General features: G+C 44.7%; 3 protein-coding genes across 15 annotated transcripts in view; all 3 read left to right on the forward strand.

Moving 5' to 3' along the window:
* The first annotated feature begins 7796 nt into the window (after positions 1–7796).
* Positions 7797–49700, forward strand: ppp1r12a (protein phosphatase 1, regulatory subunit 12A). 6 transcript variants are annotated; one of them, XM_034577588.1, is made up of 27 exons: positions 7797–8158; positions 25438–25568; positions 27883–28001; positions 31085–31244; positions 32229–32373; positions 32466–32540; positions 32695–32786; positions 32986–33143; positions 33335–33456; positions 35808–36050; positions 36352–36443; positions 36731–36844; positions 37690–37842; positions 38583–38747; positions 38875–39024; positions 39999–40089; positions 40476–40655; positions 40747–40915; positions 42438–42559; positions 42744–42809; positions 44272–44288; positions 44384–44501; positions 44603–44707; positions 45189–45236; positions 46295–46345; positions 47500–47511; positions 48899–49700. In XM_034577588.1, exons 1-27 carry the CDS (start codon positions 7922–7924, stop codon positions 48983–48985), a joined length of 3222 nt encoding a protein of 1073 aa, XP_034433479.1. In that variant the 5' UTR covers positions 7797–7921; the 3' UTR covers positions 48986–49700. The 6 variants fall into 6 exon arrangements, with proteins under 6 accessions (XP_034433479.1, XP_034433478.1, XP_034433477.1 ...); XM_034577587.1 differs by lacking the exon at positions 48899–49700 and adding an exon at positions 47677–47788 and having other exon boundaries at positions 47500–47643; XM_034577586.1 differs by lacking the exon at positions 48899–49700 and having other exon boundaries at positions 47500–47781.
* A 7001-nt stretch (positions 49701–56701) lies between these two features.
* pawr (PRKC, apoptosis, WT1, regulator) lies at positions 56702–100883 on the forward strand. Of its 8 annotated transcripts, none has more exons than XM_034577594.1 (8): positions 56733–56866; positions 57112–57808; positions 87748–87870; positions 92346–92380; positions 95424–95550; positions 96920–97024; positions 99248–99330; positions 99437–99978. In XM_034577594.1, the coding sequence occupies exons 2-8, from the start codon at positions 57245–57247 to the stop codon at positions 99456–99458; spliced, it is 1059 nt and encodes a 352-aa protein (XP_034433485.1). In that variant the 5' UTR covers positions 56733–56866; positions 57112–57244; the 3' UTR covers positions 99459–99978. The 8 variants fall into 8 exon arrangements, 7 of the variants coding, with proteins under 7 accessions (XP_034433489.1, XP_034433485.1, XP_034433487.1 ...); XM_034577596.1 differs by having other exon boundaries at positions 56750–56866; positions 57115–57808; XM_034577593.1 differs by having other exon boundaries at positions 56860–57007; positions 57115–57808; positions 99437–100883.
* Positions 100884–119760: 18877 nt separating this feature from the next.
* syt1a (synaptotagmin Ia) overlaps positions 119761–144179 on the forward strand; it is a 124943-nt gene continuing 100524 nt past the window's right edge. Inside the window, exon 1 of the mRNA XM_034577986.1 lies at positions 119761–119905. The gene's annotated coding sequence lies outside the window, so the exon portion shown is untranslated. The remainder of the gene's footprint in view (positions 119906–144179) is intronic.

Raw genomic sequence — 144179 nt, forward strand, 5'->3', positions numbered from 1 at the left:
CCCACACACACAGTCACGCTAGAGCCTCTTTTCCCAGGTGAGCCTCCACCATCAGGCGCATCAGATGTGCGTGTGTGGGGGGGGGGGGTGCAGCAGCTCCTCACCAGGCTCCAATCTGCGGGACATCTGCTGTTATCTGTGGAATGCTCTCCGCACACTTCATGGACATATATGTACCAGCGCTTTGACGTCTTTGCTATTTTTAGCGCCGGCCCGTCCACTGGAAGTTGTTATGATGATGTCACGCAGGCTTTCAAAAATAAATCTGATTGTTTATCTTGGGTTACACTTCCTGCTTCCTTCTTATGTCACATGTGTTTGTGTTTATCCGTCCGTAACAAGTGGAATTTTTTTGGGGTTGCTTCAGTGTGCGGACTTGTTTTTCTTTACTCACAAGAACAGAGGATGTCGCACCTTTTTAAATTCCATGAAAAAAATTCCCCTTTATTTACCAGTCTCGATCTTCAAAGTGATATTTGAAGAGATAACATTGATTGATAGGCGGAGCCACTAGTTTGTATGTGTAGCTTTCAAATGCCGAGAGAATCTGCAGCTAGAAGGGAAGCAACCTAAACTCTTTGAACAGTGGATTGAACCCGACAAATCAGACCGGTCCTTCTTCAAAGATCTCGACTTACGAATAAGCATGTGAATCGCCATTCACATGTTACCCTCCATTAAACTGCAGTTTGACATTTTTACACTATACATATGACACCCATTGGTGAGCATTTCTAAATTTGAACAGAACCAGGCCAGCTGTTTCCCACTGGTCTTTGTGCTAAGCTAAGCTAAGCTAAGCTAACCACCTGCTGGCTCCACCTACATATTTGCCATACATACATATGTGGGTGGATTCAGTCGTCTCTGCTAAATCTCAGCAAGAAAGCAAGCGTGCATATTTTCCAAAAATGTCAAACTAATCCTGGAAGGTTCAGGGTGAGTTTAGGGTATGATTACTGCTGGGAGAACGTGCAGTACTTTTAAGAGTTTGGGAGTCAGGACATGAGGCAGAAAACAGCCAGTATCCCTTCAGGGCAGCACGAACATGAATCCTGAACATTTCGGTGTGTTTCCAGTACAGCAGAGACGAAGAGGGATTTCACTGGAATATGCTGATCCCGTGAGACAGACGAATGGTGTTCTGTCCTGTCTGCGTACGGAGGCTCGTGGGAAAAGGAAAAATCTCCCTCCAGGTGTTTCGAGGGGGGTTCGGAAGACAACACCCCTCGACACTCCAGTCCCACCCCTTCCAACGTCCTCGTCTCCCGCTCAGGTGAGAGCTGTTGACAGGGACCACAGCGTCAGTCTTCACGTTGTCAGTCCACACCTCGCCGTGGGGCCTGTGTCCCGCCGATAACACAGATGAATCAAACGCCACAGTAGGTCACTGCAATCGACTTTTCTCCCTAACACCAGGCTCAGTGTGACACCTCGTCCACGGCGTTAATAATGCACCTCATTTACATTCCTCCGGTCACACGAGGACAGTGGACATCGGCGTTAAAACTGCCTCCACCCAAGTTATTGTGCACCATCAAAGCGAGCACTTCACATATGGGACAACCGCCTATATTACACTAAACAAAATTAATTGTAATTATCACAAGATAGTGTCGTGGCTGAGGTTATAAGAGAGAGGTGGAGGCAAACACCACCATTACAACATTAAAGAGTGCTTTAATTAAGATGACATCAAACCACAAAGAGCATGATTTATGTTTCTTCCTCAATGTTTCACACCACAAAAAATGTCTTTGAGGTGTCATCTTGCAAAAATACAAATCACTTTACTGTTGTATCATTGGTCATCATCCAGAGGATAAACCATTCAGCCTCACTAAACCTGCTGGAGATGGTGTTTCACCTCTTCGGAGCAGGAATTGATCGCAATAAATTCACGCTATCTTTTCTTTTGGTGCTTCCAAGCGTTAGTCAGGCTTGTACAGTGCGCTGCTGAGGTTAGTGAGGAAAATGGCTGCATAAAGGGTAATAATCATATGTGGGTGGCACTGTGCGAGGGAGGGAGAGCGGCACAAGTAACACTTATCTATTTTTAAGCTGCTGCTCGAGGGCTTCGTGAAGTGTGTGGATGGAGGTTAACTGCGTTTCTGTAATAATGGAGGAAAGTTAGCAGCTGTTGGTTAGTAAATCAGGCCTGTGGTGGAAAATGGATCGTATGATTTCTAAAATGGCCTTTAGAAATATAATTCACTGTATGTGAAGACGTCCCTGCATCGTGATTCTGACCTGCAGCTGAGATAAACTGAGTATGATTGATGCCGGTCGTGGGAAACACTGTCGCCAACAGATAGCCATTGTAACTTGCTGTAGATTTTAGGATTACAAAGGCCGCGGGAGATGAGCACAGTTAGGAAATGGGATATATGACACCTGTTAATTGAAACATGAACCTGTCCACATGTGAACCCAAGTGCCTTGAAGTTCTGCTCATGACAAATGGGACGGTCTGTGACCTTTGACCTCGGAGAATGCACCCGCCGGGCCCCCGCACCCCCTGATCATCCACGGGGTTGAGCTCAGTTCACAATGCGTATTTAAACCTGATAGGGCTGCGGCTTAAAGACTGAACGTGGCTCTGTTTTTCCACTCATGCTTCTTTTCATCAAGGTGAATGGAAATAATGAGGGCAGAGGGTTTCAGACGGCTAAATGGAGAACTCTAAAAACAGGTGAACCCGTGCCTTAAAATAATCTGAGAGATAAATAGTGTCACTGGAAGTATGTGTCCCGTTCAGCTTTCGTGGAAACCGCTTTGAGGAACCTCTTCACTATACTCGTTTATTAAATTGGTCTTTTAACACACTTACCGATATGACCTGTCAAAAGGCTGACGACCATTATTAATCACCAACGTGACTCTAAATTAGTTCTAATGCATATCAACTTTATCATTATAGGTGAAGTTTGGAAAACATGAAGCACAGATGAGGACGGAGGATTGTTTCTGTCCCGTGTGTCTATTGCATTAAAAAGGGGACTCGTCATGACCAGTATGTGCAGAAAGAAATTAATACAATAATGTGAGGTCTTATTAATACATGTTAACCTATATCTTCATTCCCGTGCAGGCTCCCTCACAGTCTTCGTCACTGATGAACAGACATAAAACTTGCTCGTCTTCATCTGCGTGGACCGTCGTATTTTGTTTTTGAGATCATATCTTGATGATCTGTTTTTTCCACATCTTGCATGGGATGATTCATTTCAGCTTTTCACACTCACAGGCTTCACCACAGCTCCAGATTTGGGGCTATTATTAGCCTCTTCTCTGCAGGAAACAAGGTCACTCAAAAAGCCTTGTCTTATTAGGCTGTCACTGCTCATCTGGCCTTAAAGCAACACGCCACACGGAGTTAAACTGCGTCTGCACCGTGCGCTAAGTCCACTGTTCATTTGCACATACATATCTGACATAACATTGTCAACCTACATTTGAATTGAGTTAGCGCAATCAAACAACCATTGTTATCATGCCAGGGTAATGGGCCTGGGATTGAAAGAGCAGAATCAAGGGATGCTCCGGCTGCACGGCCCCTGCTAAGTGAAAGCGGCTGCCCTATTTCTGTCCAGCGTTAGAGCTCAGCTGTCGTCTGGGAGTAGATCACCTCACGAGCACTCACCGACCCTACGCTCGTCTCTCTGCCATGCTCTGACGCCCAGAACTTGCAGAGGGTGCACCCAAGACCTGGGTGAAGGGTGCTCCTCTCCTCAGGCCGTTCAAACCATCAAGTGGAACAGATCATTTTGTCAAGCTGGTGTGTTTTCAAGACACTTCTGTAAAAATACTGGGGTTCCTGCTGTAACTACTGTGTTAACTACTGCTGTGTTAATCTAACGCAGCAAGATGGTTTGCTCTTTCAAACCCATTGACCCCGTTCTTATTAGCTCCAATGTTGGGTTCATTCTACCTCGTCATAATTATCACATTTTGTTGGAGTAAAATCTTTACTTTCACATTCACCCATTCTATCCTCAAATGGCACAGGGGCAATCTGTGGTCCGGTGTGTAGCCCAAAGACACTCTGGTATCCAGACTGAAGGAGGCAGGGATTGATCCACCGTCCCTCTGGGTAGAGGACGACCTGCACTATACCTCCTGAGCCACAGCCGCTCATTTTAGGTTAAACTTATACTACGCACTAATGAATAGTTTAATTACTAAGATTAGAAAAGCGCTATCCCAGAGAAATGATCCGAAAGGAAGATGACAGGGAGACGCTCCAACAGCTCCAGTCTGTCCGTTTCCTTCCTGATCCAAAATGGCAAATATTGCAATAGTCACTTACTCTGTTCCATGCAATACACGAGGTGTTGGTCCAACAGATATGGTCCAACTTATTGAAGGACCTAGCAGGGATCAGAGAAAGAGGAACCTACGAGCATGTGTGTGTGTTTATAGAGCAGCTGAGTGTGTGACCACTGTCCAGATCAGGTTTCTATTTTTATTCATCTTGATGAGAATGGGCTCACACAACCTCAACCCTCCACCTCCTTCATCCCTCCTGCCCGTCTCTCGTCTGCCTCTTCCCTCTCTCTCCTTCTCGACTTCTGTGCCAATCGCTCCTCTTCTTCACCGCCTGACAAACGATCGGCCTTGGACAGAATCTGCTTTCTCATTCCACTCTGCCCCTAAATACTTTGGCAGTCGAAGCCCCCGCGGTGACAATGGATGGAAGGTGAAGTTCTACACATAGTTTACATGCAGTTAAATGGAGGTCAGTTCATCAGTAGTGGACGTGGGGTCGAGCCCAGTCTAGAACATGATGTCACCTTTGGGCTGTTTATTCGTGGATGAACGATTCTGAGAAGAAAGTTTTTTATTCCATAGAATTCAGGCCTCTGTTGACCTGCTAACTATCACCTGATACCACAAGCCACAGCGAGATTCCCAGGGTCTGAAAGGTTGAGCGAGCGCTATCAGAATATTTCTCAACATCACTTTTCAGAAGTCCACCGATAACATCAAAGCTCGACTATTTCTATCTGCTGGATAGCGCTGCCGTCCGGGCCTGCGGGGTCGGGAGAGGAGACGAGTGTGTCAGTGTCGCAGGCGCCAACGGCAGACTCCGGGTGACACGGGAGCATGGGAGCAGGGTGTCTGGCTTCCCTCAGATGGGGACCGGGTTGTCCACACATCAGCAGTCACCCCTCTGTGAGTGCTGCTGGTCTGGGTCACCAGGACGGACACGCTGCTGGATGTGACGGGATAAAGTTACTGCACAAGATCTGAAAATAAAACTTCTTCCCTCTCTGATCTCACTGCTGTGAACTTCAGGGGCCTGACATCATGACCAGTCTAGACTGACACCTCTGATTACTGATTATGTTGTAATAATATTTAATATCAAATTATTCTTTTCTCACCAAGATACAGCGTTTGTCCCGATTGTTTGAACAGTAATAGTCTTGAAAACGGCATCTAAGCACAACTCAACAATACTGAACTACAAAATAAATAAAATAAATACAATTTTATTGCTAGTAAATAGAGATTGGTTTTCACAGCATGTTTCAAAACATTAGTTACAATGAGCTTCACAGTTCAAACTGTTACATTATTAAAATATCAGAATGCAGCTCTACAAAGTGACAAAATTAATATTTTAAGGAATGTTTTTGACCTGAGAGAGTCACATTGATCTCAGCCAAACCTCTGAGACTCTGATACGCTGATATTCCTTCATATCTGTTATACTTGATGTTGGTCTTTTCCTAAAAAGTCTTGAATTTAACCCGTGAATGAGGATAGGGAATTAATAATTGAGCATCATTACCTATCAGGAATTTTTCAATTACCTAATTTTAAACAACTTTTTTAAGTTACTCTACTAAAACTTTCAGATAAGCACCACATGTTGCTGTTTGTGCAAGAAGTATTAAAACAGTCTGCAGCTCTCTAACTTCACACCCGCTCTGTGCTCCAGCCCTCCTCATATCATCACACGCTGGAGCCACATGGCCAACAGCTTCCTGACACTGACGCTGTTGGTGTTCCACCATCTCGATGACTCAGTGGAACCACCGTCACTTCCCATCACATTAGTGTAACGCTGAGTCCTCTCGTCCTCCGAGAGTCTGAATATCCTTGTTCTCCCTCAGCGTCCCGTGTTCCTCAGGACGAGTCTCCTTCCCTGCATTTGCAGACAATAAATTATTCAAATCTGTCTAAGAATGAGAAAATGGGGGTGGGTGGCGTGACTTTACACAAGAACTCGTGGTCACAGTTGTGTAAATGTTTTGGGTCATGATTCTGCTTCAGCAGCTTGTTATTCAGGATGTCAACCTCAGGTTCAGTGGGCGGGGGGTTTCTGATCAAGCACAAGCAGCATCATTTTCTTTTTTCTTAAATGTCTTCAAACACAAAAAATAACATCATTATCTCCTGTAATGTCACCTGACTTTATATCTGAAATGGCTGCTGTCTTCAAACCCACAACTTGCGTCTGAGGAGGCGATTCCGCACCCCCTGCTGTGTACACATGGGCGTCTGCCAACAATAACACAGGACGGTGCCAGAATAAAAAACACTTTATGCCGGGCCACCGTGTTTTTACTCCAGGTTGCGTCGGACCACCCCGGTGCTTAAGTCCACTAGACATTCCTGGCACTTCAGGTGTTACCCATCAAATCATTACAGGTACTTTGTGGTGAGATTTTTATTTTCCCTCAGCGAGCCATGTGTTTTTATTGGATGGAAACTAAACAGGTTAGACATGACACGGTTGGAAGAGGAGTTTTATTTGATGTGGTTTTGTACGGAAGAAAGCGGGACATTCAAAATTAAAGCTGATTTATTTAGCATGACTTAACACCACTTCCTAAAGTGTTATTGTTTTTTTCTATTCTGAATATTTGTTTTAAAGATTATTGATTAAGACGCTGCGTAGTTGATAATATGAATTTGCAGATGGGTTAAAAAGTGTGGATAAGGAGTTAAAAAAAAAAATGCATGAAGATTTGTAAACAATTGTTTGGGCTCTTTCTCTCTTTAAATTCAGAGTGCTGACGTAAATAATTATTCCATGAGGATCACACAAACAAAACATGTGTACTACACTATACATACAATATAAGTATATTCATGATACTCAGCACAATACTGTTATAAAACAGGAGAAAGACTCATGATAATCCTTCATTAGTCACACTGCGAGGGAGGGGCAAGGGGACAGTACAAATAGACGCCCAGTAGGAGTAATAAATGAGTAAACATAGAATATAAACACAAGGAAATATGAAAAATAGAAAAAATAATATAGTACGGGCTATGTTGACTGAATATGTGTGTACATAGATGATATTGACATTGGACGATAGAAAGATTGGACAGAGGAACTGTTAAATTAGTTAAACTAATATTATTATTATTGTTGTTGTCGCTATTATTATCATTATCACTGTTGTATTTGTTATTATTATCACTATTAGTATTGTTGTTAGTATTATTATTAATTGAACTGTGGGTGACCCATGACCTCCATGTGCCCTGTAGTCTGTCCACAGTATAAAACAGAGTACAGTACTTTACTCATCACATGGAACAGAGTGAGGATGAACACGAGTTATTACCACAGTGTACTCTGCAGTATTCTGTGTACTCTGCAGTACTGTGTGTACTCTTGTAGTATTGCGTGTACTCCGGGATTATTACCCTGCTCACTCTCATAATCTGATGATGATGATGATGACGTTATACTGCAGCTCCTGGGCTCCACTTCTCGCGAGACTACGGACACAACCAGACGTCCTCTCTCTCTCTCTCCCTCCCTGTGTCTCTCTCTCGCTCCCTCTCTCTCCCTCCAGCCCTCCCTTCCCACGCCCCAGTGCGCTGTGGGACAGTGCTGCTATAAAGTATATCCTCTCCCGGAGAAAGATAAGAAGCCCGAGACAGGAGGGGGATGAAGATGGCGGACGCCAAGCAGAAGAGGAACGAGCAGCTGAAGCGGTGGCTGGGCTCGGAAACGGACCTGGAGCCCCCGGAGCTGAAGAAGAAGAAGACGAAGGTGAAGTTCGACGATGGCGCCGTGTTCCTGGCCGCCTGCTCCAGCGGCGACACCGAGGAGGTGCTGCGAATGCTTGACCGGGGCGCCGACATCAACTACGCCAACGTAGACGGACTCACCGCCCTCCACCAGGTTCGTGTCCGGCCGCTCGTAAGGTGTTCACCGGCCGCGGCGGCCGCCAACGTCCTGCCCGCCCGCCCGGCCGCTCGCTAGCTTGCTCCGGGGAACACCTGTCAAATGGAAGCCATTCTCATCTCCCGTTGTTTACCTTACCCGAGCTCCGCCGTCCCCCCCCCCTCCCCGCCCGGCTCGACGCGGAGCTGGGAGGAAGGCACCAGCTCCTGCTTGTGGGACGTTAGGGAAACTGTGCTAAAGTGTGCATGCAGCTTTCAGGAGTGATGTCGTCCCCCCCCCGCAGGCAGCGAAGTTTAAAGCTACTTTCCAAAAAACCCCACCAGCAACTGTATTACCCCCCCCCCCCCCCCGGTCCACGGGTGCAGTCTAATTGCTGCACTTTCCAGGCTTGTAGCGTTAAATAACAACCGGAGCTGCACGATCCTCTGTGTTTATTATGGTTCCGAGGTGTTGTGGGTTCGAAGTCACTTCGCGTGCTGTGATCGAGCCCCTCCAGGAGCTTAACGTGCGTGTTGTCATTGATTGAAACAACCCCTGTCCAGGCTACATGAGGGCCCCCCCCCCCCCCCCCCCCCCCCACACACACACAACAATGGCTAATACCTGGCGAGCAGTTTTTGTTGATAAACCCCGCACCGCGACCGTGGCTACTCTCTGGGGAGGAAGCGGAGGCTAGCTAGCTTCAGCTCGGCTCCAGCGGCACCGTCGCCGGGGCCTTAAACCGTACACGTCGCTTTTTACCCGGCCGTCACCGTGTTGACACCGGTGTTTGGTGAAGTGGGTAAAGTGGAGTAAAGTGGCCGTCGCGCACAAATCGCACGGGTTCGATGCTACACGGGCAAAAAACGCCACTCAAACGCTACGTTAGCAGGCTAAGCTAATGTGTGGCTAGCTGTTTTAGCTGGAGTTGATTCATTCGTTAGCTCGCAAGGGGGGAGACGACGTCAGCTGACAACTCGTGGGACTCGTTATTTCACGCGTTGTGTTGTTTTTTGTAGTGTTGTCGTACTGAACTTGATTTGTGTACGAGGGCAAAAAAGCGTTGCTAAGTTTGCCCCGGTGTGTGTTAGCGACGCTGAGCTAGCTTGTTTGCCCCGCTAACCACGGCTAGCTACGTCTACTAGCCTGTGTGCTGCCAAAGCCAAATAGTGAAAATGGCAGCCAGTGTTGACTGTGGTGAGACAGTAAGTTCAGAAACTGCTGCAACGTGTGAGGCTGGTTTACAATATGGATGAAAGATGGTGGAGCTACAGAGAGAGAGAGAGAGAGAGCTGGATCCAGGGATGTTTACTGTACCCACTGTACTAACATACCTGTCATTGTAATCTGTGAAACGTGTCAAGTGTAGTTTATGGATTTATTAATAGCCTGACTCATCTTCCTGTTGTGCTCCAGGTGTGACCTCACCTCTGTCGATCACTGTGAAAGATTAGGACATAGTTCATCAGGATTCATTTTCACATTCAATTCCTTCAGTGTTATTGCATCTGGTGGCATTTGTTATACACAGAACAACATCATATTGTGTGTTAACACCGTGTATAAGTTGTTGTGCATCAATGAGAGAGTTTTCTTCATTAATGCAGTTTTAATGTTTGTATTTGTTCGGTTTTGACACTAAACATTTAAAAGTGACATTTCCATCTGGCTAGATTTGTACCCAGGACATCGTTTGGTTTTGTGTATGAACTTTAGTCTCCTTGGATTTAATACCAACGAATAAGTTCGAGTTATTACTTGTTGTAATGCATATTTTCACAGTTTCATTTATCGTTCGTTTGAATAGTGTTTCAATGCTTTAAGGATGACCTGATTCTCAAATTAAATGTTTAGTGCTCCCATAGATCTCCAGTGATGTCACCTCATTACTCATGCCCTCATGTCTAGTCTCGGTGAGCCTAGCAGTTTACACCACCTTGCTTCAAGGTATGTTTGTCGTCCAGGACAACTAGCCGCACTCCAGTAAAAGTTTTAAAAGCAAGTTTTCGAGGAGAGGTAATACCCCTTTATATTGAGGTGATGAATTCATTTGGATTTGTCCGTGGGTTTATTAGTTGTGTTGTTAAATCAACCGTTCTGTTTGCTCAGAGTTGCCTATCATTAACTCTGGAATTAGCATGCCCCCCCCCCTCCTACCTCACCACCACCACCGTGCAAGCTCATTGGGTGGAAACGTTGCCTTTTTTTGGGCTGATGTACAGGGACGAGCTAGAGTGAGGAAAGAATTTGCAGTGCTGCTCCCCAGACCTGACCATCTCTGGACGAGAGGCGGCCTCGAGTGTGTATGTGTGTATGTGTGTGTAGTAGACGAGCAGGTGATCCCCTGGTTATGGGGTCTTTATAAAAAAAGTTGAGGGATGCAATCTAGATTTGTGTTTTAAAGTGCTCATCCAACATCAAGCTGTTGTCTTTATTTCGTATTACTGTTTCTTTATAGCATGATCAATGAGTCTCATCACAGGTAATTTTGCGTGGACACAATACTGCGAGCGACTGACCTCTGGCTTTGTTGTGACATGTGTTGTGTTGTTACATGGGGGGGCTCACTGCTCACTGGGTGCAGCGATATCACTCCCCATCGCTGGTGACCAGTGCAGGGTTATAAATACCTCCGGCACAAGTTCTCCTAACTGGGTTTCAGGAGGTGATACTAAGTTTGGATGTGACTCAGAGTCTGTGGCTCTGCTTTGTAGTGCACTCCTGGCACTCGCACATTCAGGCAAGAGGTTGTGTGTCTCTGCATGAGTCACAGACCCTCTGTCACAGAATGACATGTTACTGAAGGACTCGTAAACATGATCCCTGTTGTTGTCTCCGTCATGACAAAGACCACAGACTCCCTTGTGTATATGAGCGTTGTTAGGCCTGAGGTTTGAAGAATTAACCAGTCGTGTTATGTGACGTCTCTGGTTTTTTGTTACATGCGAGGAACAGTAAGACTTTGTACATCTTTCGTAGTTTTAAAACCACATTTAAAATGTTGTGATGTAATCGACCAGGACAGACGGGTTCACCCAAACACAGACTGCATGAGCTCAGCTGCATGGCAGCGAGGATGCACAAGTGCACAAAGGGTCCAGTCGAGTAGACAAGTGGAGATTCCAGATCCCGTCGGCTAAACACGTCTCAGAGGGTAGCATTCCAAGTCCTGTCGTCCTAGCCCGCGGCATTCTTCAGATGACAGTCGCTGGAAACCATGGCAAAGCGAGAGGAGAGCAGACATTCCTCAGCTGTCACCTAAACCCCTCCCCTCGAGTCATTCTCTCTCTGGCTTGCCTCTCCCCGCACGGTGCCAAAGCAAGGCCCAGCTGACTGTTGCCCACTGAGCTCCATCAAGGCAATTAGTGTGGAGGTAACCCGGGCTTGTCGCTTCACACAGGAAAATCTCCACGCTGACCCACACCTGAACTTTTTCCTTTTAGTAATCGAGACCTTCGCTGATCCCCAGGACCAAGGTAACAGGGCTCAGCTTAGCGTGTCAAGAGTTGGGTCTTACAATGCCTGTGCTCTGTTGACATTACACACCCTCATTATGGCCCTGAAGTCTATGAACATTATCTTGCACTGTCTCCATGACAACGACTCAGGGAAGGTTGCTAGTCACTTGTGTTGGTGGATTTGCATGTACCGAGTGGGAGTTGCATAACACACTGAGCAGAGAGAGGGAGCGAGAGAGTGAGTCTTTGGCAGCACTTGGCAATTTGAAACGAGAATCAACTTCATGAGTCTTGTAACGGAACAGTTACCGAGCATGTGGTGGGAGATGGTGAGGTGGCTGTGTTTCTCTTCATCCAGACCAGCATCAGTCATATTAACACATTACACAATTGCTGTGGATCTCCGTTCAGCCCTGACCATGAGATTCTCAGCTGTGCTCGCGGTCGGCCTGTGAAAGGAGCAAAAAATAGAAACAACCCCATCTTCCTGACAGAGGCATCGCGGCATCCTCACACAGACCCTAAGCTCTCTATCTTTCTGCCTGAGGGAGAAAGTCCCGACATCTCATGTGGAGAGGCCCCTTGGCTGAGACAGGCGAAGCATGTGTGCATCACATTGCATTTCACAGCCGCACTGTATGTAACACTCACCTGTTCTGCTACTCTACACAATAGAGATATAGGCACAGACTGAGTAAGCTATGAATATGAATATTGCAACGATTCTTGGGCTGTAGTTATAAAACACTTTACATAAACTTTATTATAAATAACTATAAAGAAAGAGAAGACACAAACAAAACCATATAGAACTAGAATAAAAAATATAGACATACATTCATACATAAACGCTGATAGCGATATATCTGCGAACGGCTCATATGCAGCTGATTTCTGTCAGCAGAGAACATTTGTTCCATTGTATCATTAACAATAGTGAGTATAAAAAAGTATTTGTGTACTCTGAATGGCCTGTTCTTTAGACGTGGCTATATTGGCTGCAGGAGCTGTGTGACTTTTGTAATAAAGTTCACGGTACAAGTGTAGTTTGGTGTACAGCCTTTTGTGGATTTGATGCTCTTAGCTGCTGCTTCTATGATGTAACCAGCTGAAGAGTTGTAGGTGGGGAGATGGTTCGATAGGCTTCAGAGTTGACATGGTGATGGTTACCTGCATTTAAAAAGAAACAGAAGTATTATACACTCCAGTATTTAATCTGTAACAGGATCTTGGTGCCCATGCTGTCTTTAAGCGTTTCGATATCTGTGGGTTTCATAAGCATTCGGCTTTCACATCACGTTTCAAGCAAACGGCTTCACGTAGCTTCCTGGCTCCTTTGTTATAGTTTAAGGTTGTCTTACTGTAGCTGCTAGTCATTCATGCATTTCTAACATGTTGCAGAATACATTAAGATGCAATTTAATAATTCATAGACTGGAATCTAGACTGTCTAGATTTTATTGTTCTTTGTCTGGCTTGACTAGTGCCAGTTCTCCTTGAATGTGATAAGTTATTATTGTGTTTTTGTATTGTTGCCAGGGACACGTCTTTGTTTGATATTTAAAAACCAGACCTCATATTGAGATTAACCATAGCTTCATTTGCTTGTATTCCTATTTATCCTTTTGTTGCCATCACTCACAATTTTTTAGTGCTCCATCAGCAGTCCTGATGGAGCAGTAGTGGAAATATTACTGCGTCATGATAGTATTAACCACATGACACAGAACAGGCCCTACTGAAGGAAACTGTAACCCATCATCACAAACAGTTTCATCTGTTTGAGTTCAAGCGGATGATCAGAGCAACATTATGAAGGCAGGGATATAAGCATGGATTAAAGTCAGCCTAACCTTCACACTACCGCAGAAAGGAGTATCACCCCTTTTCCATTTATAAAAATCAATCAGCTGATTTGTGTGGGGTGGCTGACCAGTACTGAAGTGTTAAACTTACACATATACACACACACCCTCAATTTAATCTCATGTGTAGACGTATAGATCATCACATGCATTGCTGAATTCTTGTCTGCAGTGAATCACCGTAACGCCTTTTGTAACCTTGGCTTGCTTAAGTGTTAATTTTAGAATCTGAGCCCTAGAACATGTATATTCCACCTGCGTATAATTGGCATGTCTCTCCTCGTCAAGCTGGCCCCGCTCGCTGCTTCATTCAGCCTCCCTACCAACCCCATAATCAACGGCAGGAAGTCCTTGTGGTGTTTGCGCGCCAATGCTATGCAACATGCCAGGTCATCTGCTGATTGTGACACGTCGGTGTTGTTTTCCCCGAGCTGTGTTTTGAAGGAACAATGAAAATAGAGAGACGTGAGCTAAATGGGTTGGAAGAAAGAGAATATTAAAAAAAAAGTGTATCCGCCTGGTAAAAGTGGTTTCTTGTTGAAATCATATTCACAGTGTTGGTGTGGAACCATAACCTAAACAAGAAAGAGTATGAAACATTCCCAGCAGCTGAATATATCATGTCAGGGCTCATGCATGCATATAAATTAAATTTGTCCTCAGGGAAAGGTGGTGTATGTTTTTATCTCGGCATTCCCTGTGAATTCACACATTAAATATTATCCTGTAAAGAAAATATTTCCGTACAAGTTCCCTCTGATTCCAGGCTGCATGGATTCTTTGAACCCCACCTCTATTCATGACATTGCTGTGATAACGCATAGATGAAATGCCACAGGCGTCCCCCCCCCACCAGAGGACCTGGAAACAGCGAGGAGGGCTCACTGAAGTATTTCAGATGAGTGTTGCTGCAGGTTGGAACTGGTTCACGTGGGGTCGTAAGGAGAATTCCTCAGTAGAGTAAACCTGCTGCCACGTACATGAGGGAGCTGACTGAATGGCAGAGCTACAAACGTGGACTTGAACTTGCTCAAAAGGCCCATTTCATGTGGCGACACAAACTCTTCATGACTCCTGAGTTTTTTGAATATTTCCCTTTTTGAATTAGTAAAATGAGACGTTGGTTTTGAACCGGAGGCCTCCGTGTGTAATCGCCTCCTTTTTTATGTGTGTTTCGATGATGTCATCGTGTGCTCCATTGCATCAGGTTGTAGCTGTGTCACTGCTTCAGAAGCTGATTGAGAATATATATAACTTTAGATAAATTGGTGAACCGCCCTTACGTGTGTCGTAACAGAATAATGAGGATCACTGGCTTTTTTTGCTCTGCCTTCACTCTTCCGTGCTGTGCATAGTGTTGAGCTGCTGTGAAATGTTTGTGGGATGACTTCAGCTTGTTTTGTTTTTTTCTTCCTCTTCCACCCTGTAGCACGTAGTGTCTGTCTCTTACTGAAGCCAGGTCTTCTTGAAGCCGTCCCACTGTTGTTTGCTCGGCGGCGGTCACATGCTTCAACCTTGGTGTTTTTTATGAGCTGTTTTTGAACTGAAAACACCTGGACGCGCAGAGACTGTGGATTCCGCATTGTCTTCCAGAGACAGCGAGGACAATTAGGGCTGAGGGCGAGGTTGCATTCTTTCCATTTCCCCTCAAAATGGCTCAATCTTCAGCTGATCAAATCAAAATTTAGCCCGTATTTACAAATTACAATTGGTCTCAAATGGCTTAACCCTGAACAATGAGGGATAGAAGTGACTAACGATTGGCTCATTACACACAATCTAGACTTGTGTTATTCTTAAGTTAACAGATGTAGAGTATGATATCCTTACATTTACATCTGGGGAATGTAGTTGCATCCACCTGTCCTTCTTATGGAACAACTGGCAATAAGCAATGTACTTCTAGGAAAAAAACTGTTCTAAAATATCTCAAATTCTGTAAATATCACAGGTAAAAACACGCACTGATGCAACATTACCTTTTTAAAAGCTAGTAACAGCCGATCTGATAATAAACTAATACATCTTAGCATCTCCAAATGTATTGTTCTTCCTTTACAATTGATTAGCATTGATTTTTCTTTAGCTCTGATCCATGAGATGAAATGAGCCTGTTTCGCTGTGGTTCTATCCTATTAGTGTTCTTGTGAGTAAGCGGCTGCAAATAATACTCCACCTGTAGATAAACAGCAGTGTCAGTAAAAGGACCTGGACCATGACAGTGAGTACTTTGGCTCGCTGTTAAAATGGAGTTGCACAAGAAAGTATGTTGTGTGTCTTAGCTAGGAGCTGTTTTTCATGTTTTAAATAAACAGATTAAATATTGTTGCTCGCCTAATGTCCCTCATTGGACTGTACAAAGAATCCAGCTGATGATCCAGTGAAGCAGGATAATGAGGCCTGCAGTGACGTCAGAGTTTCCATATTCAATATTCTCCACAAATGGTTAATTTAAGCATCAACTAATAGACTAAACTAGAGATGGTGCTACAAGAAAATGCTATTACTCATGAAAAAGATTGAATGAAATCACACAATTATAGCAATAAGACTAATAAGCAATAGGACACGACGTCACCAAGTCATCCCAGTGTCCCCAGAGACATAATTCCATGTTTTATAGAGCATAAACGTCAGGTCACTGAGTCCAATCAAGCTGATATGTTGTGAGACTGTTGAATGAATATTTAATGAACCAAAACAACTGCTGTACAGACAACAAGATAATGTCCCCAAATTATACAGTAGGCACAGCTTGTTTTATTGTTATTTTACATGCATACATACATGCACATATATGTGTTTTATTTCTGTGTCACAACAATGCATTGGTCCATATTTCCGGTGGGTTGTAAGACACCTATATTCTACAGGACACTGTTGTTTTATTCAGGATGTTTGACGGACAGTATAAAAAGGATACCCCCTGAACTTCAGGCCAAGTGTTGATATTGTTGCTCGTCTTTCCTTCACCGAGGTGGATCTGGTAGGAGGCATCAGGGTGTTGGAGATTTCAGGCCAAAGAGGAACAGGAAGTGGCTGTTTATTTTTCTCATTTCCTCTTTGAGGCTCCACTAGTGAGCCTGCTTCTTCCCCTCCCTCTGCTTTAATCACTAACGCAGGCCTGACATCGACACATGTACACACGTAAGCAAATATGTACAGTTATCTGCACTGGCTCACCCAAAGAAAAACACATGCATTCTTGTGTTTTACACGAGGCCTGTTGAACTAAAAGGATTTGATAGTTTTGTGTGTTATTCCTCCTATAGAGATGACAGGGGTCTGTATTGCATCACTATATCATTGTTTAACTATTTCTGGATAAAACTTTACTCCTAGTTGAAAGTCTTGATGTAGGCAAAAAATTTGAGTTTGAATATTTTGCAGAATAGACGGAAACGGCTATTTTCCAAACCTAATGTTCACGTACAGGTTTGTTTAGCCGTTTCTACATGGGATTGTATAATACTCTATACACATGTTATTTAGCTCCACTCAGAGCTGTGGAGTCGGTCTTGGTGTTTGCGTGACAGTGTGATGTTGTTTTACTCCGGTAACGATCCATATTTGTGCTTGTAATGGCTGTAAATTAGTGGAATGGCCGCAGAGCCTGGCATCGACACTATCCATTTAACCTCGTGGGTTCGGAGCCTGTTGCCTGGAACGGTGACATAATGCCAGTACACTGGAAAGAGAGGAGGGGGACGTAGTGTGCACCGTGCTCAATGCCTCTTTAGTTGACTGTCAGTGACGGCTGCTGACTGAGCTATCTTCTGTCCTCTGTATAGTAGCCCTCCACATAAGGCTTCTATTATATGGAAATATCAACAGAGGTTGTATTCTGCCATCTCTCCATGGCTATCTGACCTCTCTTGCCCCCCCCCCCCCCCCCAGTTGGTGCCTCCCTCTCGCCCTTGGACCCCTCACATGGAAACAAACTTGGCTCTCAAGTGGGGCTATTGTTTTGGCCGCCGAGCGAAAAGCCCAAGTGAAACATACAGTTACAATCTCGCCGGCATTTTTCCCCCCTCTTCCTCAATCCTGGTCTTCTTTTTCCATGGGAATCCCAAGGCCTTATATGGTCGTCCTCAGTAGCAGCAGCAGCAGCAGCAGCTACAGTACTGAAGGCAAAGAGTGTGTGTGTATGTGTGTGAGGGAGAGAGAGAGTGTGTATGTGTGTATTCTGGTTACAGCTCCCAACAGGGCTCATCTAGTGGAGGGACCCAGCTGGTCGCCCTGCAGCGTTCTAACCCTCCCCCTCGTACCCTCTGGCCTCCTGAACCCTGCCAATAGCACAGAAGCGGTGAGCTCTTTGTCTCAGGCGTAAACACAAACACACACACACAAATGTACAACACCTTACAGAATGAACGTGCTCACACACAGTCCTCCTTTCAAATACAGTTTCACTAATCATCGTGCAATTCCTCCATTTTCTAGTTTATTGCGTTTCTGGTTTTATTTTCACTCTTTCACCTCATCTCTCTGCGTCTGGGCTAATCTGTCTAACCCCCCCCCCCCCCCCCCCCCCCCCCCCCCCCCACACACACACACACACACACACACACACACATGCAAACACAGATACATAACGCACTCATACTTACATGCAGGCGGTAAGAAGGAATTCCTTTTGTGGAAGTTGCTGCGCGCCTCTGAGCCGATGACGTAGCCCGGCGAGGAGTGGCCAGAGCGCTGATGCCTGAAGCCCCAAGGCTAGGAGTATTACTTATCTGGGAATTTCTCCACTGGTATGCTAGTCCAGGGCCTCGCTGCTCACTGGTTAGGTGGTTGCAGAGAGAAGTTGTACTACTAAGAGGGGGGAGGGAGAGAAGTAAGGGCGAAAGAGAGGGTCAGTTCTGAGCTGCTATGTCGTCCATACTGTTCCTTTTTATATGGGAGAAAACTGTTCTTTCTGTGTGAGGCAAAATAAAAAAACCTGTGTTATGAAGCTTTATTGTGAATGCTTTAAGTTGAGCACCAGGTAAATGAAGAAAGCACCAGCGGATGTACCTCCAAAAAAACTCCTGATGAGAGAAACCACATGCCCTTTTACACAGATAATGTTCTCCGTCATTCAGCCGCCTCACCACAGAAATTAAAGCGGTTTCACTCCTCCTCCATCACACCTCACTGCAGACGTCTCGCTGAAAGCACAAGATGATCGCGAGGGATGGAAAGAATTATCAGTTTTTGTTTTGTTTTTATAGGTTTGTGTTTTAATGGAGGAACCCGGAGTGATATCACCGCTCTCCTCCAAACACCATGTTTTTGTAACGGGCACACAGTGTTGTGTTGGTGCTTTGATCGGAGGCAAAGTCCTGATCACAATCGAAGTGAGAGTGAGTCAAGCCTTGTGCGTGTTGGGGTGGGGTGGGGGGTTTGAACAGCTGTTCCAAAAGCAAAGCAAAGCAGTTCCCCTCTTCACTGATAATCTCTGGGTTTGTTGCTGTTGTAGTGACTGAAGCATAATCCCCACACACCTTGGAGACGCTTTCTTCATTAGAAAAGTTTGGTTGTCTTTATGGAAACTGTTGTCGTCGAGGTCCGTGGATTATCGAGCGGAATCTGGACTTTGTTTCTGAGAAGACGTGTCACTGTTGAGTTGAGAATATTACTCAATGCTTTGTGTCTCCTCAAAAGAAATTCCTTCTGCCGCAGTTAGCAAATAAAGACTAAACCTAAACTATGTGCAAAAAGGGTTCATAACAATACAGATTTGAATCTCATTCAAGAAGGGTAGATTAGAGAATGGCACGTTTTAATCCTCAGTTTTGAGATGCAAATAAAAACCCTGATTTACTAAGGCAGGTGCAAACCAGGTCGATTTTTATGTTTGTGCCTAATTATATAATATGTTTGTGTTTTATTTAGTAAATCAGTTGCAAGAAGCTTCGAAGATAATTGGCGTAGATTGTGCTCCCTGGGTGTCTCTTCTTAAAAAGATATGAAACATCTGCAAGTAAATATATTTAAGATATATGTTAAAGCAAGGACATTGAAAAATGTGTGTATTTAAGTATATAATTCCAGGATCCATCAACAAAGCTCTATTACTTCTCTCTCAGTTCCAAAGGAGCATGCAGAGACTTGGATTAATTTGCAGTGGTGGCATGAGATCATTGTTGGCTTGTATTGTGCTAAATGTTTATGTCTGCTGTGGATCATGTAGAAAACTGTGTTTGAAGCGCTGGCACACATTGGACATGTCACACCTAACCGATACCGTGCCTCTAATACAAGAGACTGAGCATTTGAAGACTGTTTTTAATTTCAAATGTGACTTGCGACTGTGTTTTGCCTGTACTTGTTCTGAGATCTGTTTTTTAGTATTGTCCCTTACCACACGAGCTCAGTGTCATTCACTGTGAGCATGCAGTACGACCATCATTTGAATGTAGAATAGCTGTTGGCACGATGCACCGAGCCATCCACCTGTGTCACTGAGTTCTTGGCAGTGAAAAGCTCCAGCAGCAGCGTTCTGCACAGTGCTTGAGTCGGCCATCTGAGGGTGATACTAAAGGAAGTCAAGGAGGGGAGGGGTCTTCAAGTGTCTCCTTGATGTGGAGTGCTTCTAAATTAAGCTTGACGCTCCTCTGCATGATGGCCCACTAGATAATACACCTACCCTTTGTATACACACAGTAGCTTTAAAAGTGTTTCGTCTGGGTTCTCAGACTCGTTTCTGTAATTGTCGCCGTTATTTATAGGTTGAGTTTAATGGAAGTTTGTGCAAATTCACAGCACACAAAAGTTTGTTAGTGTCTTAGCTGGGTAAACTGGTGGCTGTGGTTTTGTAATCTCGTCTTCTAGCTTTTCCATCTAGTCTTATTTCATTTTTATCAACTTCATTGGTAGATGTTTTCTAACCTAGTCTTATCCTTACTGCAATGATTTAAAGTCTGTCCTGCAGCTCTAATGAAAACAAAGTGCTCTATAGTCTGAACATACCCCCCTAACTCTTGTACTTCTTTATGCTATCTTTGTCTTCTTGTGTTTTGAATGACAATATAAACTAATAACGATGAAGTATTAGCAGACACATTGTGTGTCTTTCAGCCATAAAAGGTCATGAGAACAGCGAAAAGTCCTTCATGCAAGATGATAAAAAAATAAAGATGGCACCTTGAGATGCCCCTTTCAACATGACTTTTTTTGATGTCGTCTCCCAGTGGTTTACTTTTTAGCGCTGCCTTCGGGGGCTGTTCGCGAAACCCCTGTGTGCTTTAAAATTAAGTCTTTTCTCTATTTATTTATGTTTCTTTCAAAGGCCCGACAAGGCCTGAACCCATGTTCTCTTTTGGGCTTTGTTGTCATGGTGATGGACTGGCCTCTTTTCTTAGGTGCACGTCATGGGTGCATATTTGGGCCGCTCCGAGAATGGCTTAGCCCATCGTCTTCGCTGGGCTTGAGGTCCTCCTTATTATTTCAGGATTAGACCGGTGCATATGATGGACACTGTATTCTTTCTGTTTTAATCTGCCTCCATATTTATCGCAGCTGCGACCTCCTCTGTTGTCCCACGTGGCTGCAATTAATTGATTAGTGTGTGAAGTGTGAACTCTACGAAGCTTTCCGTCTGAGGAATTTGTTGATCTAGTGCAGCTGTACACTTTTTATAAGATATTTTGATATATGCAGCATTTATTATTATGGTGAACCTAAGCAGTGAATTTTTCAATTTTATGACCGTTTGCATCATGTTTCCTTCAGGTGCGCCTCATTAACTTTGACTGATCAAGGTGTTTTCGTTCCTGCTTTTTTTTTTTATAAAGTGCCACTTATGTTGCTGGAAGGTCGGCCGGTATTTGTCAAGAAAGAACGGGTCTTATGTCTGATGTTTATTTTAATGTTCCACCAGCTTGAAAACACAGAGGATGCTTTTTTTAATTTATAGGGAATTTTTTTGCGTAAGTGGACAAGAACATGGTGGACAAGCAGTGATGTGAAACAAGATGCAGGGTCCACCGTCACAGACCACACGGTGAATTAACTTCGGCCAAAGCACTATAGGAGATTAGATGGGAATCATCTAATGGAAAATTAATTTAATTCCCAGAGTTTTCTCCCTATTACTCTCTGTGGAATACTCACATTTTTCACATCCTACAGCGAAAATATTAAATGATTCCAAATGTCCAAGTCCTAGATTGGACATTTGACTCCCACTGACCTTAATTTCCAATCAGAGATTCATATTCTTCTTGCTTTTCTTGCTAATCACATCACACAAAGCCTAATGGATAAATAGTTGTTTTCTCAAGCTAGGTGTACGATGAACATCAAACTCTATTGACCAATCAAATAGAGCACCCTGTGTCCATTGATTACATTAGTACTTGATTTTATTTCTGTGACGTCAACTTCCCAGAAGCCCCAGTTTCCATTAGCGAGTACATTTTATCTGAATGGGCAGCTGGGCCTAGTGTCTGTGGGTCTGACTCTCCAGATCCCTCCGGTTGTGGTGGTCCTAGCATTGGTTACCTGTCAATTACCGGTGATGAGTCTGCCATGTTGGGCACGTTTGTGTCCATCTCTTACCAAACGGAGCAGTGGCTAAATGATGGTTAAGTCGCTGTCCAACCGATTGGTGCTGAAAAGAAAATACACCTCACGAATCCTATTCAAGAACTAAACCAAAAACTGTGTGTGCTGTTGTGAACCCTGATTATTTAATAACATGTTATCGCCTCCTGTTTGTTTCATTCGGAAGCTGCGAGCGGAGGCGTCCCTCATCTGACGACATCGTACTCTTCAAAGTGTGTCAGGCGTCCGTTCAGCTCGTCTTTACAGCGTATTGCTTATCAGACCTATAAATCACCTACAACTATATAATCATGGGTTGTTTATGGCCGTTTGGAAAATTTACTGCTCAGACATTTCGCCCATCCCTATTGTGTAGTGCCATCCATATTTTCGCCTCGATGATTGACAAGGCCTCCTCTCTTCCCCCCCTCTCAGATAAACTAGACAAACAGGTTTAAACGGCAACTTCTGGGCTTGAGAGTGAGTCACTGCATATCTGAGCGTTTCTCTGTGAGCACATCTCAGGTCCTATAAGTCATTTGGGGGCTGATTGTGATGTGTTAGACAGGATTAAGCCCACAATGTTTCCTTATATAACTTCCATTAATATCATCTCTCCCTTCCTTGCTCTGTCTGACTCACTCGCTCTGCCTGCTGCTGCTGGCAGATATCAAACGTGTTGTCTTGTTAGATTTTGCATGAGCCGTGGCGGTGAATGTTCTCATAAGAAAACATCGAGGTTGCTATGATACTCTCTCCTGACTCTTCTTCTTCCTCCCGACTCTCTGGCCACTCCACTCTCCGTACTCCTGATGCGGCCTCTAACTCTGGCACCTGTCAGCCACAGACAATTACAGCCATTAAGAGATTACCTGTGTTGGGCTCCAGTAGCTGCTGGGAGGAGCCAGTGGAGGCAGGCTGGTGACGGATCTGAGGAGGGAGGTCACAGCCCAGCACTGCGTTCACCTTGAGGGGCTTTCGAGGAGATAATAAGTGTTTGTTTGGGGGGGGGGGAGGATGTAGATGAGAGGTCGAACACTCCAGCTTTGATACAAATAAGAAAGATATCAGGGCAGTGGATTATTTGTAAGAGGTCTTTGACACCATGCAGATCCCAGAGAACAGCAGAAGCCAACTGATTTAGTTTCATAACACCTACATCTTCTTTTTAAGTTTATACTCTTAATACAAGACCTGACATAAGAGATCAATAAAGTGCATTTGTGATTTTAAAAACGTGATCATTATTCTACATATATTTCTCATTTCAATTCACTAATCTATGAAGTCAGCTCCAGTTTCTTCATATGTTTTTAATCCACATCTGCAAATATCTGCTTTGCCGTGGTGTTGTTGGCTTGTGGGCTTTCACATGGCTTGCTTCCACCTGCCTTTGTTGTAATGGAGACTGCATTATAATGAATCTCCGGAGGATTTGAACAGCAACATGGGAACTCATAAATGTGACCAGAGTATGAAAAACAAGCAGCTGTCCACGTCTGTTCTCAAAGGTAGTGTCTAGGGATTCCTGTTAAATATATTGATGAGAAATATGAGCTGCCTGGTTCACCTGAATAAATCTGGCTTCACCAATTCTGTTAATTATCTTGATTTTTTTTTTAACCACATTTATTACAGGCCTACCTTTGTTGTTATTACCAATTTCCAAATTGTGGGCTTGTAGGGGGATCACAAGCCGCCACACGCAGGGACATCGTAGCAAAAAATATTTCACATGAAGATGGCGTCCAACTAACAGTGAGGATGAGTTTTTAATGAGAGCAACAGAGTGCTGCACCTGTTAGGTAACGTCAGCTTTTAAAAAAACGTGAACAGGTGAACCCTGTCTATTTAAAAAGTCCATGTGCACCTGAAGAACCCCTGTCAGACATAACCAGATCACATCACCACACACACACACACAGACCGTCAGATAAGCTCGGTGAGGCGCTCTTCATCTCTGACCATGTACGGCGTTGTAAACGGCCCAAATTTGGACAAGGATTCCAGCCAGATAGTCGTGTGCCCTGAACGTGAGGCCGCTGTGTAATCATGTGTATCTGTTTCCCTTGTCAACGCTTTTGTTGTCATAGCAACCCCAGAAGAGAGAGCGAGGCAGTCGAGGCACGGTGTGCAGAGATGTGGGCGACGGGTTGGAGTCAAGTTTTGGTTTTATAATTGGTCAATGGAAATTGTAGTGGTGGTTATCTCTAATGCTCAGTCGCGGCACTGACTGTCCTTCAGTGGATGTGTGATTCCACAGATTGTGTTTATGATGCTGAATGTGCGGTTTTCCACCTGTGAACTTTGCAGGTCACAGTGTTATTTGATGTAAAGTGTGTGTCGTGATCCTAACTTGATTATGCTTTGCCAAAAATTTTGAAGTTCCACAAATACACTAAATCGTTCCTGCAGTATTTTCAACATAAAGGAAATACTACTAAATCATAAAAAGCAACATTTTACTGCTTAAATACATTTTTATTGTATGCAATAGATTCAGCAGGTCTAATAAACATTGCACAAGTAAAATCACAACCTCTACGACTTCATGAGTCAGAATATCCTAAATTAGATCTCTCCCACTTGATGTTGCAGTTTATTTTTGTGGGTGTCACTTTTGTTGTCACTGCCTCATCACTCACACACGCTTTGGTTTCAGGATTGTAAGAACGTGTGAAGAAAGAGTACAGTGCATTTTCTTAACCTGCAGGTATGAGCTCACCAGGAAACACAGCCCTAGTCCAGTTCCTCCCACGCTGAATATTATCCCTGTCGCCCCATGTCCTTAACCAACAGCCTGACTTTACGACTTTACATCTGTAGCGTGACACCCGCACTAGCAAAGTTCCTCATCGGTAGCATTGACTCAATATGACAAACTCTGGGTGCTAAGTGAGCTGGCAGGGAAAACGGTTTCACTTTTTGTTCGACCACAGATGTGAATTTAATTGAGTGACTCGCTGGCGTAATGGGTGAATGTTCCGAGTGTGTATTTGTGGTTTGATTCATCACCCTTGAGAAAATATTTGGCCGGTGTGCAGAGCCGACTTCTCAAGTAAAGAAGCCGTGTTTATAACTGGGAAAGCATTGTCTTGCTTTTTTCATAGAGGGACATATATGCACTCGAAGCCTCCATCAGCAGTACTACACTATGTGGTATTTCAAGCACCCCTGCTATGTGCGGGCGCTTTGGGAGCGAGCCGGCTGCCAAAATTCCCCAGTAATTCTGGACGCATGTGGCAATGTAGTATCAGACGCAGTGCAATTCTCTTCCTGTGCTATTTGTAACTATGGCACAGCCCATCTCATATGTTCATATGTGCATGTACACAAATGTGCACATAGGGTGGGTCGTGCTTTTGGCTTTTTATGCTTTTTTTTTTTTAACACTGGTCTTACTCCTCTTCTCCCCTCTCTCTCTCTCTCTCTCTCTCTCACTCAGGCATGCATAGATGACAATGTAGACATGGTGACATTCCTGGTGGAGCATGGAGCCAGCATCAACCAGCCCGACAACGAGGGCTGGATCCCCCTCCACGCTGCAGCGTCCTGCGGATACCTAGACATAGCAGAGTAAGTCGAGTAAGAAGTATCTGATTCGTCAGGTACGATTTGTGCAACCTTACATCCTGTTTTGTATCTGCTGTGGGTTTAACTGCAGATCTCCTCACTAAACCTTTCAGTCTGAGTTTGTGTGACGATATCTGAGCAGTAGCTTTGTTTAAAGTGACTGTATTAAGATCCAGATGTCAATTTACACACTCTATTTCGATTGTGAATGACTCGTAATCAGTTAGGCTCTACCAGACATGCCCATGCTGTTCTTGGAGAGCTTGCCAGAATCGAGAGCAATCATTTTAATCACCAGTAGCACACAGTTCTCATCACATTTGCGCACGAGCGGCCGCCCATCTGATAGCTCCGGCACACATTGTTGGTGATGTAATCAAATAGGGAGAGATCAGGGTCAGCCACTATATCTGGAATCGAGCTCTACGGTTGCACTCTAGTATTTTCTTGCCCTTAGTCCTTTTCAGGTAAGGAGGCTGTTCATAGGGCACAGAACACAAGGCAGAGATGTTATCAGAGGATATATAAACAGGCCTGAAGGGGGTGAAGGAGTTCGGTTGTGCTCATTGTTCAGCATATTGGGAGTGTGCTGTGACCTGCTTTACTTCTGTGTTACGTTTCAGGAACCTGGCTGCAGATCTCTCTCCACACTATTGGTGTTTGCCTAAAAGGTTACAAGTGTGACTGGCTGTAGAAAGATAAACATGCTCGTGTTCAGAATCCTCTGCCAGATATGTTTCTTCTGGCAGTTAAGTTGTAATTTGATAGCTAGTGTTGAACTATAATATGAACTAGAATGGCACTAACTAGAGCTGTTACCTCCACCAAGGCCCAACAGGCCCTTACATTCAATCAAGCTGCACCAAATTACACACACTCATAGATATCGGTTCCTTCATTATGCCTGATGGTTTTCGTGTGAATCTGTGAATTAGTCCCTGTGAAATCCGTGATCGGAGACCGCACCAATAACTTATCAGGTCCTTCCCTGATCGTTCTGCCAAGTAATGTTGAAATCCATTCAGTTGTTTTTACGTAATCCTTCTAACTATCAAACAAACAGATAGAAAACATAATCTCCTTGGCAGAGGTAAGAAATTAAACATCAGCTACTTTCATTTAAACGCAGATTCCACCAGTCTGCGTTCAGTTGGCCTCATGAACACAGCACCAGCACTGGGCTAGTATTACAGAAGACAAGAAGTTTTTTGTTGTCACACAGAGAATGAAAAGGTCAAGTGGCCCGGCCTGGTATGAGTGACTAATGGAGACACCATGTCACAGAGGAACCCAGCAACCTGATGTGGGTGGTGATGAGCCCTCGGCCGTCCCATTTTAGTCCCAGCATCCTCTGTCACACAGTAATAGGAACAGCAAGAGGGGACTGTATCTGTGAGGCCCCCCCCTTGATGCAACCACAGCCAGCCAATGGTAGGGTTTGGTTAGAAAGCCCACAGTTGGGACCACAAAGCCATCAAACCTAGTAAAGCAGACCTGTAATGGGCAAAATAGAAAGTCCAATCAAGAGTTTGAAACGTATCTGCAGCCCGTCACTTGCCATGTGGAGGGGAAGTCATAAGGACCGGGCACGTTTCAAGTGGTGTGTCGGCTTAATGAGAAGGATGTGAGTCTCGCCGCAGCTTTAATTAGAAGCAGCTGGAGTAAAGATGGTTAAAAAAAGGTCTTGAATCAATGCTTTAAAGTGTTAAATCACCGAGGAGCCGTGGAGACAGTGTGCAGCTCATTCTGGTTGTTTACAGAGGTTTTTATGGTTTAGCTAATGATCGTTCATTCTTTCAGATGACACGCCTGTTAAGGGCCATGCAGACAGATTAGAAAATGTAATCGACTATTACTGGCAAAATTCCTGGATAGCTTTCCCTTTTTAAGAATCTCTATAAGCAGATTCTACGTGTGAATATGCAGAATCTGTCGACGAGGCGCAAAATTCATAGTAACTTTAACAGCAACGTACAAGACGACAGCAATTTTGAAAACGGAACTGATAATCATGCATTTTGTTTTCATTGTAATTAATGTAATTAATGTAATTGGCAAATACTAGTTATTTGGCATGAAGACATTTCTAAAATGTGACTGGTAAAACAGGAGCTGTCAGACTGTGGCATTGTGTGAATCAGAATTGGAAGAGGACCAAGAGCAACATTGTGAAGCGCCAGTTCTTCGAGTGTTTCCTCATCAGATTAAGGAAGTGACACATTGCATGTTTTCCTTTGAACCACGTCAAAAACAAGTAATGTTTACTCTGTGATTTCTGCCTTTCTCTAGTCTAAATGTTCATTTGTTGTTGTTGCAGATATCTGATCAGCCAGGGTGCCAATGTAGGAGTTGTGAATAGTGAGGGCGAGACACCTATGGACATCGCTGAGGAGGAGGCGATGGAGGAGCTGCTGCAGAACGAGATCAACCGACAAGGTGCAGTATTCATTCAGACATGTTGACCTCTGCCCTCCATTCTACACGTTCCTTCTCACCCTGAAATGTTCTGCAGCTTCACAGCAGCCATTCTGACATGAAGACGTTGGTTAACTTATTGTTCTGATGTATTTACAGAGCTGTAATTCATGTGTTAAACTATTATTTCATGTCAAAAGGAGAGGAGGCTGCTGTGATAAAGGTCTATAGTGTCTCAAGTGAATTGATTAGACAGCAAATCTAGTCAGGGTGAGTTTTTGGTTGATACCAGTATTCGTAAGCTTCAGTTGAATATGTGTACAAGTGTTTTTTTTTTTTTATGTAATCCAAGTTAATCTCATCATATCCAGAAACAATGCTGGTCGGGTCCCTCTGTTTGTGTGTGTGTGTCATGCATGTGTGAGTAGGTTGTCAAATAGGATCCCAATTCTCATTGAGTGTCATTCACCTGCTGTTTTCCACTTGCGCGCTTGAGGAACGCACGTTGCGTAACAAAGAGAAGGGATCCAGCTGTGTTGTGAGCACTCATGTGATGAGTCCTAAACTGAAAAGTCGGGCCTTTCTATTTTTGGCCAGGCCATTCTTTAGATGCTGAAGGGCCCTCCCCCTCCGGTGAGAGGCCACGCACAGACCTGTTTAACGGCCCCGGGCCAGAGGGATGCTCCTCAGCTCATATTCACTAATAAAGGGCTGGCTGGCCTGCGTGTCACCGTGGCACATATCGCCATTTCCTTAATGTAGAAATCAAAGATAGATTCCCACATGCAGCAAGAGTCCACAGGTTCAAGGAAAAAATCCATCTAACTAGTAATGTCTTTAACTGCCTTGTCCCCTGAGTAACCTTTAGAAAATATCCTGTTTGTAAAACCTTCACGTCTCCTCGACAGTCCCAGTTAATTCCAGGTCTTTGAAAGCACAGGACATCTAGTGATAATTACACCCAGTGTGCTGTTTACACGTTACGCTCCTTGGCTGTGTTATGTAACGGAGAGACTCGTCTTGTGACGACACACCGAATGTCAAGAATCTCCTCCGGCGGCACCTGTCAGCTTTGATTTGCCGATGCGTGATGGATGGACGCGCTGCCTGGTTCAGAACATCCAACCGCTGCCTCAACTTGGATCCATCAGTGCCCGATGCAAAACGACACGTGTATCGTCATTTAACACGCTCCGAGGCTTTTGGAGAGTGAATTTGGCTCGAGGACGGCTGCAGACAATCCACAGCTCAGTTCTATATGCAGCATTATGCAACAAGCTGTTGTGTAACGCTCCTGTATGTAATTTGATTTTCTCCCCTCAAAGAGACACCAGTCATGGGGTTAAACTTGTTACCGAGTGGCCGTAGTTTACCCTTGGCAGAAACAACAACCTCTAGATCCTGCTCCTTGACCCTGATTGGGTCAAGTGACCGGTCGGCCCTGCCGCCCTCCTCTCCTTCTCCGTCAGCTGCTGCATGAATGCTCCGCTCTGTGCTTCTAATTGGCTGAAGGTGGACAAATGTTCCTAACTCGCACATTGTCCCCGTTAGCTTGGGGTGGGGGGTTATCTGGGTTGGATTTATTTTACTTATATACTTATGTATAGGCCCTTTTCTGCATTTGCTCTATATTCTGCTGAGGAACCGGGTGCTTCGTGTAGGCTACATGTCCATAGATATTTCATTCATCCTTTGCCAGACGTACTGTAGGTATGTTGTCCTTAAGGTGAAGCAGGAGGCAGGACCTTGTTTGCTCTATTGGATTTTCTCTTGATCTTAATGCTCAGGCAGAAGATGTGCTGTTCTCCTGTAAAAAGTCAACTTTGACCCGCTGCCAACTCCTCCACTCGGCTCTAGTTCTGTAGTCCTACTTAAAGGCCATTAGGCTCCCTGCTTTTTATAGACACACTGTAGGCTACGTCCCAGGAGATCACGGGACGCTGCCCTATGTGGCCAGCTCCCATTCCCTATATTAACTGCACTGCCCTGATGACGTTTTTTGTACCATAATGATATATTTATAATGCAGCTTTTCTAACTTGTGGCATAGAAATATAACTGAAGCTTGATATTTTACAGTTTAACCTCAAATTTTATTATAAGTAAAACTATACATCTAGAAATTGAATTAATGAGTTTAATCATAATATATTTAGAGTCACTGAGTTTGAAAAGAAACTTGAAATCCAGTCAAACATAAACTCAGACACTGAGTCATCTTATTCCCATTTGGTTTCACTTTCTGAGACTAAAGCTCACAAATCCTCTTAATGAGCAACATGCCCGGTCTTAAACAAGCCAGAATATGACAGTGTCCTCACTCAGTGGAAGCCTGTGTTGCACGTGTTAGAGAGTAGATGGATTTTTTTTTTGTTTTCTTTACTATGACATTTAAGGCTCATGAGCTCAAGATGGGGAAACCAAATGAGCAGGTGTCTCAGTAACACTCTTTACTAACAGATTTAATCCTTTCGCTCAACCGGTGGACTCGTGCACCAGTGCGCTTCAGACCGTCTCCTGTACCGACCAGTACCGAGAAGGCGCAGTCGTGATTACACCGGTGCCATGCATGCAGCATATAGCTCAGACATAATGACCCACTAAACAGACTCAGGCCTGTACATTTGCAGCCATTATTCCATCGGCAAATTCAGAGAATATTAGTCTAAGACCGTTTGCCAAAGAAGATCAAGAGCTTTACAACAGCCGCGAGTGTTTAGCGACGTCGGCAGAATAATGTCACGTCTACTTCTCCTCTGTAGAACCAATATGTAGCATCGAGGCTTAATAAACCCACAGAGGTGAATGAGTTGCGTCTTGTGCAGCAGATGCTCGTCATAGCTGTCATTACTGATGCATTATCGTAGCAGGATTTAGATGTGTGATGATTTATCTCGTGGCTATGTGTTGAAGTATTTCCACCTCTCGCTACGGTGATCCATAGTCTCGGACTAATGCCATGTATTCCAAACATTCACATGCCTCAATGTGGACGTAAGACAAGAACTCATAATAAATATCTCGATGTTGTTGTTGTTGTTCGTCTACTCTCGGCTCGGATGCTTGGATGTCACTTGTAACTCTCTCTCCTCTGGTCCCATTAGGGTTGGACATCGAGGCAGCCCGGAAAGAGGAGGAGCGGATCATGCTGAGGGACGCCCGGCAGTGGCTCAACAGTGGCCAGATTCAGGACATCCGGCACGCCAAGTCTGGAGGAACGGCGCTCCATGTAGCTGCTGCGAAGGGATACGTCGAGGTTTTAAAGTAAGCAGTGGTTCTGATTTCACAGGTAGCAGACCTGAGTGTTTTCTTACACTTTCCCCCCCACCTGTTGGAGGCAAAACTGCACAGATGACACATTTACAGCTTGTTGCATAAAGCCCGGCCTGTAAGTTACATTATATAAATACTGTTTATAGTCGGGGCAGCTGTGAGGCCTAGCATTAGGAATTTCTTCGCTCATGTCAAACACATCCTGGTCTTTGCATCTCCTCAGTCCGATCATTGGCTCTGTGGGCCGGTAATGCAGCTTCACTGCTTGAGGATGGAAGCTGCAGCCGCCCGGTCCATCTGCTCTGGGAAGTCGGCCAGCACCCTCCTCTACCGTAGATAACTCGCAGATATGGAGATGTTTAGTGGCTACCACACACAAGACGGAGATCTTAAGGTTTTCCCCATCAAAGGACATTAATTGGCTATAATATTAAGGGTTTAATGATTGCCAACCTCACTTCGTTGTGCTAAGGGAAGCCTAAGATTACATTTTCACTGGTAATCCAATATTCCGAATTTTAGGCCTTTATAAATCTTAAATATGTGAAAATATTATGTACTAGTAGGTAAATATGTTCAGGTAGGTCTTAATCATGTTAATGTTCATTTGACACCATTTCTTTTGGCGTTTCGAGGGTTTGTGCTCGGCTACTTAACATTATCTTCAATTGTGTGGAATTATAAGTAATTATGGAAATCTAACATTCCCTTATATCTGTCGTACATGACAAAGGTCTTAAATTTTATTGATTATGATCTTAAGAAGTCTTAAATTTAACTTGTTGAAACCTGCAGAGACCCAGTATCTTATGATCTATAAATGTGACCCGAGGTAATACTGACGCACGTCTCAAATCCTGCATCCTGGCAGCACCTTGAACGATTAGCGTAGAGAATCAAATCCGAGAAATGTTTTGCTAAATCTAACAAAAACTATTTTTGTTTTGCCTTCCCTCTCCCGCCTTCACTGTGGAGGCTTTTAATCCAAACAGGGTATGATGTAAATATTAAGGACTATGACGGCTGGACTCCTCTACATGCAGCTGCACACTGGGGCAAGGAGGAGGCTTGTAGGATACTGGTGGAGAATCTATGTGACATGGACCTCATTAATAAAATGGTGAGAAGCTTGAATCAAACTCTCGTGAGTTCTCACAGTAAAGGCTGAGCGACGTATTAAAAAAAAAACTTTATTTAATTTCTTTCCCTCAGGGCCAGACACCTTTTGATGTAGCCGACGAAGATGTTCTGGGATATTTAGAAGAACTACAAAAGAAACAAAATCTGGTGAGTCAGTGTCATTCTGTACAGATTCTTATCTGCCCACAGATACTTGTCAGCAGTTTAATTAATGGATATGTTTTAATGACATCTATACAATTATTGTGAAAGCCTGAGAAAACAGTTGCCTTCTCACTGATTTTTGTTTTCTTTGTTCCAGCTGATGAGTGACAAGAAAGATGTTGAGAAGTCTCCTTTGATTGAAACAACAACCCCGGGGGATAACAACCAATCACTGAAGCCACTCAAGAGGTAAAAGAGCTTGATGGGGGGGAAAAAAATAATCAGTGGATTCAACTAAAGGATTATTAACCTTCCTCAGAGTCCTGCACCGGGTCACAGGGGCCTGAGGGGCAACAGGCAACAAAGTTATTTTCACGAGTACAGGCGTGGGTACGGCACCGATGCTGTGCTTCTTCTCTAATGTTGGTTTTAAATATTTGCGTTGCAGCAAAGAAACGCTGCTTCTGGAGCCAGAGAAGAGCGCCCCACGCATCGAGACCTTAGAACCGGAGAAGGTGGATGAAGAGGAGGAGGGGAAGAAGGACGAATCAAGCTGCTCCAGCGAGGAAGAGGAGGAGGAAGATTCCGAGTCGGAAACAGAAGCAGGTATTGTGTGTGTCTTATTATAGACTTGCTGCGTGGTCTCACCAAATCATGTCCAAACAACATAGAATTTGGTTCAATCGGCTCAGCTACATAAAATCGTAGTTTTCTAGAATTCATCAAAATCACACGTGTTCCATAATCATTTTCATTGATTGCTTTTTATTGAGCCGTTCTCTCTCTGACTCCTGCAGACAAGAGCAAGCCTTCAGCATCGGTGAGCAACAGCACAACGCCCGTCCCCGCCAGCATCACCGTGTCATCTCCCACGAGCCCGACCAACCAGGTGACAACCCCCACTTCGCCGGTGAAGAAGGTACGACCTGGTGGTGTTCGGCATCCTTCCCGTCACAGACGCACAGCTGCCACAGTACGGGCACCACTAGAAAAACAACCCAAAACAGATTTAACTCAAATTAGCAAAACACTTGGATGGTTTTAAAAGGACTTGGAGGTAAATACGTGCCGACGTAATCATGTCACTGCTCTAAGTAGGGACTGCACCACCTCTGTTACACGAAGCCTCCGCTCCTGAGGAAAGTCGGTGGCTCATTACATGCGTAAATCAACAAAATTCACAGTCTATTTGGGTTTTCTCCCCCTTTGAACACAAACCTAATTTCACAGCCGGCTGAAGATCCTGGAGGGGTTTGCATAGAAAAGTTTGCAGTTCATCCTCCAGGCCGTCAAACAGTCATGTTTAGGTAGTAATTTGCTCTTCATGTTGCGGTACAGTGAGCACACGGGGATAATAAATACATGTCACGGAGGGAAGTTGACGCTGGCGTTTAACAAACATGGTGACAAATGGCTCAGTTGGGATTAGTGACCAGTTCGGGCCCCAGGAGGCTTCAGGGTTCTGTACAGAGTCGTATCTTGGGCTGGTTGATAGGAACAGAACAAAGCTAGATTTTTTTTCCTCTTTTTGAGTTTGCTTCCCTCTGCTGGAAAAATCCGGTAAAGCATATAAACTGAGTGACCCTGGTAAATTTCAATGAGGCTACTTCCCTCACTCTGCTGTTGGAGTTTACCTGTTAGAACGGTATTTGCTGGTGTTTTGTATGGCCGCAGAAAATATAGGATAATTTGAAAACTCATTATATTAATTCATTAATTAATACCTAAGGCGCTGAGTAAAAACACATTTTAAAACATCCTTGTAAATGTCTTTGCCTCTAAAGCAGTAAGTGAAAAACCTTTCATAGTTCAAACATTTAGCTTTGATTTTATCCCACAAACTCAACGAAGCCTTTTTAATAACTTTTGTTAACAGAGTGCAAACAAACAAACTACGTTTCCCATGTATACGCCGCACAGGTCTCAGGTCCCGGCTCTAAAGGGAGAAGCACGAAAACGTTGCACCCTCTCTGAAAGCAGTATACATGCACATGCACATCAGGGTATATTTTCCAGTCTTCTATCTTTTTCTGAGCTCACACCCTGTGGTCGGTTTCCCGAGACATTATACACGTTTCTTTTTTCTGCTTCTTTTTCTTGCGACGACCTTTTGGTTTCCAGTCCTTCTCTGAAAGCCTAGTGCTCACACATCACAATGTCTTCTGTCTAACAAGAGAAACATTAACAATGTCCAGTTTTGACACTACCAGATGTTTGTTCGATCTGACCCTGACTCAGATCAGTAATGGAAGTCCTGCTCCTCCTCCCCCCCCCCCTTGTTTGGCAGTAAGCATTGTGCGGTGTGACTAGGCCTTTAAAAAAAATCTTTCCTTGCCATAAAGTGTGTTTTCTTTTGCTGCTGCTTCTGTTTTATTCTGGCTTTTTTCTTTGTCTCATCCTGTCATCCTCCCTGCCCTCCCTCCCTCTCTCTGCATCTCTTCTCATGCCGGGCTCTTGTCTTGGTCGGCTTTAGTCTGATTATATTACTCCCCTCATGCCTGTGGCGGAGCCGGGCTGTCCTGCATTGTGGCGTCAGGGCTTGCGCAAAACTGGCATTTCTCTAGTGCCCAAAAAACCTATGGTGAGGCATTGGTGTGCACCAGAGTTGTTCTCTCATCCTACACGCACCTGTGCACTGACAACGTACTCAACACCCCCCTAACTGCTCCCCCCCCCACGGCCTGATCCAGTTTGCGAACGAGCGAACCTCCCTATCGCCGACTTCTCACTCATCATCCCTACGTTGTGTTTTCACTCGTAACGCACCGTCCTAATCGTGCTTTCACATTGTGTCTGTGTGGCTTCCGTGTTTAATAAAGTGGTTTGTCATCGTCTGATGCGTATTTAAAAGGAAATTTGTGGCCGGACCTTGTGTGAAAACTATAAATTCGACCCTGAAACCTCAACAGGAACAACAAGCCTTCGCCATCCTTTGTTCAAGATTCGTTAAGAGTTATCGTGTTTTGAGGGTAGCATGTACGCAGGAGTGTTTTTATAGTGCAGCTGTGGGTTCAGTCGGGTATATTTTCTAATCTGGATGTGATTGTTCTTAACTGGCATGTTCTTCCTTAAAAATGTCTTCCTGGTCTCCTCATTAAAACCTAAAAATTGCAGCCCTTGTAAAATCCAAACAGGTTTTTTTTACTACTGTTTTGACCTAATCAGCTTTTGTGTTACTCACCAAGTTGACTAAAAATCCCATTTTAACACCTTCATACTTGTAAACGGATTGGTCGGTTTACTAAACCACTGCCCCGTTCTCCCTTTCAGGTCGCTCCGGTCGCTCAGGTCGCTCAGCCCGCTGGAAAGGTCTCCGCTAAAGTGGAAGAGGACAGGAAGGACGAGTCTCCGGCGTCTTGGCGTCTGGGTTTGAGGAAGACGGGCAGTTACGGGGCACTAGCGGAGATCACGGCCACCAAGGAGGCTCAGAGGGAGAAGGACACGACCGGGGTGATGCGCTCGGCCTCGAGCCCTCGCCTCACCTCATCTCTGGACAACAAGGACAAAGAGAAGGTCAGCAGTCGCTCACGCATCAAGGGCGATTACACAAACTCATTGTGGTCATTTCTGGTTTAAATTCAGGCACTTTCCTTTTAAGCTTCTTTTACTGAGTACTTGGCCACAACATTCATGTTTGTGAAAAGAAAGAATGATGTGATTTCTATGAAATGCTGAGCTTCTCTCAGAGCTCATATAAAACTCAAATGGCAGCTGAGATTGTTTTCAGTATTAAACGCAGTAAAGAAATTATTTTGGTGATATCACCTCTGTAAACAGTCACAAACACAGGTCCTGTTTGAATCTCTGCCCTCAGGAAAAGGACAAAGTACCACGGCTTGCCTACGTGGCCCCGACCATCCCCAGGAGACTGGCCAGTACTTCAGACATCGACGAGAAGGAAAACAGGTGAGCCCCTGGAGCCAAGTGGCTCTGTGGTGACATGCATTTAGCATGAGCGGCTCCTGCTGCCCACTGCTGTGTATTGCAGGGGAAAAGGCCAAATGCTCTGCATGGTGTGTGCAGCCTGAGGCAACTGCTTTTAGTTTTGTTGAACAATTCCTTAGAAGAGATAGAAACATTATAAATGGTAGAAATGGGTCTAAAGGGGAAAGAGAAGACTGGCACATATCCAGCATATTCATCAGTATCTGTATCTGTGGAACCCTGGGGTACTATTGTAGCTTATTCCCCAGGGACTCGACTGCCCTGATTCGTAGCGGCTCCTACACCCGACGACGCTGGGACGACGACCTGAAGAACAGCGAAGGAAGCGCCTCCACTAACCGAACCTCCAGCTACCAGCGCAGGTTAGCCTCCGCTGCCAAACTTCCCTCCCGTCATCTCGTCATCAGATCTCTGCCTCATCTGATCTGACGTGTCGATCCAGTATGAGGTTGACTTACGCTTTGGAACTAAAACCCCAGTAGAAAAAAAACTGATAGTCATGTATTAATCATGTACAGTACATATTTTTCTTGCATTGTGTCATTAGAGATGTGTTTGTACTTGCTACGTGCAGCAGCAGCAGCAGCAACAGCAGCAGCAGCAGCAGCTACTGAGAAAGCCGTGCAAATCCGCCCAGCACCTTTTTTCTATCACTGCCACCAAGTGTGTTGCATGACTGTACCTGTCCTGTCAGGTTGCTGTGTCACAGAGTTTAAATGCATTACTCAGGCGTTTTAACAAGCCTGCATACCAATCTGACTCACAGATACATCCAAATCCCCCAGTAGTGTTCATGGCACAACACCTAGACTTGGACTTGTGCTGCATTCATGTCACGTTGGAAAATCATGGATATGTGTCACCTAATTAAATTAAGGGTTTAAAAGCAACTTGGGAATTCTTGCATTTCTCCAAGTTCCTGGACTCTGGTGTTATCCGTCAAGAGAACATTGAATAAAGTAGAAAACCAATGACATCTACAATTTAAGGAATCTTTAAGGTTCTTCTAATTAATCTACACTTCCCTGTTCTCATATCCTCAGCTAGTCCCACATGACATGAATGCACCAATCGTGTGTCAAAGCTGGTCTTAAATATGCTTGTTTCTTATTTTGTATATATGTGTGTGTTTGTGTATGTGTTTGTGTGTGCGCCTCCACCGCTAACATGCCTCTCTCACCCACCCACCCACCTGCCACTCCGCCAGCACTTCCCATACGCTAGCGCTAGGGCGGAGCGGCAGCACGCGGGACGTGCCAGCCAAGTCTTCGTCCACCTCCAGCTTGGACCCTAACACCTGTAATACTAAACCCTGGCAGCCACCCTCCTCCCACTACCAGTCTTACAGCATTTACCGCAGGTACACCAGCCGCACCGGGGACACCACCGTCTCTCTACACTCACCTGTCCTCTCTGTCTGTGTGTCTCTGCTCTGCTGAAGTGCCCATCACTGTGTTTTTTGTCCATCTGCATTGATCAAATGAATCCTGTTGTGATGTTTATTCAGAAGTAGGCTCTGGATGAAGGTGTGGTTCAATTTGTCCAAAATCTTTCTGTGACGAATTTAAATACTTTTAGGATTTTAAATCTGCAAAACCTGAATACAGATGTAAGTACAGTTTAATCTTTACAGACTCGGCAATGACATTCCTCCTTTAAATCAATTGACATTATTAGTATTTCCTTTAAAATAACACCTATTTCTACTGGAATAAACTTAGACTTTGCCAGACAATTTAATCCTTAATTGTAGTGAATACTACATGCTCCACTGTGAAGCATCTTGACTATGAAAAAAAGATATTTAATCAGGGCGCCTGAGTCATAGAGAATACATGATGTGAAATTCAGTTTTAAAGAGTTTTATCTTAATGTTTTTACAGTTAATTATTGTAGAATTTAAGTTTTTTTTAAGACGATCAAAAACAATAAAACATATGGAAAACAATGGTCATAATAATGATTTTTAGGCCAAAAGATTGCTTAAATATTTTAGCTCTCACCATCAATGCTAGTTATCTTGGTTAATAATCACAGCGTTCACACACCACTACTTGTACCGAGCTTTGTCTCACTGCTAACTTTCTTTTAAACCTCCAGCGGCTCTTTTGGCAGAAGACACGAGGACTTGAGCTCCTCGACTACACCCTCCTCCACGACCACCACCACCTCCTCATCTGTTACCTCGCCCACGGGCCATCGCGGCTTGCTCTCCAGCCTGGGCTCCTCCTCCACACGCACTGGCTCCACCAGTCTCACCAGCAGGTACACGGAACAATGAACAACATACGTTTTACTTGAAAACTCCAGAGCCACAAATTCAATTTCATAACAGTGGTTGAAATCTGGCAGATTAGGTAAGTTTCTATAAAAGATGCTGGTGTGTGAGCAGGTACTGGTCAGAGGAGAGTGCAGAGAGGGAGAAGGAGAAGGAGTCGGCTGCAGTCATCCCCACTATTAACACTGGCTCTACTACTACCACCACCACTACCGCCATATCTACCACTACCACCACCGCTGGCACTGGCCCCGAGAGACGCAGGTAACACACACTTCTACTCGTATACTAACGTCCTTTTTATATAAAAATATTTCCATTTATGTTGATTTCTTCTCATAGAATGTCTTGGTTTGGTTTTAATAGTTTCTCTCAGAAGATTTTAAATGATGTCAATAGCCTTGGTGTTCCATATGTTTATTGCCGACACTAATTTAGGTTTTGTGGCCATTTTTAAGTGTTTTTAAAAAAAAATTTTGATCCTGACATATTATGACTTACTATAGTTATTTACTATTATTGACTCAAGCTCAGATAATAAATATGCATCAATGTTAAAAGTGTGTCACAGAAAGCGTGTGTGTGTTGGAGTGGGGTCGAGTTTGTGTCTTCCTGTTGCACTGCTGACAGAAGCCACCTGTCGTGGTGGGAGTGGAGCTGTTTGACAGCCTGCTCCGCTCCAGCGACTTCTCCTTATAAGGAAGGTGGACAGAAGCTGCACATTTTCTCCAAGGCTCCGCTCGGCACTGAATTATTAGTTCATAATTCTGTTAACGCGATTCAGACTGAGCCGAAGAGTTGGAAGAGTTTTATTTTTTCTAATTTGTTAAAAAAACTTTTTGTTTTTAAACTTAAACATTTACTTCCACACACACATTTAAGTAACCTGGAGCTGAACAGTGTATCTGAAGCTGCTGAACACAACAGTCTAATATCCTCATTCTGCTTTTTTAATTGTGGGAGGAGATTGTGTTTTTCTAGAGCAGTCATCACATCTCATCACAAGCCACCTTAAGCTGCCACATGACCATGCAGTGATGATAATTACCAAACACATTTCAACCACAGGTACTTTCCCCGGGCGTAGGAACCTTTGCGGGAACTCCCTGCGTTTCCACTACAATGACCAAGCTCCATTTTTGTTCCTTGAAAAAATTTTGCTTCCTGATCCCAACAGTCATTGCTAGAGCTTAATATTTCAAATAATTAACCGTGTGTGTGTTTTGTGTGTGTGTCAGGTCCTATCTGACGCCAGTGCGAGACGAGGAGTCAGAGTCCCAGAGGAAAGCTCGCTCCAGACAGGCTCGACAGTCGAGAAGGTCCACTCAGGTGTGTTTCCCTTTTGTCAACTTAAACACATTGATGCTTAATTTACCTCATGAAGGTGGCTCTGGCTTAAATGATGATTTGATAGACCTGGACTGTTTGAGTAAAAGTTGTTGAGCTGGTTGAGACTGTTCTCTCTATGTACTTTGGCACCACTTAACGTCTGCGCTTATAAAAGCAGCTGATCCTTTCACAAGCTGACAGGATTGCAGCTCAGCAAACACAAACTGAACTCTGCCACGTTTCAGGTTTTCTGGTGCCAAAAAATTGCGACATCATAAAGTCTTAGTGTTGACTCTTAACTGCAGAGACTGTGGATATAGAATTTTAAAAATCATCCAAGCAACACGTTCCAAATCTAAAGGTTAAATTGTACTTTTTTCTTGCAGGGTGTGACTCTGACCGACCTGCAGGAGGCTGAGAAAACAATCGGCCGGAGTCGTCCCCCAAAGACCCGTGAGGAGGAGAGGGAGGAGCGAGAGAAGCAGGACAAGGAGAATCAAGAGGAGAAGAAGGAGACTGAGACCAAGGAGGACGATTACCGATCAAAGTACCGCAGCTTTGAAGAGGTACGTTTCTCCTTTGGTCGTCAGAGTAATTCACACCTTGGATGTTTGACTCTTACCTTCTCCCCCCCGCCCCGTCCTCTCTCCCTTCCAGCGTTATCGGCCTTCGTCCTCCTCCTCGGCCATATCCTCCGTCAGCACTGCCTCCACGCCATCCTACTCTAGTAACACATTGTCCTCCAGCTCCAGCGCCCTCAACAGGCCCAACAGTCTGTCGGGGATCACCTCCTCCTACAGCCGCTCCTCCAGGGATACAGAAAAAGGTCAGTAAAAGAAGGTGTCGTGAGGAATAATTCTCAGGAGGTCCTAAATAAGTGAACCTCAATGAAAACTCCGGTCTAAAAAGTTACAAGGACAAGTGGCTCTTTAAACATTAGTCTCTTCAATCTCTCTAATACCTTTTGTCATGACAGCCTTCGTTTCACTGCGTTATTGCGCAACTTCCTCTGTTCGGAAAATGTCCTATAAATTGGGTCCGGACATTTTCTGGAGTTTGTATTTCCCATAGAACGCTGCAGGAGATTGTCTAGGTTAGACATGTTCACGACATCAGAGAAACATTCAGCCGAGGGGGGGTGGTGTCTGGGTGGAGCGGCAGGAAGCAGGACATGATGTATAAATCACATGTTTTTGTTTACAGCACATCAACACTGTCGTCGTCCCTTATCGCCAAAATCTCTTGTCTCACGTCTTCATCGTTGTCGTCTCTTTTTTTTCCCATCCTGACATATTTGTTTTACGGCCTACTAGCCTTAGGTCCTTTTTCTTTTAGTTTGAGCTCAAGTAAAATCCATTTTTATCTCCCTTTACCATCACTACCCTGAAACCGATGTATCTAATATGCAGTTATACAGGATTAGCACGAGGCTGTGTGGCTGCTCCACCTGGTATCTTTCGCCCACAGGTCCACATTCGCGCTGGCAAGAGGCCACGCGCTTATTATGAGCTCCGAGACAGAAAGGGATTGTGTTGCCTTTTTAAATTAAGTAGCTCATCTCCTAATGAATAAATCCATGAAACATCCCTGGGAAAATAGACGGCAGCTTTAGTCTGTTGGGCTGAAGGAAACACTGAGCGCTTTGTTCTCCCCGGACCAAAGCCTCTTTTTTCGCTTTTCTTTCTCTGAACTCGAGCCAAGTCCAGTTGTTGTCCTGACGGCGCTTTGTGCAGCCTCAGTTAACCTGGACCTTCCCGTCTTCCAGTTCAAATTTATTATTAGAATTAGTTCATGGACGTCTTCGCTGTTGATGTCAAAATAATACGGGTCAAAGATGATCGGGGCGCAGATAATTTAGAGTTGTTCAAAAGGAACATTTCCACCGCTTTCACTCAGACTGCTGTTTTATTGTGGTGCTTTTACTTTTACTTGACTCTCGTGCACTAGTGCAGTTCCTAAACCTGTCTGGTTGGAATAAGCTGTGTACTTGGTCCTAGTGATGCTGGTTTGCAGCTTTCTTTCTGAAACTTTAAAAGTGACCTGCAGTAACTGAGCCAAGGGAAATAATGACCTCCTGCTGGACTCAGCTGCTGCTCACACTGTTCATCTGTTCATTCAAAGTCCTGTGAAGCTCAACTCAGTTTCAGAGCCGATTAAAACTTGTGGCTACTGTAGAATCATTGGACCTGGGAGTTAATGTTGAGGAGTCCCAGCCGCCACTGCTACAGGGAACTTGTTGCCTATTTATCCAAAGTTAAATAAAATCGACTGTGTCCAAGTGTGAAGCAGGTAACACTATTGGTTCTGAGTGTTTTCATTCACCTGTCGTCGTTCCTGTCGATGCACAGAATTAGACAGAAAGGAGGAGGAGAAGGAGGGAGAGGACAAGTCTCAGCCCCGCTCCATACGGGATCGCAGGCGGCCCCGCGAAAAGAGACGCTCCACTGGGGTCTCCTTCTGGACCCAAGATGTAAGAGACTCACACACACACACACACACGATGATAGAAGCTGTGTTAAGTATTCATTGCGTCACTCGTCATGAGGCACGGCAGTTCATGACATTTGCGTAACCCCAGACTCTTCCTCTTTGATCATTTGGATTTCAAGAGCTGAAAACTGTCTGTAACCCTCGTGTCTGTGTTTTAATTCCAGGGTGATGATAATGACCCTGACCAGCAGTCGGACTCGGAGGAGGGCAGCACCAAGGGAGAGCCACAGGTAACTCAACACACACACACACACACACACACACACACACACACGGGGCAGAAGGGACATGAATCGGACTAAAGTAGGAGCCTGACCGTCAAATCAAACCTTTCTTGTCCGTTTGATTCTTCATGCTCCTCCCTCGTGTCTTCTCTGATGCGGTCGAGGCCCAGCAGGTCCACTAGTCTTTAATATTTACATCTCTGTCCTGTGCAGCTACGATTTTCTCCCCTCCCTCTCATATTTCCCCTCTCTCAGTGGGCGACCTTTCAGTTTTTATAGTTTCCATCTTCCGGCGATTGTCTGGTTACCGGGGTGACCTCGCAGACCAGAGTCGTCTCTAGCCACAGATCATTAGGTTTTCAAAACATGCAGACACACGAGGAGGAGGAAGGAGGGAGTTTTTAATTTGAAACGTGGAGATTAGATTTGTGTATTAGAAGTTATTAAACATATTCATACTATATTGAAATAAAAACCAGTTACATGAAGTCTGCATGGGGCAGAAGCTGCCGTGTTGTGAACATGTTGCTGTTCCCGACTGAACGGGTGTGTGTGGCAGACACTAGACCACCAGACGTCTCTTGCAGTAGAACAGGCGCAGGGTACTGAATAGGAAACGAGCGATTACTGTATCTTGCTTGAAGATGTGAAAGCTTTGAGGCTCTTCCTGTCTCGTCCAGCAAGAAAAACAATATGCTTCTGAACCCGCTGACCAATCAGAGCAGACTGGGCTTTATCCGGAGCAGACAGACGCTGAAAAGAGAAGCTGCCGCTGCACAGAATGAGGAAAGTGTGTAAAGAGTGTGAACCTTTTCAAGTAAGAACCTGAATATGAACTCCTCCTCCTTTTACATTCTTAACGTCGTATGAAATGTTGGTTTGTGTCTTGTTGGACAGAAGAGAGATTTCAGACATTGATTAAAACAGATTAGAAGTCGGTCCGTTTATATGACCGAGCTGGATGTTGATCTGATCAGCTGATCTTTGTCCTGCGAGGCTCTGTGCACTGCTCCACTCAGATTGTAGCGTCGTGTTTCCTCTGCACCGCCGTCCGCCTCAGGAAGCCGACCGCAATTTCAAAATAGCTGGAAGCCCGGCCCCTCCAACCTGACCTCCCTATCTGATGTGTGGCCCCGTTCGCAGGGCCGACGCTGCGGCCGCTGCCCGGGCGCAGCGTCGGCCCGGAGACGCCTCGAGGCACGGCAGCTGCTGGAGGATCGGTGTTTGTGTGTCTGCATGTAGAGCAGCTTGTTGGAGGTGTGGGAGTGAAGGTCGGGTGCTGAGAGGCCTCAGTTTGAAGTGAAAAGTATTTGTTTGTGGGAGTTCTACATTAGTGTGAGTCACAGTTTGACTTCGTCCTCCAGTCCTCACTCACTGAATAGATGCTTTTTAAACCAGATTAAGCAGCTTTATTTTAGTGCTTTTCCTTTTATACTAATTCTCACTTTGTTTTTTTGTTTCCCTGCAGAGTGACAGATTGTCCAGGTATGTTTCGCCCCCTTCATATTATGTCCTCTCTTATTAATCATCAGTTCTGTGTCTCTGTGTTGGTGATAAATAAGTGTCGTTACTCGTTTCAGGAATGAGAGCACTTCATCCTTGGATCGCAACGACACTCTTTTCAGCCGCAGCTACGGTGAGAGTCGAAGGCCGTACTCCAGCCGACTGGACAGAGACGACACCACCGACTATAAAAAGGTCTGAAACTGTTCCAATCCTCTTCTCCTGCCACTACTCGTGATGTCATTTGATTGTTACACTCGCTGACTCGCTGTTTGTTCGCGTCCCCCCGTCTTCAGCTCTACGAGCAGATCTTAGCTGAGAACGAGAAGTTGAAGGCCCAGTTACGTGACACGGACCTGGAGCTGGCAGACTTGAAGCTACAACTAGAGAAGGCCACACAGGTGAGATGAAGTCACACTGACTCAACTGATCAGTCAAAATTAAACCTCTGAACCGATTTTGAGGGGTGTGGGGCACGACCCAGTTAAATTGAAGAACTTGTTCAATTTTGCCGTGGATATTTTTGACTGATATTTATGATTGTGTGCAATTTGGTGCAGATCCAAAATAAAACCTGTATCTAGTGAATTTAAATGTAGTTTTATAAGAGGAGTGTTGGGCCTAGTTCTGTAAAATACAAGTTTTCGCTCACATCAATTTTTATCGACCATCCAAAAGCATCGTTCTGGCTTTACAAATAATCTTTATATGATCATCCAGGTTTCTTATTCGTGTGTGTGTGTGTGTGTGTGTGTGTGTGTGTGTGTGTGTGTGTGTGTGTGTGTGTGTGTGTGTGTGTGTGTGTGTGTGTGTGTGTGTGTGTGTGTGTGTGTGTGTGTGTGTGTGTGTGTGTGTGTGTGTGTGTGTGTTTTCTCATTGCAGAGGCAGGAACGCTATGCTGACCGATCACAGCTGGAGATGGAGAAAAGGGTAATGACAGAACTACTTTAACACCCGAATCTCCTTTTGTTTATTAACACCAGTAAAATTTCATGTGTATAACTTCTGTCTTTCTCAAGTTTGTCTCAGTCTTAACGTAGAAGTGAGGATTTGCTTTGATTACAAAAAAAAGTAACACTGCCAATGGGTTTTATCTGAAGGTAACAAGCAGGCCCCAATATCATCTGGGCGGCGGTATGATCTAGTTTCTCTGTATGAGTCTTCTCTCTGCTGCTGGCTGTTGTCTCACACGTGCCCCGGTAGCCGGGGTCACAGGGGACCTCCCTCCGTCCTCGCCACCCGGGACACGCCACCTTCTCTCTCTCTCACCTGTGTTTTTTTGAAACCTCAGAACCTCAGCGTGTGGTCACCACTTCTCAAGACTCGCTTATGTTGTGTGTGTGTGTTTGTGTGGAATTTGTGCAGGAAGTAGAACATTTTCACGTCGGTAAATTTGTATTGAAAAGAACCTGTGCATGTTGTTTCCATGCTTTTTTGTGTTTTTGTCACTCATGGCTCATCATGCTGGCGTCTTCAGCTGCAGTTTGTAACTTTTACATCATAACCCCCCCCCCCCCCCCGTGGTTTTAAGAACTTACATCCACTGTTTTAAAGCTCATGCTGCAAACAAAGCCACATTTGACATCATCACTCATGTGTCATCTGCCTTTTGTAAAACGAGAATGTCCTTTTTTGTCTTTAAATCCCCAAAAAAGACATTCTGATGAGTCATTTCATCGACTTATCATCAACACAACCTCTCAACATCTGACCCCATGTGTTTTTTTTTTTTTTATGTTGCCTCATTTACAAATCTTACATGTACATGATGCACACGTCACTGAATATGTAAGTCTGAACTGGCTGTTGCTCGCAGACGCCTCACAAGTGTGTGCTAACGCTATCACCCCCCCACACACCTCTTTATTTAACGCAGTGTGTAGAGCCTGCACTCCGGATTGTGTGTGTGTGTGTTTTACTGTTGTACTGTTGATTGTCTTTGTGATGCTGTGAGTTTGAGTGTTGACCTGCTGTTCTTCTCCCCACAGGAAAGAAGAGCTCTAGAAAGGAAGATATCTGAGATGGAGGAGGAACTTAAGGTACCGCCACACACACACACACACACACACACACACACACACACACACACACACACACACACACACACACACACACACACACACACACACACACACAGTGGATAATATGTTCTGTTCATGTACAGTGGGGGTGAGGAAGATGATTTCCATTAATGAGGTCAAGATTGCAGCTAGTGTGTGTGTGTGGTACTTGTTTTTTTAGTTCCAACATAATTCTAGAAGCTTTATGATTTTAAATTTAAGTCTATATGAAATTTGAGTCACACATTTTTGGGGTTTTGAAAGGAGAGGCGTGTTTTCTCCAATGTCACGATGATGCTTTAACAGGAAACGGGCTTTATTTCGACTTGGGTCTTATTTATACGTAGTTTTGCTCTTTCTTCTTTTATTTACGATTAAATTGTTCGGTTTCTGCAGCGACGATGTCAGGAAACAGCTTTGACTCCTTTTCACAGACTAATTAATTTAGTTCATGGCAGCAAAACAAGTAACAATCAATTAAAAACCTTAAGTAAACTCTCAAAGACGCAACATGACCAGAGAACGTGTGTCTAACTCTGAGTCTGTAGGCGTCTTGTCCTTGGATGAACTGTAACCTCCTCTGTCAAGTATGATTTTCACAGAGAAAGGAAAAACACGCTCCTTGCTGCTAAATGTGCATCTCTTAATCTGTCCAGGGCTGGTCTCAGGTCAGATGTTGTAATCTGTGTTGACATATCATTGAAGCTCTTCATGTGAGACGCCCAATTAAATGTTCCTTTTCTGGAAAACTGATTTTTAAGGAGTGTTCCTCCATCGCTGTGATAACCGAGTGTTTATTTTTAGGTGGTAGGCAGCTGGCTGATCTTATCACTGTCATTTTCTATCTGCAAACATGGTGCAGAGCCGAGAAGCTCTTAATCATTCCTTCGGTTTCCAAAAGCTGTCCCCATTTTCTAACAGTCTTCCTCTTCTGTTCCCCCTTTCTCCTCCTCTTCTCTATTAATTTACTTTGTCCCGTCTTTCGTTAATCCCTTGTCTTTACTCTGTCTCCCGTACACCACCTCTCCTCTCCTCTCCTCCCTGCCATTCTCACTCTCTCCTCCCATCCTTCTCTTGCTCCTCTCTTTGTTCTCCTGTGTTGTGGTTGTTACTCCCCCCCTCCCCTCCTGCAGAACCTCCCCCAGGTAAAGCAGGTTCAGGCCCTGCGGCAGATTAAGGAGCGGCTGCAGGCTGAGAACCGGGCCCTGGCCCGCGTGGTGGCCAAGCTCTCGCAGTCCGCCTGCAGCCAGCTGCCCAGCGTCGACCTCTAAGCCACGTCCGTCTGTCCACCACCTCCTCCTCCTCTTCCTCCCTTCTCCTTCCTCCCTCTTTCTCCTCCTCCTCCTCACCTTTTCTCCTTCCCCAACCCCATTCTTCTCATGCTCCATTTGCGCTCTGCCCCGCACCCATAGACAGGCAGGTGCCCAGCCGTTCCAACAACCACTGGTTTCGTAAACTCCCCCTTTTCACTCCCTCTGCCTCCCCAGAGCTTTTTGGTTTTCAGATTGGGGAGCGTGTCTTTTGGTTTTTTTGTTTTACGACCGGACACTTTCCTTTTACAGCACATGACCCTCAGGTGTTTTTAAAAAGATCCAAAACTCATAAATCACGAGCGGAGCAGAAGCTCAGGTGAGTATCGTTTGGCCGACAAGCGTCTAAATTTAATTTAAGATAGTCTAAGATAATTCAAACCCATGTTCATGTGCAGTAAAGGAACGTGTCCGTCTCTCTGTAGTCTTCTAGATGTGACGCTTCCTTCGGAGGGAGCTCAGTCCTTCAGTTTGGCTTGTTCTGGCTTCTCTGCATGAAGTTGCATCGGTTTTTTTGGCCCAAAATCTTCAGAGACCGAAGCTTTTTTCTTTCCCGCATCTGTTCTCCTTTTTTAAAATTTGAATCATTTTTATCAGTTTATATTTAAGAGAGCTGCATGAAGAACAAAGTCTTGATACTTGAACGAACACGATGGGATATTTAAAATATTTTTAAAAAAGCAGACGATCGATATTTATCTTGAGAAAATATAAGTTTTTTTTTTTTTGCTGCTGCCGCTGCTGCCAGGCTCAGTGGGAAACTTTAAAATAATCAGCTTCTGTTTAGATACGTTTTAAAAATCCTCTCATTTGTCTGTGCTGTGTATTTTTTGCGGCCGCCTCTGAGCAGCCGCCGAGGTTCTGCATGGCTTTTCTCAGGAACTTTGGCCTGTGGTGTGTGTGACGCCCCTTTTTACTTTTCTCTCTGGAACAATTGAGAAACAACATAAAGAACAACAACAAAAAAAAAAAATTAGAAAACATGCGAGATGCTGTGTGACTCCAAACATTTGCTTTCTACACAAGCTGCAATTAACAGTTTGTCAAACCGGCTCGACCGGTTTAACGACACGTGTGTCTGTCGAGACCCGTCTAAGCCTCGTTCTCTCTCTCTCTCTCTCTCTCTCTCTCTTTCTCTCTCTCTCTCTCTCTCTGTCTGTCTCTCTCTCTCTCTCTCTCTCTCTGTCTCTTCCTCTCCCTGTTTCCTTTTCTTCCCTTTCAGATGCTCCCGGACTTGAAAGCAGACAACCAGAGACTAAAGGACGAGAACGGAGCGCTCATTCGAGTCATTAGCAAGCTTTCCAAGTAGAAACAGACCCTACACACACACACACACCCCCACCCCCCCGCCCCCGTCTTCTGCACCCCCTATAGTCCCCCATGGCAGTGACTAATGGAATTGCACATTTAGATATTAATTGCAACAGACATCAGAGACGAGACTCCTGTTTTTTTTGTTGGTTCTTTTTCTCCTCCCAACTCTTTATCTCCCTTTTGCTCCACCTCCACCACCACCACCACCACCGCAGCAGCATCCATCCATCCATCAATCTATCCATCCATCCACCTCCTCGGCTGGTCATCCACTTGAGCGTGCGGCTGCTGTCCTGATAAGAACCCCAGAGTTTACAGAGCAAAAGGAAGACGGGTTGCGTGAGCAGCATGTAAACGCATCGTGTGGGCGGGGAAAAGCCTGAAAACTATTTAACCAATAAAGCCTTAGATGTACATAAAGAGATGCAAGGAAACAAACACTCGATCTCTCCTCTCCTCTCTCGGCTATCACTGAAGAACAGATATTATCCAACACCTGATTTTATTTGTGCCACAATCTTTATTTCGTGTAATGTTTTTTTTTTTTTTTTCTTCCTGTGTAAGTGTTGTGTGCTGTGCAGTTTCCTTCTTCCACCCCTCAAAGTGCCACTTTCTGCCCCTCATCATCCTCGTGGCTCCTCCTCTTCCTCCTCCTCCCTTCACACACAGATCACCGACACACACACACACACACACACACACACACACACACACACACACACACACACACACACACACACACACACACACACACACACACACACACACACACACACACACACACCTTCCCCTGACTTTTATTTTTTTTTTGTACCTCTGTGTGTCTTCCTCCAAGAGGGAAAAAAAATTTGAATTCTCGCTTTAGCGGAAAAAACGAGGCGGACCTGGTGGAATTTAAGCTTTCACTGTATGTGCAATATGCATTTCTTCTTTTTATTTTTTATTTTTAATGCTTTAATGACGAGTCCATCACAAGTAGGATTTCTCACTCTTCCACCGCTTCCATCGCTCACCCTCCTCCCCCTCTTTTTTTTTTTTTTCTTTTTTTTAAGTTTGTAGTGTAGTCGGTTTATACTCTGTATTTCTCACTTTTGTTTTAGCAGGTACTGAGTGATGCTGTATATACCTGTATGTATTTGTTTGAGACCAGCACATGGCATGCGTTTATGGTTCCCGTCTGTTACTTATTAAAAAGTCTACAAATTCCAGAGGACAAACAAGTTGTGTTTTTAATTATTTTTTCCTTTTCATAGCCTGAAGTCATTGGATACAGTAGAGCGGCAGTTGTTCAAGTGCTTCTTTTATTTTTTTTCCCCCAGTTTTAAAAATTAAAGTGTTCACGTAATTGTGAGATTAAAGAGACAAATAATCGCTTTCACTACATTTCACTTTCATTGTTTTCAGTATCTTGGAAGAGTGCTGTTCATTTCTTTTTTTTCTTTTTTTAAGCTGTAGTATTATAGCCAAGGTGTTGTCACTAAAAAAAGAAAAAGAGAATATCTTAGGTATCGCTAACCCAGTCCTTTTTACAATGTCTACATGCACTGTCAATGCCATGTGAGGGTTCTTGATGTCAGGTTCAAGCAAAAAATCGCCACCATCGAATATTCCATGCATCTGAAAACATTTTATGCATTTCAGTGGCCTTTTTAAGGATATTTTAGTCAAATAAGTCGAAAAGGAAAAAGTCACTGCAGATGGGCCGATGACCATCGACTCTGGTTAAGACTTTTTTTTTTTTTTTTTTGTTTTTCTTTATTTTTCTCCCATCATCTTGTAAAATAGGTGTGTGGCTTAAATACATGCAAGCTGTGCTGTGACTACCAACCACTGAAGAGTTCATTAAAAATAAACTTGTACATTGTAAAGTGCCAGAGTCTCGTTCTTTTTTTCTTCTTCCTGTGTAAAGTGTCTGGCGTCGTTTTGTTCTTATAATAGAAAATAAAATAAATGATTTGTCATAAAACATAAAACTGTGGAAATGAAAATATATAACAATTATTTTATTAAGAGAAATACACTTAACAGTTATATATGGTTATAAACCACAAAACTAGAATATAACAATTTACAACAGTTTTAGATATGAAGATTTCTGCATCATTCCCTGAAAAATGTCTGTCCATAAAGAAAAGTTTAAATATTAGATATAAGAAATAATGTGATATTTTTCGTGATATTTATCAATATTGATGGATATGAACATTTCCATTTTAGTCCGTTTATTATAAAATAAATTATAATATATAATCCCTGTTGTGTTTGACACTATGAGCTCATATTTATATCTTTAGACACTTTTATAATGTATAATATAATGTGACCTGAATATGTGTTGCTACTCTCCATCCCACCAGTAGGTGGTGCTCATCGTTGCAGACTCCCAGTCAGGTGCATTTATCATTTTACTGTATTAAACAAGTATTCATAATAAAATATTACACTATAAGAAGTAGACATGTAGAGATTCTGTGTGAGTCTTTATTTATTCAGTTTATCAGCTGCAAACACTCAGTATCTTCCTCTTGACTCTGACATGAAGATTGAAGTTGTGTGTCCTCCCTCCTCCTCCTCCTCCTCCTCTTCCTCCTCCTCCTCCTCCTCACACTCCTGCTTCTCTTCTCTTTACTCTGCTCCCTGATGGATTCACAGCAGATAAAGTGCAGCCAAGAGTTAGATAACACGTGCACACGACCACAAAGAGCCGGGGAAAAACATTTTGCAGCAGATTCCTCTTCATGTGATTTATACAGTCAGTGACAGTCGAGCTCATTTCTCTGCTCACGCTTGTTTTGGCCTGAACTTCCCACCGGGTGAGACTTTCTCTCCTGGTCTGAGAACATGAGCTCTGTTCGTGGAGTTAAAGCTTCAGGGATAAACGCAGAAATCTGCTGTAATTGCCCCGAGTCATGCAAAAGTGTCTGGCTGCTGCGTTTTCCATTGACTCAGCACACGTGTGATGGGTCTGGTCTTCGTCTTCCTCGAGCGTCTCCAGCTGAACGTCTTCATCAGGAGGAGAAGATACTGAAGACAGGTTCCTGCATGACCCCCCCCTGTGTGCTTACAGCTTAAAGTGACAATTGGTTTAAATCCTTTTCATTTCTCAGAATTAGTTTCTGTCAGTGTTTCCCTTCTGATATGTAACCTGACGTTTAGTTTCACAACTATAACGTGATAAATGTTCCTCTGAAGACTTTCACGTCCACTCTGGTGAACTTTGACCCACGACATTCGACTGCACACTGGTTTCAAACTCTGGTTCGAGCCTGAAACCAGGAGAGTGGAGGCCCTGATGGCAGCAGATTCATGGAATGAGATGTACAACCATCTCCTGTAATACTCAGGTGTCCACATAAAAACACAGATTTAGCTTCGAGGTCTCTTGATCAGTAATAATATCTCAGCAGGAGAAACCTTGAAACGCGACTGTCTCTCTGATTCCAGCAGCTCCACCACTGGATGACACGCTGTGCTTTTCTGGGTTTGGAAATCATCCGTAAAGAAGGAATTAGATCTGCTGTCACACACGGTGACGCTCGCACTCTTCCTCTCGACTCATCTCATTTCCACCAAGGCCCCAATCTCCATCTCCTCTGTGCCGTAAAGTGCAGCAACCCAAACAAACCTCCCGGGGCTTAGACACACTGGATGAGCTAAACCCCTGGAGAACGAGCGGCAGCGATGACAAACGATGACAAATGGAGGCGTCCGCGATGAAGTGACGGCTCGGGTCTGTCGCTGAAACAAAGAGGGATTCAAAGCAAAGCGTGGATTTGGATTTGTTGTGGATGCATCAGTAGAAGAGGATCTAGAGACGTCTGTCGCTCTGTGGCGTCGACAGCTTCATTTCAGAGGAGACGGCCTTCGTGTGCAACTGAGCTCCTGTCAGACAGTTTCCTGAGAGTGTCCGAGTCTGCTGCTCCACACATTGTCCAGAATCAAGAACAAGAACAGTTTGAATCGACTCAAGAAAAGTTTGAATCGACTCTAGAACAGTTTGAATCGACTCAAGAACAGTTTGAATAGATTCTAGAACAGTTTGAATAATCTAGAACAGTTTAAATACTCTAGGACAGTTTGAATCGACTCTAGAACAGTTTAAATAGACTAGAACAGTTTGAATCGTCTCAGGAACAGTTTGAATAGATTCTAGAACAGTTTAAATAGACTAGAACAGTTTGAATCGACTCTAGAACAGTTTGAATCGTCTCAGGAACAGTTTGAATAGATTCTAGAACAGTTTAAATAGACTAGAACAGTTTGAATCGACTCAGAGCTCAGAACTTCCCTGAGCCATAAGAAATCTTGACTCTACCGATTCATAAATATCATGTGTTGACATTTTTATTCTAAAGTATTTATTAGTATTTCTTGGTTTGTGTCTTGTGTCGAATTTGTTTTTTTAAAAATAATTATCCACGGCCGTATTGCTGTTGTATTCTATTTATACAAACCTTTGACATCAGACTTCATTCGAGTGTGTTTCCCTGCGACTGTGTCGACTTTGTGTTGACTCTGTGGTAAATATCCCCCCCCGCCCCCCCCCCCCCGCCCCGCTCGGCTGCTCTGTGAAACAAGAATCTGTCTCGACAAGTCACGCAGACTTGAATTGAGTCTCAGAGACACAACCACTGATCTGAATGTCAACAACAGTGTCACCCCACCCTGAACATTCAGGTTCTGAAGCTGCCATCGCTCTTCTCCTTTAAAACAGTGACTCACACACGACAACAAGTTAATCTACAACTCAAAATCCACTCGTTTATTAAAATGCATGTGGCCTTTATTGTCTTTTATTTCTAATAAAGTGAGAAAACATTCTCCATTAAGTTGCTTTCATTGCAGTTTCATGAATTAAAACACGAGCCTCAGGAGATTCTTTAACTGAAGCCGTTTTCAGAAATGGACGTTATCAATTCCAATGTGGAGATCACGTGTGTTTGTTTATTGAGGGGGGGTTTGAAGGATTTAGACGATGTGATGATTTATTTCTCAGTGTGAAGTCGACTCTGCAGCACAGGATGAAGACGTCACTCAGCAGCACCTCCTCATCGTGGTGGATGTCCCCCTGCAGAGGACAGTGGGACACACAGGGGACGTGGAAGCTGCTGCTGGCTGATCTGCAGAAAACACGTTCATATCATCTTTAAAACTCGTTTCAAAACAAGTGACTCAAAAGGGAAAAGCAGCTTCGTCAAACCCTGATCACTTCCTGACGACCTCACAGGGAACTGACACTTGCTCTTTCTGGGTCTCACAGGAAATGTGTCGCCTGAAACTCTCGGTTGTCCCTCAATTAAACTTCCTCCCCCCCGACGACCACGCAGCTCGGACTGAGGCTGACACCAGAGCGGGCGAGTAACAGGAAGCTGGACAGGTCATCGGAGGAAAAACTGGATCATCAGCGTGTTATCTCCGTCCTTCATATCAAGCCTTTGAGCAAGGCACTTAGTCAGAGTTCACCTTCTTACCCCTCTAGGTCTGATTGACAGTTTTGCCTGTAGACTGCAGAAAAAGACGTCTCCACTTCCTCCCTTTGTACAGAAATGAAGCCAAAACATCCTGGATATGGGTGCCGCCATCTTGGACGTCACTTGGAGCCAGAATCTGAACAAATAACTAATTAAAACCAAACTTATCAGAAACATGAACATCAGTGTGATTAGAACTTACTTTGAGAAACTTTTTCCGTTTGGTTCGTGTCCCATCTGCTTACACGGAGGAGACAGGGTTCATGACCTGCACTGCTGCCAGCCACCAGGGGGCGATCGAGATGATCCGGCCTCACTTTTGGGGAGCTGCCATCTCGTCCGTCTTCTCCGTCTCTGACTTAACTTCACCTCTGGGCGTCTCACGGGAGAAACCTGAGTTGAATCCCGACTCGTGGATGAACGGCTTCACGGGGGAGTGAGTTCAAAACGACCTGAGCAGCGTCCGACTGAAACGTCTCCGTCGAATCCACGAGAGGCCGTCACACTGGGATGTGTTTCATATTAAACTCTGCTTTCTGTGATGCTCCTTTCAGAGTCTAGACACTTGTCGTGGATTACAAATCTGCTGATATGTTCATTCATTATGAATAAATGTTTTCAGAGAGGCTGCATGAATCTAAAACCTGGAGTCTAGACGCACTTGCTTACATCCCCCGGGATGTTTAATGGGATTTATATCCACCAGCAGCTCGGCAGCGTTTGTGTTGGCAGGAAACGCTCAGCGACAACCCTCATGCCCCCTGATTCTTTCTTTCCTCTCTCTCTCTCCTCAAAGAGCAGAGGGAAAAATGCTAGAAATGCAGCACTGTGACCTGAGCCCACAGATCAGGGTTTATTTTTAGGACAGGCGCCTCACTCCCTTTCTGCTCCACCCAAACCTTTCTCATTATCTGCAGCGGGACCGGCTCATGCAGAGATAACGAGCGAATGCCTGCTCGCCTCGTCACTAATGGGACGTCGGAATTTCAGCTCAAAACATGGACATTAATATGTTTTTTAAAAATTTGCTTCCTGACAAATCCAACCCGAGGCCCGTTTCCTTCACTACACTGAGGTTACGGGGATTTTAGTCCTGGAGGAAATTAGGTTTCTGACCTGCAGCATGTTCTCATCACCACGTAAAGGCAGAATGTGCATGCAGGGGTTGAATAGGACCAGAATACCATTCAAATGACACATAAGAATACAACACTATGATATTGTACAGCAGCATGTGGCCTTTTTCCTGTTTTACTTATAAGAACATTTGCCAACAATACTAAGAAAGATCTGAAATAGAGTTTGTATTTTATTTCCAAATGGAAATCCCTTTGTGACTCAAATAAATATCTGTCCCACCACACGTGTTCTTTCAAAAAGGCCTGAAGTGTAAATGTCTTGCACCTCTGGAAAATAACAAAATAAACCTGTCAGTGCTCTTCTCTGACTGGAGTCAAACACCGTCCACGAAGAGACGAGCGAGGAGCATCTCGTCTGGAGCAGGTCGGGTGAGTCACGCCCGAGGGAGTCGCTCTGTGGGAACATCTGCGTGGGAGAGTTGAACCGACAACCGCTCTGCTGCTGAAAGGCTGCACTGCCAGTGTGGGATTATCAGAGGCCTGTTCAGATGGAAACAGACACACACACACACACACACACACACACACACACACACACACACACACACTGTCACAAATCTCACTGATTCTTGACAAAACATAATACCAATATTGAAAAGATAAAACCTTAAGCTCAGACATATGAAACTACATGTATGTACCTACCATGTACTTAAATACTGAGATGAAACTACTACCCAAGTTTTCTCTCAACACCAAAGATATTCACTCACATTATACTGGACGTATACAAACTATAACAAAAACACATATATTTAATAGGCTGACAGAGCCCAGAAGAAAATTACTTTAAACGTCTGTATAATAGAATTGTAACGTTACATTAAAAAGCCATCAACAATATTCCTGAGCTTTAAAAACACATGTTAGGAGACGGATTACATTTGTGTACTTTGTGGTATTTAACTGTACAAATACAACAAAGTGTGAGGATATAAATGACAGAAAAACTAGTAAGTTATATTATAAAAACTAAAGTATGATACCATTATGAAGTATTGGCTGATTATAGAACCAGGAAATACTTTTTTTTTTAAACTCCCACAAGTGCCCTGAGAGCAGGAGCCACATTTTAAAGGAGCATTCCACAGACTGGGTGTTCGGGTCTTTCGGCTCCACTCGGATCCGCTCGGCAGCGCTCGGGCTGTGGAGCAGAGGGCAGTCAGGCAGGCAGTGGGAGCGCGGAGCTCCGGAGACGAGCACGCACACACACACACACACCTGGTCTGACCGAGGAGGAGAGTTCAGCTCCTGACGTGCACACAGGTGAGTTCACCCGGAATCGAACTTGTGACAAAGTTGTGACAAACTTCTCCCTCTCTGTGCGTCGGTGGAGGAGGAGGAGGAGGAGCGGAGCTGCGGCGTTTTTACGCACGAAGAGAAAGTGGTTGTTTCTTTTTTTAATTGGTGCGTAAAAGTTGCGAGGAAAGTGCGAGGAGTTTTTTTTTTTTATTGTGGGGAAAGTTTGAAGTTGTGTTTTTGTGCTGACTGTGTTTCCGTGTACCTGTCAGCAGCGCCCGGGTTAACCACTGGAGGAATGCGGAGCCGCTAGAACCGGGGGGAGCTGAGCTGGAAGTTCACATCGACTCGCACGAACTTTTCATTCGGAACCAACTTGGCGAGCGAGTCCCTCCGAACAGGATCATGGCCACTGGCGGGTTCAAGCCGAACGCCACCACCGACTTCCTGGAGGAGTGGAAGGCGAAGAGGGAGAAAATGCGGGCCAAGATGCTGGGGGACATCGCGGCAGCCACCGGGGCTCCGCTGGGCTCCGGCCCCGGGAACAACGGCCGCCTCGCCGCCGGAGCTGTGCCGGGCACCGAGCTCACCAACAACGGCAACCCGGAGCGAAGCGCCTCCTCCGGGAACTGCCTCCCCTCCTCCCACTCGGTGGCTCGGTCCTCCTCCGGCTCGGCTCTGAGGAGACCCGAGGAGGACGCAGTGCACCTCCCCGCTCACCCCGCAGCCGCCCCGGCCAGCAACCCGAAGAAGGCCCCGCCTCAGCCGGAGAAAGCTCCGTGCGCCTCCCCGGACTCCAGCCCCGCGATGGCGTGCAACGACAGCGACAAGGAGAGCCCCTCACCCGGGAAGGGCAAGGAGAAGAAGAGCAGCGGCCCCAGCGCCAGGAAGGGCAAGGGGCAGATCGAGAAGAGGAAGCTGAGGGAGAAGAGGAGATCCACAGGTGTTGTCAGCATGCCGTCCAACGAGGTGAGTCCATGTGCACAGGTGAGACCCATGTCCTCACATCCTGAGGTTCTGAGACTCAGAGTCAGAGTCTGGAGGCCTGAGCTGCTTCTGGAGGTTTGAGCCCAACACTGATCCTGATTTATGAGCATAAACATCTTAAAAACCCTTAAATGTCCCTAATAAACCGAGTCAGGGCCCTGCTGGGGTCTGGGTAAAGCGTTTTGTAGTAAAGAAAACAAGTTATTTTCATGTTTCATATCATGTTTTCATTGCTAATGAAGTCGTTCGGTCTATATTTTGTCACTAAATGGGACAAAAGCCCATCGTTAGTATCCAGAGCTCATTAAGACGTCTTCAACTTGTCCCTAATTCCAAAAGTTTAAGGTAAAAACTGAGAAAAAGCAGCAAATCCTCACGTTGAAGAAGCTGAAAGTTGAGAACTTTTAACTAACATGACTCCTCTCACTCACTCAAATATCTAAATTAGGTCACAGCCCAAAAAAATGAGTGTGAATCCTCCTGATTTCTAACTCAGATCGATGTCCAGTCAGTGATTGTTCTCCTGCAGTGGATCAGTTTACTGTCAAACACCTAAACTGTGTGAATCCAGTGGGTCGGTCGGTGGTTGTTGTGTGAAGCGAAGCGTCTCCGGGTGTGTTATTGTTGTATTTGTGTGTTTGCTGCTGTAATTTGCCTGTTGTTGCTCCTTTTTGTAACTTTATATCCAAGTTATTCTTTGGCTGTCGAGCGAGTTTAGCATCTTGGGAAAAATGTTGGGAAAGTCTTCTCACTTTAACACGTTCACTGTGTGTGTGTGTGTGTGTGTGTGTGTGTGTGTGTGTGTGTGTGTCTGTGTCTGTGTGTGGGTCCATAAATAATTCAAACAAAAAAGAAAAATAGCACTTGTTTTGTCAAAGTCTCAGAATTCCTCTCATACATGTGTCCGCTCTAATCGAGCGTCAGCAGCGACAGAAATGAAAGCAGCTCTCAGATGTTGGGGAGAGAAGCTAAAGACCGAGGGGGGTATTGTGTGTGTGTGTGTGTGTGTGTGTGTGTGTGTGTGTGTGTGTGTGTGTGTGTGTGTGTGTGTGTGTGTGTGTGTGTGTGTGTGTGTGTGTGTGTGTGTGTGTGTGTGTGTGTGTGTGTGTGGGAAGGCGTTCATTGTTATTTAATTTAAATCATGTCAGACTCTTGCCTAATTCCTGTGGTTCACACACATTCAGGAACTGTGATACGCAGCTGAGCCAACACACACACACACACACACACACACACACACACACACACACACACACAGTCGAGTCTCCACGACTTCAGAGAACATTACATTGACTCACATTGATTTCCTGAGTTACTCTCCGAACCTTTCCCTTAACCTAACCTTAAATCCTGCCTTTCACCTTAAAACTGAATGATTTACCTTAAGTGGACTTGCTTTTGTCCCCATAAGGAAGACAAGTCTTACTGGATAAACAGCCAGAGCTCGGTGCTCTCCGGGGGGGGGCATCACTGAGAGTTTGACCAGTTTGTCGGTTGCTGCTCCACATCCTGTCATTAGGTGCTGAGCCGTTTGAGAACTGGTCACAAGCCAGGCTGTGATCCACGGGGCTGTGCCCGACAGACGGAGCCATAGGCAGCTGATCATTATGTATTAAAGTGGGTGAACACGGTGTTATTGAAGGAGGAAGGAGGGGGTCTGATGAAGAGGAGTCTGACGAAGAGGATTTGTGTGAGTGAAGCAGAAACACAGAACTGGAAGAACATGATCCCAACTGGAGGGATCGTCTGTGAGAAACAGACTCAGTGTCCTGGTTCTGATCGAGTCCCTTTTAGTTTTGTGTTTGTAACTTTTTTAAGTATTTCAACAACCACCACAAGCTCTTAACCTGGTTTTAAGAATCTGCTTGTGATTCATAAATGATATTCTCAGACTCAGGCTATTGTGATATTTTCACAATAAAGGTGTTTTTCCAAAGGACTTTGACCTTTGCCCTTTAACAACAATAAATGTAAATCATTGTATCACACTGAGGCTCTGGACGAGGGGCCACATGACCTGGTCGGCCCCCGGGCCCCGTCATGTCCTAATGACAGAATATATCTGATCTACAATGATGTGAAGTGGAAAAACAATTGAGGATTTAGAGGATTCAACCACAGATATAATTTACTACGAAAACAGCTTCATTCTTTTGTTGGATTATGATTTTTGCTCCAAAGCCACGTTTATTCTTCCTCCCTTCTTCTGACACGTGTGACCTGTTCCTGACGATGATTTATTCTTTTGACACATAAACATTTAAATCAGGCCGACAGTAAACAACAGCTCAGACGATCTAATGCAACTTAAATAACAGAAGCTTCATCTCTCATGTCTCACGGCCTGAGATCCTTAAGAAACATAAGAATGTCAAAAACTAAAAGATAAACATTCCCCTGTTCCGTCTCTCGGCCTGTTGCACGTATATAAACGAGCGAAGGATGCAAATGAAGCCTCCCTCTCACAGCCTGTCTTTGTGAGCGAACACCAGTGGTCAGGTGTGAATGGAGATGCCTGGGATTATCTCCCTGCAGAATAATGGGCTGCTGAGCGGGATTTCCGAGCATCTGGGGAACCCAATCTTCCGCCCGTCGAGGCTATAATGGCCCGATAACAGCTCCGTGCTTTACTGGAAGAAAAGGCACTTTTTGCACGGCACCGATCAATACAAAGCTCCCGCTCGGCAGAAAGGTGTCTCCTTTCTCTGCCTCCCGCCTGCCGCCTCAGACTGGAAGCCATTGTTGTGGACGCCGACCTCTGACCCGCTCCCGACGTGCTTATGCAACGCAGGAATGTGGAAGCGGGGAGAGCGTGTGGGGTTCGAGCATCTCTGTGAAGTTTCGATTGCCCCCATCTCTGAAACTTTATTGGGTTGTGATGTGAGCGTGTTTTCCGTTAGTCACGCCGTGCGATTGTGATTCATGTCGCTCATTGTGCAGGCTTTTTTTTTGTTTTTTTTAACGACCTCGGTGAGTTATGAGGCCGCGGTCAGACGCCCCTGCCCAGGGAGTGTGAACCTTTGTTTTCATGTGGATGACTGGACCTGCCCCACAGAGGCTGCTGCTGCCGGGGCAGGGTGGAGCCCACCGGCTCCCCGGCTGCAACAATCTGTCTGCAGCGTCACCGCGGAGGTCAACAGGTCCATCATGCGATACTGTGCCGGGCGCTCGGGCAGTTAACACTCTGGTGACAGGAGAACACGGCGGACAACAGGGGCCTTGTTCAAACCGGAGCCTGTGACTCCAGGTGCTTCTGAATATGTTTAATACAGACACACTTTAATGTCTTTTAATCTATAGACCATCTTTGCTCAAACTCACAAAACTTTACTATTTTTTTAAATGTAGTGAAAATCCTAGAGTTTCTAAATGATGCAAAATACATCTGCAGAAGAAATATGTATAATATTAGATATCGGAAGAATTGTTTATTGGTTTTCCTCAGAGATGAGAGAAACGAGCTGGGAACCTTCTGTTTTATATCAAACTACGAATTTCTATGAACCTCCACGATCCAAAGATCCTGCAGCGCTTTGTTTATTGCACGCTCTCAATTTACAGCTGCACCAAAGAATGTTAATTTGCATTGGGTGGAGCGTGTTTCACTTGCTGCTGAAACCTTCTCCAAACAAGGCCACATCAACACAGTAAATACCACAGGGGTTTTATCATGGACTTAGGTGAGCAAGGAGCTTTTTAGGCAGAGTATTGTGTTCCCCTCGTTTCTCTTGTTGTTTGGACAACAGGGGAAACTAAACTCTTTTTAATTAATACATGTGTTTCTCCACGTGAAGCTTCCCCCAAAAGCCAGAAGCAGCGGCAACGTTCCCGAGAACCTTTTAGTCTGGTTGAATTATTGGAACGAGCCCTGGATTGTTTACGAGGGTCTCCGTCACTGGGAAAGTTTCAAAGGGATGAAAAGATCGTCTCAGAAGAGCTGTTCGGTGAAACTCCAGAGGAGGAGAAGGAAAGAAAGAGGAAGTGTTGCTCGCTTGCCTCGGCGATGAAGTGGTTACCAGCCGGGCTCGTTTCCACCCTCGGCACCTCGTAAAATACACCGCACCTTCGTAATGGGCCGTGACTCGTGGTTTTGTGCAGTTTGCAGGATTGTTACGTAAACTTCAGTTCCTATTAAAGTGGCCCCTGGCTATAGGTGGGTGTCTGTTATGTTGATAGATGGCGTCAGATCACGTGATGAGAACGAAAGAGGCTGTGAGGAGGTAAAAATCAGCGTCTAGATGCTGTTTAGAGACAAACCTCACAAACATCACTACCTTTGTGCGGTGGATTAATGTGTCAATGGTCAGATTCATAGTCTGTGGGTATTTTCTGGCTAAATTTAGACTTTGGTGGAAATGCACTGAATTCCTGCAAAGATTCTCTCTTCTTTTGGAAAGTTCCTACAGTGGAAACGCAGCTTTTTGGTTTATTTCTCTACCTTCACCAGAGGAAGAGTTTAGAAGATTGTATCTGTCACAGACACACTGTGGAAAAGTTCCTCTGACGTTTGTCTGGGTGTGATGATGGTGTTTAAAGAAGAGTTTCTGTTCTGTGGCATCGCCTGCTTGATATTTACTGTCGGACGTCTGCTGTTATTTGCACATTGAGGCTCAAAGTCTGTTCCGGATCTGGGTCACTGCTCTTTAGTTATGTCTCCCTGGGAGCAGACGGTGGATTATTACTGAAGAACACCTCCTGCACTTCACCCACAGGAATGCACAGTCATGCAAAACCTGCAGTGTCTCCGAGCACAAGTCGAGAATAAGACGTTTCCCTGCAGGCTCGTCCCAAAACTCTGCTCCACTGAGGGTAACGTTGTCAATTTAAGGACTGACTACTAAAAATCCACTGTTTGCAAAGGGAGAAGCCTCTGAACCTTCCCTGCTACTTGAATAGCTTCAGTGGCCCGGTCGCTGTCCATCTGGCTAATCTTTAACTCCCGAGTGTTTGCACATCCAGCACGTACAAGCATCAGTCACCTGTTATTGTGTTGGTTTTGGCTAGAAACTCAGGAAATAAGGTCACACAGAGCAGAAACGATCGATCCTGAGGAATCTGCAGCAGTGGAGAGGCCACGCCGATTAAACCGGTTCAACTCGGCGCGCAACATTACCCGTGTAAATATTTAACCGAACCCACGTGGACTGTTTTCTCCGCAGGTGCCAAACGATGTCGGAGTGAATCGACTCCTCCTCGTCTGACTCTGGTTTCAGGGGCCAATTTCTTTCATTAACACATTTTCTCTGTCATGATTCCCCCTTCTCGTTAATTCCCTCCTCATTACCGGCGTTCACACTGGGACCATTAACACGATCCAGTAGTGCTGACATGCAGTTTGTACAAATATGAGTTTGGGGTTTTAATCCTGATTAACGGAGGCGTGAGGAGATCGGTTTCACGCTCTGCTTTTTGGGAAACACGTCTCCCCCTGTTGTGTGAACTTTCTCCACGCAGCTGCCCGGGCGTCTCGCTGGTTCGACAGCTCGCAGACGCACACAAACACACACAGCAGGGGGGGGGGGGGGGTGTTAGGTAAGAGAGTCACGGATTAGAGGAGCGGGTGAGTGCGTGCGGTGATTTTGTGCGACTGTAGCATGTAACCCATTTGTCGGACATTCCTGTGTGTTTGCTGACGACTGCGCGGAATTTGTGAGTCAGCCCTAATCAGGCCACTCTGCATGATTAGGCATTTGGGAGCCCGACTATTTGTATTCATTAAAGTAGAATTACTTAGAGACCCCACTCTCCCTGTTCCCCACTCCCCTCGTCTATTTCAGATTCTCTTCACATTCCACATGTGTGTGTGTCTGTGGTCTGCTTTGTTTGGAGAATTCAAGAAAATAAGTAAAGCTGCTTTCAGACACTGAAACTCTTCCTGCAGCCGTCTGGTAAAATGTCTGTGTGAGTCCATGTGAGAATAGGACAGGAAGAAACTCACTAGCTGGTGACTTGAAACTGGAATTAAAATGTATCAGGATGGAAAAGAGGAAAAGAGGAGCCGTGACGATGGAAGACACCGACAGAGACGTCAACTTGGAAAGACGACGAGATTCAAGAGCCCTTTCTGGAGTTCTTGTCTCAAAACGTCTTAAATCTTCCCCTAATACATGAGAAGTTGAATTTATCTACAACAAAACAAGGTTCTGCTTTGGTTCTGGTTCTGCTAACGTTTGCTGACCCGTGCGGTTCCTACACAAACAAGAAGAGCAGCTGACTCAAGAGACCAAAGCCAGATTGAGATCGTAACTATCAACAAGAAGCTCTTTCCCATCTGACGTCTGCGTCGGCGTCTCGTTCGTGTACGACTCCTCTTTTTTTCATCCTGAGATATCTGTGTCATTCCAGTTTTCAAGTCTGTCACCTGTTACATCATCAACACGCCCACTCGCTCGCTTTCATTCCCACATGCAGCCGCTCTGGAGAAACACTCCGGAGTTCAGTGCAGTAGCTAAAGTGAAAAAGTATCATTTAAAACATTGTTATGAATAAAAGTTAGTTTGATAGAAACCCGAGCTGCGGCCCCGAGGTTCACGTTTGATGCCGTCTCAGTCACAGCTCTGCTCACTGTGCCGGTTTATTGCATGAGGGACAATAAGCCTCAGTGAAGTGTGTCTGAGTGAATGCACATCGACAGACGGATTCTGTCCCACAGGTTTTTCACGCACTGCTTCTGTGTGTTATGTCACCACGGATGCGCGGCGGCTCCTGATGATGGGGGGCCGGGGGCAGGGGTTACACGATGTGACCCGAGCTGGACGTGACGAGCGACGCACAAACGTAATTTCCTCCCCGGTTCGCTTCTGAAGGGAAAGAAGCCGAGGACTCAGACGGAGGAATGTCGGCGTCACAGGATGATGAATCTGAGTCCCTGCCGATGTTTTGTTTGGCGGTTTCACTTCTCATTTCTTACCCCAGAGAGAACAAACTTCATTTAAAGAATAAACGCTGCTCTTGAGTGAAAACAAGCAGGATTTATTAGAACAAGATATTTGAGGTTTCATGTGGTAATTTAAGGCTGAGACGAAAATATTTTCGACACCGGCGGCTTGGTTTGATTTTCAACTCGCCCCGAAGGTTTGACGGACGGCGCGCAGGCCACATGAAGTCGTACATCAAAAGGACGCAGTATTGAAACAGCCCCGGAATGCACTTGATCCCTTGAAATCGAATAAATATGTGGCTCTAAACATGCCGAGCGCGCGGAGCCTTGATCTTTAAGCTTTTTCTTTCCAACAAAGGAGCCAGAGGAGGTTCTACCTGTTCCCCAGCTCGTTGGCCGAGTCCTTCTGTTTGTTCATGCACCACCTCACTTGTGTGAGCGTGTTGTGTTGTCTTAACCAATCCGACACGCAACGCTGCAGGCGACTGATCTGACTCTGCACCACCCACAGAGTCCGGCTTCTCTCATCCCAGCTCTCGTCTCGCTGGACTTGGAGAAATTGTGTTAATTTTCTTTCTGTGGTTCCATCGCAGCAGTTTGCATCTTTGTTTATCTCCAGACGAGGCTTTTAAAATGGCCTCCAGTGACACCTGCAAGTTCAGAAGCAAAAAAATGCTGATTCACACGTTGTCTGAAATGTTACCTGGAGGACGACGCTGCGAGTTCATGACGTAGGAACCGGAGAGTGTGTGTGCGTGAATGAGAGTGTGACCCAGCTGTTGACTTGAGATACGAACACGCAGAATCAATACTGTTTCTTTAGCAACGTGTAAACAAACAAGAAGCAGGGCCAAGTTTTCAGTGGTGACATAGTGTCGGTCCACACCCTGTTGACGGAGGCTCGTCCAGCTCAGTGAACACGGCGTCAGGACAATGGTGTTTTCATTCTGTGTCTCTGTACGTCAGCTCAGTCATTAACGGTAGTCGACAGATAATTGAGGATGTTCCAGGAGGTTCACGTCCATGCTGGGTCGACTGTGTTGGACCTTTTCACACCACACAGCATGTCGTGTTTTTTTTATTTAAAAACGTCTCCTCATTATATAATTGATGCCGTAGCTGATGTTTTCCCCTTTTTATTTTTATACCTGCTGCTGTTTGGGCACGAATCTGTGTCCGATTGAAAGTGCGGCGGCGTTTCATGTTCAAAGAAAGAGAAGCCGAGCGGTAATTCCCAGCAGCGCGGCGTCTCGTAGCCGTCTCTCCTTGGCAGGTATTAACCTTTTGCCTGTGGCGCTGACGGCCTCTTAAAAGATTCATAGCCAGTGAAACTTCTGGGTTCAGCGTGACGGATTGGATTTTCCGTTGATCGTACGCTTTGCCTTCCTCCATATGTGGTGAATCCCTCACTCTCTGTTTGTGTTTTTTCATCCTCCTTCATGGTATTTGGCCTTTTGACGCATCGAGTTTATATTTGTTTTCTCCTCCTCCTCCGGTTCTAATGAAAACCCTGTCGTCCTCAACGGCTCATTAGTGAATCAGTCCTCCAGCCTGCACACAAATGCATCAGTGGTTTGTTTGCGTCCACAGATTTCAGTGTGTGACCTCATAAGTAAACATGAGGTGTGTGTGTGTGTGTGTGTGTGTGTGTGTGTGTGTGTGGCCTCTGTGCCCTCTCCCATCGTTCTCTGTTTCCTTTTCCCTCCGTCCACCTCTTAACCACCGTCGGTCCAGTAGCCAGACGTTGGAGCTGTCCTGGTCCACGATGGATGGGCCGGCTCCGTCTGTCCACAGGGCCGGATTTATCTTCCTCGTGTCAACCTCAAAGGTCACGCAATCAAGTGCAAACAGTCGTCAGGCCGCCATTACCCAGAGGACAGCGCGGGAGGGCTGCACGGCCTCCTGGGAATTCTGCTGAGGCGCTACCGAACGTAAACTGGATGTTTCTGCCCAGTGGACGACGTACATGACCACTCAGTGAAGTCTTTACCATACAACTGGTGGAATAAGGAACTGGCCCCATTTAAATAACAGTGAACAAAACTTACATTTATTGTGTTAAAGCATAAAACACGTTTTCATTTGCGTTTCTGGCTGTTGGAAATTCTTACAGCTGCTTGTTTCTTCCATGTGAAGTCTCTATTGTGTGAGTTTGTCTGGTGCAGCGTTAGACGATGTCAAGTTGTGGATAAATATTAAATGACAAACGCCCCAGATCCTTATTCGTGGCTCCAAAGTGAATCTGCACCGACAGGAAGCGAGCACCCATCCGATGAAGCAGGGCGCCACATGCGAAATTGAATTTCTTATTTGCGGAGCACGAGCAATATTTACATACTGTCAACCCCCGGTTTTCATTTCCGAGCTCATGTACCCGCGTCACATCCCGAGTTCGTCTTCAGTCGAGTGTAGAGAAGTGGCACCGGGCTGGAATCTGTTCCCAGCACTGAGCTGTTGGCAGCTGGAGTTCAGCCTGTGCTCGAACCACGGGTTTGGTTTGTCCAACACAATGGCCTCTGCACACAATGGTCCTGCCTCTCTCTGCCGCTGCCGCTGGAATGCAAAACATGCTTTAACAGTTTCCGATACTGTACGTGTGAGTGTTGTGTTACAGGGTAAGTTGCACTCGGCAACACAACGCTGACGCACAAACAAACACTGGAACCACTGTGACACAACGGAATATTACAGAGACTTTATGTGTCAGCTGATGTTGTTGTTATTTAGTCGTTAAGTTGCTTTTTCACTTTAGTTAAATTGGTGTCACTTACTAACAGAGACAGTTTTAATAATAATCCACCATTTTAAAAGCAGAGGGTTGAAATGATTGTTCATTAATCGTGATCCGAGATAAAAAAAAGAATCGTGACGTTGATTTGAAGTCGTATCGCCCGGCGTCATAAACATCAGCGTTCACGACTTAAAAGGAAACTTTATTCAAACAGGAAGTGTTGACATGAGTGCGTCGGGAGGTCGAGCCCCTCTGGGACCCTCGTGGCACATTCACCAACATTATTGTGTTGCTGCAGTCTTGAGAAGCGGCCGCTCGCCTGCTGACTCCCAGGCCGAACCTCCCGTGGCCCAGACGTCCTGTTCTCTCCCGTCTCTCTCAGAGGAGCAGCAAGGATGCAGAGTAATGCTGCATCTTCATCACTCACCCACGCTCCTCCTCTTCACTCAGGGTTAGTAAGAGGCCTGTTGTCGATGAGCGTGAAGGAGTTAACGCTGCCACGAGCATCTGAGTAAATCCCCCCCTGCCTCAGAGGAGAGTGATTTCTAACGGGGGGGCATCGATTTTCCCCGGTTACATAACGTTACAGAGCAGGAGGCTTGTTGACACTCGGCCGTCAGACGGATGATTTGGGGATTTCACGCAGGAGTGTGAGTCGGCAGCTGTGTTTACTTAACGTCTGGGTTATTATTTCCAGCAGGAACGTTGATGGACGTGTCTCCGTGTCTCCGAGCTCGTCCAGGAGCGGCTCTGTGCTTTCCATTAATCTGCTCCTGTTCTCCAGCCGGATTCCTCATTTGCATGAAAAGCCCTGGCTCTCTCTCTCTCTCTCTCTCTCTCTCTCTCTCTCTCTCGCTCTCTCTCTCTCTCTCTCTTCCACCTCTCTCTCTCTCTCTCTCTCTCTCTCTCTCTCTCTCTCTCTCTCTCTCTCTCTCTCTCTCTCTTCCACTCTCTCTATCTCTCTCTCTCTCTCTCTCTCTCTCTCTCTCTCTCTCTCTCTCTCTCTCTCTCTCCTCAGGCGACGCTTCAGCGAACAGATAAAGAGCTTTAGTCTTTAAATATTAAGAGGCTACAATCAGCTGTCTGGTTAGTTCTTAAGTTTCAGGCGCTGTAACCCGACGCCTCTGTGTCGCCACGGAGACGATACCTTTCACTTTTCAAACTGAAACTTCTGTGTGTAACGTCACCCACTGGTTGAGCTGCCGTTTGGAAGTTTGGCACCATAATAACCATTATTTGAGGAGTAGGGGGTGGAGCCTGAATGCAGGTCATATGTCTCCTATTTGATGCTTTAACAACAGGGTGAAACCTCATGATTGACAGCTGAGACGAACTCGAACGACGTCTTGGCAGCGTTTGTATCGGATAGATTTTTGGCTTCGAGCGTATATATACAGTTTATCGTCTGAATACTTAAGTCAATCTTATATTCTGGCAAATATTTATATCTCATAAAATATTTGAGACTTTAGACTCTGTGGGAAACGTAACACAATGTGAACTGAGCCGGACCTGAAGGCGCCTGAATCCTCTGCTGCTGCACCGACTGTAGATTAAAGTAAAAAGTTCTTTCAGAATCTGTTTTTGTAATTAAGTTCAGGCTTGGAAGAGTTTGGGCCTCGGGAGACGCCGGAGTCCACATTCTTCTGCTGTGCACTCTTTGTCTTCATCCCTCTCCCCCCCCCCCCACACCCCCCCTCCACACCCCAGGCCTGATGAGCAGTTGGTCTTCTTCCAAGGATATCCATTATCGAAATACTGAACTAATTCCCCCACTCAATCTCTCGCTCTCCCTCCTCTCATTTGAATCCAGCCCCTGTTCTTTTTTACTCTGCTGAGCAAGATAAGCCTCGGCAGGGCACGGGGTCGTGGAACACTGCGTATTGACGGCAGCCATTTCTGTCCAGCGCCGCCGAGAGTACAGTTCATTTGTTCAGACCCGCGGTATAATTTACCCCCCGAGTCTCACGAGGAGCCGGCGTTCTCATGAATAACAAACAGAGCTTTTTGCTCGGGGAAGAGAGTTCACGCCAACTCTCTCGCTCTCTGCTTTCTCACCTCAGACCTCCAGCCTGCTGCTGAAAGACCCACAGAGTTTATTACCAATTCCTGGGGGGGGGGTTTCTCTGCGAGCTAGAAAAGGAGGCAGTGGGGGGGCTTGTCGTGAATCCACCTGCTGCAGTTGAACAACGACAGAGATGAGGGTTTTTGCAACGGCACATTAACACCGGCGTCTGTCCTTTCCCCCCGAAAACCTGTCAGATCTCTTTGTCTTCATCTTGACGTCTTCATCTGCATCTTCTACGTGTCTGGTGGTTAGGGTTGTGGTGAATTCTCCGGACAGTGTCCTGAGCTGCTGTCCTCACACACCTGTCTGGGACGTCCTGGGTCTCATTTGTCTCTGTGTTCACTTATCCAGGTTAAAGGAGCCTCAGGGCCTGAAGAGCCTCGGGCAAACCGGGTAGCCTTTTCTAATCCCACATTCCCCGCAGCTTTTTTTTTAAGAAAAACTGGCAAATAACCAGACAGACGGGGGGGGGGGCAGTGATAACCATCCACATTCTCTCTTATTTGTATGTAAATACGAGGATGCAGCGATGCGTTGAATCTGATATAGAGAGCTGGAAGGAAATGGAAGAGGGGACAGTTTTTTTTTTTTATTGCTGCAGGTCCGTGCACTGACTGTGTGCCGTTGCACCGGCCCCGGGTGCAACGGCGAGGAATGCACTAATCATGCGACGCCCTCGCCAGCTGCCTTTTGTCTGCATTTGGAAACCGAAACAAACAAATCCACCCCCGGGTTTCAACCGATCCTCTCTGCCTGTGTAACTCACAGTGACGTTGGGGGAGAGAGAGAGAAAGAGGACGGAGCGGGAAGTGGTCATTGTCCTGGTCTTCCAGGAAGAGGCTGGACCCCCCCCACCCCCACCCCTGCCTCTCCACCCCTTAACTTCCCACTCCTGTCTTCTTCTCTTGTTGTGATGGGAAGGGTTGTATTCACTCTCCCCTCTCTCTCTCTCTCAGCCTCATCACCTGTCCTCCCTCAAATCTTTTGTATTTCTTCTTTATTTGAAAAGGGACAGTGTGGAATTAACATTCGTTCACATGTAAAGTGGTAGTTACAGGTTTCTAGTTCAGTTTCAGGTTCGATTTACTTTCTTCTGCTGAAGCGTTAAAACTTTCCCTGAGCGTCTGCCTCCCTGCTTCTGATGCAACTCTGGCACCGGTCGCACTTTTACAAAAAATAAATCTTGTGCTCCGACGGTTTCAGGCCTGAAGCTCAGTTCGTTTTCCGTCAGTCTCAAGTTTTTCCAGTTTTTCGAGTGTGTCCCTCTGATTATTTAGACAGTGAAAGGAGTTTTGAGGCAGTTTGTGAATTTCTTGCTCGAGGCGCCGTCGTCTAATTGAATTATTGCTTTTTGTGCAGAAAGATAATTATATTTGTTTTGTTTTGTGTATTTTTTTGAAAGAAGGAGTGAGTCACTGAACCACTGATGAATTTTACATAGTCAGTCTTATCAGTGCGTCTGGCTGCACATTTTATTAAAGTGTTTTTTCTAATTTTACATCAGAATTCAGTTTCATAACAAAGGATTCTGATTGAATATTGTTTCCAACATAAAAAAAAAAGAATAGAAAATGATTTTCTTCTTCATCGGCACCTGATTTTTGTCTGATTGGGTCGTTTGTCTCGTCTTCTCTCAACTTATAAAAGCTCAGAAGTTTTTCTTCTCTGTTGGAAAAAGTCCACATATTATTCAAAGTGACGTGAGCTGCACGTGTCGGACGCTGCACTGGTTCCAGTTTCCTGTTCTCCTTTTACCAGTTTGATGCCAGGATGTGTCATATTACAGCTCGGTCAGTGTCGGGTGACTCACTACCTGCTCACTTTCACCTTCGGGCCGTCAACAAGATGCACTGAGCCTTTATTCTGAAATCATCTTGGGACGAAACATCGTTTAGATTCTGTATCTCGAGCATTTTTGAAGGTGAAGATATCATTTCATTAATATCTCCGGTGTTTGAAGTGTCTTTGGCATAAAATAACTTTACCAATGCCGCCAGATCTCCTTTTGATGCTTTGGTTAAAATCCAGGTTAAAGTCATTTTAAGGGTTTTTAGAAAATTCGGTGTATTTTTCCTGGAAAAGTCTGAAGAATCAAACGTCTGAGCTGAGACCAAAGCTCCAGCTGTTAATCATAACGTTACTGTTGATACGACTTAACTACAAGTGCCAGTACTACTGTGATACAGCTGTAAGTCATAAACAACATCCTGAAGCAGCCTCATGTGGAAGTTGACCTGAAAAGTTTCAGGACAAAGTCGATAAACTTCATCAAACAATACGAATAAAGTCTGATATGGTTTAAAAATGTGGAAAATGTAGAACAGCGTGTTCTGACAGGGTGTGTGTGTGTGTGTGTGTGTGTGTGTGTGTGTGTGTGTGTGTGTGTGTTTAATAGGGAAATAAAACGCATCTAAAACAACACAGGGCGTCTTTTGTGTTCAGAACAAACAAACATCAGTGACTCAAACACCACAGACGTATCAAACGACTTCTGATGACACAGAGATGATTTTAATTACCGAGCTGCCTGCGTCTCATTACAGTACCGACTTTAATTTCAGGTTAATGTGAGTTAAGTGGTTTTTCGGTGCTTGAGCGTAACCAACAAATACACGATAAGCTCGGTGTCAAAATTAAGAGGAGTCACTGGCTGTAGTGGGAGCTATAATTTGATTTCTGTTCGTTTTCAGTGCTTCAACGTGAGCCTGTCTGAACGTTAGAGCCTTTAAACCTTTTCACGTAATAACACAAATCTAGCACATGAGCCGGAATATGAGCAGAATATGATTTCAAGAAAAACTTGAAAGATTTATTTATTTGGTATTTCACGATCAAACCAAAAGCAAACTAATCTCATAGAAAGAATTTTTATAGACACAAGAACATTGGAGATTATAAAAAAATAACATAGTAGGTCAGTGTTTAACATTTACAAGTGGGAAAATAGTTTCCATGTAGAAAGTTCAAGGTCCAAACTATCTTTATTAACCCCGAGGGGCAATTAACTGTGCCGCCAGAATTAAGCGCATAATAACAATAAATACATCAGATCTGTTAGTTCTGCATCTTCTCAGATTGAATCTACGGAAGCAGCAAAAACTCACTGAACAGCGTGTGGCTGAAATCGTCTTGTTCAGGCCTTCTTTAAAAAGTTAGAGACTCAGGACTCAAGAGTCGAATTATCAGAAATAATCAGTTTTATTATCATTCTTTTCTTCGTTAATTTGAAACCAACGTTTCCGGGAGAATCAGCCGCCTCAGGTCGACTGTTATTAGTGGACAAAGGAGGATTAACAGGTATTTAAGAGGATTTATTTAATGATCAAATGTTAAATATTTGTCTTTCCTCCTGCAGAGCTCACACCTTCAGCTAATATGTCTTTTTTTACGGCCTCTGTAAATACACAGAGCCAATATCTGACGAGCGGTTATGTAACACGGAATATAACCATGTCAAACACAAGGAAGTACAAGACAAAGAAAAATAAACCCCCAGTGTTAACGATTAAACTTTCATCCAGCTTCGTGAATGTCACTGAACCAACTCCAAACATGGCGTCATGTCAGACAACGTGGTGAACGCTCTCAGGCGAACTTCCTGCCGGGTTTGGCCGACGTGCAGAACGTCCCGCAGCAAAAAGTAAATATGTAAAACAACAGGAACACATGCAGTGGGGTTATGTAACAGTGGTAACCGAGTCTACGTGGCTTTTTCTAATTATAGTTTATACTTTGACTCTATAATCTTCTCCAAGGACATTGTGGGCCATTAGTCGTCAATAGAAACCGACCTGCTCATCCTGTCACGGACGAATCGGGATCGGCTGACGTGAAATCTTTTGTTTCACAGAAGAAACCGTGCAGAGAAGATGTGCAGTTATGTTTTATGTAAAGAAAGAAAATCGCTCGTGAAAGATCAGTCCGGGACGTCTTCGTTAGAAAGTCATTCATTTGGAATTCCTGCAGCACATTAAAATTATTATTCCCACATTTACTGATTCATTTGCTTGTTTTGGTACCGGTCCCGCTGAGATATGTCGTCGGGCTTGAACCGACGCTCGAGGCCCCGTTTCAGCTCCTTCGGTCCAAATTCCACTTTGTCCGCAGGGAAATCCATTTAACTGCTGTTTTATGGTCGGAATTGCAGCAATGATTGCTCCGGGAAAGTTTGCCTGGAGGGGAGCAGATGGGCGCTCGCAAGTTTCTTCTCCGGCGTCGCTCCTGCCCTTGAGGGATGTGGAGAGAGAGCGGGCGAGTGCAAATTCACCCGTGTGGAAAAAACAGGCCCCTGCCCCAAAGAGATAAGGGCCCGTTTTGACCCCATTAACGCCGGGAAGGAGGTAATCGGCATGGAGGGAGAGGGGGGGGGGGGGGGTGCTGGCATGCAGCAGCAGTAAGAGGCAAAGCTTTGTTACCTCCAGTGGAAATTACATAACATAATCACAGGCTACAGACACACACAGACACACACACACACAGGCTTCCCCATCCAGCTTCTCCTGCTGTTATCGAACCTCCCCCCACTCGCTGCTGAGGAGCCTCCAGTGACGCTGTGCCACATGTTTACTTCAGGCAGGAGGTCTTCGCTGCGTCGTCCCACTTCCAGACTTCACACACATTCCTGTCAGACGTGCTCAAAAATGATCCGTCTTCGTTACTCGACTTTTCTACGCAATAGGACGAGCGACTGCTGGACAAACTTTAGTCCCATGAAGACGTTACTTTGGAGTGACCTTTGACCTCCTCCCTTAAGGGCGACTTCATGCTGCCTTTAGGTGAGAAAAGAGACGTGTCCATTTCCTCGTTCCTGTGACCGGGCGCACAACAGTTGCTTATACATGTTGGTTTTCGTGTCATTTAACTATGAGACGATCACGTGAGGGGTTATTCGGCCCTGGCGGAGGGATACGCTCTCCTGAGTGACATCGTTTTTTCCCTGAATTCCTTCATGTGGAGGAATTATCCTCACGGCCCCAAAACTACAAAACCACAAATTAGTTTAGAAGGACTTTATAATCTGCCCCACACACAAGAGCCTCGTTCCTTTAAAGCCGCTAGACCTCAGAAATGGAGGCGTCCCTCCTCGAGGACACACAGACATATAACAGATGTTGTATGTATGGAGTGGAAAAGAGATGACTTGACAAACAGGAGGACGATATACATAAAGATAAAGAAAGTGCAAACCTACGAGAAAAATGTGGATCTGAAAAGACAAAGAGCATCGTCCAGGATCTGCCGAATAGAACGAGATGCTACGACAGGATTTAAATAGAAAATAGAAGACAGAGCTTGATATAACAACAATTCCTTTTGTAAACCACAAAGACCAATAAAACACCACATACTTTATTCATATGTGGTTTTCTTGTTTAGACAGATTTTCACGGACCCCCTGTGCTCGGCCTCGGGGCTGTTTTCATCACCCCTGCCTCACAGCGGAGCATCAAAACACCGGCAGCAGGAGAAGAGGAGCGGAGAGCACGTTTTGTTTTTCTGCTTATACGTGGAGTTGGTTAAATGCCAGCGTTGGCAAAGCCTCGTCTGTCTGTCCCCGGCCTGAGGGTCCGGCACGCCGCGCAGGACCGGTGCACGAGCAGCGTGGGACTCACCTCCTCGGCTGCGTCTCTGTTGTCCTGTGTCTTCATACGTGTGTGTGTGTTGAAGTGAGATAAGACTGTACCTGCTGCTGAAGTGAGGCCGGTGTCCAAGTCTGTTTTATTGTGAAGCCGCAGATAAAATGTCTTCTAGAGCTCGAACCTTTATGGATCTTTGTGTGATGCTGATCCAGATCAAGATAGTAGGGAGTGAAAAATGTGCGGCACTGATTCCTAAGAATTTTACAGTTTAACCACAGACTGTATTATCAATAACTTTCAATAAAAAGAAAACAGAAATACAACCAAATGTATAGAACTTGAATTTAGAGAATAATATAGATTAACTGATTAGAATAGGGAGGTCAAAGGTCAAGGGCACGCCTCTTGAACACGATATCTCAAATCTGCTTTCAAGAAATTTCTTCAGATTTGGATCAGTTGTCACTCAAAGATAATCTGATTAGATTTTAGGGGTCAAAGGTCACGGTGACCTCCTCAGAGTCACACTGATAAAAACGCCGACACTGATGTTTGTGAAAGGCTCGTTTTTATCTTTCTGGCTCTAATCTCCTCACGTCTTGGACACTGGTTCTGCTCAGGGACCCGCAGCCTGTCTCGTCTTGTTATCGTCTCTGTTTGTGTCTCTTGTCTTTTTTCATTTTCCAACTGCACACATTGTCTTGGATGGGAAATCCAGTCCGTGTTGGCCGGAGCGGTCAGTGGCCACACAGGTTTGATGCCTCCAGCAGACGTGGTTTCCCTGTTCGGCCGCTGCACAGGAGGGACGAGAGCTTATTTTCCTGAGTGTCTGCTGCTCGTCTCTGCCGGCGAGAAGACTCTGGAGAGAATGTGGTGGAACCCGCCAAAGTCAACCCACAGGAAGTTGATGAGTGTCCCGCCGCCGTGGCTCAGGGGGATCAACTCGCACTTGATTGAAATTCCTCTGACATTGGAACCGTGCTCGCCGCTAACTGCTCGACCTTCTTGCAGAACCATTACTCTCTGCTTCGCCAGTACGGACGCACTCTTCGCTACCGTGGCGTCATCTTGGCTCCGCGCTGAAAAACTTCTGCATGTTTCTCATTTGTGCGTTTTTCTGCTGTTGATGATTACTCTTCACTCAGACGTACGCCTCCGCGGCTCCGAGCGCCGGTTATTGAGCTGTCACAGCTGATTCTGCTGCTTCGCTGTAAGACATGAACTCGGGGAACTCGGCGTTACTCAGCGTTCTGATGGGAAGGAGCTTTTTCTTTATCTGGTAATGGAAGAAGAAAAAAAACGCCACCAGGTCTGAACGGGGGCCTAATTGTCTCGGTTCGAAAAGCGAAGACACAACAGGGCAAACTTCGGATTCTAACTGGAACCATGTGGCTGCGTAGTGTGTTGTCAGAGTGACGTTACGGACCCACAACATGTGTGTAGCTCGCAAACACGCACTCTGACAGAGGCTTCCCCGGCTCTGACATCTCACTTCACCACTCGGGCCTCTCACCCTCTCGGGGTCGCCGCTGTTTATTTAGATTATAAATCATTTTTTCGGTGTGTCCCTCTCTCTCATCTCCCTCGGCAGGGAAAGGGGGTAACTGGTATTTCGGGGGGGTGGGGGGGGGACAGAGTGGCAGACGCAGGCTTTAAATAGAAGTGTTTTTCGCTCATTGTTTTTCTTTCGGTGTCAATCAGAAGTACAGTGGTCCCGGAGGCCCCGCTCCAGCTGTGCGGCGCGGTGGTGTGCGGTGGGTCGACGGGACTCGGTCGGCTGTTTGTTTAGACGAGCTGCTCCTACGGGCTCAGCTGTGAATTCCACATATGGTTCCGTGCACGCAGGTAGTCATGCAGCATGAGGCACGGAGGGGAACTGAAGACCTGGTGTTTAGAACCACTTTATTACTTACTTCACTTTTCATTCCACATTTTTTCACAGCATTTAATATCGAGCTGATTCAGGCATTGGGGAGTGACGAGTGTTTCCCAAACACAAGATGGACGATACTTCAAAAATGAAGCTAAAACCAGCAAGAAACACATTGTACAGCTCAGTGATGAAGTACTCAGACATTTTACTTCAGTAAAAGTACCACATTAACTTTTTTACTTGAGTAAAAGTAAGTACTTGCTTTTAATTGTATCCTACTCCCTAATACTAAGTCATGTTAACTGTAGTAGTGTTGTGTGTGTGTGCAGAGACTCGTGCAGTTGTGTGTTGTGTGTGCAGAGACTCGTGCAGTTGTGTGTTGTGTGTGCAGAGACTCGTGCAGTTGTGTGTTGTGTGTGTGCAGAGACTCGTGCAGTTGTGTGTTGTGTGTGCAGAGACTTGTGCAGTTGTGTGTCGTGTGTGCAGAGACTCGTGCAGTTGTGTGTTGTGTGTGTGCAGAGACTCGTGCAGTTGTGTGTTGTGTGTGCAGAGACTCGTGCAGTTGTGTGTTGTGTGTGCAGAGACTCGTGCAGTTGTGTGTTGTGTGTGCAGAGACTCGTGCAGTTGTGTGCTGTGTGTGCAGAGACTCGTGCAGTTGTGTGTTGTGTGTGCAGAGACTCGTGCAGTTGTGTGTTGTGTGTGCAGAGACTCGTGCAGTTGTGTGTTGTGTGTGCAGAGACTCGTGCAGTTGTGTGCTGTGTGTGCAGAGACTCGTGCAGTTGTGTGTTGTGTGTGCAGAGACTCGTGCAGTTGTGTGCTGTGTGTGCAGAGACTCGTGCAGTTGTGTGCTGTGTGTGCAGAGACTCGTGCAGTAACGAATCAGATCAAATGGATTCAGTAGTTCAGGGTTTTGCGGGTTATGAAGAGTTTCCAAATTCGTTCCTCGTCAAACTTCTTATTCGTCCTTTTCTATGACGACTCAGGAATTTGTGGTCTTTTCATTTTTCCATTAAAAAAAAACTGAAAATCCATCAGAGATGAGTCCAACCTAACGAGGACAAACACAGCAGCAGCAGTTTGTCCTCCATAAAGCTCCTAATCCCGTTGATAAATTAGATTTTGAAGAGACAGCTGTTGCTCAGCCAGACGCTTTGTATAAGATAATTGAATTGTGACCTGCTCTGAACCCGGGGGGCCGCGACTCTAACCAGACGTGTTTTGTTTTGTTTCTACGAGACATTATCTCCTTGATTAGGCTCAGAAATTCCCGTCCAGCAGACCGGAGCCTTAAAGATGACACAGAGGAGGAAAATCTCAGGAGGAAATCTTTGCTCTGCGAGTCATTCCTCACTAATGACTGGATCACGGCTCGGAGCAGCTTCTCAAACCCAAAGTGTTTTTATTTGGTTTATGATTAAACACGGAATTTGTCCAGCGTCTGTTTCGGACTGAGACAACATTCAGACGTGAGAAATATGATACAAACAACATAAGTTAAGTTTGATAAGTTTAATGCTTATGAGAATAAAAGTATGAACTCAGAGGCTGAATCCTTCATTATTCATTGAACTGAAAATATCTTAAAAACAACTCGACCTATGTTATAAATGTTGTTGACTTAGGTCAGGTAGATTTTCATTCATCAATTAATTTTTAAATCTATTAATTAATAAATCTTATCTTAACAGTCTTGTTGCTAAATGAGTTAAAACAGCAAAAACAACACTCTTATCTTTGCAAGAACTAAACTTAAAGAGCATGAAATCAAATCCAAACTCAAACACTGTGACATGAGGTTGTTTGACTTTCCTCCACGACAGCAGCAGGTTTGTTTGTTTGTCACGTGACACAAACACACAACCTCTCAGTGCCAGGTGTGTTGTTCAGGTGCAGGTCGGGGGACAAGCTCGATAAAGCACTGCCCTCAGGTGCCCTCAGGCTGCTACTGCTCTCCAGCTGCCCGGCACACACAGACACACACACACACACACACACACACACACACACACACACACACACACACACACACACGCATGATTAGAAAAAGAAATAAGCAGCACTTAAACAGTAACTTCAGCTCAAACTTTACAGAACCAACTGACACATTGAGCTGTTTACAAAGCCTTTGCTTAGTTGTATTCTGATAAACTAGAAACAGCTTTTTATAAAAATCTGCAGCAGGGCTCAACATCCATGTTTGGAAAAACAAATACAGAAAATCAGGAAGTGATTATTCTGCTAGTTTGAAATCCCTGCATCAGCACGAGAGCAACATGAAGTCAAGTGGCTGGAATTTGTCTGAAGAGGTTCATTTTGTTTTGATGTGTTTGTTCGTTGTGAGCGTGACTCACTTATTTAATCTGTTTTCTATGAAGCGGGCACAGGGAGAGAGAGAGAGAAGCATTGGACACTGGAAGATGTGGTGTAATTACTCAGGAGCGTTGTGGCGTGTTGTGTTTGTTGTTTAGTTTTTCTTCCTCTTTGCTCGGCAGTGGCGTCACGGAGCAAACCCGACAATGTGTGAAAGCCGTTTGCACTTAGGTCGCTGCTCCCGGTCCTGCAGCCTCCTGGACGCTCCGGTCCTGGCTCTGCTCCTTCTCAACGTGTCTGTGGTTCTTTTGATAGGTCTGTGAAACCTGAATAGTCCCCGAGTTGTCGGGGGCGCTGAATGAGCGCGAGCCGCCGGCCAACAAAACCGAGCGCCCGCGGCCAAAAAAACACGACGGCCGCTGCAGAAAGGCAGCGAGGACTGAAAGCGGCACTTGGCGCCGTGACCGCCTCGCTCGCGTTGGATAAACGGAGTCAACAGAGAAGGGTTTCTGCTCCTCAAGTATCTGAGCCTCACGCTGACCCTGAATATCTCCTCTCTTATGAGGTGTCCATTGTGAGGAGGGTCTGCTGACACAGAACTCGGCTCGTTTCCCCTCCGCCGAGTCCAGGCCGGTGCCAGGTTGAAAGGTAGACGAGGGCCAGCGCGTTCAGGAGGCTTTGTGGGGTGGAATAGAAAAAAAGCACGGGCCTGGGATGCCAGATGTTAAACAGCCCATTTGGCATCCCATCATGCTGTGGGCTCGGGGCGGCGATCGGCCGAACACGTGAGGAGATACCAGACATTCCAAGTCGGCCACAGCTCGGGGTCAGAGGTCACATCGTAGAGATAAGCTGTTATTAACTCTGTGTTTGGCTCAAGATGTCGCTCCTATCCGTCCGTGACACAGCGTCATGGTTCCCGGCACAAACGGTCAGATATGTCCTGAAAGGCTGAATTTGAAACGATGGCCGAGGCTCAGTTATCTCACAGTTTAAATCCATTTTCATATAAACCTCTGGTATCGTCTCCGGCTGCAGGAAGATGCTGAACGCCTCAGTTTACAGAACAAGATGTCGTCTAGCGATGAGCACTCACATGTCAAATGTGGTAAATTTTAAAATCGTTTTTTCGTATAGAATTTTTAAAAAAAAGCAAGTTTTCAGTTGGTGGCTTTGCAGCAGTTGGTGTGTTTCCAGGAGGTTATGTTGTCACCTCTGTCCGTTTGTTTGTTTGTTTGTGTGTTTGTGAACAAGATGACACAAAAACAACTTTACAGATTTCCCCCAAACTCAGTGGAAGGATTTAATTTGCGTGAAGGAAGAACCAATGGAATTTTGGTGCAGATCCAAGAAGTCTTTTATTACTTTCTTCAACTTTACGTGATATATATATAGTATATATCGTTTTTCCATTTTTCCATTCACCAGTCATTTTCTAAAGACTTTGAAATCTTTTGCGAGTGATGAGGAGCTTGTGACCTTTCTAATATTAATACATGACAGAAAAATTTATGTCATATTTCCATTCTACAGTGTTTTGGTTCATATGAGGGGTTTTTTTTGGGGCCAATTTTCTGTAAATCCATTTATAATTTGCTCAAGAAGTGTCAAGCAGACCTCCTGTGGAAGGACCGCTTTTTCTGGAGCGTTTACCTAAATCTGTCAGAGAGCATCTCGACCTTGTAGTTTTACTGTCTGTTTCTTAAGATATTAATAATCCGGACAGCTTGTGGAAGATAGGACGAGAAGCAGCAGGATGTTGGATGCTCCCTCTTTGCCCTTTTGTCTTTTCCTCCTCTCTGTGGATTTTTAGCTGCTTCTGTGGTTTTTCCAAATCCTTCCCAGTTTTCAGGCGACGGGGGGGGGGAATGTGCGATAGAAAACAACAGGGTGACTCCACTCAGCGGTTTTCCTTCTGCCACGAGAAACATGTGTACGATATAAAAGTGTTGGAACGCCACCGTCGTGTTGCGGCCTGCCAGCACGGGGGTGGGTCTGTGCTTTCTGCCGCGCGGTGCAGAAAACCCCATCAGGACAGGAAGGAACCAGAAGTGCACATGGCAGCACTGGGGCGAAAACAAGATTAGGGGGTTAGACAAAACACAGGACCCCCCCCCCCCCCCCCCCCCCCCCCCGCGCAGCCTCCGTAAAGCACGCGGCAGGCGCCCCGTTATTGCTGCTGCTCTGCAGGAACACGATTTCGTTAACGGTGATGCGGGACTCTGGAGAGAGGCTGCTGGGATAAACGCTCCAGCAGCCATCACCACCACCACCAGCCCGCCGTCTCTCCCGGGCTTGAGTTACAGCCGCGCTGGTCTGTGGTCGGGACGCACAGATGTTACAACCATCGAACGTCTCGCTAGAAAAGCCCGAAGCAGGCTGTTCTAACGGAGGGTGGAAGCGGTTATTACTCAATGAGGATTAGCATCAGTAAGGAACACGTCAGAAAAACAACCGAATTCATCAAACGTCACTTCTTATTCCTGCTGATTTGACTTTAGTAAACATTTGACATGATTTTTAACATTTAAAATGATTAGTTTTACTCATTAAAACCCTGTAAACGATGAATATTTATTTTATTCCAGGCAGCCATTGATTGGTTTTCATTTAGATCTGTGTAACTGGCAGATTGAGCTGTATGATCGTTTGTTTGAAAAGGTTGATAGAGCTGCTCCTCACAGATCATTGTCAGTTTGTACCATCTCCTGCTGCGTCTCCAGAGAAAACAAACATCTGACTTTCCCTAATGGGGCTGTAACTACAACCTGGATCATCACACATCCAGACGCAGGTCGGCCGTGTTTACGAGGACGAGACTTGAGCAAATACACAAAGATAAAGAGCTGCTGGCACAGAGAGACAGGAGGGCTCGGTCTATTTCCTGCAAGGACCCTCTGTTTTACACTGGTCCAATTTCACGATACCAAAAGGAAATGTGTTTGACTTTTTTAGATCTTTTATTGTGTAAGTTTTCACCTCAGTCGTGTCGTGGGAGTTTAACGGAGATTCAGGAGCAGGACGATTTTTGATAACAAGTTTTTAAAATGTCCCAAAAGGCAGAAACGCACGGACACACAAGAACATTAACGGACAAAACATGGATGTAACAACACAGATTTGAACTCAGGTTTTTCCACAAACAACCTCACTAACAGTGCAGGAAGTAACTGAGCATTTCGATTGTCGCTCACATTCTGCTGTGGTTGTGTTTTTGCCTCGTTTGTTTTTTGGTATTTTATCTGTTTTGCATAAATACAACAAATTATTTATCGGAGATTTGAGGGCGAAACTGTGTAACGACGCAATTTTTCCACGGATCTGCATAATTTCACGGCATCGAGCATCATCACTTGATATCATCCATTAGTGATGTTGTTCACTCTTCATTTCCTCGGCTCTGTATAGAAATCATAGAGCACAGAATTCTGCCTGAACCTGATAATGAGTGTTTTGCTCGGGAGGTTGTCAGATAAAATGCTGCTGTGTTTCAGATGCAGCGTTTAGTGGATTATTGTTCAGCTGAGCACACACAGCGACGGTGGGGTTGTTAAAAGCTCCGTAGTCACTCGTCGGTTCGTGCAGACGGGTCATGGCCGTGAGACTGTTCTGGTGTAATACTGAGGGTCAGAGGCACAGCAGGGGGGCATGTTTAAAGCTGGAGAGGACATTTTCCAGAGGGGGGACGCAAATGTCCAAGTCAGTTGCTCTGGAACTTTTCCTGCCAGAAACAGAGAGTTTCTAACAGACACAGACTCTCTTTACACAACCGCTGCTCCTCTCCGACCCCCGGTGCGGAGGTTAGAGACCAGAGAACACGTTTGGCAAACTTCAGAACTCGCAGAGAGCTGTTTCCCAGACGCAGCGCGGGCTCACGCAGACAGATGGAGAATCTGTGCCGGGCCCTGCTGAGCCCGTCTGCTCCATCCGAGACGTCCGGAGGAATGTTGCTGATGCTGCCGTCTCTGGGTCAACAATCACAGCCGGACCCCTGCTGTTTGTTTGCTGAATGACTGGACCCCCCCCCCTCCCCATCCTGTGGTCTGGCTGGGTGAAAATGAGAGTTTAACAGACTGTAAGTTCGAGACTTTCACTTGATAAACAGTGGATTCTAAGGAACTCTGAGATTCGCGGCCAATATAAGCTTTGATTCTTGAGAATGTCTTGTACGAGCTTTGACTCGACTCGGTCCCCAAACAACACTGAACCAACCACATCAGGCCTTTAAATCCTGAGGAATCTGAACTGTGAAGGTGGTAAATCTTAAAAGTCAACAGCTTGAGTGTTTGTTGATATATTTAAATGACTTGTCTGTTTTCCTTAACCCTCTGAAAACAGATTTACCACCGGACAGGTCACAGGAGATTGTTGTTTGTTTATTTAGCAAAAGTGACAGAAAACAAGCGAAAAAACATTTTTGCATCCAGGATTAAATGTAATGTTCTTGCCAGAGATCAGTGAAAAGTCCTCTCACACATTTTTAACACTGTGAAATGACGTCTCACTCCTGCTGAGAGTTGCTGCACCTCTGCTGGACTCTGACTCTGACCCTGACTCTGACCCTTGACCTTGGTGTCGTGTCACACCTGAGCTGTGTCTGTCTGTACTGAGCTCTTCTCTCATGGATCATCTTTAATGGAGTCGCAGCGAGTGGCAGGTGATTATCACACGTGAGTCATTAAGCTGCTGTATGGGACTCGCCCTCAGGCCGAGCTGCCCTCTGCTTGTTTAGGAATAAATCAGACGGCTAAGTGGACGGGGCCCTGGCACGATGACGAGGCAGCTTCTACAGTGTGTTCATGTCGGGTGATGAAGAGGAGGCTGAGGTTATTAGAGGGTAGAATTGGATATATAGCCTGCTGCCATTTTCATAGACTTTCATTGGAATTGACATTTCTCCTTGGAAATTAATTTTCACCCTGGTCCCTGCGGTGGAAACTCTCGGCGCTCCTGGGGAAAGTTCCTGCAATGGAAACTCGTCTTATTCTTTAAGGAATTAGTCAAACTGTCACGGATAATAATCCTTTTGATTAACGGCTGGATGCTGAGCGGTAATCTAAGCTTCGATGCTGCTGAGCCAATTAATGTAGTTTTGTATAGACATAATGTAAGACGTCGTGTTTAAAGACATTCAACCTCTGGATTAGTGCAAACTCCCTCTTCACTGCTACCAAGCTGAGGCTCTCCAGTAAATCACATGGAACATCAGCTCTTTTACATAATACTTTAATTTAGCTATTATTTCATCTGTCTTTTTGAATTATTCCTTTACATTAAAAAGATCTACGAGGTTCTTCGGAGCGCTTTCTGCTGAACGCCGGGACGACATCAAGGTTTTGGCCAAACGCTCACGTCTTAACCTCTGGGTCGTTATTATATTTATGTGCCGCAGGTTTACGGCCACCACAGAATCACTCAGCCTCGCTCCGACAGGAACTTTAAAGACGTAGACGAGAGCGGGGCGAGGAAGTTTCAAGCTCGAGAATCAGATGCACGCAGCTTCTCACAGAGCGTCGGGAGAAAAGACTGAGAGCCAGAGTTTCCAGAGATTACAGACAGACATGGATACTGACACTGGAGCAGAGGAGGATACGTGTTTTACATGCTTCACATTGAGTAAACACTCTCACGAGGCCCTGACACTGTCTGTGGCTGTAAACAGGAAGCAGAGAGGATTCTGGGAAAAAACTGGCTGCTTGTTTTCAGCTCTTTCTCCAGTTTTTATTCTCTTGAATCAACATGATGCTGTTTATAGTAGAGAATGAGTTTACAGGACTGTTGACTGTTTTATCTTAAACTCCACTAAATATCGTACATATCAATCGTAATAATGATAATAATATCTATATTTATATCGTACTTCTCAGGACACAGTTAGAAAATGCTTCACAGATATAAAAAACCACAAGAAAACCCACATAAAAATAATATGGAAACAAATAAAAAGATTAAAAACACTAAACGCTTGACAGGAATCCAAGCGAACCACCCATAAAAATAATAGAAAATAAATAAAACTTGGTTAAATCGTGGAATGCGGAACAATAAAGTAACCAGCTCTGTTTTTTCCACGATGTTCTTTGGTGTCGGTTCTGTTTCGGTTCTGTGACCTGAACATCTATAAAGTTTTGAGAGCAGGAGACTTTTGAATGAACACTTTTTGGGGAGAAAAGCCACATGCGTCGGCACTCAGCTAAAAACACGAGCTAAGTTTATCTCAGTCAAACTCAACCTGTAATTTACACACAATAAAAACCCTGTGAAGTCAGAAAATGAAAAATGATTCATTATCCAGCAGTTCAGCCACGAAGAGCTTGACTCATCGAACAACTTCAGGAGAAGGATATTGAATAAGACGTGAAACACACGACTCATAACAAAACTAAGTCAAACCATCAGTCCGGCTGTTTCTCGTTCATCCGTCTTATTATCTGTTTGATTCCGAGGTACGAAAGTGGCCAAAGAACATAGAGTTTGACGATGTCGGGAGCAGAAACGACCCTTATATGGCTGCACACGCATCGTCCTCTCCCTTCGATTTGGAACAGAGGAAAACACGCAGCAGTTTTGGAATATTACTACAGCGAAATGTGCCGCGTCTCAATCCAAAATAAACCTTCAGATTCCCAATTTCCACATTCCAGGCGAGTGGGTGCATAGCAGGGAGGTTAGTCACTGCACAAGCCACTAACTTCTGTTTCATGTCGTTTTTAACTTGGGGGAAGTTTGTCATTTTATTTCCAACCTATTGTTTCGTCCAAATCCTGAGACGGTGCCATGTGAAGCCGGCCACTCGCACACTGCTTCAGTGCAAAACCACAAACCGCTTATGTCGGTTTTGCTTCAGTACAAAACAGACATAAGCTGTTTGCAGACATGTTCAGACTTTTATTCAATTATTTAACCATTTCTTTTGGCCGACTTTCATATCTTTTTTTAATTTCACTGTTGCTTTCTGCAGGGGAAGATGATATTTATGTCTTAAGCGTCACACAGTCAGACTTCAGCTCTATCTTCTCTTCTATTCTATTCTCTAAACTCTTTTATACTTTTGCGTCGAATAGTTTTTGCACAATCCTGCAAAAAGACAGACGAACCTCCTTGGTGGAGATGATAAAGGGGACTTTTTCCTGCACATGCATGTCAGAGATGAAGGCTGTGAGGAAGAGGAGAGAAGTAAACATTCGGCTCTGTGAGAGCTGGTGTTTTCCCTCAGGACGACTGATAAAGCGTTTGGCAGGAAAGGCTTTAGAAACGACTGCATTCCTTCTTAACCTCTCCGAGCTATTTTTACCAATAAAGGGCTGATGAGTGGGTAACGTTTGTTTCGCCCTGTCGCGTGGAACAGGAAGGACTGGTTTGCGTTGTGCCCCTCTGGGAGTTTTGGCCCCCGGTCTCTGTCTCTCGTCACGATCCAACCATCCGTCCTAATGTCCAGCTCTGTTTAGGGCCATGCATCTTCATCCGAACCCGCTAACTCTGCAGCTCTGTTTGCTCTACACTAATGCAAATAGGAAGCCGGGCCGGAGCACATATTTCATGATAAAGCTCAGAAACCAGGAGTTGGAGGTTTTCCCAGGCGAAGTCTAAGATCTATCCAGAAATAATGAAAGAAATCTCCTGGCTCCTCGTCCGTCAAAGGGATGTTTGCACTCCGTTTGTTTGCTCTTGTCTTTTATTGTGTTTTCAAAGGGACATTCCTCTGGTCAGAAAAATCCCCTCTGACTGTCCTCAGGAGGTGAAAGGCCTCGGAGCAGGCGTCACCCTGTGTCCTGAGCGGACTCTGGCTAGTGTTTGAGCTGCGGCTCCCCTGGGATTCCTGGAAGTGAATGTGATCACGTCTTAAGAGGATTAAGAACAGACGAGACGGAGGTCACCGTCGCTGTGATGGTGGGAATGACCTCGCTTGTCACCGTGCGTCTGTCAACCGTGGAAGGGACCAAGTTATTTGGGGTTTTCTTCAGGGATTCCGCTACAATATTAGGGAAACGATTTCCGATACGATAAATTGAAAAGAAGTTGTTTTCAAACCCTTATGACAAAAAAACACGGCTTGATATTTATATATAATGATGTAGATATGAAGCTCTCATTCTACACAGACCAAAGCAATCAATAAAAGAAAGTGAAGATAATAAATATCTGATCAAAATGACAAATCAAGACAATACGACAAAATAGATCAAAATGTAATGATAAAATATAAAACATAAAATTATAAAACACTACTTAAAAGCCAGACTAAATACTTGGATCTTTAATATGTTAAACCCATAAATCAGTACGGCTCTTATATGTAATTTATGAAATTAAAATCAGGATAATGAATTCAAGCACAAGAAAGCAGATTTCTTGGTGTATAAAGATGATTAAATGTTAAAGTCTAGTTGTATGAAATGTACTAAGTACCAAAACTAAAATGGAAGTTTTACAAGGCAAGACAATCTCATGATTTATTCTCCCAACTCTTCTTCTCTCAGAGTCTGGACGAGCTGGACGACGACGACCCAGGGGAGAAGGACAAGAGGGAGGAGGAGCTGGTTCAGGCCAACACGTTCCAGAACGAGGCCATGGCTGCTGACCCCGCCACCGGCCACTTACTGGTGAGACGTGACATGAGATACACACACACTGAAGTATTCACTCAGGCTGAAGTGTCTGTCATCCGGCTGATGCGTCCATGCTGCCAAACGGAGGCAGTGTTGCTCAGGGAGACACCAGCAGATTTCAGGAGCTGAGCTTGTGTGAGAGACGCTGCAGAGATGCAGATGTGTCTCTACATTTCATCATCGGCTGTGAAATCCGGTGAAAGCAAAAAGAAACGTCCCAAAATGTCGTTAAAGCGACTCGATGATCCTCTCGCTCCAACTCCACTTTATTTCAACAAGCCCAAAAAGAACAGAGCCTCTGTTTCTAATGAGGCTAAAGTTAAACCCAGAGAGAAAAGATTAACCTCTGAACCTCATCAGATTCTGATTGGGTTCTTCCTGATCACTGCTTGATTAAGGACCATTTTTGATTTTCATTATTAGTTGCAGCCCTTTAAAACATGACAAAACAAAGTGAAGAGGTTCGTTCATCAGCGTCCGGATCTGTTCCGTGAACAACGTCTGCTTCTCAACAACGTGAACCAGACGCCGGTGATTACTGCAAAGTGACTCTTTCAATTTTTTGGCGAGTCGCTCAGTGTTTACTTAATGAAAAGTGAAGCCATGCACAGTTCGGTTTCTCTTTCCCCCCCCCCTGACGTGTCCAGGAGTGTTTCTGAAGAACGGAGGCGATAAATTAATTAGTGCAAATGAAACCAAACCAGGAATCGACACACTCAGAACTTCAGTCCTCATTATTTTTCAAAGAGGAGTTCACATTCAGTCGCGTCTGTAATTTCAAAACCCACTCACGAGTCGCACACGGTGATTTTCAATAAGACTCCGAGAAACAGGGAGGAAATGAAAAGCATCCAACTGTGTAACAGCGACTGAAACCTCCACCCTGTGTGTGGGTTTCTGTAAGAAAGTAATCCGGGCTGATATGAAAATTGAGCGAAACAGAATAAATATGAATCAAATTTGCTGCGTTGCTGACGAGTCGTGTGGATGTAGCTGAGAGCCGCGTTCCAGACGGATCGGCTGTTCTGCATCAGGGGGCTTATTCTGTTCGGGGGGGGGGGGGGCTGTGGCTGCTTACACAGAACGAGGGCTTGTGTACGAAGTATGTACACAGACGCCGCACTAACAGGAAGACTGTGACAGCACCTGCTGAGATGTGCCCCGCAGAAATAAAACGCTAAGAAGCGAAGGATTTGATTATTTACACGAAGACGTCTGCGCATAAACAAACAACGAGGCTCTTGGCTGAATCGTCTCTCTGCAGCTTGGCCTCAGATCTGAGAACACGTCCACTCGTGTCTGCTGATTCTATTGTCACAACACAAGGCCTAACGCGCACCAGATGCAGGGAAAAACCATTAGACGTCTCCGTGGCGCTGGCGTTCATGTGGCTGCTGGGGGGGGTCCAGTGCCAGCTCTGCTCGTGAGGAGGCAGAGGAGGGTGGCACGGCTCCAGTGTGGTCAGAGGATTTACTACACAGCCGTCATCTGTTAAGACGGAGCATCACCAAAAATGTGGTCGTCGTCTCAGGCCCCATTTACCACCGGGGGGACGAGTAATTGCCGTGTCAGGGACGATGTGATGTAGAGCGTCCTGTCCTGGCCTCTCAGCCGTTATCAAGATACAGTGTGTGGGTGAACAAGTTTTAAATCTGAAGCTTGGTTCTGCTTGTTTTCAGCTTTGAGACGAGCTGTAACTCTTGTGTGATGGAAACTCCAGAGAGGATCCTGGCCACGATTCGTGTATTTAAATTCTGCAGCGACGTCTTTCCTGGGACGCATGTAAACAGTTTGATATATGCTCTTCGTGCATATTTGTGCATGTGGCAGGACACGCATCTCTGACATGTGTGGCCCGGTCAGAGCACATGTGGTCCTGGTTTATCGAGCCTCGTGTGTTCGAGTCCGACATGGAAACCTGCTGCAGTGATCCAGCAGCCAGCAGCGTACGGAACATTCCTCGCCATCATCTGCTTTTAATGTGGCGCCGTGTCCGCAGCAGAGAGCTCCACCCTCTCTTTTTTTCTCTCTCTCCTCCTTCACCTGCGAAACTCGTTCTGCCGACGACCTCCATCTCGCACCTTTTTTAACGAGACTCATACCAATTAACCAATTAAAACACAAAGACATTTCTTTGACAGGACACCAGCAAAAAACACTTTAGGCTTCAAACCAGGAAGTCTGCGGCGTAGAGGAGAAGGTAAACTAGAACGACACACTGATAACGGATATTTTCACACACTGCTCATGTCTCATCCTTCCTCCGAATTTCATGGAATTCAGATTTAGCAATCTCTGTTTTTAATCCTGCTGACAAACAACCCAACTGCTGTGAGAAGGTAAATACACCTGTGATTACCTCACATGTGCATCAGTCGCACAAAGAGCAGTTTAATTCCCCTGCAGCTGTTTTTCGTCTCCCGTCCTTCGTGCGTGTTTCAGTTTGTCGTCTTGTCTCCTCAGCCGGGGAGTGAAAGCTCAAACCGCTCGGTCAGGTTAGCGTCTTAATTAGAAAACGGCGTGTGAGAGAACTGCAGAGCATCTCCTCTTTAACAACAGAGCAGGTAAAACGTGACGCCTGTTTTCAGCAAACACGTCACTTGCAGGTTTTAGTTTGTCGTTACTGATTCAGTGGATAAAGCTCCTGTGCTCCGTCTGTTCTCTTTTGTTTCTACTCTCCATATCGTCTGAATGATGACTGGCACAGACTCACACATCTGCTCACCACTCTGACCTTCTCCTATATTGTTGTTTTGACCCTTTTCACCTCAGAAAACTCATCAACCCACTTTACTGACCCTCGACTTCCTGCCAAATCCGTCGAATATGAAACTATGATGAATATAGATAATTCTTTTCCCCAAGTGTTCAGGTGCATATTGGAAACCAGCAGCAGACTGGTTTTCTGGGTCTCAATTTATACTGGACTGTGAAAGCAATACACACATTTACATTTAGACAGCATTTTTTTATTCCTACACTCTGATCTGTGTTGACTCGTATCTGTTTTAGGAGGAACCCGGCCTTGAAAACTATATGAACCATATCTCAACTAAAAATAGTTTTTCTTTCTTCTTATTTTGCTGTTTTCTCTTTACTGGTCTGGTTCTCTCTTATCTAACTTTTTACTGTGGGACTGAGCTGAGCCTATTTGTTTGTCTTTGTGATGCCAGCTTCTTAAATCAGATATAAACAAGCAATTTGGGAAAACTGTGACGGACGATTTTCGAATATTACCCTACAATGAAAGTTAATCTTATTTTCAGACTGAAAAGTGAGACACTGACCTTATGGACTTGTCTTGGTCCTTAAAGGAGACGTATTCTGTCCTCAGACTGTCCATTGCTGCAGCTCCTCTTCTCAGCCTCTGTCTGAAACACCCGGTTTTAGCTCCTGTCTCTTTAAGGCCCCCCCCTCCTGATGTATTGAGATGTTTCAGGAGCTTCAGGACCAGTGTTTACATTGAATTTGTAAGATATAGCGCCATCTATCGGCCTTAGACTAGATTGCTCGTGAGACAGCTTGTGGAGAAAGATTGAACTTCTCCGACTGGTGCCGGGTTGACGTCTGCTCCATGAAACAATATCTTGTAAAATGCCAGTTTCTAAACCCAAGTGCTGCAGCAGACTGATCTCTCACTGCGCTCCGTCTTAGTAAATCTGTCGGGGGGGGGGCCCGAGCCGGGGACAGATGAGGGTCAGGATTTCATCCACAGGTAACGAATGGCGTGTCACTGAGACAGAGACGCCGGCGCATGCTAGGAGTCGGCCACCGGTTGTTTCCCTGCGTCTGCTTTAAGCCGAGCTCTGACTGATGGATGGTAGCCGACCCGAGGCTCCTCAATCAAAGCCGGGACCCTTCGCTGCACAAGACCCGAGGACAGAGCGGATTCGTATTCGTCTCACAGCGTCTCCGACACACACCTCATTGTTTTCTGGGGGAAGCGCTATTTTACCGAAGGTGATGGCGTCACTGCTCTATACGTCTAAACAACCTTTTAGATCACAGAAATAATGGGAGGAGAAGATAAACACGCACATCGGTGTTGCAAAACAAGATTTCTCATCTGGGGGCTATAGGGCTCCTGCAGAACTATTAAATGCAGCAAAGCATCTCGTCGATATATCAGCTGAGCGGCTGCGATTCACCGGAGTTCAGACGCGACCCAGAGGCTTTTCTATAAATGCTGCTCCTGATAAATGTCTCTTATCCTGTAGATGGAATTTTGTGTTTTTCCTCTTTTGGGCGAACCAACACAACCCAAGGCACAAGAGCACAACAGACGACACGTCAAACCTCTCTGCCATGTTTTCGAGAGATGAAATTGAAGACTTGGCAGCTTCACTCGGCACATTTCTAAATCTCACAAAGCACCAGAGACGTAGTTTAGGCTCTAAAGTTATTGTTTTCTGTCTGAAGGCATTCCTGCTCATTCCTTTTCTCCTCTCTCTTCTTGTTTGTTTTTCCAGGACAGCCCGAGATGCGGGAGCAGCCGGCACAAGAGGTGAGACTCACTGTATTATCCTGCCGCCGAGAGTGGAGTTTATCCGCCGCAGCATCACCGGTAATATGTCAAGAGGAGGAACAGAGGCGGGGATGAGAAACAGCAGTTTGAGTCATTAGCTACAAGAGGAGATTTCTCCTGAAACGGTCCGAGGGCCCGATGCGTCACTGTTGATTATTTCCCCCTCAGCGCCGCTCCTCCTTTCATGCCGCCGCGGCTGAAGAGGGACGACGGTTGATGACTGTTTTTTAACAGTGGTTGACAGGACGCCATCTGCACCCTGAACACGTCGTTGAGACTATCGCCTCACTGCAGAGAGCGGTGAAAGCAAATCGTTTGCTTTGAGAGGTTTAAAGTCTAAGATGTGAGTGTGTGTTCAGTTGGGTCAAGATTGGTTCGGTGTGTTTTGAGGTTTGAAAGAGGCAGGAGGACGTCATTTGATCGACTGAACAAACACCTCTTTGACACCGAAGTTTGGCTGGAATAAGCAGGTTTTTGAAGCGAGCCAGGGACTTTGCGTTTTAGTTTTTTCCCCAAGTTAGTCATGTTCAATGTCACATTCGCTCTGGAAACCAACACAACCAGTGACAATGTTGTGGTGGGAAGAGAAACATGTATTACCTCTGGATCAACGCATCTTGCATCACCACCGTTCCCTCTGAGCTCCTCTTTGTTTGTCCTGCGTGTTTTTTCATTTTGCTTTATTTGCAAACCAAATGGAGAAGTTGGGGCCGACGCCAGCAGCCGAGTTCACCAGCTGACATTCAATCTGGCCACGTAATTATGGCGGCGGCTCTCATCAGCTGGCCCGGCTGCACTTGGACGCTCCGCAGCTCTCCAGCGGATTAGAACCCGCCAGGTGGGCCGGGCCGCACAAGATGGCTGAAAGAGCGACTTCACACATTAAGTGTCCCGCTGATTTTTCTCTTCTTCTCTTCTGTCAACTCTCTTCTTTTCAAACCACAAAACCAGGATTTGATTCATGATGTTCCGTCGTATATGTGAAAAAACCAAAGTCCCTCCTCCTATTGAACAGGCCCCGTTTCAACTCAACTCAAAATATTACACAGTTTATAAAGCAGTGTTCAGCTTCTGGTCTTAAAGCATAGAGCAGATATTTTCTATATATTTGGTTGTATTTTGGTTCTGGTAAGAAATTGTTTTACGCCTTAATATCAGCACCAGCCCCCCCAAAAAATCCTCATTGATCGGGTTCAATTCAAAACCAAAGCACAGCCGCGCCAGCTCTACCTGTTCAGAAAGATTGAACTCAGCAGCCAGGGAGATTAAAAACAGAAGTGACTGGAATTAATCAGCTGCACCAGAAAGACCCCCGCCAATAAATTATGCAAACTCTGGACTGTTTTCTTTCCACGTGTCGGCGCCAGGCAGGGAGCTGCTCGAGCTCCATGCGCTTGGACTTATTCCACATTCACACTTTGAGTCTGTGCGAGACGTTGTTATACCTGTGGCTGCTGCTGTTATTGGATCTTCTTCTGTGCCTTCTCCCTCCCACCTGCTGAGGCTCCTAAGAGAGCGTGTGATTGGCTCAGACTCTCTCTCTCCCCCAGACCTCATCCTGCAGGGCGCTAATGGGCCACGGTGTGAAATTTAGTACTGCAGGCCACCGATGTTTGGACTCCCATCGCCTGCTGAGCTCCTGCGAGAGTGTGTGTTGTCTGCATGCGTCTGTGGGTTCAACAATGGAGATATCTCTCAAAGCAAGAAGCATGTTGTGGTTTTGTTTTTGCATGTTTTGAAGGCATCGTAGATGAAGGGATGTATTCAGCGTCACGTTCTTTAAATGCATATGTGTGTGCATGCACAAGCATTTCGCACGTGTGTCTGCGTGTGTGCTCATGCCGATAAAGCGGGGAGTAGCCTCGCAGAGCCACGCTGAGAGAGACAAATGAAATGCACTCGATCTCGGGTGTAGGCGAGCGCAGAGGAGAGCGTTTCCAAGGATGACTTCTTGATCAGGAGCGATGTCGGCTGTTGTGTTTTCTCTCGATGAGGACGAGCGGAAAATAAGAGGCTGGTTCTGTAAGATGTCAAGGAACAGAAAAAAAATACTGCTTCTCCGTGTGTGTGTGTGAGAAACAGCACCGTGACCCTAGACCCGTCAATAGAGAACAGAAGAATTGAGTTAAATAGATTGAAGAGTCATGATTTACATCCTGTGATAACGTCATTGTCTGTAGTTTGTCTTTATACTATTTGCACTGTGTGAAATCACATATCATATACATCATATTTGGCAGGTTCCTGAAAAGAGAGCAGATGGTACAAAGGAGTTTTATCTGTCCTTTGTGTTGCCGGCAGCTTTCCTGTCTGTTTTCCGCTGCAGAGAAACGCTGACAGCCTCCTTCAGACTGCTCGGCCTCCTCAACAGTTTGATTCCCGTGCAGGGCCAGTCTGTGGGAGTACAGGGTGGGGGGGGGGGGTGTACGGAGCCAGCCGCTCATTCCAAGCTTCTACGTCAATAATTATTGAAATAGGATCAGTAAGAAAATAAATTGCACATGAATATTCCTTCCCAGCAGCCTGAGAATCGTGAACCGGAGATAAAGTTAATGTTCCGCTCGCGCTGCAGACAAAAAGCCTTTGAAACCTTTTCTTCGTCACATGTCACCGCCGCCATTCCGGAGCCCATTTGAAGTAACGCGCTGCGTAAATTGTTTTTCTTTATCAGCCTTTTTCGCAGCAAAGTTGCAAACCACTCCCGGCCCTTTCCTCCATTAGTGGAATAAAAGGACAGGGTGGGGGGGTGTTAATAATGCATGGCTAATTGAAAGGGCAAGCACACAGAAGATATTCCCACCTGTTCTTTTGATGATGGATGTGTCATCCCATTGAAGTTTAATAACGTGGCTATGATTCATAACTTCAAACGGAGCGAACGCTGCGCCCGAGCACTTTGAATAGTGGAAATTGGACAGAATTGTCACTCCAAACTTTTTCCTTTCTTGCCATGAATTTGAAATGTAAAAAGCAAGTTTTGTCGTAGTTGTTACGAGGTTTTGTTTGTGTTTGTGTGTCACAGTGCTGCAGGACCAGGGTCTGAGGAGGAGGTGGGCGGGAACAGCCGGCAACGGCACAACCGTCAGGCCAGAGACGGAGGAGCTGCGGCGCAGGGAGGTCTGGAGAAAAGGATGGAGGAGCTGGAGAGGGTGCGTTCACTGACGTTCATATCACCACTGTCTTCTCCGGAGTGTGACGAGACCGATTGCAATTTAACTGACGAACTTCCTCTTAAAATGTCAAACTATTCCTTTAATGGCACAACTGTCATCACACAAGTTACACAGAGTTAATTTCGGCCTCTAAACGAAAACACATGTTAATTTCTGCTGCTTTAAAGGTGAGTAAATGAAACATCTGCTTCAGGACGTGAGGACTCGCACGTCGGCAGCTTTTATCGCCTCCTGCTGTGAAAAGGTCACAGAGGCTGTTGTTCGTGAAGCTGCAACAACATTTGGAACAAGACTCGAAAAACATTTTGCAGACGATGTCTCACTCTGACTAATTCACTGTGGTTTCTACCAGTAATTCCTGCCACTTGAGGAGCTAATTGAAGAGTGAATTGAAGAGTCGGTTAAATTTCGGTTTCTAACTCATCCGATCTTTTACAACCTCTTTCTTTTTATAGTGTTTTTAGGATTAATTCCTCTCCCTAGTTTCAGTAAACAGGTTTATTCGTTGCTCAAGTAGAAGAATATGGAGACGGAAGACAAATTGATTGTGACGTTACCTCATCTCCGACCTACACCCTGAATTCTGAAGGAGTTTATATCAGAAATATGTGAATCATAATCTCTGTTTCCTTCAACATATCTAAAGCTACCTTGACTTGAGCTGTAGAAATGTAAAATCACTGCTGTCACTGCCAAAAAATCAATCACCTCTCCATTCGAGGTTTTACGAGCTTCCATTTAAAAAAGTTTTCTGGCCTCTGTCAGCAGCTTTTTGTTCAGATGAGTTTTCCCCTCTCCTTCCTCTGAGTGGCAGCTCGGGGTCTGATCTCCCGACGTGGAAGTGCGGCTCGGCGCAGACTCAAACTCTCCTCGGTGTTGTTGAAGCGATGACCTTTCACAGCGCAGATATGTCTTTTCCTTCGCTCAGCGCTCCTATCAACACTCTCAAACCGCCCGACTGCTGCCACTGCAGAAACGCTGCTCAGCATCAAATGTCACTCAGGGGGGATTTTCCAAAAAGCTTTTTAAAGTCAGTGAGTACTGCTGTGACCTCCGAGACTTCAGAGAGAGGTGCTGCTCTGGGTCAAATCACCAGGAACACGTTTCAAATGGTATTTCTGCTCATTCTTTATTTCACTTCCATACAGGGAGAGGTGTGTGTGAGTGACACAGGTCAGGTAGGTCGCTGATAATCCAGTCCATCAGTCTAGATCCTTACAAAAGAAACAAGCTGGGGGGGTCATTGGATTGAGGGCGAGGGGAAGGAATATCAGGGAAGCACTGACAACCTGAGGCGACCCATACCGGGCTTTCATTAATACCCCTTAATGTTGTGTGGTTGCAGGAGCTGGCCAGAGAGCGCCAGGAGAGCGCCCGGCTGCTGAAGGCCCACCAGGACAAAGACGACCTCATCGGGAAGCTGAGGGAGGAAATCGACTTGCTGAACAGAGTGAGTCCGGCCCACATTCACGTTCCGCTCTCGTGTCTGATGTTCTGAGCGACGCTGTGTGTTTTCACGTGTGGGCGCCTCGCGGGGGCTGCAGATCATCAGCTGGCATTTTAGCGGAGTCGTGTATAATAGCTGTGTGTTTCACTACAATGATTTTCTCCTGCAGTCCATTAGGATTTGGACGTCAACAAACCTATTTCTGGGGGTTTACACACAACTTAATGATATATATTTTGCTCACAGGCACAGTCGGAGCAATCTTTCATTTTAAACACCGTTCAAAAAACTCACCAGTGGTTCGGTGACATTTGAGCCTGAAAAGTTGCTGGTCAGTGCAGATGGTGGCGTTTATGTCTTATTGATTTACCCACTGAGCACAAGTTTGCTGCCTGCTGGATAAGAACATGATTGTGTGTCTGAGGAAAATTGAGAACGATTATTTGTGAGTTTTTGTCAGCGTAAATTAAAGGGTATTTTCAGTCGCATTGGGCAAACACTTAAAAAATCAAAGTGCACTCCTGTTATGATCCTCGTCTCAGAGGGTTTGTAAGAATAGTTGGGTTTTTTTATAGAATAAAAACAAAACAAAGAAATCAATAAGAAATAAATTGTGCAGTGGCAGCTGAAAGAAACACAAATATCCTCTTCGGCTCTTCTCAGCCGGGTTGAATCTCTCGCTACACGTTCTCTTCTCCCCCTCGAGGAAGTTCGGTGCGTGTTCACCCTTCACATTTCAAAAAAAGCCTCCAATTAAAACTCTCAAAGTGAATTTCAACATCACACTCACCGTGTCCTTCCACATTCAGTCAAAGTCGAGCCACGGGCCAAAATGAAATGATCGTCGAATTACAGCCGTGCCGTCTCCAGCCGGTCAGTCCACCTCTGCTGCAAGAGAACGATTTTCTGTCAGCTTCCTTCAGAGGAGCGGCTTCATTTCACAGTCGGGTTTCTTTCTTTCGTGGTTCACTGCACATGAGCGGATTCAGTTTGTTGATTATCAATTCATCTTTGTTATGAATTGATCCACACTCAGGCTAAATTCAGCAGGTTCTGGGTTTGAACCTCACGTCCTTTTCCCCGCCTCTGGTTTTCTCCAGGTTCTCCGGCTGGTTGGGTTGAGTAGAAATTGCCTGTAGGTGAAAGGTTCATGTGTGAAAACACTATAAACACTATATAAATCTCTATAGAATCACTATGTGGTTTGATGCTGCTGTAAATTCTGCTTCCTGTCAAATTTGACATGAACCACCGAGGTCAGCTTTTGCAGGGTCAAAGTTTTATTGAGTCAAACTCTGTAAACACAGTGAACAGTTTAAAGCCCCTTCATGAGGGAAGGAGAAGAACAGCCTCACTGTCATCAGAAAGTCTGACATGAACCCACAAGCATGTTTCTTTTGTTTGGTTCGGCCTCACTGGTGCAGATCCTGTTTCCTCCTCGCGCTGCAGTCGGGGTTGAGAGGTCGGGACGCTCGGGTTAGCCGAGCGAAACCTCCCCGAACTCTCTGAACCCGTCGCTCCTTCTCACCCGCAGACCGCCACCGATCCCGACTCGCAGCCGTCACCTGCGTTTTCTGGGTCACAGGTAGAATATATCTGTGAAGGGAAACGCGGCGGGTGGAGACAGATCAGAGAAAGAAGATCTCACCTCTCCTCTGCAGAGCCAGTCGGATCTAAACAAGAGATCACACGTGTACATTTTCAGCAACAAGTGGAATTATGTTGTTATTATCTGGACACTTCTGTCGTTAGGATGCACACTCAGAAAACCATCAGCAAACACAAAGAGCCCAATATTCCAGGAGGCGTCTTGCTGATAACATCTGATGGAAGCTGGTCATGAGAAAAACTGCTTCATGTAAGGACGGCGGTCGTGTCGATAGCCATCAGAAATGTCCCCGAGAGGCTCCTGCAAGGGCTGATGGGAAGGCAGGAGATAACGGCTGATCCAGTGCGGCGTCTCGGTGGAGGAGGATTGAAGCTTGGTCACTGCAGAAGTTTGTTTGTGGGAGGAAGAGGAGATGAAGCATCAGCCTCTTGATATTTGAAGACGAGAGATCAGATCCCTGGAAACAGAAGCTGAGCCAATCAAACTTTAGAGATCGTAAATCTGATGATACAGAAAGTTGTAGATTTACCATTTTCAAATGTTAAGTCTGCATTAATTACAGGTGAAACCGTGATAACCACCGAGATGTGTGTGTGTGTGCTTCTCCTTCCCTGCAGGACCTGGACGACATTGAAGATGAGAACGAGCAGCTCAAACAGGAGAACAAGACTCTGCTGAAGGTGGTGGGTCAGCTGACCAGGTAGAAGCCCCCCCCCCCCTCTCTCTCTCCCGACCTCCTGCCCCTGGGTCAAGTCCTTCACCGTGGCCTTTTTAACTGTTTGATTCTGTCTCTATTTGTGTGTTAGAGGTGAAACTGCAAAGTCCTGAGAGCCTCTCAGCCTTGAATGCATCGTGGTGAAAGCTGAGTGAAGCGGGGGTGCTGACGTGCTCCTGACAGGATATACACATATTTAATGTAAATGTATTGTATATAGGCCATTTAGATCTGTTCATTATTTTAGATTCTTGACAAGGTCTTAAAAAGCAAAAGTGAATGAATGTATGTGCTGCGAGAACGAGCGCACACCGAGTCTCTTAAAACTTGTTGAGAGGCTAAAAAGAAAAGTCTCGTATTTTAGACATTTCCACGTCTTTGCACATGGAAGATCTCCAGTGTTGTACTGTCTCTGGGACCAGGGAAGATTCTTAAGGTCGGGCACAAGAAATAATGAGGAGAAGGGTTTTTTTAAGACTATAAAATCACTAATGTTAAAAACAAAACACCTTGTGTATATGAATTGGTGAAATTGTTGCTGTTTAGGAGAAACCACACAGGCTCACTCATAGAAATCAGTTCCCGAAGTATGTCTCAATTCTTACATCATTATCCATGAATCAACCCCTAAGGAATCTGTGAAAATGTCAAAACAAGGGTAAATATTTTTCAGAAAACATTCTTCCTCCTCATTTTTTTTAATCCTGTCCCTGATCCTCTTCCCTAGTTGGACATTTGGACCAAATTCAACATAATTACTGCGTCAGTACCATCAGCCAAAGTGGGCTCAGCGCCTTGCAATGCATGTGAGATTTTTGTTTTTATCAAATCTTTTAAAAATACAATAAAAATCTGGTTCTCCGGTGCCAGATTTACCTTTTTTTTTCAACGATTATTTCTTGGTACATTTGAATCCCACTGGAGCATCTACAAACCCGAATGAGGAAAATATCTAAATTTGACGGCACAAGCAAGAATTTCTATAAATTGAAACGCTTTATGCTTTTTTTAATGTTAGCATCTGAGTATAATGTCTGTGATGAGATGTTTTAGGGTGAAACCCTCGTCTAGTATAAACTGTATGTGGATTCTCTCCTTTTTGTTTGTTTTTATTTGCTCTTGTTTACAAGTTATGGTCTTTTGCAATATGTGATAGTGAGATAGCTGCTCTGATTTACGGCATCTGCGATGTGTGGAGTGAGCTACAGTGCATCTTCGTACGATAACCAAATGAACTGAAGGATATTTGAAATGCATCTCTGTCGTTTACTCAAGGGAGCAGGTTCGGCTGGTTGAGGCATTTTACTTTCTGTACTTAGATACATGTTAAATCCAGCGAGGAGCCGCTCGCTGTGGCAAATCATCGATAGACGATCAATAGACGACTCTGCTTCCACATATGCGCTCACTTGTTTTTTTTTTCTGCCTTCAAACCCGTCGCAGACAGAACATCACAGACCCGTCTCTCCTTCCCATTACATTATGCATGTACAGAAGATTAAGTCATTTAATAAAAGTTTGATTATCTCTCTCCTCAATCGACTCGCTTGTGTTCATTAAGACTAATTTGATGTGATGATACCGTGCCACTGAGTCGGTAATGCAATGTGACGGTGGCGGGGGGCTCACTTCCTCCACACACACACACACACACACGCCAATCAGCAGCCTGACTGCAACTGGGGCATGAATCCTCCGTTCACCGTGCAGAGCCTCTGGTATACGACTGAAATGCATTAATTCCCTCCACCTCGTGAGGCGAGAAGCTTCAGTGTAGGAACCACATCAGGACTAATGTCGACTAAATTTCCAGATAATGGCCTCACTCGCTTGATCGAAAGTGCTGCCGGCTCCCTCCATAATCCCCATTAGCATTTTTATGGGAGGTTGTAGGGTTTGTCATTTGAAATATAGACACTGAGGGCGACGGCAATTCAGAGCTGCCTCCGCTCGAGTTCAGGAAATATCAGAATCCTTCGTCTCGTCCTCATCATCACTCAGTGAATTACAGATTTCAATGCATGTGAACATGGTTCGACTGCAACAAGTCAGTGTCTCAGTTGATGCAGTGAAGATGCCTTTACTTTAATGCACCTATATTTACCGCTATGGTATTTACTTATGTGTAAGTTTGATTACTTAAACTTATGCATAGAACTCATGTTTAATATACTTATACTACTTATGTATAAGTTTGATTAAATAAAGAAAGCATTAAATTAAATGTGACAAGTTACATGGACTTTAAATGTGTAATTGAAAAACAAAGTCAACGTTAAAGGCATAGTTTTGAAGAGAATATATCTAAATTATATTTGTATCTGTAATATTATCTATTACTGCTATTACACCAAACGTTGATCCGGTTTGTTTCTACGTCCTCCTGGGATTTCATATAACCTCTAGATCCTGATAGTCCGGACAGAGATGAGAAGCAGGTCTTATCTTGTTCTTGAAGAAAACTGCTCATATTTCATTATCGGTTGGTTTCATGCTCCTGCTCCTCTGGACAATCTCCTCCATCTCCAGGGTCCCTGGTGCGAGGAGGCGCTCATCCGCACCGGGGGGCCGTCGGGGGTCAGGGTGCCAGGGAGAGCGAGAACGGACGGATAGAATGATCCTGGACATGTTTGTGCAATTTCCGTCTCTGCCTCATTTTCTCAACCGCCGGTGTGAAAATGACCTGTGAACCTTTTAAAACCCGACCATCTCAAAATGGAGCGATACCTGAAGGTGACTCCTGAAAGTCAGTATTCAAATCGCACTTTACTTCCTGCACAATCTGTCGAGTTGGTCAGACTTCTCCATCACTTGCTTTTTGAAAGTCACTCTGCAAAAATCCAGCTTCACCGTGTTGGAAAATCCGAATAACACGACTTCAGAAGCCTCGCGTGCGCTTCCTTCAACACCTGCACCACATGTGGAGCTGCCCTTTGTCGAAATGTCCTGTAAAAGTCAATGGGATACCAACAGCTCCCAAACAGAGAGGGATCAACTAATGACAGTCCAGAGGCATGACATTTACTAAATGGCATGATTCAACTCGTTTGGCACCGAGTAATGACGAAGTTTAGAGAAGAGCAAACCTTTTTTATTCTTTTCTTTTTCCGTCACCACAACAGATTCAGAGAGTTTCTGCACCAAGAAGCAAGATAATGTGACAGCATGATCAAAATATTGTTTTAAAGTGACCAAAATTTCAAATAAATTATAATTATAACACCAGAACACGTGCAATTACAATGTTGTGCTGATAATGCTGTATTAAGGGCCAGGAATTAATAGATTAAAAGGATATTTTCCAGTTCCAAACCACTTCCAAAAGCTTTTATACACTTTTTGACAAATGATTACAGCTTTGACCCGCAGCTCTTACATTTATAAAGTAATTCGGAGCATTTTCGACCCATTTTTATCACCGTAACTGTCACTGCCCAAAATGACTCCTGTCTACCCTCCACCCTTCGTAACCCATTATCCTAAATAAAGATCTATTTGAGGCGGCACGACAAACCCATATTCTGCTCTGCCCTTTGGACGGCTGCTGTGTGTTTGACGTCTACGACTTTTTTTCGTCTTCCGTCGATTCCGTTGAGTGGATTTCTGTCCACTTGGTTTAAATGATGTTGTCTAGTAATTTCAGGGTGGAATTAATAAGGACTCTCGGAGTGATCACGGCAAAAATATTTTGAATGTAATTATCCTGAAAGACATGATTGGACGTCAATATTCATGAGGCAGCTCCGCAGGCTGGAGAGTAAACACAGTAGTTCCAGCAGACAGGAGGAGCGGGGGGGCCTTGACTTTCCTCTGTATTTAGAATTAACTAATTAAAAATGTTTTCTCCTTGAATGTCACCTGAAGCCAAACATGAACAACAAGACTGTACCTGCTTGTCATGAGAAATAAGGGAACCAAATGAAAGAAGAAACCAAATGCTACAGTTATCTTAACCTTAAACTAACCTTAACCTTAACCCTTACCCTAATCTCAACCTAAACCTAAACCTAAACCTAACCTTAACCCTAACCCTAACTCCTTAACCCAAACCCAACCTTACTCTAACCTTACCCTAACCTCAACCTAGACCTAACCTTAACCTTTACGTTGCTCTACGTCATGAGGACTGGCTTCTTGTCCCAATCTGTAAGACATGTCTTCATAATTTGGCCGTGTAAACAGTTTACGGTCCCCACAACATGACTAATACCCGGGGCACACACACAGAATGCATATAAAACCATCCCATTGTGCACAAAATGTCGGTGTATCGACTGCCAGAGAGATGACTGAGACTTACTATGAATGTGATGACAAAGTGCCGCTCTACATTTACCACCCACAGGCTCTTAATGGCTGCTGGAAACACTATCGACGCCTGATCCTGAATGCACTGGTGTCATTTATTTGAACCGCACGACGAAAATAACAAGCTCCAGAGATGCCTCCACCGTGCCCCACTTCCCGTTCTCCTCCAGTTGGTGGCAGTGTTCCCAGCCTGGAAGCCGTCAGTGTGGCACCAGCAGGCAGCTCAGCCCATCATGGCTCTGATGTGTTTTATACAGGCTTATGTGTTCGGTGATCCTCGGTGACTTGCTCTCCTGGTGGAACACCCGTGTGATATATGAGATAGGCAGAGGTTAGTGGGAATCCTGAAATCCAGGAGGATGGAAGATGTGGTTTCATATTCCACCTGTGGTTTGTTGACACTTCTCTCACTGGAGCTTCTTCTTTCTCACTGTTGATGCACTGCCTTTAAAAAGAATAACTCAATTACTGTTACATAACATCCTCATGTTTAAAATTGATGAATTAAAGGCAGAACATGAAAACCTTTGATCCCGGACGTGCCACCATCATAATCTCATATACGACAGGTCTTGTTTATGATAGATTTGTTAATAATCAGGCTGCACACGCCAACAGTGCAGATAATTCAGTTCAATTCTCGCTGTTTCTATCGTTTCTCCCCCCATTTGCTCATCCATGTTAATCAGCCCAAACCTCCAGAGAGGGAGCATGTGAATTTGAATGTTGTTGATGACTCACAAAGTCCATGCCAAGCAGAATAGGAGGCAGCTCTGGGGAGCATCAGCAACCTCTGAAGGTCACTCCACGCTGTTACCATGACAGCGCCGGCCTCGCTAGCAGAAGTTGTTGCCCGTTGTGTTGCCGCCGTTGCGTATTATGATTTAAGAGGGGACCTGCCTTGGGATGCGTGCGAGCACAACAACTCCTGCTTGTCATGCACGCACACACACACACACACAAACATGTGAACCTCCCCCCCTCCCTCCTTCTCCTCCCTCCTCCTCCTCATCAGCACTACCAAGTCAGCAGGGGAGAGGCAAAGGTGCGTGTTCAGCCCTGAGCTGAGTCTCATTCCGAGCCTTCCCCTGGGAGGGACTCACAAACACATACAAGCGTCGTCAAGCAGGTTGTCAGAGAGTTGAAAAGTCCTGCTGGTGAATCCAGGGTGTGTGGAAGAGGCCGGAGCTTCACCTCTCCCTGTGCCACACTGCAGGATGTAAACAAGAGTGTGAATACTCTGTGCAGATGGTTCAGACAGACACATACGTACGAATCATCCATCTGTCATCTACGCTTACTCTGAAAAATGGCCGCCAACCGGTGAAAGAGGCCGTCTCCCTCCTCGTTGTCCTCCCATTCATCCGTCGGCCATCACCACCCACAGCTACCTGCCCTATCTACGGACTGGGTGCAGCACACAGGTGGCTGCTAGCTAAGTGGGAGTGCGGAGTTCATCCATATATGCATGACCATTCCCATGGCAGCTCACCGGGGAGCTGACTTCATAGGAGGCTCTAACAAGGCAATTATCCCTGTTAGGTCTCACCCCGCTCCGGCACAAGGTGCGCTGTCCTGGAGGGGATTGGACCTGGGATTCCCAGAAGCCTCCCCTCAAGACTAAGGTGCCCATAGGCTGAACAAGATTAATGTTCATGTGTAAAAGGCCATGTGGGAGGTTTAGGCTGTTTTAGCCCATTAGCTGCAGATTGCCTGTATTTTACTTTACAGCTTGGCATTTTCCAGAGTTTTTATACTAGTTCTGAATCCTTATGCAATGAAAGTCACGATGAAGGGACTTTTCGCTATAGCTTGAGGCAGATGATCCAGCACCGTGTAGATTATGCACGATTTTGATTTCGAATTTGGATCACGTCACTCAGGAGACCGGTTGTGAGGAGGCCTGCGGACAAATGGGAAAGTTGTATGTGCTTCAGAGCAAGAAATCTGACTGAAAGTCTCACACACATTCCATCTTTATTCATGACATTGTGCCCAAGACTGGAATTATGATTTCCTCTGGCGATTTTCGAAAATCAAGACCCATGAATAATTCTTCGCCCCCTGATCTAGATCTAGGTTCTTTCTTGACCAATACCACATCCTTCCACCGAGTAAGGATGTGTAATCCTGCAAACTAACAAACAAAGAGAGAAACCCAGATGAAAACACAACTGAGAGCACAAGATTATTCAAGAGATTCTATATGATATTTTGTTAAAGACAGGAAACACACTTCATCATATTTTTAGGCAGAGACCTCACATGTCATCCTCTCTCTCTCTCTCTCTCCCCCCCCCTCCTCTCCCTTTCCCATCTCTTTCAACTGTCACTGTCAAAAAAAAATAAAAAAAAATAAAAGATTTGACGAAAACAATCCGACCAGAAAATCCATTTAGTAGCTTTCAGTTGCATTACATCATCTTCTCTGCAGCGAGACGCCGGCCTTTTGTGGTCCTCATTCTACCCCATTAACCGTCTGTGCTGTTTTTTTTTAAACTAAAAAATCTCTGCGAATGAGGGTTCTGGTTATCGCCTGCTGGAAACGTCTCAGGTTACAGAAACTAAACACATCCACTCTGAACTCAAAATAAGCAGCAACGTGTGTATGTGTGTGTGCTTGAGTCCAATACTTTGTCCAGATCCTGTTTCCTATTTTTTTCCTCCTGTTTTCTGAGTTCCAGTTGCTCCACTGGAGCGTTACGACACTGACATTCAGACACGCTATGCTGAGAGGGCCACCCAGAGCATCGTGGGCAGGTGACACATGGCTGAAAAGGTCGTTCTCCACGTGGTGCTACCCATGATCCCACACTAGCAGGAACCATCCACCGGGTGCATGAAGGTATAGATCCATAAAGGAACAAGCGCTGTACGGTACCTGCTTGGTATGGAGTGGCCTTGGAGGAAGCCATGTGAACATCGACCTTTAACACAGAGAAAAGCTCAGTGTGTCCACCACATGTCATTATCCTTCCATTATCTGTCTTATTGTGTGACGGCCTGCACATTAAGATGGTTCTTCTCAGATATGGAAGTCACCCTGACAGGCCTTTCATGTGTTCTGAATAACCTGGAAATCTGGCTGTCACATCAGATGTTAAAGTCACTGCCAGTCCACAAGAGATCTCTGTAACTCTGGCATCCATCACCATGAAAAAGGTCATCTTGACTGTGGCATATGGAGCGAGAGAGGCAGAGAGCGGGAGCAGGAAGAGACCGGAACAGCATACTTTGTGGTCTAGTTTGCATAATGGCCGCCCGTGAGGGGAGTATTGCGGGAAACATTGTGAAACAGCCGTGTTGATGGTCCTGAAACTCCTCTCCAAAGCCATTAGCGATTAGATAAAGAGTGTAGATCGCCTTGTAATGATGCTCTCTCGCATGTTCTCTCGCTTTATCTCCTGCTTCAGCCAGATGAAAGACAGCCAGAGAGCATCACGAGGCCTTTGTTGTGGACATTATTTCACCCTCGCAGGCAGCGAACAGCTTCTCCACCACCTGCAATGGCACCTGCCTGCTTTCATCACTGGTTATTGGAAAGAAATATGAACTTGAATAACGCTGGTGGTGGAATAGAGTGAAGCCGGAGCTGGTTCAGGCACTTGCCAGGTTTGACTGAGTCTCACATTCACCAAATCGTCATAGACATGGCACTGATGTTTTATTTTGGGTTTTCTTTTTTACATATTTTATCTTTCCCATCTTTCAGGTGTAGTTTATTATTACCCAATAGTTTCTACCCACGGTGGCGCGGTGGTGTAGTGGTTTGCACTGTTGCCTCAGAGCAAAGTGCAGCAGTGTGTTGAAGGTATTGACAGTGAGACTAATTAGAAAATAGAAGGAATGTGGAGGGAACTGCCCAAATAATAATAATACTTATAATATTACTTATATTACTACCACTAATACTTATAATTATAACAACAAATACTACCACTATTACTACTAATACTACTACAAATAATAAAAACAAATACTACCACTACACTGCTACTACTACGACTTATAATAATAATAACTATTAATAATAATAACATGAGAAATTAGAATAAACGCACCCCTCTAATGAGGCCTTCTGAGTCCTGACTGTTAGCTTGTAAACAATGTTAACTATATTTCCTGCAATAGCTTTTATTTATTTAATTCTATTTCTTCTAATTGTATTTGTTTTCAGATTTGTATGTGAGTTGGTCTCAACACGACGCTCCAGGAAAACGTTTTGCTAAAGGGACCAGTATTTTTTAGTCTCTGGCACTAGCGGTTAGCTTCACTGCTACACCTGTTAGCTTCACCTGTCAGCTACAAGCTAACGATGCTAACAGCTAAAGGCTCACCTTTCAGCTACGGGCTAACGATGCTAACAGCTAGAGGCTCACCTGTCAGCTACGAGCTAACGATGCTAACAGCTAGGATGCTCACCTGTCAGCTACGAGCTAACGGTGCTAACAGCTAGAGGCTCACCTGTCAGCTACGAGCTAACGGTGCTAACAGCTAGAGGCTCACCTGTCAGCTACGAGCTAACGATGCTAACAGCTAGGAGGCTCACCTGTCAGCTACGAGCTAACGGTGCTAACAGCTAGAGGCTCACCTGTCAGCTACGAGCTAACGGTGCTAACAGCTAGAGGCTCACCTGTCAACAACTCACCCTGATGTCAGGAGCTGTTCTTCCTCAAGATGCTTCACTACAACAAGGTGATGTTTCATATTATCCTCTTTTTATACATTCTATGATATTAACATATATAGTGATGCTGAGGTCTGTGCATTGAGTTCAAAGGGTTCTATGATCTTGCTTTTAATTAATTTTATCCATAGTTCTTTACCTCTCTTCATACCTTTTGCTAGTTTTTTTGCTTTTAGCCTGTCATTCCTAAATTACTTTGAAATTTAATGCATTATTATTATTAGTAGTAGTATTATATATGGTGAATGTACAAAAACATCCTTATAAAATGTACGTATAATCTGTAACGCCGGTGTTGTCGTGATTTCGTCATCCGCCGGGACGATTTCCACACGGAGGCGTCTCAAAGTAATGAAGTTACGTGTAAACTACCTTCACCATTCTTACCATAGTTGCATCTAAACCTGCTGTTTGAAATCCAAGCTCTGAACCATAACATTTTAACACTTAAATATGTTAATTTTGATATGTTTGCAGTTTGTTACACTCACTCTTCTCTCTGCTTGTTGCTACACCTGCTTTTACTCGTCAGACAGCGATGACCTTGCCTCGTCCGTGTGCTTTCCCGTCTCTTTCTCTTCAATTTTCTCCCTCGGCCCTGATGCGAGTATTATTCTCTCCAGCGCAGATCTCACTGACCACTTCTCACCTTCTCACCCGCTAACCCAGCGTGGTCGTTTTCAAAAATCACTGCTTTTCAGGGGATGCATTCGAAATGTTCAGGCCCGGAAAAGAAAAGCAGCAGAATAATAAAGTAAACAATTGGAATCGATGTGGATCTGTGTGTTCTCAAAGCACATTGTCGCTAATTAAATTGCCTCTTATTGAGTGGCGTGATGTGATATTTAATGCTAATAAGGTGCTTTAGAACAATTGATGTGTGAAAATGATATTCCAACTCTAAGTGAATTGCCCTGGGAGCCCTGAAAAATAATTTTAATTGTATTTGGCAGTTGTTAGAAATGTAGAACAGCTTATATTAAAAAGCTTTGGAAAACCACCCTTTGCCTATGAGGACACATACAGTTTTATCACCTTGTGTGTGTGTGTGTGTGTGTGTATTGTACACCTAGCATTTTATTTCAGAGCTATTCTATGTTACTGATGGTGTTTTCAATGTTTGGCAGTTGAACTTTATCCCAAGTCGAGGGGTTGCAGGGTTCATTTCGCAAACACGGCCAAAGTGCTGCAGTGGACAAAGAGCGAGAGTGCTCCACTTTCAAACGATTAAGAGGTGGCTGAAGATTCACGCAGGAACTTTCCATTACTTTTAATCATATTAAGCAGATCCAGAGGATTGCAGTGCATGCTGGGAGACGGGTCTATAGGATCCGAGGACTGGAGTGGAATCTGTAGGATAAGCTTGGCTTGGAGTGTATGGGGAAGAGGACGCGGCTGTTGTGGCATTGTGCGACGGCACCCAGCTGCAGGCGCAGGATAGCTGGAGCGGTTGGTCACGTGATGTGTCGTAGTGGGTCAACACACACACACACACACACAAACACACACACACACACGTCCCATTCGCCTGAGTGGGTCTTTGAAATGATAAGCCATTCCCAGCCTCTCTTCCTGTGTGTGAACGGAGGCTATAAACAGGCCGATAAATCCACCTTCTCTCATCCTTTCCACAACCGAACTGATCTTAGGGACTAAAACAACAGCTGTTTGATTTAGCAGTCAAGTGAGTGAAATGTGGCAGCGAAAGGAAATGAACCAACAATGGGCTCTGTTCAGTCCTGACAGACTCATGAGCTTTAATCCAGCCCCTCCCACTCTGAACAGTCCATACTGTTAGCGATGGTCAAAGAACAGTTCAAGGGTCATCTGTCTCAGGAGGTGATATTACGTGACACCATGTATTTAAATGGTTGTCTGAATAACATAACCTAGTTTCCATAGCCCACCTCACTTCACTGTTGATGATGTTTCATAACCTGAGAGGTCCAGGGTTTTCTCTAAAGCTCACTGCTGTTCACTCTGTGGCTTCGTAAATTCAGATTTTCTTTTTGTGTCACTGTCATTTAAAAAAAAATAAGGGTCAAGGGCCTGTCTTTTGAAAAATGGGCTGAAATGAGACTGTTATTTCAGTAGTAAATGACTTCCAGAGCCGAGGCCATCATTCTCCTATTAGCCTAACACACATACACACACACCTAAAATACAAACACTGTTAATGTCCTTTCTACTCTAAAGGAGGAGGCTTCGGCCACACTAATATGTTTTCATTATGAAACAGTGTTTTCAAACTACCTCCATCCAGGCGAGTGTGTTAGCTGCAGAGATGCAAAAACTTGTAGCAACAATTTACGGAAGTTTGCTGCTGTCTCGATCCCCAACCTCCGATTTTGTTATACTCCTGCTGTTGTCAGAATCTGCCATAAACTTTGAGAAAGGAAAGTTTCAAATTACAGCCCTTTCTCTTCATCGAACGTTTGTTTTATCGTCTCCGAAAACCATCGAGCCAGACTATTTTCTCCTGCAGTTGGAGGAGTTGGGGAGAGTTACTCCTTTGACCGTGACTGATAACCGTGGATGATTTGAGATGAAAATTACAGTTCGCAACCACCAACCATCTCGAATATAATGGCACGACAAAACCTTTCCCATCTTCGGAAAAAACGCTGAAAAAGTACCTCAATAGACACATTTCAGTAATGATAGAAGTCTTGTTGTGTTATGTAATGAGCTAAATTATAGATGATACTGCCCGGGAAAATTACAGGGTGTCCGTCGCTCCCGTCGTCTCATCTGAACCATCCTGGGATTAATCGTTCTGGCCTTGTGATTGGCTCTGATCCCTACAGGTGTGGATGGATTTACTTCACAATAAAGGTCTTTATTCTTTACGAGAACCTCATTGTTTTAACTCCGGTTTGATAAGAAGACATGTGGCAATCAAAACATTAATTGCAGAGTGAAACTTCATAATTCCAGCACCTTACACCTTACATTCTTCTTTGTTATGCTAATAGTTGTTAAACTTTTTGAATAAATAAAAAGTAAAAAATAAAAGTGATTTCAGGGATACTAGCAGGAAGAAATCCAATTAAATAAGAAGTAATCAGTCTTCAGTTTGCCCTTCAACTCCTTCTTTTGTATACATTTTAAATGGCATAATGTGAAAACGAATTATTCACACATCTTTAAGTGTTCCACGTTAACACAACAAAGTGCTCTACTTCATAATTCATAGGTCTAATGGTTCTGAACCAGAAAATGTCCTCCGCTGTCGGAGAATCAGTAATTACATTAACCTTTTATCTTCGTCATTGTTTCTGAATGACTCTCAATCAAGCGTGTGGCATGCTCCATTATTGTAAATTACAGAGCAGGACAGAATCAGTGAACAGAGATGATTCACACACATATATATATATATATATATATATATATATATATATGTATATGAATTCTTTTTTTCAAACAATTGAATAGTTTCTTTTTCTTTTTAAGATTTATTTGTCCTTTATTACCAGTGGAAAGAAATATATGATACATGTGCTTAAATAGGTGAACTGCCATCATGGCCCCTGGTTAAACCGTTTTAAGGCAAATAATCCTACTGTAATGAAAGGAATCTGTCTGTATGTGTACGTTTGTAATTCACCGATCTAAAAACTCATTCAAGCCATCTACTTCAAACTTGGCAGCTGCATTTCTGGGGGCCTACGGAAGTGCAGAGTTGAATTTGGTGCAGTTTGCACACACGACATGTTCAATATTCAACGACACAGATCAAAACATTCCAAACAATGATATTTAGAACAGGCACTGCAGTAGTTAATCAAGTCTAATCTTTACACGTCTGAAATGCTGCTTTTTTGGCATTTGATGTTGCGCAATTACCCTCATGAAAAGACTGCTGTGATAACAATGTGACTGAACGAGCGATTGTGTGAGTGCATCTGTAAAACGTGGTTATGTTCCCCACTGAAAGCTGTCAGAGTGAAGTAGGCATCTGCTGGAAAAATCTAAGTGGATTTTGGTTTTAATGCGCTAGGAAACCTTGGCTACTACATCACAGTGAGTGTGCACAGAGATAATTCTGCCTGAATTTTTAAGGTGATGTTAATCTATACATCTTTAAATCCACAGGTTGATAGATTTTTTTTGTTCCATGCTTGAAGCTGTGGATCTGTAACATGTTGTACCAACAGCTGTGAGACTCCACTTGCACTGACATCACGTGACGGCCTGACTAAAAATAACCCTCTCTCTCCCAACACATGATGAAGATGATACCCGCACTAAGAATAGGTCCACTGGAGGGAAAACGACATGATAGTAAATCAGCAGCGGAGCAATGGCTGCACTGCAACAGAGAGAGGATTTAATCATTCGGTCCTGAAACAATACGATATCAGAAAATCTTGTGACAGAATAATTTGCTGGGTACAGCCTTCGCCTGGTATCTGTGAGACACTGTATCCGCTCCTACCTGCACACATCTCTGCTAATTGACTTGTGGAGAGATGTGTGGAAAATGAATCTTGCTGAACCCATGGAGAGCTGAGAAAACAAAGGTGGATGGAACAGGGTTTTTTCGGCTTGTTGTTCCCACTGCTGCCTTTATCTGCTTTTATCTGTGGACTTACAATAAGAGTAGAATATCACTGCAGCTCCTGTTGTTGTAGAGATCAATAGGTCTGGAAGACTAAATGCAAGATTATGTGGACCATCAGCAGTTGTTATGAGAAAAGAAATGACCTAAAAGATGGCAGGCAGATGCGTAGGGCGGGACCTTGACGTGGAGGTAGAGAAAAGTTTGCTCTTTGCTGCCTTGGTTGTAACCAGCGATGCTGCAAATTCATTTCCAAGTTCCGGTAGAGGGAGTGTGTGGGAGTTCAGTGACTTGGAAGAGCGAGGGGAGATTTAAGAATTGGTCATCTGGATGCTGGAGTTGAAGGAGAAATGGGAGGTTTAACCTTTTAAGGTCAAGCTGATGAACATGTGGCAATAATAAGAAATCCAATCTTGGCACATTTCAGTGACATCAACAAACCTTTGTTGTAGTGCTTTCCTTTCAGCACCACCAGAAGTCCACATGGTCGGGCTTTACTGAGATGACAGATGACAAAGATTCATGTTCTGTTTTTTATTACATTACATTACATTTCATTTAGCTGACGCTTTTATCCAAAGTTTTCTCTGAGACTCTTTCTGTGTTAGATTTAAGGGGCCAAACCGTTTTCCTCTTTAACATGTTGTCTGTTATCTACACCAAGGCCATTGATTTATGTCTTGTGTGGCCAAGGTTTGTTGCCCTTTGGTTTAGATTATTGAACAGTGCAGTGTGCCCAATAGCCAGATTATATATTACCTTTAAGGAACTGTGCTGTATGTGGAGTTGTCCACACTGTAACTGGGAGGCACACATGCATCCATCTTGGCCCCTGGAAGAAGATGATGTGCTCTCAGGCAAACATGCCAACCCCCATTTATCAAACACCCAAAAATGGCTTTGCTGACAGTCGGGTCGATGTATGATCATACAATCATAGGTGTTATCGTCTGTCGGTGTGGGGGTGTCTGGCCCAAACATCTCCAGGGCAGGTGGGGCGATAAGGCTGGTTGGAGGTCTGGATGTACTGATAAGAGGAAGTGGTTCACCTTCTACTTGGATGACCTCTGAGAGGATCACAACATCTCAATGTGTTTATCTTTAAAAATAAGCATGCATAACTGCATTTCATAAACTATAACCTCCTCTGAGGACACCTGCTTTCGTGACTATAACTATATTATCACAGCTTCTCATTTAGCCTCAGTGTATTTAGAGAATTACCTTTCCATCTCTAAGCTTTAAGTTAATCTTTTAAACTCAATTTCACTTTAACAATAGACACCCATAGCCTGCTCAGTGGTGGCAAAACAATAGAGGATCCCATCTCAGGTTTCATAGATTATTCTAGTGAATGTTGTCACCTGGTCTCTTAACACCCACTGCCAATAAAGGCAAAATGGCCACAAATATATCTGAATGGATAAAACCGTTCAGATGTTCATCCTGTACCATGTATGTAATCTTTGAGAAAAAAATAGAGTGACAATCTTGGATAATCTTCCAAGGGATTTTCACCTCCTGTCTGTCAATAAGAAATCCCCAGAGTGGATAGAAACAGTGAGAAAAAGACCTCATATACCTTTTGTGTTGCAGGACCACTTTGACCGTGAAAGGAAAGAAAAGAGGAAGAATCCTTCTGGGGATACAGCCAAGCCACATCTGGTGGCTTTCAAAAGCCAGCGCCTAATTTACCGGGAAGCAAGTAATTGACAACCTCTGACAGTAATCACTCACAAGAGAGGAAGTGAAGGAGCGCCTCTGTCGATTTCCCGTTCCCCTCAAATAATTATCACTCAAAACTGCTTTTCAAAATAAAAGGCCTGACTAAATCCTCAGCTTCCAGCATTCTAACAAACAAACATGTTTTCTTTCTGCATTTAAGTTTAAATGTAAGTAGCTGATTCCACATTATAGAGCGTTACTGATCTCCCTCTTTCTGCTGGATTGACAGTCGCTGAAGGTGTGATTTAAAAACATAGAAATTCTTACAATTCAATGTTGAATCCGAGCGCGGTGCTCCCCTAATTGCCGTCTTCCGAGTGAATGTCTGGTTGGAGTCGGAGGGTTTAAGAGATGACAATCTTAGAAGATTAGCCCGTCCAATGGCGCACAAAACATTACTTAGAGCTGTTTCCTCGCTTTACAGATCTGGGAAATTGGTGGACATGTCTCAGAGTTTAAGCTCTTAATTTGAATTTCAACAGCCCTATTACCCAGACTACCTTATCAACACGTCCTTTGATTATGTCCATTTTTTTGTCATGTCACTCAATCTCAAAAGCCAAATTCTAATTCAATATTGCCTGTAACATTTTTGAGGCTCTGTTTTCACCCTCATTTTGAAGGTGAGCATATTCTCTGCGAGTCTTCTTGCACCTGAATGAGGATGTGATGAGTCGATGACTGTTTGTTATGCATGACTATAGTCCGTCTTCTCTCACACCATCCATTTTCTGAACGCTAGTATTCTGCAGCCCTGATCGGCACTTCCCTCTTTGCTATGCAACGACATCCAGAGATGTGTAATTTCTTGTTGAGTTTGCTCATTTCTATGCAGATTCATTTGGGCACTTTTGTGTCCTTTCACCTCCACTTGTCACGCGTCTCATCTGCACTTCCTTCCTGAGCATAATCATCCGCTGCGGTTGTCATCTGGCTGTTAACCATCAGACGGGCTGACAGCCGCCCACTCTTTAGCCATCGGGCTTTGTACAGATAAATGATATGGAAGAAAGGTGCAACTCTGAGCCTGATCTACATGCATAACCATATGTACTCCTGCATCCTCCCCTGAGGTGGCGAGTGTGAGTGGTTGAAGGGAGGAGCGGGGGGACGCTGATGCGGAGATGACACAGTGGTGCACGAGTGTCACATCATCCATCAGCTTGTCACAGGCTGTCGCCCGTCCTCTCCCAGAGTTGCTGTCGATCTGTAAACAAGGGAGAGAAACACCAGGCTTCCTGGGGCGCCATGTGTGCAGCAGAGAGTCAGAGCAGGGCGAGCTCTTTGAATCACACCAACACGGAGCCGGGTTTAATCCATGCGGCCAGGTGTGGGTGACTAATGCATCTGAAGAATCGTGCTCATAAGCAACTGGCCGAATGAAAACAATCAATGACCTTGTGACATTTTCTAATGGTGGCGTATCGTCAATTGGGAGAAACTGTAACAGACGTTTTTTCTGCTTCAACACCTTGAAAAGAGCAAACGCATTGATCTGTTGGACTGAATAATCAGGAGGGGTTTCCTGAGGTGTTTTTAAGGACTCGGCTTGTTAACATAAAGAAACTCATTACCGGGACTTTAATGTAATGGTGTGTGCCATTAGCTCAACTACTATACTATTAATGTTGAAGTGAGACATTAAGAGAGATGGATATTATCGATTGACACTTGCTGTACCTGTTTAAGTGTTTGGCTGCTGATGTTTTTATTCAAAACCAGTCCGACCTGCTTTCATCACTTGTTTAGCCAAGCAGTAATGTGCTGTGTGATGTCTGTAGAGTGGGGAAGGGACTCACTTTGTCCTTTTATTGCCTCTCTAATTATTTCCTCATCACATGATTAATATTGTCACTTTGATTTTGTTCTGAGCTCACGAGACGCGAGACTCTGTGACAGAGGACACCGCTCGTTCAGCGAGGGGTCGGCGATTGCTTGCTGCTCCGTCGTTTCTGGGCCTCAGAGACACCTCTGTCCTCCAGGACGCGAGGACTCTGAGCCAGGTTAGTGGAGTTAGGCCCGCTGTCTGCCTGGTGGGGGCTGCCGGCTGGGACAGGGCCAGGGACACGACTGGGGCCAGGCTATTTCTGAATAGGACCAGGGAGGATGCAGCTGGTGCTCCTGCTGTTGACAGTGTCGGCGTGCCAGTGGAGCCCCTCCAGAACCAATGAGCTCTTTTATATCAAGACAAACAACCATTAAGGTCAGTAATCACTGTCCAACACAGGGACAGAGCCTTGGCTGTGGACAACGTTTAACTCTGACAGAATTTAGACGGATAAACTGATCCAATGTCTGACTTTAGATAAAAGTAAACATTGCTCCCACCAGTGAAAGTTGAGCAAATGACTTTCCTAAATAGTTCAGTCCATCTCACTTTGCCTGAAGCATCAGCACAGTTACCTGATAATTACATTAACACGGGTATTAATATAAAGTTTTAATTTCCCATAATACCTGTGACCCTTAAAAGAATAACCGGTATAGATGATGGACGGATGGATGATTAGTCTTGTCCTTGAAAAAGCTGTGAGAGTTGAGAAAAGTCCCACCAGGTCCAATGAGACGCTGCTGTGAAGCTTTCAATCACATCACATGTAAGTGACATGTGCGTAGTTGAGATGGTTCTGTCATTGTTCAGAGTTTCACTTTTCTCTTAACTTTAAAGAAATCTCATCAGTATTGACTCACTCCCACTCCTCATTATGAAACGCTGCAGAATAGCTACTAAATGGCCCCTGTGGCTATCAGATGTCTTCACAAACATTTTATCTAATCATTGTACCAGGATATCACAGATTTTTGAATTTATTTATTATTATTTTGGCCATTTTTATCTTGCAATTATCATATTCTTACAGTAAAAAGCACGGCTACGCTGGAGAGGAGGTTGACCTTTTCAAGTGTGAGATAAAGAGGGATCACCACAGGGTGCTTCAGTTTGTGACTCACCAGTGGAAACAGACTCTTCTCTTCATTTATGAGGAGGTTTGACTGGTTGGGTAAAAACGACATGACGATAAAGCAATAGATAGATTTTTGTATATTAACTTAAATCAATTACAGTATAAGATGTAATCTAAGTGCTTCATATATTTGAAGAGGTATTCTGACCAGGACTTTAGATTTATTATTGTCGGAAGAAGCTAAATTCTACCTCTACCTTTGCTTTGTACTGATTATTTATGTTGAAATGATATTTGAAACTAGTCCTTTTCAGATAAACGTGTAAATCAGAGTTTTTATTGCTTCATTTGGACGTCAACAGTGTGTTGTGTACGCTGCAGAAAATATTTGTTATTCCCAGTACATGCTTTTATGCTAATGTGTCCATATTCATATGTGAATAAATTACCATATATTTAGCTGTTGAAAATACCATTAGACAACATAATTGTATCAAATAAACCCAAGTGTTTCTTGACATCTGGGTCACTTTGAATTTTAAATTCAGAAAAAATAATTAGCACTTCCATCCATCTTTCCATTCATCTGCTGGAGTCTGTCACAGCTGGCAGCGGAGCAGAGGCACGGTAACCCTGGTCAACTACATCTCAGCCTCAAGCTCAGTCACGTTTGTGTGTTGTGTTTGTGTTTGGAGCATTAAAACACCTCGACACCTCTCTCCAATATTAAGTAGTAGCACAATAAAAGCTACTATATGCTGCACTGATTCTAAAATGATGTTAATCGGTGTCTGAGAGTCTATGTCACCAGTTCGTGGACTCGAATCTTTGCTGACTTTCCGATCTATTGTTCTGACTTGAGGTGGCATCCATGTGAATTTTTCCCAGTCGGAAACTAATTTCCCTGATGATTCTGACACCACATGAATACATTTTAAGTCTCAATAGCAAACGCTACTCATTCACTTTAAATGAGGTGATGTCATCCCCCTGCCGCACTGCATTGTGGTTACTTTGGGTCACAAACACCAGATCCCTCTTCGTGCTTCTGCCTGGGTTTCTACCTTTTATTGTTCATGCCAAGCAGCCAATAGAAAAACCTCATCAGCTACCTGAGGCAGCTAAAGATGGCATTATCAGCCACTCTGCATATTCATGAAGCCTGCGTCACATGATCACTTTACTGCCACGTCTCAGCTGCTTCATCTCCTCCTCTTTGACGCCTTTTAGTAAGATTGAGGATTTAATCAGAATTTTATTTAAATGTGAATAATAATTAGTAAATTGATTGCGAAATTTGAGGTTATAATTTTCAGAACGATTACATGAGAAAAACCCAGATGTGGCACAACATTGGAAGTGTTAAATTTCAAAATAAGAGCGGAGACGGGAGAAGTCATTATCACTGTGCTTTTTAAAAGTTGTCTATACTCAATATGACCTCATCATTGGTTCTAGGTGGGCATGACAACTTATTGAATCACTCCAATGAAAGATCGTCCTTGCAGATGTTTGTGTGACTTTTCTATTGACGTGCTCAACCTTCCTCTGGGGAAATCATCTCCCCCTCATGGGAAAGTTCTCTCTGGATGTTCTGTGTGTGCGGGCTTGTGTGTACTTGTGTTTGTTCATGTGCAAAGGAAGGCCATGGCTTACTACGAACTGACAAACACATGTTTACACACACACACACTCACACATCCTCCTTGGGGAGGGGGATTTGTTTTTGTAGTGTCCTTGAAGGTGACTGGTGCCTGGAGGGGCCCAGCAGCGCAGACGGGGCATACTAATATGTGTTGAAAGGGTCATCTTGGGTTACACAACGTTGTCCACCATCCTTGGCATCTCCCCACTACCCAGCCAATCGCAGTCAAGGACTCCGTGATGCAGTGCCCCTCTTACTGGAGGGATTCCTTGGAACTGCCGCGTGACGATGCTGGCTTTGGGTGTCTCTCGCACCTCCTCCTCCTCCTCCTCCTCCCCCCATTCTCTGCCCCCGGGTTTCTTTCTCTCATCCTTGCACGAGGTGCGTCCGCTGCATGTGTTTGAATAGGAGTTGATCTAGCGCCATACACACTGCTCCCATAAGACTGGCTGTGCAGACGGCAGGCAGAGTCATCATCCAGCCCTCTTTGTCTCCTCCACCCTCTCTCCTCCGAACCAGGCTCCACCTCTCACTTTCTCTCTCTCTCTCTCTCTCTCTCTCTCTCTCTCACACTCTCTCTCTCTCTGCCAGCCTCACACTCACACACACACACACACACACTTACACTCTCTGTTCCCACGACTCCCTTCTCCTACTCCTGACGTGCGTGCCTCCTCGTCAAGGCGAGCAGATTTGAAGCTGAAGGTGTGCTGTGTTGTTGCCAGGTAAGAGCGCGTATTTCCTCCTCGGGTCACCCAGAAGTTAGAGAGAAATGGGGGTGTCTCCTGTTGGTTTGTGGGTGTTTGGGATCTGTGTTGTGATGTGCCGGTGTCTAGGTGACACAATCTGGAAGGGTGGGTGCTTCGAGGGTGCCACAGGGGAACTACACTTTGCCACAACTCCCAGCCCCTCTCTGTGACACCAATTTTGGCGCCCATTTTTACCGCGCTTTTCATTGCCATGTGCAGGAGACAGTTTTTTTTGTGCTTGATTCATTGCTGAGAGGGTGGAGCGCAGCTGGCAGCTGATAGATAAATAGAACGGCTGCAACGTATAGAGGAAGCCTCTCCTGGTTGCGAGGGGAGACCATGCTGTGGATGTGTGGGCGGATAGGGAAACGAAGGGAGGGGAATGGAGACGGAAGACGAGGAGCTGCTTTCATCCCGTGGAAGCTAATCCCTCTGTTCACCTCTCTCCATCAGATAAAATGGGCCGGCTGTGGTGCCCTGTTTTCTGTTTTTTTATTCCTCCACTCCTCCATCCTTCAGTTGTGATGGGTTTATCTCGGGCAGGGAGGAAAGAGGAAAGCTATTGATCTGGAAATGAGCTGTAATGCCATTTGAAAAGGGAACAAGACATCTCTCTTTTTCTCCCTCTGACTTTTCTCTTGCATGCTTTTGTTCCTGACTGCACCTTTTGCTCATAATTTATTATTTAAACTCACCAGTGATAATGAATTCATGCTCATAGTCGTAGTTTTAGGCTTATGGGAGTGAGCTGATATGATTGAAAAGCGACTTGACTTCCATATGTTCCCCGGTATCCCTGCTGTTGTGATCGGTGGGAACCCCCCCTTTGCTGTAAAGGTGGCTTTTCACCTTCCACAGGTTCATTGATAGAGCAACGATTGGCTGCTGCACAGTGCACATGGAACAAATGCCTCCCGGCTCTCGGCAAACATGTCAAGCATATCCGTGGTGATTGTAGCGCCGCTTCTCTGACAAATATGGCGTCATTACAAGACGGGCGGCCTATCACCTCTCGCCTGCTCCAGGATTACCTAATATCTCAGGAGGCAGCGGGAGCCAATGCAGCGGGAGAGAAAGCAATGAGAGAGGAGGGGAGGGGAGGTCGGGGTTGCTCAGGTGTTTCTGTTTAGCCTCGTGCTTTAGAATACATTAGCCAGGAAGCTCCCGTGTGTCAACCTGTTACCAGGTGACAGAGACAGTGAGGCAGCACTTCTCCCCCCCCCCCCACCCACCCCACCCAAATCTAAATGACCCCTCAGCTCTTTTCCCAAGGCAGAGCTTATGTTTACATTCTCTCTGGGAGCTTCTGCAGATGCTCCATTTCATAAGCACTAACTGAATCAGACAGGACGAGGCTGATGGATCCAGCGCAGACTGTTGGCTGACAATTGCTTTTTGAAACACCTCGAGGGTATTTTTCATGTTCTTGTGCTTTAAGAGATCCGCCACCGAATGTCTTCTTTGTTCCTTTTTGAACCATGATTATGCACACGATAAAACTCCAGTGTCATTATTAATAAGACTTTTAAACCGATTTGACGTTAAGTTGAATTTCTACACCAAATTGTATTTCCAGGACTTAGCAGACACTCGGTTAGAATGTGAAAGTCTATGAATCCTACACTGGAGCTGACTGGCAAGACTATGAATTTTCCTTTTTGGCTAAAAGCTCCACATTTTATCTTCTAATGATGGAAACAGGAAATAAACCAGAGCGCATTTGCTGTGGATGAATTAAACAGCCCTTTATTAGTGCGGCGAATGCATGGTAAAGATAAAATATGCACCTACGCGTTGCAGCACACTGGGCTTCATCAGGCTGACTAACCAGAAATGAACAAGTAATATGTTGGCCTGGGAGATAACAGGAGACGACATCCTGGCTCATTATCATGATAAACAGAGCAGTTGACTCAAATTAGAGGAAAAATAACAACAATTAAACCGGAGAAAAAACAGAATGAACGATCTCGCCAAAATATACAGATTCAGCACATTGCAGAGAAAGGATCACAATCACATCCTCACAAGTTATAGATCCAACTTAAGTCATCAAGACTTAAGTTGGTAAAATCCAAAAGGGTTTTTTCATTTCACGAGGTGTTTGAATCGATTTCTTTGCTTTTCTCCAACATCTTCAGTGTTTTTTTTCACCGAGCACGAGAGGACAGAGGCAAACACTCATCTGTCGCCATGTTTTTATGACCTGCTAATGGATTATTAATAATAAGTACATGTCCTGATCTTGATGTCCAGTGCTAACCTTCTGTCTGGGCTGAGTTATCTTAAGTGAACTTTCCAAAAAGCTAAAGGCCTTCAGAATTTAAGGGCATCTGCCAGGGTTACTTTGCTTTTGTCTGAAGCGTCTCACTTCTCATCAGTTTATTAGAAGACAGAGGGACATGGGCGGATGGGAGGTGGAGGCAGGACAGTAAAGATAACGAGGCCGCTGTTTATTCCTCGTACAAAACGCAGGACATAAATAGACTCGCTCAAGATTTGACCTTGTGTGGCCATGTGGTGGTGGTGGGCGCCTGTGAGGAGGGATGTGCACAGATCAGTGACACCACATAAACCAGCTCATACTGGTGGGGAGATGCTTCAGCACCAGTTGGCCTGCTTGTACCATCACAATCATTGCTTATATAGATAAACACAATACATTATAGTTTGGTCATGATTTACAGGAGTATCATTTTTAATTTGCTTAATGAAATAACGAGGCCCTTTGCCGTTGAATATTAATTGATATTGATTGAATATTAATCACAGTTCACGTCCGTCTCCCTCACTTTGCTGCAGCCACAGTAGGTCAAGTACAGTTAATTGAACAGTGTCAAGCTAACGCAGTGCGGAGTACAACTGACCTTGATGCGAGAAGGAGCAGAAAATGAGTCAGTCATTGATCAGTTTGTCATAAAATTTGTTTCCAAATCATGAAATGATAATGACGTAAAAAGTTAATATGCTTTGTTCCTCACAACGTATTTCATTAGAAGCAAATTCAACTAAATAAAATGAAGGTGGATGTAGTCAGTTTTCTATTAACTGTTTATTTTCTTCTTGGAAAATGAGATACTCAATGCTGCCCATTATGGAGCCAGCAGAGATCGTTTCCTACAATATTGTTTTGCAAATGAGCCGTGCTTCCGTTGCGTTTACATTGGACATCGACGTTTTTTATTATATGCCGTCAAAATCTCTCCTCGACGCTGGACGTGGCTTAAAACTTCAGGAAGTTCATGAATTTGTCATTTAAAAGGACGATTTTTTGGCTTCACGATGAAGGTGTTCGCTGTTAAGCTCTTCACCACACTGTCGGCAAAATTAGAGAAATAACTAACCCTGTAGAGCCGCAAACACAGACAACGTGAAATTGTCCATTTGCCTCAAGGGCAAAGACCACACATAAGTCCAATGTGTGTAAAAAGTAAAAATCATTTACCCTGGAGGTCGTCCTCATAGTTTTTTATTGCCCAGCTAACTGGTATCGGTGTTTTCTTAAAGGCCTAACCCTGATAGGCTAATAGGCTCGGGCTAATTCCTGATTTGAATCTCTGTGTTTGACAGAGTGTGTAGAACTCAGAACTGCCTGATCTCTGAGATCCCACGAGATAAGGCTCAGATTACATGATCAATCCACACACACACAAACTCACACAATCTATTGACAGAGCTAAACAAAAACACATTCATATTATTTTCAAATACCATTTAATGCAGGTAGTCGGATTTATGATATTATGCTCCTAAGGGTGGGCAGACAAAGCTTTTATACCACTCGACAAGCTGTGTAATCATAATTTGAATAATTTTCATATAAATAAGCACTTGTTTGCTATAGAAAGGTCATTAGCATCAGCAGTGACAGCAACTACAGCTTAACAGGCAAACAAAATGAAGCCATGTGCAGAAATGACAAACTTTATTCAAGTAAAGCAGCAGAGAATACCCACATTGTGTGATAAACAAGGCGTTCAGTGCACAAACATAACAACAATCCCTTTGGCAACGAAGATGCGAGAAAGAGCATCTCTGAGATGATGTTTTCTAACTCCATTAACATCACATGGCTTAAAGCCGCTGAATTTAACAGAGCATTAGCAGGACCTCTGCTCACAATGGAGCAGAACTAAAAGGGTGTTTTCATTTGCGCAGAACAACCAGAGCATTGTGCGGTTTGCGACAAAAGCCCATTCTTCCGGGCTGTACGTGGCTGCATTTAAATTCATATTTATCAGCTGCACCGCAGTCAAAACAATTGGCGTCAAATCGCAGCGAGTCAAAAAGGATCGCTGCCACAGCCTGAACAATGTGTAATGAAGCCAGTAAAAAATACTGTGTCTGTGTTGGATACATCTGCTGTGGTTTTCTGATTCAGCCACGGTGCGTCTAATAAAATACACACGTACAGAAAGTAAATGGTTTCAGAGGGAAGTAAATTACTGTCACGATGACTTCATTAAGGTTTGTCTTTCTGGGGGAAAATCGCAGGATGTCATTTCATTTTTGAGAATCCATTTCTTCATGTGAATCCACCACAGCCCGTCCTAAATGAACAATAATGTGCGGAAAGTGTATTTAAGGAGATTTTATTTCATGCCTTTGTCATGACTGTCTGTCAGAGAGATTTTCATTAAAGAAGTTATCTTAGGTGTTTACGTACAAAACGGCGACGGCGGCGGCAGAGGGGAGGTGTTTCATTGTGATCGGTAAGAACGAGAGAATTATTTCATGGCAAAACTTACTTCCAGTCTGAGAGCTGTAATTTTAAAAATCCCCTTTAGGAGGAAATTGCTTTTGCCCTTCTACAATTTTTTAATATCCTGCATCATTCTTCGAGCTGGTAAAACGCACCATCTACCCGTAGCATTTCTCCTGCTGATGCCTGAAGGTGCTTTGTGGGGAAGTTATTAGAGATTAATACCATCTGGCTGTGTGGTACCGCTGAGGGACGTAAGCCTGGCCCCTGTGCTCCATGTCTGTCCTCCTGAGCCCCCAGCCTTGCCTGTACATAGTGGGTGAAACATCCCCTTTGCCCAATGAAAGAGTGGATTAATTATTACTGAAGGGCACGCGGCAGAAAAGAAGAGGCCCTGGAGGACATTTTCAATGTTTCATGAATGTAATAATACGTTTAAAAAAAAAAGCAATCCTTCTTCTTCTGCGCTTACCTGAAACAGTCTTGCACATCCTCCCAGCCCTGAGGGCAAATGGGGGCATCCCACCCCTCCAGGGTAATGTCAGCAGTAACGAAACAAAGCGCTGCTCTTTTTGTTACTGTCTTGTTGGCTAACATTGTTCCATTCTTATTTAGTCTGCAATGATTAGATTAGAAGTGCTCCGCTATGGGTCCCCTGTTGATTTAGCCACTCTGCACTGACAGTGTAAGTGCCAGCATGGAGATGAGCCTAGAATCAAAATTACCAGCGTCCATTATTCAGTCGATCTCCTATTCATTAGTTCATAAAAGAAAAAACACCTGGTATTTTCAGTGGGAGGGGGGGGATTATGATGCATACACAGGAAATGTGGACTCACACAAAGGCGAAGAAAAGAAGAAGAAGAAGAAGAAGAAAAGGCTGATTGTGTTTCTACACATTCTTCAAGCTCACGATTCTCCAGAGCCTCCGTCGGCGCTCCCCCCGAACACGTCAGCACGACGAGGGCCGGCAGAACAAACTATGTCCAAGTAAGTTGCCCACTGGCTCAGCCACAGTTCGCTCGCCGCTTCTGGGCGCCCTCGGAGGATGAATGACTCATAAAGCAACATGACACCCAGTAGTGTGTGCAAGATACAGTAGCACGATGGGATACAGAAAGCAATTACAATCAGTGTCACCCTGCACCGCCCTGTCCGCCGCACAAATGACCTTGGTGGATTTGTAATGTGTCACAGACATTTCAACATGTGCTGGGAAGCATGAACTCCAAGATACAACTTGGTACCTCTTCCCCTTTTTCCATTCCACTGTCAATAGAGAGAGCCACTTGCTCAACTCCCTCCCATTGCCGTATTGTTTTGCTATCAGTCAGGGTCACTGCATGCTCATTACATTCACAGTGGACGGATTAAACTGAATAAATGCAGGGGCACATAATCAGCATTACAGCCTTAATAATTTCAAGTGACCCCACTGTGAAGATGATTTCATTCGTCTCTCTAATACAGCGACGCAAGAAGGTTCATTAGCTGTGGAACCAGTGAGTCCCTGATTACCAGTTACACAGGAACCCCCCCCACCCCCTCCCCTACAGTGTGGCTGAGCCCCGCTGTGGAGGAGAGAGATTGCGAGGGAGCGCCAGGTGACGAGGGGAAGAGGCATTCCTCCCGTTCAAACCCCACCTTTCCCCTCGTCTCTGGCGCCGCCGCCGATTCTACAACACCGCCAGTCGAGCAGCATGTGTGCCCTCCGCTGCCGACAGCTGAGATTTGCCTGTAATACAAACATCCTTGTTTGTCGCCATGGCAACCAAGTCTCCTGCCTGCTGTAGGTTGTCATGCCAGCCGCCTCCCCCATGCTCTTCCTCACCCATTAGCACCGTACTGTAGCTGACACGTGTGAGCGCGGCACATCGGTCTATTTGATCCGTCTGTTTTTTTCTGAATAAGCTGCTCTCATTACGTCGCACGGCCCCCGTCCCTGTGCCTTCTTTTTAACCGCCCCTCACGAACCTGCATACTATTACACCCTCAGATACACGAATGCTTTCACTTGGGGAAAAGTGCCAACCAGCGCAGCCGTAGTCAATTACCAGAATATAACCAACAAAAGCCAACTACTCAAAAAAAAAAAGTAGATCTGTAACAAAGTGTCCTCAGAATTCATCTGCTGTTGTTTACCGTCAACTGTCCACCAACCCCCTCATCCCTGACAAATGGAGCACGCTGACGTGTTTGGACTCCCATGAAGCGTGATGCAAATGTGGAGGCACAGAGGTCCATGCTGTGCAGAGTTCATTCTCCGAGCCAAGCTTCTTGGGGGGGCAGACCGAGGCCTTTCTTCCAAAACATGTCCACCCAGTCAGACGAAAAAACACTCATTACCTCAGCATCAAGGGGCCAACCCAGCCCACTTGGGGATAATAACTAGGCATCTGCTTAAATTTGATATAATGCTGGCCTACTGGGTAGTCTGGGGTTTGGGAAAGTGGCAGGAATTATTGTGCTCTCTTTCAGCTGTTTGTCTGCTTCTCTCTCTGCGGCCTAATCTCAAGTGTTTGAAGCAGTGAAAGTATTTACACCAGAGGGTTTACGATAAAACCTCAGGGTAAACTTTACCATATTTTAGAGGATAATTACCCTTATTCACAGTTCTGTAGAGACAGCAGAGCTGAGACCATCATGATAATGAGTGTCTCCCCCCCCCCCTCTGCTCGATGGGGTGGGCTTTAGGTTTGAGGAGCCATTTTGCTGCTGGTTAAATTTTCCGAGATTACATTTGCTGTTTCCTTATCTCCCAAATTAACTCATTACCTTGACATTCTGCGTTCCCTCCCTGGAAACAGATTGGCCTTGAATTTCTAATGAAACATGGCTGTTCTCTCGTGTCCCATTTGTACGGCACAGGACTCGGTGGAAACCTGTAACCCTCAGCCCCGGTTCTTGCCATTGATTTTGACTCCACAGCCAGATGAGTAACCTTGAAGAGGAAGCGGTGAGAAAATGAGAGCGAAAGGAAGACGAGAGCTGGGGACTGTTGATTCATTTTTATGTATATTGGCAAATTGTTCAAAGCAATCCTCTGGACATATTTGCTGCTGTAAAGGCCTTGAGGTCAAGTTGTCAAACAGTATCTTGCCTCCTGTAGTATCTAAATACGTCCTGGGTGATATAACGTACAAGCTCTTCCCTCAAAGTCGGGCCGCGGTTCTCCTTTGAATTGGGTTCAATCCGACCAACGAGGCAAAACCTCTCAGTTCTGTCAATCACATTCTTTCCTTGAAGCTTACACTAATTGCATATGCAAATTGCCTGAGATTACGAGTTTGCACCCGCCGTAGGGTTTGGTGATTGCGATAATGATGGATTTCCTCACGTTCATTTCTTAAATGTTGTTAATGAAGAGGCAGCCACTTACAAACGTGGATTATGCGTGCATTGTTCGTCGCAAAACAAACTCGGTGAGGCTGTTCCAATTAAAAGTGTGTTTTTCTCTGGCCAGATTTGGGTCAAGATCTCAAGTAAATGGGACAGCGTGGAAAAACGTTTTTGATTCAGTTTTTTGTTACAACAAATCAAACTTCATTCACCTGAGTTGAATAAGGTTAACCACAGACCTAGACGCCACAACAAGTAAGCAAAGTGAACCAGAAGGTTGTCGGTTTGATACCTGTCTCCCCCCAGTTCCGCAATGGCGAAGTGTCCTTGGGCAACATGCTGAACACGAAATTACCTACCTCAACAAAGAGCCACCAGCAGGAGTAGGGATAACTTTTTAAAAAAGGAAGTAGCTATAAAATCTTTTGGAACCATGTTGAATTGCATTGTCCCAATCAATTAAACAATCAATTCAATTCAATTCAATTAAATTGGAGTCATTAAAGCCAGCATGAGTTTTTCCTTCTGCAGTACAAAATCAATGAGGCATTGTGTTTTCTGCCAGTTGTACAAACAAGTGTGTCTCTGCATGTACTCTGTCTGCTCTGTCGTGCTGTTGCCGGCAATTTTAGTCAAATCCATGATTTTAGAGAAAATTGCTCCGATTCCTTTTCATGCAGAGAATCCGTTTTCCGGTAGCAGCACAAACTCACGTCGACTCGTCAGGCTGCTGAACCTATTCAGTGGCAGCAGGAAGGGCAACTTCAATGTCACAGCATCACACTGTTTACTACCGTGCTCGCTGCGATCAGCCCCTGCAGCACCGATGGACCCGCTCACAAATTATAAGAGGCTTCAATCAATAACCGCGGAGGCCATCCTTCCACTCTGACTGAACAACCCTGTAAAGAGTCCCTGTGGGGCCGGAGCACCAGACAAGCACAGCTGAATATCTCCGCACTGCCAGTGGACCTTTTACTTCCATGTGTCCTTGTTTTTTAAATCGATTAAAAAAACAAACATAAACACAACATCTTCTGTCATGGGTGGTGGTGGTGGTGGTGGTGGTGGTGGTGGTGGTGGTGGTGGTGGTGGGGGGGGGGGGGGGGGGGGGGGGGGGGGGGGCTTCTGCTGTTATCATAACCAGGTGACAGTTTGTAATGTAGACTTGAGGAGCAGTTACAATGAGGCCTCGCAGCCACTAGATGTTGCTGCAGCCTGAAGTCTGGTCTCTCTGGAGAATCACACATGACGGTTTTTCTCATTTTGCTTATAAAAAAAAAAGTTGACGTGTAGATTATCATCACTAATTAAACATCTCAACATTTAGTTTTTTGAAGAACTTGTCGAGAAGCGGCTGAGCGTCAAAAAAACGGCATCACTCCTGACATGGTAATTTCTGCAGACCTGTTAAAAAACTCCTTTAATTGGCCTCAGTTCCACGTTGGTGCACATGGGTTTTGGATTTCCTGAACACAATTTGCCCTATAATTTGAAAAAAAAAAGAAGCCAAAATCAAGATACTGTACTTTTCTTATCAGCAGCTCAGCCCGGAGCAGTCGAGCGGTGAAAAATTAATTAGAAAGACTCTTATTTGGGGAAGCTTAAAAATCCCTGAAACGTGTTCTGTCAGGCTTCATTGTCTCCGCCCCACTCCATCCCCTCAATGGCTCTGTGTTGATATTTGCAGTTTATGTCGTTGTGAAGTGCTTCCAGGAAAAAATACACCTTCTCCTCTGGATGAAACACCCTCTTTCTCTGGCATCCTTACTGCAAATCACCAGTTTCTGATTGACCCTGTGTCTCAGAGGTGGGCCACTGAATGATATTGTCCCTCTGTGTTGTCTCGCTGTCTCTGCTTCTGTGTACAGTAAACACGGTCAGTGACTCACGACTCCATCTCAAGCTTTGGGGTCACCACATACTAACTGGCTCTGTGTTTACCCTCTGACGCCTCCTGTATCCTCTTTGTTATCGCTTCCCCTGCTCGCTCTGTCCGTCAGCCTCTCTCTCCGGGTGTAAACCATGCATACACAGAGATTTGGAGGAAAACTCACAGCCACAGGGCATCGTCTGGTTCGTTGAATTCTGCAGGATGTGCTCCAAATGAATGATTTAACAGTAGGGAAAGAAGGAAGAGCACCATCCATTTCCCTGGAGTCCAATTTCAATCATTTAATGTCTCTTAAGATGTCTTACGAAGGCTCAATCGTGTTCTGTGTTTACTGTTGTGTTGATTTTCTTTGGCATGTGTGTGAGCTTGACGGTGTGTCTCAGAGGAACCACTGCAGATTCATTTGAATGACTTCCTAACCTGCAGCAGACACAATATTTATTGAATGTGTGACGCAGATTCTCACAGAGAAGTCGGATCATCTGCTGGTCGAGCTGCACAAACTCCTAAAGGGTCAGATTGTGTGCGTTTTCAAATCCTCCACCTTCACCAAACGCTTAAACCCAGTCCCTGTTGCATCGTTGTTTAAAACAGGATTTGTTGCTGTTGCTCAGAGGTTCTAAGGGGCAGTGGCTCCTGTAATCTGACACAGCCAGCGAACTAGTCTTTTAAATGCTGAATCGATGCGTAGCTAAATACGCTGGGTCCCGGGGTCTTGGTGCTGTGCCAGCCTGCGGATCAGAATCACTGCTTGTCTGATGATAAAAATAACTTGATGCTCAGTCGGTGTAGTAGCTGTGTTTTGTTTTATTTCAGCCTTGTAGGAAGTACTCCGATTTCTCACTTGCTTTGAAAGCTGACCTCCGCAGACTTGAAGATGCCGTCTGTCACTGAGAGGAGGTGTGTTTGTGTAGCGAGTATGTGTTTTGTTGTCTGTTAATGACAAAGTGGGATGATATTAATGGGGCTTTACTACGATAACGATGCAGCATCGTGGAGTAATTCATGTAGAAATTATTATGTTTTGGCTCCTGTTCATTGGCTTGTTGTCGAGCAGGATTATGCAAAAACTACTGAACTGATTTTTTCAAAAACTTGGTGGAAGGAATCCAGCAGATCCGGGAAATGTTTTCTTGTTATTTAACGTTGCAGTTATTTGGCATTTGATGGATGTATGTGCTGTATCCAGGTTTGAACTGGAGCAGTTCATCAAGTTATTATTCGATACCCAGTGGATTGATCAATGCGGATATGTTGGTTCATCAAGATTAATTGATAAACTGCAGGAGCGTTGGAACATTGGTTTAAATCCTGTTGCTCCAGTAGGAACATTTTACTGTATCTTAGATGTTTATGCTCTTAAACAAACAAGACACAGATTTTCTTCCATGTTTACCGCAGCAGCCGACTCCACAGAAACTTTCTCATTAACTTGTGTAATGAGTTGAGTGTATAGATGCCCCAGACCCCTCCATCCCGGGGGGGGGGGGGGGGGCTCCTTCTGTCCTAGCATCAGTCAGGGAGTCAGTGTGTCAGATGTTTTATTCAACACAGCTGGGTGTATTCCTGGCACCTGGCTGCTCCGTCAGAAAGGAAGGAGGACGGGCGTGAGTGCGTCGCGGATCGGCAGAACGGGGTCACGGTTGCTTCATGTTTCCAAACCGGTCGGACCACCGCGGCTAACATCAAACAGCCAGAACACCTGTTTCCAGACAGCGTTCCTCGTTTAGCCTGCGCTCAGATGAAAGCAGCAGAAAGTTTGAGACCAGAGGGAAATTGCACCAAGATCAAAGCGGCGGGCGTTGTTTAAATGGCTGAACAGAACGGTTTTTCAATTGATGAATGTCTTTGAAATAAACTTCAGCATCATAGAGGGATCCATTTTTTGTTTTTGATGTCGGGGACTCGCGGAGCTCATGTGCCATCAAAAGCAAATTATAGGCATGCTGCAAGATCATAATTAAGTGTTGTAACCAAAACTAAACACTGCGTTCATTGTGAATGTGTAAGGTTGCATTTCACTTGATGACAGGATATTATAATGACGGACTAGAAGCACACAGTGGATGGGCCCACGCAGCCGTAGTAAAGGTGGCAGCTGCCGACAGGTGCCAGTCAAAGATGGAGGGTGAGAGATGAGGATCCAGCTCAGGCTTCATTTCTAAACTGCTGTTTTTGGGGGATTTATCTGGACAGAAACCCAAACAATCCTCGGGCCACAGAAGCCTCCACAGCGTAAATCTCAATTAATATAGTCATGATATAATTGATGGTCTTTTTTACAATGGTCTTTGGATTATGTGAAGTATTGTAAGAAGAAATCCAGATCCAGCCTCTGTCATGTGGGACCGGTCTCAGAGCACCATGTCCCAATGCGGAATACTAAAGCCAGAGAAATGTCAAAATTTCCATGTTGTCACAGAGAGAGAGAGAGAGAGAGAGAGAGAGAGAGAGAGAGAGAGAGAGAGAGAGAGAGAGACTGGCTGAATTTCAGGGGCATGTGTTTGAAGTGTGCCCCCCCCCCCCCCCCCAGAGAAAGATGGCCCTCACACTGTCTTTCATTTCCTTTTTTGTCCACTTTGTGAAGATATCAGCAGAGTGGAGAAGACCCAGTGAATCAGAGACGATACACTGAGTGTACATATTTGATTTCTGGATATCTCCTGCCTGCACTCATTACAACAACAAAATGAAAGGAGTGCTTAATTCTCCATTGCATCGTCCCAGATGCAAATCAAATGGAAAAACAAACATACAGAATTTAGTGTATTTGCGTTTTCACATTATCAGTATTCACATGCGTCCTCACGCTCTCGGAGGGTATTTAGAAAAGCAGTTCTAGTAGATTAATGTCACCTGCTCTCCCCACAAAGGATGAATTACATGTTTCAATAAAATGTCCCCCTGCTGCTTGAAAATTAATTCAATTTCCAGAACAAATGCAGTGAAGAGACCAAAGCGAGAGCTCGTCAGCTCAAATGGACTTTGTTTCTCAAGATGAATTGTGGTGCCAATAAAAGTCCTAAAATCCAGGAGAAGGTCCTGAAAAACAAAGGAGCAGGAGCTTTGTCTCAACTGACGACGAGTTCTTTGGAGAACATCAGAGGATTTGAAAATTGAGCAAAGACAACACGCCTTGAAAAAGCCATCGCATGAGGCAAACGCTCTGCAAATGTCCCCGCCTTCCTCTAATTCACCATAAAATGATTTTCCTCCCTCCCTTTAAAGAGTCTCCACTGAGGTTGGCAGCCAAGGTTCCGCAAATATTCATTAGGCATAAATACAAAATCACAGCGATTCCCTGGCATCAGCCACCTATTGGCCTCTCAATTTGAATGCATGGCATATCCGTAATTCATTCACTTACAATAATGGGATTGCACCACTGTTGTAGTGGCAACCTTCAATAACTGCAACCGAAATAATGGACTGGTTCCCTTTCATCCTCGGCATGCCCTGCATGCATTAGTGGTAATGATTTCTCCTTCATTAAAGTGTGAGGATACTGTATGCAGGCTGTGTAGTTTCCACTTCACCTTCATTAAGTCCCTCTTTAACCAACCGGAGACCTTCTTTGTTGCGTTTCTTTTGGCCATTAGAAAGGATGTGTTGTGTGAGATGCATCCGAATAGAGATGAGGATGCAAGGTTGTGTATTCGAGTTGGGGCTTTGGAAACAGATTGTCTTATTTTACCCAGGGTTTGGTTTAGGATTACATTCTAGGTTATTGAGTCTCATATAACATAACAAACATTTTTCTATAATATTGGTTATTAAAGTTGTTAGCACCTGGAAAAAAAGTGAATCTACAAGTTTAATTCCTCGGCAATGCTAAGGATTTGTGCCGATGATTATTTGTGACTCCCCAAATTCTTCGTGCATTATGATGGTGTCGTATGTCAATGGTCTGTATTCATATGGAGCTTTTCTGCTCTCCCTGACCACTGGAAGTAGTTGTACAGTTTATCAGCCGATTCATTAAACATCGTTTAACCTCTCTCGTGGGATTCTCTGCAAAATGTGGAGAAAATGTACAGTAGGTATCAGACAAAAACACACAGATTTGGCAGGTTTGTTGACAAACTCAGTGAAGTGCGACAGCAGCTCAGGAGGGAGCGACTGATTTTTGTCATGTCTCTCTGCACTTCCTCCTCCCGACTAGAGGAGGAAGTGTGGGACCGGTGTCTGAGCACAAAGGTGCCGCTCACAACAAAGTGTAGTGACACAAAAAACCACACAATGCTCCGTGAAAAATGGAGCCATGACTTAAAAAATCATAAACATAAAAATCAATCATGCATATGATCATCTAACAAAAAAAAAGAAAATTCAATAAATGTCTAATAATATGATTAAATATCAGCATTTTAATGGGGCCAGTAACGACTGTATAGACTGGGGATACATTTGATTTGTTGGCTTGTCAGCACCAGTACGCCTCACTTGTCAGAGAAATGGAGGTGCTGCCAAAAGGGGCGAAGGGAAGGAACGGAAGATAAGAGCGTTCATGAGCAGCCAATGATGAATTACATGGCGCAGGGTTTGATTAGCTTTTTATCTGCTCACGGGACTCTCGGGGATGAGCCGAGATTGATGGGCTGCGGAGAGTTGACATGGTGTTGTTTATTTGGCCGGTACTGGCTGGAGTGCCGGTGTGCCACAAGATAGATGAGCAGCAAAGGCCGTTCAACACGCGTCCACAACACTCTTTCTCATTTGTCCTGTGGATTAGGACTTATTTGAAGGACTGCACCACAAAACGCCCCAAATCTCTCTCCATACCTCTTTAATCTGTGAATGCCACGTTTTACTCCATAACTGTGACCTGCAGGGGGCATGGGAGCGTCTTTGTGATGTACACTGGTGATGTAATAATCCCCAAATCGATACCTGGGAACAATATCGATCGTCTGCATTTAGCCGCGCCATGTTCAAGTATTATCTTTACTGCCATGGGAGGAAGCACTCAAACTATGCCATAGATTTCCTTTAAGGTTCAAGGTCACCTTGAGGAATACTGTCTCGATAAGAACAGAAAAAAATCCAGCAAATGTGTAATGAGATGACGACTAATAACAGGTTAGAGTCACACACAGTCTATTCTGTAGGGAGAACATACATCCTGCAACACCTTAAGGTTTTTTACAGAGTGCCAGAAATACCTCAAAGATAATCACACATGAATAACAAGCTTAGGAGGAGATCTTTGGCTAAGACGTCCCTTTGGAATTTTAAAACTCAATGTTGATTAATAATGAATAAATCTCATATTATTCTGATAGAAGTTCTGAACTCTCTGAAATCTCAATCCTTGGCACGACAAGAAAGAATGCAAATTATTTTCACCAAAAGTACATTAATGACATCTAATCAGTATATTAGAACATATTCAAACATGTCATCAACATATAAGTAGAGTTTCCCTGATTAAATTAAGAGTGGTTGTAAAAAATGTATTAAACATGGGAAGATTTACACACATTTGCATTTTTAAGAAGGGATAATAAGTATTTCATTTGGAAGCGTTTTACTGAACCCAACTGGAAAGCCCTTTATGTGAGAGTTCAACTCCCTCTATTTTCAAAAGAGAGAGAGAAATTATCATACAGAATATGTTTTTTTCATTTGTATGTTTGTCAGCAGGGAGGAAGTGAGATGTTTGCTGGTACTCCTGCTGTTGGTGATGCCCAAATATTTGTACATTTGTCAGCCTCCGACTTTAAAGAGCTAAATTCACAAAGAAGAACGGCGCGAGGTTCCAGGGTTTTCTAATTTACCAATATGGCAGCGGCACATTCCACTCTGTGTGCATGTGTAGTCTGTCAACATCCATTTCCTTCACTTAAAGCTAATACCCTGTATTGAGCAACAAGCAGGCATCTTCCAAACAGAAGCCAGAGCCAAATAACCACGCCTAATACAGCCCAGTATTTCCAAAATGGGAAACGGTGCATCCAGAGTGTCGGACTAATCGGCCTTGATGAAAGTCAGCGTGCAGACCTCGTCTCTCCTCATAGATTCATGGGACATGAAACCAAAGGGCTCATATGCTGCTAAAGTGGATATGGATTGATACTATTTACGAGGCCTAAAGCCACAGACACACATCAAGCTACCGATATAAAGACGTTTTAAATCCAGTTTGCAGTAGATTTGTATGGATCTGGATACATCTTGCAAGACCTGAATCTGTTAATGTGCAATCTGTTTAAAAAAACAGTGAAGTATTTGTGACTAACAGTCTGACACCTGATGAGGAGAACATCATTATCATTTCCATGACATCCTCATCTTGAGAGGCATGTGTTTACTTCAGCTACGTTGGTAGAAACAGCAGTGTCCTCCCCAGGGTCCGGCCTGTGGGTGTACTCAAACTTTCCTACGCGTTTCCTTAGCAGTTTCTTAAACAAGGGGTGGGTGAGGAAGCAGATTTTTTGTATTAAAATGTCTTCTTTTTCATCAGGTTGAAAGCTCCCCAAAGAAAGATGGTTATGCTTTGACATTCGCCTGAAATTGCATTGAAATGCTGCCGCTCAATTTTTCAGTACCAAGCTAATTTGTCTAAATGTGCCCAAAATCTACTGAGAAAAAGCTGTGCAGTCTCTTAACTCATCTCAACATTTTAGCAGGAGAGATGAAAACAAGATTCTTCTGCTTTCCAAGTCTGTTTGATGAGCGTTCCAATGTTCTTAATGAGCACCAGAGAGAGTCGTGTTCCCATTCATGAGGCCCACTTTCATTTTCCTCAGGTACCTTCTAAGACGGGATACCAGGAAAAACGAGCCCACCCTCAAGTGGTTGGAGTTTCACATCGAAAAACCTGCTTTTATGGTTTGTTTATTGTGATATATCTGAACCCGTTGACACATGATATAATAACACACTCTAATATTCATCAGGTAGCATGCTGTTGACAAACTCTTGCTATTAATAATTGAAAAGGCCACAGGATTCAATGCAAACTCATCTAGTTTGTGGTGTTGTCACCGTAATGTCCTGTTTTTCTTGGTTATATGAAAACACCACAGAGAAAAAAACGTGCTTGTCATGGTAAATGTAATCTTCGTGCCCTTGACCAGATTTCTAAGGTTGAAGGAATATTTTCCCGAGGAATATATAAATTCATCTGTCCAAGGAGGCTGTCCGATACTCTCCCCGTACGATGAGTGGTAAAGTTCCTGGTAAGTCTCCTGATGGCCGCCCAGACCTGTCAGCAGCCAGAACCCTGACAGTCTTCCCTGACACCCAGTCGCCCCCCTGGGGGTTGGTGGAGGTCTGGCGAAAGAAGGCGCAGAGATGCCAAAGATCTGAGGCGCTTCTACGTCACCACAGGCAGGAGCTTCCTCCCCCCCCCCCCGCCCCTCCTCTGGCTCCAAAACGAGCAGTAAAAGGTCAAAGCATCTTCTGCCGCTTGCCGAGTTATCTGCCCTTTCTGTTCATCAAGATCCCCCGTTGACCTCCATTCAGATTCCCTCCCTCGCCGTTGAACCCTGCGGCGCTCCTGAAAAACGTGATTCAAACTACATATATGTTCTTTTTAAAGAACTATGGAAAAACTAGAAAATAGACGAATTACCTCTGATGCAGTGCTCCACTATTATACTATTGTGTCGCCTTTTACATTTTTTTAATTAGCCCTCCCTCCTCCACTCTTTGTATTTTCCAGGAATACGATACTGTAGTTTTACAGGAACCTCAACAATGAATGCATATTACGATTTTTATCCAAAGCCCTGCAAGGCTGTGACATTGATGTTATTAGAAACCTGTGGGCTTTTAGAATCTTTTATATAGTTTTTAGTTACTACAGAAATAGGAACACTTGTTCAGTTCAGTTTCCATAGTGATTTTTCCATTTCAAAATCATCAGATTTAGAGAAAACATGGCCTTCGCTGCACAAGCATGAAGCATTTGACGCAATCAGCCTTTTACAGCACTGAGATGAATCCTGTTCTTTACTTTCCTTCACTGAATGTGCACAGGATGAGTTGGAGAAAGATCCTGAAGCTTTGAACAACAGACATTGTGCTATAGACATATTGAAAATGGCATATTCTGGTACATTCTGTAATTGCTGTTATAAGGTTCCAATCCTCCTGATAAGAAAACAGCATGAGATGGCTGTGATAGATGGTGCAGACTGGACATATCATCCAATTAGTCGGATGTTTCCCTGTGTTCACGTTAATAATGAAATTATTCAGTTTCAATGTTGAAGACTGGACTTTGTGTATCAATTAATTTGTAAATAATTATCCTTTTTGGCCCCGGTCAATCCTAATCCTATCTAGGAGGATATTATCTGGAGCCCCTCCAGGCACCAGCGTGTGTTGAATGTTGACCAAGAGACTGTAGCCCCACCTGCTGTACAGGAGCATATACTGGCTTATTGTTTTTAAAGGTGCATTATTCTGCTTCTGTTGCTCTGTAATCACGGATGCAACTGGCACACGGCGAGTTATTTATACTATGGAGTGTGTTGCCCAACTGCCACGGATCTTCTGATTGGTGCAACTGCTTTTTCTAGGTCAGACAGTGGATCACATGCATCCACACACGCAGTCAAATATTCCCTTTCTCTGTCACACACGCAGCCAAATGCTTCCACCGGGGAAGGTGATGAGCATTAGTCGCCTGGTTGCTCCTCTTCCTTCTAAATATAAACATGACTCACAGTGATGGCACTTGCACTGACTCAAGATGGCGGCATACCTTTAGTGGGTCTTCACCAATTGTGACAGGTCCCCTTGCTCCCGTCATCGGAACAGCTTTCTGTCAGTCACTTACCGATTTGACTGCACCCAAGCTGTACAGTGTTTTAGCGCCTGTCAATTAAGGACTGATAGTTGCTATTTCCCTGGGAATAATCTATAGGTAATAAACGTGGCAGTGGCAGCTGTTGTGTGACGCTCAGCGGCTCCCAGGGGGGGTGATCAGGTGGGTGCTCATCTGGCGGCTGCAGAGGAAGGATCAGACTTGGCTTTGCCCCATTGCCTCTCTCACACTCTTTCTCTTGCTCTTTCCCGTGTGTGTCCTGAACTCACCTCAGACAGGAGTTGGTGTCAAGGTGGCTATTAAAAAATCTATTGTTCAGTCCTGGAAGCCTGTATTTTATTTTACATTAGTATTATACAATTATTTCTTAGAGCAGTTTATGTTTACACAAAGTACACTGCCTCCCTTTTCCCTTACCCTGTGAAAATGTATTATTTTAGCATAATTTCTCTGATGGAAATGATTGGAATTGATGCAGTATTTTTCTGGTGTGACTGGATGTGTGAACGCAAGCTTCGTTTAAGTCAAAACTGTTGGCCCCGACTGCCGGTGTTGTCACCGCAATCAATCTCATTAACTCCACCTACTCATTAGTCATTGTTTCAACCTTGGATGGTTTTTATATTTTCAGTCGTTTCATCGCCGCCATCCATCCCCCCCAACAAAACAAAATACAAGAAGGATGGATTCGATAAGTTTTATTTTCTTTCCCATGATGCAAATGAAATGCTCTTGGTTGCCCCACGACCTCATGGTTTGAAGTCTGGTTGTTTCCTGACACTGAAATCCAGCTGCCTGAAGGAACAAAACCTTTTAAGTGCCGTCTGTCACTTTACATTTCCAGCCTAATACTAACATCGCAGGTTGCAGAGCAAAAAAAGGGACACGAGGGAACATTAGTTGCTATAAAGCAGACGAACCCTCAGGCTACAATTCGCTTCACATCTTGACAATCCTGGAAGAGTTTTGTTCAATAAAATCTCTTGCGTCATGTTTTAGTCGAATCTGAACACCACGTTCAATCTTTCTGAATTTCAGGACCATATATAAATGTTCAGGTCTGATGACTCAGCCCTGTCTTGCCTAGTTGAACAAAAATAATATAACACAAAGATGACTTAAAGCCGTCAGTATGTTCTTAGACCAGGTTGTCTCTGGTGTTGTTTGTGAGGTGCTCGGTCGTGAAGGAGCTTTTCAAGGCTCATTTGGTGCTTTGTGAGACTTGCTCTTATTTCTTTACATCCAATCAATTGGCTTGGGTCAAACTGTTGAAATGGTCCGTGTCTCGATCCATTCGATGAGCAGGGACTGTACAGCAGAATGTGGGAAACAGATTGTGAAATATGTGGTGTTTTCAAGAACCACTGTGAGCTCATCTGCCAGAGCGACTGGCAGATGGGATTGTAAAATACAATACAGCAAAAGCACTTTCTGCCTTTTGTTATTGAGCAGCACATGGAACACATAGAGCAAATATAGCAAATGTACAATCCTCCAATTCTATAACTATAATTATTGGAGACTTAAACATGTAGAGGAGCAGTGGCTATTGCTTTTTCTGTCTTATTTCACTGATTACTGTTTATACGTTTTGTAAAAACTTGTGGAGGCTCTGTCAGAAGTATCTTGGCCTAAAAAGGGCACAAGACCACAGTATTCCATTGCATATCCATCAATCTGACAGTCATGGGCTGGTGGACTGTTCAGCTGCTTGTGCTCTGAGATCTGTGGTGTCCCACAAGCTTCCACAGGACAAACTGATGAATATGAATTTTCTTTCGGGTACATACCGCTCCATCACAGCTTCAGCCCCCCTCCTCACATCTCCTCCCTCCACCTTCTCACTGGTGTAGCGGTGCAATCTTCACATGCAAATATCCCGGGAGGTGGGTGGGCAGCTGATGCAGCCAACTTGGTAACATAAAATTACATTTGCATGTGATTTGAGGAGGGAACAGGGGCTCGGCTGGAGCTGCTTTGCAGGAATAACAAGTCAGAAATGGGGCTTTGATTCCACTCCGCTCCCAAGTCTTTAAAATACTTAATGTTTGTCCTCAGGAGGATTTGACTTTTAAACATGGTCATTTCGGAGGCTGCAGCTTGTGGAGCTTCTGAACTTTGCTGCTTTCAGAGGTGTTTCTGATATTTACTGCACCCTCTTGAGAGTTTATTGGGGGACTGTTATATCGGACTGCATTTGTTAAAAAGTTATTTTGAATGCAACGTGACGAAGATGGATTTTTGGGGGCAGATATCAAGTAACTTTGCAAAACCAATGTTTATTCTATAAAAGAAAAGCTCTCGTATCTCCAAGCAAACTCTGAATCTCATTCCAAAAGGCTCATAAATATTCACTTGCTGATGTTATCTATAGATTTATTTTTATTAAATCTATGTCAATCACAACTTAAAAGTCAAAAACTGTCACTGAACAAAAGAGAATTTATTTGAAGGGGATTCTTACTCTGGTTTGTCTGCGCCGACATCAGGAAAACTCCCTGTGCGCATTTTGTACAGTCGGTGTAAATGCTACCTAACTTATTAATATTTGCTTAATTGGGAATTCATGCAATTCCCGTCACATACATGTACACACATGCCACAGCGAGGAGCAGCAATTGTGACCTGCTCAGTCGGGCTGCGATGACGCAGGCCTCCTTATGTAACGCACATCTCTGCTGGAACTGGAGCAGAAGAACCACACGAGCCAATCACAGCGCTCCCTCCGCCCACTCCCGGCAGAGCTCATCACCTTTTCAAAATGAGATTGTCCATAAACATATGCAGAAAGCATAATCAGATAAGTCAACTTCCAAAGCACCGGCTTGTTTTTGCATCTTCATTAGGCACTAATTTGTAATCTATATATGATTCTCCTGGAGAGGGGTCTATTGTAGAAGTGTTAATTGCTTTTCTATAAAATGTTTAAATGCAAATGGACCGAGATGAGTTCTGAAGTTGAGGGCTGACACTGCGGTGACAGTGAAAGCCTTTTGTTTACCACGCATTGATAATGAATGGAGAATGGAGCTGGGAAATTACACTTCTCATTCTGGCTTTTTTCCTATGGACATTAAGTTCCAATTAAATAGGGAAATTGAGCATCCTGAAATTAAAGGGTTGACTGACATTGATTATATGCATGATATAATACCAAAGCTGAACCAATGCAATATCCAACTTCCAAATTAGCCTCCGAATATACAAGACGTGATAATCAAAATTAAACAGTTTTGCATACTAATCCTCCGTCAATGACTTCTGCATGTATATCTGTTCTCAGGGAGTTTATCTCGGCTAAATCAACTGCAAGCTGCGGGTTCATTTCTATCACATGTCTAAACACAGCGTTACAGTGTTATCTAAAGCAGAGTGGACCGTGTTGCAGTGACTCTGCTCGTTATCAAGGTCAAGGTTACCTTTCTAATGGATTTATTATATAAAAGGCCAAATTTAAAAGGGGGAGACCAAGGCTAGAATTATGAAGCAGCTGCTGTTTTAAACAGTTCCAACCAGGAACAGCAGCTTTAAGTGCATCATGGCCAAACAAGAGAAAACAACCAGAATAGAGTGGTTTAGTCCAAACACCTGCTCAGAACATTATATGTTACATATTGAAGAAATACGTTGTGGATCTGCCGACACATGAAGGTCAAATTCTCATTGACTGCTGAAACCTTTTCGTGGGTTTCATGATGTTAAAACAATTTCTTCTCCGAGTCCAACACTCTTTAGTGTAATGTGTTTGAGCGATTCGGGTTTAAAGAGAAAATGAAAGCGCTGATTTAACTTTGTCCTCGGGCTTCAGCGTCTGGGCCGCTGGTGAGTCTGGATAATAAGTGCCGCCATAACGATTCTGTTCACCGTTGAAAAGGAAGCTGATTAGAATGTCGACGGAGCCTGCACTTAACCACGCTGAATACTCATTACCTCATTCCACCTGGTGTGATTAACCGTAAATCCTCTCTTTATGATGAAGTTATGGGAAACACTTGCATTCAAGGAGGCGCTGTGATCAAATGAACATGTAATGTGCTTTAAATAACAAAAGATTATTCGCAAAGTGCCTCGTCAAGGCTGCAGGTTAAAGAAGTTTAGTTAATTTCCCCTGCTTCCTCGGTAACCGTTACTGGAGGCAGCAGTTTGATGTTTATCTACATCTCCGTCCATCTGTGCAATTCTTGTGAATGTTATGTCTCAGGAACACCTTTATGGACTTTCTTCAAAATCTGCACTAAGGATGAACTCATTTGAATTTGGTGCTCAAGGGTCAAAGGGTCAAATGTCCAATAAGATAAAAGGATAATTTGTTCCAAAGGTCAGAGGTCAACCTAATGGATGTCACTTGCATGTTGCATCATAATATTCTGCTAAACCACTTTCCTGACCCTTATTCAACACAATGAGTTCTATGAAAATCAGTCATATTATATGATTGCAGTGAAATTATTGACTGCAATCATATCAATCATATACAATCAAACCTGGAAGCCACTACACCCAAAAAGGCCTCTTATTACTACATACAGTATATTATACACATGAGTCCGGAAAAGTATGGATTCAAAGTGAAACCTGAATTGTCGGAGGCGTACCACCGCTGCAAAGGGGTAATTCTAGGCTTTTGCTTATTTGAATCTGCTCAAATGATGATGGAGGAGCTCGGCTAATGCAACCCACACTTCTCTCTCCACAGAGCCTCTCTGCCTCATCTGCAGCCCTCTGCTCTGTTAATTATGGATAATGGACCTGAGCTGGGGAGCTCGAGTCCATCTCTGCCAGAGCAACAACAACTGATTAGCAGAGCGAGCCGTGTCACAGAGAGACAATGACGCTTTGGTCGCCTTAGTTCTTGCGTCATTACTCCGGTGGATCAGATAGCACCTCTGAACTTACGTGAGAGTTTTCCCAGTCAGGCTGAGCTCTGATCTAACCTGTATCCATGACTGTGGGTGCTGATCAATCCGTCTCAGTCAGGCCGTGGCTCGCAACTTCACACAATTGGCCCTTTCATACATCAAAACGTATTCATAGAGACTACGCCAACTTTGATTGCCCGCCATTAACCTATAACTGCTGCTGCTGCCCACGGCCTCATTATTTCAATTCTCTGTTCCTTTCAAAAGAAAAGTTTCAAGAAGAGGAAGATGTTTGACAAATAATGGTCGGACCTGTCAGGAACCTTGGTCTTTTCTTTTTCAGTTTGATGTGCAGGACACTTTGCTCTGACTTCTTAATGAAACAAAAGGTCATTACAGGTTCATACTGAATATGCCATTGTGACAAGCCAGCCAGGTCTTTCCTTCACCCTGCTGCCTTAATGCTATTCTAAAACGTAGGTGTGAATAGGCCTTTCACTTGAACTCACTGACAAGTGTCACGATTAGATTAGATTAGATCCTGGTGAAAACTGGATTAATTAAATGCTATGTAGCCACTTGGTAGTTTCTAAGTTTTTTAAAATGTACTTTTTGAGACAGGTGCTGGTGCACAATCCAAATGGCAGTTATCGTTTCTCCCCATTTTGAAGAGCTGAACC

The sequence above is a fragment of the Hippoglossus hippoglossus genome, chromosome 23 (assembly GCF_009819705.1).
Source record: "Hippoglossus hippoglossus isolate fHipHip1 chromosome 23, fHipHip1.pri, whole genome shotgun sequence".
NCBI classification, from domain to species: Eukaryota; Metazoa; Chordata; class Actinopteri; order Pleuronectiformes; family Pleuronectidae; genus Hippoglossus; species Hippoglossus hippoglossus.

Bases quoted from the DNA above. Each gene is read 5' to 3' on its own strand.
- pawr (XM_034577594.1), top strand. From the start codon at position 57,245: ATGGCCACTGGCGGGTTCAAGCCGAACGCCACCACCGACTTCCTGGAG. The intron at 87,871-92,345 runs GTGAGACGTGAC...TTGTTTTTCCAG, and splicing joins CCGCCACCGGCCACTTACTG to GACAGCCCGAGATGCGGGAG. The intron at 95,551-96,919 runs GTGCGTTCACTG...GTGTGGTTGCAG, and splicing joins GGATGGAGGAGCTGGAGAGG to GAGCTGGCCAGAGAGCGCCA.
- ppp1r12a (XM_034577587.1), top strand. From the start codon at position 7,922: ATGAAGATGGCGGACGCCAAGCAGAAGAGGAACGAGCAGCTGAAGCGG. The intron at 40,090-40,475 runs GTGTGTTTCCCT...TTTTTCTTGCAG, and splicing joins AGTCGAGAAGGTCCACTCAG to GGTGTGACTCTGACCGACCT. The intron at 45,237-46,294 runs GTAATGACAGAA...TTCTCCCCACAG, and splicing joins AGCTGGAGATGGAGAAAAGG to GAAAGAAGAGCTCTAGAAAG.